The sequence below is a fragment of the Lepidochelys olivacea genome (assembly GCF_965140295.1).
Source record: "Lepidochelys olivacea isolate rLepOli2 genome assembly, chromosome: 6".
Classification (NCBI taxonomy): Eukaryota; Metazoa; Chordata; order Testudines; family Cheloniidae; genus Lepidochelys; species Lepidochelys olivacea.
Genome location: NC_140416.1, coordinates 28,822,082 through 28,966,260, shown reverse-complemented (window position 1 = coordinate 28,966,260; position 144,179 = coordinate 28,822,082). Strand labels below are relative to the sequence as shown.

At 43.0% G+C, this 144,179-nt stretch overlaps 1 protein-coding gene and 1 pseudogene across 2 annotated transcripts; one reads left to right on the top strand and one right to left on the bottom strand.

Moving 5' to 3' along the window:
* The first annotated feature begins 56,851 nt into the window (after positions 1 to 56,851).
* Positions 56,852 to 57,400, top strand: LOC311521440 (triosephosphate isomerase pseudogene; annotated as a pseudogene). Its single transcript has one exon. The product of its transcript is annotated as a triosephosphate isomerase pseudogene (transcript).
* A 4,546-nt stretch (positions 57,401 to 61,946) lies between these two features.
* On the bottom strand, positions 61,947 to 141,088 carry RRAS2 (RAS related 2). The gene is made up of 6 exons (XM_084630589.1): positions 140,742 to 141,088; positions 88,633 to 88,720; positions 87,649 to 87,751; positions 85,762 to 85,870; positions 66,559 to 66,677; positions 61,947 to 63,390 (listed from the first exon to the last, which is right to left on the bottom strand). Exons 1-6 carry the CDS (start codon positions 140,844 to 140,846, stop codon positions 63,303 to 63,305), a joined length of 612 nt encoding a protein of 203 aa, XP_084486715.1. The 5' UTR covers positions 140,847 to 141,088; the 3' UTR covers positions 61,947 to 63,302.
* Positions 141,089 to 144,179: the final 3,091 nt, after the last annotated feature.

The window sequence follows — 144,179 nt, the reverse complement described above, 5'->3', positions numbered from 1 at the left end:
CTGAGTTGCAAAATTCAGCTAAATAGTTACAGTGGTCACTGCTGGAAATTCAACAGTTACCATACTAGCCACTAAGATATGGTGACAGGTTTCAGAGTAGCAGTCTGTATTCGCAAAAAGAAAAGGTGAACTTGTGGCACCTTAAAGACTAACAAATTTATTTGAGCATAAGCTTTCGTGAGCTACAGCTCACTTCATTGGATGTATTCAGTTGAAATTTCCCCTAAATGCATCCGATGAAGTGAGCTGTAGCTCACGAAAGCTTATGCTCAAATAAATTTGTTAGTCTCTAAGGTGCCACAAGTCCTCCTTGTCTAAGATATGGTGGTATTTCTCTATGCTTAGACTAGGAAATAGCTTTGGGATCTTGGATGCTGTAGCCTGGTAGCAGCTGGTAAATGTTGCTTTTATAATGGTGACCACTGTGCCACCTTTGGATGAAAATTGTGGCTTCTTTGTTAAACAATAAGTCAGTTTTCCAGTTGCGAGGGTGGAAGTTTGACATTTGGCAGAGTTTTCAAAAAGATTAATGCCAAAAAAGTGTGTCAAATATTTTCCATTTCAATGAGAACTTTTTGGGTTCATTTAGTTTAAATCCAGGTTTTCTGCTGAAATAACAAGCTGGTGCACTACCTATTGCCCCATCTAACTCATGCAAATACTTGTGTTAAAATTCATTTGAAAGAAGGACTTTGAGACCTCCAACAGATTTTTGCTATGAACCATAAAGAAAATCACTGTAGCAGATTCTCCAAGAATATGAGGGAAGCTAGCTATACAAGTCTCTCAGCTCTATCTTGGCATAGAATTCCTTAACTCTTCTTGCACAATCCCCAAATTGCCTACTCAACCAACATATTGTCAAATGTAAAGTTTCTCAGGGGTTAGAATTAATCTGTTAACTTTTCTGCTTTTGGCTCAGTAAATATTTAAATAGTATAAGCTAACTTTTAAATGGAATGCTACTACTTCTGTTTTAGATTGTAACCAAACAAACTATATTTCCTACTACAAACCCAGCATTAAAATCTAGAGTGTCTATGCTCCACAGTATCTTTGTCCGGATGAAAAACTCTAAATTCATAAGAATCCGGAAAAATAGATTTCAACCCACAACTTTCAGGCTAAGGGACTCATCCAAAATTGATAAAGGACAACGGGAATCTTTTCACTCACTTTAATGGACTTTGCTATATGGTCTTATAGCTTGTTTCAATTTATTGTAAGGGTAATACACTTGCTTTTAAAAAAAACAAAAAAACATTTTATATTCACTGCTGGGCCTTTAAAATTCCTCCTGCCTGGAAGAAAGGCAGTATTTTTACAGGAATTCTGTCTTATCCAGTGGAATTTACTTGCAAGAATACAGGGAGATGTTTTAAAGTACTGAGACTGTTTCAAACAGGAGTGTCAATAATGACTGAGGATGGATCTTCTACCACTATAGATTTATTTTTAACAAGGTTTTGAGTAAAAATGTTATAAGCAGGATGCAGAATTGTTACCACCTACGTTATTAAGCACAAGATTTAATTACTAATACATTCTCCCATCCTGATAAGAATATTTGTGATAAAGACAAATATAATGGAAAATATATTTAGAGAGCTATAGCAACATTTCTCTTCGGTCCTCTTCAGCTCTCTGCCCTCTCTTCCCTTAATAGGTAGTTGATTCTCTATGCTCTGAACTCTCCTCCCCCTTGACTCCTTTACCCTTCTCTCGCATTGCAATGTCTTCACCCTGCCAACCCAACTCACTCCCAACATCTGCTTCCTCTGCTCCTGCTCTCACACTGTGCAGCATCGCCGGGGGAAATCTCATGATCAGGCTGACTTCCTCCATTACAAATTTGTTCTCTTTTTCAGTTCTACTGTCTTCCTAACAAGCAATTCTACTTCTTCACCTAACTGAATCTCATATTCATAATACCAACTGCCTTCAGGCCAGATTTTACTCCTTCCTCAAACCTTTCTCTCTCTCTCACTCACACACACACACCCCTCCACTTCCCTCTGCAAAAGTTGGACTGATTTCTTCAAAGGAAAAAAATTACAAACTTATGTGACCACTGCCACCCTACCCATCTTCTCTTCTCCTCCTCCAACTTCTTCCTCCTTCTTCCCTGCCATAGATGCAGAAGTTTTTCCATCTGCTCTCCTCTTCTAATCCCGCCACTTTACCCAATAACCCCATCCCATCTCCCTCACGTCCCCTCTCATCTCCTCAGCCTCTCATCTTAACCACCCCACACTGACCCCACTTGCCTCTTCCACTAAGGCCTCATCTGCCTTCTCCCTCTCATTTTTAATTTCATTGAACACTCTTTCTACAATTGTTGTCTGGAGTTCCGCTTCTCCAATTCCATCCTACCTAGGCCCAGCTCCAATACAGCTTCCGCTTCTCACACTCCACTGAAACCATTCTTGCCAAAATCTCTAATTACCTCTTTCTGGACAAATCTTGTAACTAGTACACTCTATCCTTCCTCCCTGTCCTCCATCACAAACACAAACTACTTGTTTGCACTTTCACCTATCCCATCCAGCCCAATCTCTCTCTTACGCAACCAAGACGTTGGCTCCTGCATCTGCCCTGCCATTAACACCAGACATCACCAGCACCCCCTTGTTACAAACATCTTCATGTTTTCTTCAACATTTCCCCTTACGCATGGGAGGAGCTTCTCATAAATATCTGCAAAACCTCCTCATTGTCCTCTGTCAAGTCCCTTGTAAATCTCTCCTCTGTCGTGATGCCTACAAAACACTTGACAATGGCTAGGCTGCTGGTGAGCTGAGACCATTGCCTTGCATGCTGACCAGCATTGTTACATGATTTCCTTGTGCTCTTTTGTCCATTTATCTGTATCCAATTGTTGTCTCCTGTCTTACAGTTAGATTGTAAGCTCTTTGGACAAGGACTGTCTTTCATATATGTTTGCACAGTGACTAGCACCATGGGGCCCCAATCCCTCACTGGAGCTCCTAGCTGCTACCTTGATATAAATAATAAATAAGGCTAATGCTAGTAATAATCTGTTATTGATGGCAGTCCCCTTTCTTAATCTCAGATGGGAACTACTCCTTGGTGAATGTCTTTTCGTATTGCCACTATCCTGTCATATCTTCTTCCATCACTTAGTCTCAGTCCAGACAAACCTTCAAATGAAGCCCGCCTGCACTTGTTCATCAACACTGCAATTCTAAATGAGCACAAGACCAGCTGTCAAAGTGAATGAGCCTGAACACAGGCTTGTTCTTGGCAGCACCATAACAGTTCAGCTGCTAGGTTGCAGTTTGCTGAAGACATCTGCCCTAACATAAAGATGCTTCTTCCACATTTCTGGTACTTCTGCCAGTCCCAGGCCAGGCAACTCCTTTCCCTCCCTGGCTGCAAAGTGTCCTCTGAGCTGGCAGGTGTTAGTGCTGGTCCCAGGAGGAAAGCGCTTGGCATTGGGTCAGCACAGAGGGAGCTGAGGACTCTGCAGCCAGGATCACTCAGTGGAGTGCCGGGGCTGGAGCCTCTCGGAGCCCAGGCCAGACCTGGAGCCAGGCAACATCGGGACCCAGGTAGCAGTGCCACCTGGACAGCAGAGCCCTCTGTGGGGAGTAGGAGCTGGGCACAGGTAGAGGACAGCTGAAACCCTCTTCCATCAACACAGCTGTATCTGCTCTAGGAGTTATGTTGGTCAGGGATCTGAAAAAACCCCCACACCTTTGACCAATATAACTCCACCAACATAACCCCCTAAGCAGCTGTATTGACGGAAGGGGGCTTTGAACTTTGTAGCTAACTTGATTTGAGGCGTTCCTGCAACAGTGTGTGTGTGTGTGGGGGGGTGTTTCCCCACACCCCAATCATCATAGCTATGTTGACCTAACTTAAGTGTAGACCAAGTCTGTACTTGTACAGCACCTAGCAGAGTAGAGACCCGTTCTTGGCTGGCCCTTAGGCACCACAACAGTAAACACTATTATTCATAATAATAACCATAGGCTAAGATGGTAAATGCTTGTTGATTAAAGGTGCAATTGGAATCAAAATACTAACTTTAGGAAGCATCTATCCCTTGCAGCAGAGGTCAATTGCTCTTTTTCAAAAAAAAATTCTCCCAACTCTTGGAAGAATTTGGAGAAGGGGATATTGTGACAGTGGGTGGGGTCATAGCTGTGCCCGGATCCTAAAGGTAGACAGATCAGACACCAAAACAGCAAGAGAAACAGTCAGGCAAGGAGCTAAACCTACTAGTAGGTACACATGATTGGTGTGACTCCTGAAGATGCCTCACTGCAAATGAAAAAGGCTATTCCTTTTATTCAATTCCACAGCAAATACAAACATGAATTGATATGCTATTAATTTCCAAATCAATGTTTAATAACACTATTGTGGCTAAACTAGAGTGTATGTGCTGGTCTGATCATGTGTCAACTGGCTTCTCATTAGAAACTGAGGGCACACCTAAAACATATGGAGATTAAACATTTCTTTCTTATGTGCTCAGGAGAGAATCCATAACATTAGAGAAGAAATTACACTTCAGAAAAAAAGAACGTGAGCCTGGTTAAAAAGAATCCTCTCTGGAACTCAGAAGTAACTTATTAAGCGATTAATCCTAAAATATTAAGGTTAGAAAAGAAGACACCAGAACCTCTTGAAAGCAGAAAGACTTAATAATACATCAGACAAATCAATCCCAGAGCTTGTACCAGAGCCTAATTGAAGCTAGAGGTAAATTAAACCTGCTATAAACTGAAAAGGCTATCAGATTTACAAAACAACAACAGTATTATGAAAAAAGCAACAAAAGTGATAGGCTACTTGCTAATGGACTAAAAAAATATACAAGCTAATAAAAACCAGACCTCCAGTCTGGAAGAAACCAAATCATTAACCACCATCATTTTCAAGGCCAAAGGATATACGTGAGGCATTTACAAATTTCTACAGCAGGCTTTATGCCAGCACATCCCAAACAAATAAAAGATTATAGAATTAATGCAAAGCTCCATAAGATAGATCAGATAGACCAGGAGCATTTATACCTGACAATGATCATTAAATCACTTAATACAGTAAATCTACAAGCCTGGATGGTTTCCCCCAGAGTTCAGAGCACAACTGTCAGAGATCTTTAATGAGAAGTGAAAAGAGTAAGCGATCCTCAGTACCTGAGAGGGGCCAAATAGTAGCACTATCGCAACTTGGAAGAGACCTATCCAACTGTGATCTCTTTGTTAAATCAACACACTAAGCATCACGCTTCAGTCTTCTCAAATAGACTGAAAAATACTGCCTAGATAGATTTTCAGAGATAAAATAGGTTGTGTGTTAAATAGGCAGTTACCAGACTACATTCACAGAGTTCTGGACCTGATTGTTTTGTTTTGTTTTTTTTTTGGGGGGGGGGGGGGGAAATGATTCAACCAGTTTCATCAACCTAACTAATCTATTTCTATTAGATATGGAAAAGGCTTGTGATCAAGTGAACCTGCAGTTTCTAAAGCGTACCCTAAAAGCATTACGTTTAAATCCCAAATTGTAATGAAACGTGCAGATTGTGTTACATATGGAGGACTTGTCCAAAAATTAGGACATTTTGGAAAGAGGTCAGGGAGTTCAGATAATCCATCAGTGTTTAATTTTCCAAAAAAAAATCGATGCTGTATGAGAGAGATACAAAGGGCTGATGACCCGTTTCTTAGTTGCAGCACAAATCACAATCACCAGTTGGTAGAAGAGACACAACTCTCCTAAACCAATTAACTCATTCCAAAATGCTATGATTCGAATAGCTGACCCAGCATGGCAGAAATCCACAGACCGAAGGGAAAAAGGTTTACCTAGAAACCTGGTTTTTAAATGCAGAGGGAGGGGGAAACTGCTAAACTGCCACCTTCCTCAGATTAATTGGCGGAACCGTGAAGCTCCACTACAAAAATATTTCTGTAACAATTTCTTGACTCTGCTAATTTTTAAAAACAAACTGACATATATAACTATATTCTTTTTCTCAAATTACAGCAAGAAAATATTATAAAGTAAAACCTGGAAAAATGTTTGTTTTCCGATACAGCAATATTGGTTGTCTTTGAATTTGATGGTTAGTTATGACCTATAAAGCCCTACTTGAGGAACTGCCTCGTTCCCCATGCCATACCGACATAGCTGCCATCAGCAGAGGTGTCTGAGCTGGATCCCCCTCACTATAAAGAGAGGGCTGCTTTCAGGACAATCTCTGCAAGGGCTTCAGGAACTCCCTACTCCAACAAAAAGAGCCCGAATCTGGTGACTTTCTGAGCAAGCTGCAAGAGACTCCTGTTCAATCAGGTTTTTTGAGAGGGCTGAGGATGTGCTTCCCACAGCAATGAAGGAGCGGAAAGGAGTTTCAATGGGCACATATACATTGCAACAAACATTCCACAGCACATAGTCTCAGAGCCTGGATCAGTTGACTCAGGCTTGCAGGGTTTGGGCTGAGTGGCTAAAAATTGCTGTGCAGACATACCCTGTATGTGTCTGGATGGCTGAGTTGCTATTGAGTGGATTAGTTTAATGCTGCTGGGAATTCACTGTATTTATTACATTGTTAAAGTTGTGTCCGGGCACCTAGGGCCTTGGACAGGCATATTTTTTATTGTTTTAAATGTAAATGCATAAATAAAATATTCATGTGGCAGATGGGGGTTAAAGAAATGCAGTATTGCATGAATAATAAATGTGCCATGAAAGGGTTAAACAAAGGTCACTGGGAGAAGTTCAGTGTGTCCTGACCGTGTTGGAGTTAACCAAATTAATAGCTCAACACTGGCGCACCTTTTGTGGCAAAAAGGAGAAGTCTCTTTCAAACCGTAATCTAATGAAATGGCTCCTTTCACCACTTTTTTTTTTTTTTTTTTTAACCACAATTAGTGGTAACTTGGGCCTTGTCTAATGGAAAAATGCATCAGTTTAACTAAATCAATTTCAAATTCTATCTAGTTAAGAGTGCAATCCCCAAATATATACATACATGAAGCAGTTTAGCCCTTGCTGATATTGATTTAGCTTGCACTGGTAAATTAATTTACGGATTTAAATTGATTTGATATAATCAAAGGTAAAACCAATTGGAGTCTACAACAGAGGCTTGCCCCAGTTTAACTAGATTTTAATACTGATTTATTTAAACCAGTGTACATTTTAAGGCCTTACTGTGTAACTAGTCCCACTGGTTTCAGCGGCAACTTCTTGCAGAGAAAAGAACCACATTGTGTCAGTGATGTGGGCAAAATCTGATCTTCTATTAGAAAGACAATCCTAGACAGATTGGCAAGGAGAGGGAAGCAAAATTGTTTAGAACCAAAGATAGTCTTGGCCAAAAGCATGCTCAGCATGGAGAACTGAAGGAGAGCTGATGGTAGAATAGGTTTAGCTTTGACCTGGGACCAGGGTTTTTATATGCAACAGAAATGTGAAAGCTTGGGAAACAGGCTGACAGCCTAGTTCAGGTAGAATCAGAACTCAGTGCATATTGTGAGTAAGTCATTCTAAGAATGAGTGTCCTGTGGGTAAGACTGTACTTCTTCTCTCCTAACAAGTAATCAGCCCACTTCAGAAATGCCAAACTCTCCTCCAAGTTCCTGGAAACATGGACACTTGTATTTTATTTAAAATAGTTTGTGTACCACATGACAAATGGAGTTGTGCTTTATTTCTCTGAGCAGCCGCTCTGATTCTTTTATAGCAAGTTTTTATTTAATTGCAGATGGCAGTGAATGGGTATAAACCTGTACATTTTCAGTAACCAGTGCAGATGACTGCTAGCTTGGTGTTATGGTTCCTCCCCTCCTCTTTTTAATGTGCTCAAAAATTGATAGCTAATATGTAAATACTTGGAGTGCCTCTTTAAATTAATTGCTCCAGACCCTATGGGAACTGCATATTTTGGACCCAGACCTCCATTCGTGTTTTAGATTTCCAAATACTGCAGCATCAGGCTCTTTACAATCTGTAATTAAAGAAAGATCCATGGAGAAAAACGTCTTTGATGTTGTATGCTTGTGATACTACACACAACTTTCCTTCCTGAATCAAGTCCTTAATTGAATCTCTCTCTCACACACACACACGCACACACGTCATCTAGTACAATGATTTGGGACAACATCTGAACTGAAGGACATTAAATGATTGGTACAAGAAATTTTAGACAATCTGGGATTAATTTCTTTTAGCAAAAACCATGGTCTATAACAGGGTGGATTAATTTAAATTACAGCAATTTAAATCACCGATTTTAACCATGATTTAAATGAATAAGCAGGAAACCTTGATTTAAAGTATCCATTTTAATGTTGTTTTGCATTTGTACACTCTAGTTATTTTCCAAAATAAAGGTTGATTCTCACTGGTTGGTAACTATTAACACATTGACTTGCAACTAAATATAGCCATTACACTAAACATGGAACTTCTTTTCGCTGATGAGGAGGATACATTTATCTATACACATTTATTAAAGCTATTCTATAGTTTAACATACATTTATTCAGATTCTTAATATTTAAATTTTTAATGCCACAAAAAGTGTTGAATTATGCATTTTTTAGTTACTAGATTATTAATTTTTTGCTTGGGGTTTGTATCAAGCTCCCTTTAAATGAAAATTGAAATTCAATTAAAAATGCACCGAACCCACTTTTTAAAATTGTTATTAGTTAAATGAAGCTACCTTAAATGTTCTGTATACTTAAGAAAAAAAAATTATTAAACCATGTTTTGCATTTAAAATTGATTATTAAAAAAAGGAAGTAGTATATCCTGGCCATGATTAGGTTCTTAGGTGCTACAATAATACAAAATAAATAATAAAAACAACTATCATCATCTGTAGTTAATGAACTGATTGTTTTCCTCTCCCATTCTATGAATAAAAATGAGGTTTGAGAGGATGGGGTCTACTAGTTCTAAAATCTTGAAGGACATGGTGACTAGAAACAAGCTTTCCTTTTTTCCCCAATTTCCAATTAGTTCCTTATCTTTGAATGAACTAGTCATTGAACTGAACTTGTTGAATAAACTGAAAAGAAGAAAATACCTGCTATTGCTGTCGGAAGCTGGTTTAGCACTTCAACAAATTGTGGATTCAGGTGCTTAGCCTGTGGCTTGGATTAGTACAGTGGTTTGACTTCCTTTAAAACTTCATCAGCAAACATGCCCCGCTTAATATTATTTTTTTATTTAATTCATTAATTTAAATGATTTTAGGCCTTAAACACAAATTGTTTATTTGAATTTGAATTTTAAACAGGCTTATTTTTTTAAATGAAAAATGCGTTTAAATTTAAAAAATACAAAAAATTTTTTACATCTTATTTTTTTTTCAATCATCAATTTTTGTCCACCCTGGTCTATATCTTGGTATTACAAAGTTCATTTACAGTAATGTGAGGTTACCACAAGATGGATGTGGAACAGAGATAGGTTTACCACTAAAATGACATCTTTCCTAAAGGAGGAACAGTTGGGAGCTAGTCCATAGGGCACACACAGGAATTAGCAGTACTGTTTCTATGGAGTAATTCTTCAAAGTAGTGGGTAAGGAGTTTGTAAATTGTAATTCCAATGACTAAATTTGAAAACTCTGACTAAAAATTTGCAGATGAATACCCACAATAAGAATTAAGTTGTCCCATCATTAAAGTATGTACAGCAGCTTTTGATGATCAAAATACTTACTGTTTATCCCCAACAGAAAACAAATGATGATATTTAAATGTGATAATAGCAATACTCAGCACTGATTGTTCAGAGTACTGTGCAAATATTAACTCATCCCAACAACACCCCTGTGAGGAGAGTAAGTATGAAAAGCCTTGTTTTACATATAGGGAAACAGACTTAAAGAAGAAGTGCCTTGTGTGAGGTCCCTCAGTGAGTCAATGGCAGAGCTGGATCTTGCATTCTAATCCCAAATCATGTGATTTGGGGAGATCGATGTGCCTATCCCTGCCTTACTGCTGCCAACCCCACTGCTACTGGGAATCTCCCATCTCAGACGTTCTAGCCGGAACCTATATAATTTTAATATCTCCTAAAAGCTCTCTGAAATCACATCACAGCTAACTTCAAAAGGAGTCCCCTATCTGCAAAGCTATTGCATGCGCCATGAGACCTAACCAAAATTCACAGCAGGGAAAACCCCTATGATTAAGTAGACGTGGGAAGGAAACCTATTAAGGTTGATTATTGCTCTAGTACTACCTCTGAAGACCCTTCTTATTCTCTCTCTGAAATCACTCTTTAAGCTTGCTAACTTAAAATAAAATATAAAAGAGCACAGAGCATAGCGAAATCCAGAGTAAAAAGAATGAGAAATGTCACAATAACTATCACCTACAGAGCTCCTCAAACATTAACTAATCTTCCTAACCTCCTTAGGAGGGAGATAAGTATTGTTATCCCATTTTACAGATGGGGAAACAAAGAATGTTTACACTGAAGTCCGAGTGTGCTGACAGTTCATGTAGACATACCCAAGCTAGCTTTAATGTACTTCGCTCAGGTACTGGAACAGTGAAGCTGCAGCAGCCCAGGCTTTCATGTGGGCTATACAATTCTCCCCAGAACCCTGGGTAATTACGCAGGCCGCTAGCCTATGCAGCTGTGGCTTCACTACTTCAGTACCCAAGCTAGCTAAATTAAAGCTAGCTCAGATATGTCTACATGTGCTGCAATTATGCTCTGTGATTGCAATTCAGGCATACCCTGACCCAGGATCACAAGGTCACAGGAGACAGTGTCCAAACTGAGATTGGAACTCAGGAGTTCCTGGCTTGACTCTGCTCAGATCACTAGACTGACTTTTCATACACATTATTTACCATAAAATGTTTCTTACAGAATAGCAAAGACCTAGAGTCAATCGCATAAGGTTTGTTGCATATGTTTGTTTTTTAAAAGAGCCTTTATATTTTTGAGGTACGGTGGTCCACTTATCTTGGGAACAAGTTACCAGGATAGCCAGTCATAATGTTTCATGATAATTGGCAGTAGTTTAGTAACAGATCTCTTCTCTTTCCTCTCCTCTCTGAAATATATTGTGGAGTTTATTTTACTTTTTGATAGTTTTGGAAGGAGCAATAATAATACCTAAGGGTTGTATAGTGCTATTCATCGGCAGATTTCAAAGTGCTTTACAAATTAAATCAGTATCTCCATTTTACAGATGGGGAAACCAAGGCAGAGAGTGGTGAGGTGACTTGCCCAAGGTCACGCTGCCTCCCCAGAGTAGAAATAAGTTATACGTTAGTTATCAGGACTAGAAGAACTTTAACTTCCCCCTACACCAGGTGTCCAACTCTCATGATTTCATCATGAGTCTCACATATTTAGTTTGTTTCTCAAAGCCCCAGTTCCTGTTGGCAAGTGATTAAAGGAGAATCACAGCTTTTGGAGTTTTTTTAAAGTAATTTTCTCGCCCTCTTGGTTGCAGAGAAAAGCTTGACAATATGACCTGACTGCACCCTAAGTATTCAAAAGGCAAATTAAAAAAATACTTCCCGTGGTTTTTAAGTGTAATGATCTTTACGACAGTCTCTTGCTTTTGGGGGGACCTGACTCATGATTTTTGAATGCTTGGGGTAGAAATTCCAAGATGCACAACTGAAGGAAAATGTAAGATAGATGTAAAAATGGGGGAGTTGGGGAAAGTCTATAAAAAGAGTACATTTGGAACACACTGTATACTTATGTTTGGTGCATTTCTCACAAGAGGAGAAACAGCACAGACCTATGTTGAGCAATTCCTCATTAACTTCCAGCCTGGTTGGTCATTTGTATAAATGTAACAAGCAACCCAAAATAGCCACAGGAACAAAGGACACTATATTAGCATGACTAGAACCTGCTTATTCCTTGAGATGTTTTTATGCTAACAGAAATAAGTAATCTCCTCCCGACAGCTTTTTTTTTTGCATTCAATGAGATCAACAAAAATGGATCATGTACAGTGCCTCAAATACAAACAGCACAATGAGGTTTCTTATATTAGAGAGGAGTAATCTTTTTTATAATTGTACTGGGCATCTTCTTGTAGATAAATGTAGGAAGACAGTTTCAATGTACAAAAACAACTGTGCACCATTTTTCAGCAAGGAGATATGGTTGAAAAAGCAGCAATTCATTCCTCAACCTTCCAGCATTAGCAACTGGGAGAGAATAAAATTACACAGGCATTGGCTCATATACCTTGTGTTTCTGAAATTTTTCATAACTATCTGGAAGCTGTGCAATTGAGACATGGAATTATTGCATTTCTTCCCCAAAATATAATTCAGAGAGCAAAGAAACGAGGCAGAAATGAGCACAGCACACATACTGAATGCAATGCTAATAAATAGCAAGAGAGACTTTTCAGTTTTCATTTCTGTGACAGTGAACTGGATAACTGACTCAAGCTGTAAATGTGGTTAAAGCAAACACACTGACACAAAGAAAACACATCTAAGACTAATTCTCTTGAAATTTCTGTTACATACACTATAGGATTAAGGTATAACAGCTGCAAAACTTGGCATACATGGAATAGAATCAAGTATATCATGGTGCTGTGATGCTTTTACTTAGGACATGGCATAAGAGACAAGAAAGTGTCTGCTTTCTATGGGGAGGGGACAGGAATATATGCATACAAACACAACATGTTGTATAACTCATCCTTTCGTATGTGTGTTTGCATAAATATACCTATATATACACACATACATATACACACATTTCCACTCTCCTCCACATGATCTGGAATACATTTTGTGACACACAAAATGATATTCATATATCTTCTATTGATGTATATAGGATTTTCAGTCACAAAGTTAATGAGCACACACCGTGTATGTGTGTATAAACCATGTGACCTTACACACACAGGCAATGTGGGTGCCATTCAATGCATTGTTTTTTCAGTTCATAAACCTTTCAAGGATTATTTCTGATGATTGTTTTTGTCACACTGACTCACTGTAGTGACAGCCCTATTAGCACATAAATCCAGTCCCAAGTGTACAATTTACAGATTTAAAGATTGTTTTTATAAGTGTGGGGGTATTTTATTAAAAGACCTATCCAGTCATAATCATGAATCGTGCTCAATTCTACTTGTGCAAGTTACCTTGTAGCCACATGAAAAGAAAATTAATGGGACAAAATTTTACCATTACACATTCTGTGGTGGAGGAATAAAAGCATGTAAATAGTTGCATCTTGACACAAAATACAGTCTAATTTATAACTGCCTCATTGGGACACCTAAACCAGCATTTTCCAGCTCTATGTTGCACATTTGTTATATAGAATTTTTCAAATTTCTTGTCTGAAAGTATCACTATTCCACCACAACCACAAACACCTGAAGTCCTGAAAACCTGCACATCTCAGGCTCCAGCATTTAAAATTATTTAATTCCCAGGTATCAACTCTGAATGGAATCGACAAGCAAATGCCTCTTTTCATAGGTCTGTATGAACAATTGTCTCATTCGTCATTGTATTTCAAACTAATGATCAAAGTGTTTGCTGAAAAAGTCCAGGAAATATCTGTATGCAAATAGCTAATGATTCTCCCCACATCAAATAATAAAATAATTATCTTGTGCTACCTGGGTGAAAATAAATCCACTTTCTGCGACAATAGATAGATGAAACAAACATTCTAATTTTCAAAGCAACATCCAGTCTAACAGAAAAAGCCATGCCTATATAATTAGAAGACCTATATTCCAAAAGTATCATTCAGATTTTAAAGGCAAAAATAGGGGATCTCAGATTCAGTTTCTACTTGCTTTGCCTTGGTTATCAATAGCAAAAAGAAGCAAGGTAAAAAATTAAGACATACAATACCTGTCATAACTCCATCTACTGTATGACATTGTCCTGTTGCTACTGACACCATCCATTCTCTGGGTGTCAGCTGCTGCACTTCTGTTATCTCTTGCTTTTCCTGCACACAGCCACTGATTGTCTGTGAGAATTAATGAGAGGGATGGACAAGAAGGTTGTTTTAAAAAGAAGACACCTGCCTCTGAAAACCAACCGACGGCAAGGATGCTGAATGATACCTACAGCCATGCAAGGTGGGACCAGAATTAAATGCACAGCCACTGATTCAGTTGGGACTCGCAATCTAAGGAATGTACCATTGTCTTTTCAGGAGGTGAGGATTGCTCTCAGGCTTTAGTTTATGTTCTGTGCAAACACCAGGAGGATGCTTTCAGCAGGTTGTTCGGCACAGCTGTGTTCAGGTGAAAGCAATGTAATAGTGCTCAGCTGCTTTAAAGATATTCTGTAAACGGGGATGAATAGAAGTGGTTCATGTACCTCCTGCTACAGCAAAATTTCTTTTTTATTTATTCTTGTTTCCACAGATACAGCTCCATCTTTCTGACATCACCCTTCCCCTGTCCAATAGCCTAATCCCTGGGTCTTTCAAACATTATCCTTCAAACAGGCAATAATCAAATCCTCTATGTACAGAACTACAGACCTCAAACCTCAGTGTCATCATTCCCTGTGACAGCTTTGCAAAGATGACCACTCCTCCCTCGCAGGAAGATCCCACTTAAAAACATACCTAAGCACGACCGTCTGATCTGTTTCAGAGGAAAAGAGCCAGTTTATAGGGTCCTGATCCAAAGTCCATTGAGGTCAAAGGGATCAGGCCCTTGCTCAGCATGCATCAGCTCTCCTCATTCTGGGATTATAGTGGAAATTCTTCAAAATGTGTGGCATGTTACACTTCCATCACTGGTTTCATACAGTGTAAGCATACTAGGGAGAAGGCAGATCTTCCCATGTTTCCTACAGGACAGTCAGCACATTTGTAGCAGTCTGCCACGACTGCCTCAGGACAGGAAAAGATTCCATGCCACCATGAGATTCCACTTTACAAACGTATAAAATTACAATGTGGGAGCTGAAGTCCCCAGTCTCAGAAAGCAGTCATTTGCTTCAGGAAGGCGTCACTTCTGAAAGTGAGCTCTGTTATTTAGGGGTATCTCACTCCCCCCACCGGCTTGCTGACTAACACTAAGTCATTGCAAGGGGCTGAGATCGGGCTGGCGTAGCTCACACATCAGGAGTAACTGTTTAAAATGAACCCTCTGGATGGCTTTTCCAAGCAGAAAGAGCATTTCTTCCCACCCCTTCAGTATAGTTTGTAGTGCCAACATTAATGACGCTATTCATAAAGCTGGATTTCAGTGACAGAAATGAATTTGCAACGAACGTCTTAAAATGTCATTCAGCTCTGAGTAGAGGCAGCCTTTGAGGCCTGCAAAACCGATGAAATCAACTTCCTCCACCCCAAGGTTTTAGGGCCCTGGAAATGGCAGGGATGTTCCAAGTTTCCATACCAACAGCAGACAGTCTGTAGTCGTTTCCTACGGGGAAAGCCTCAGAAACAAACTTATTGCTAGGAAAGTTCGTCTGTGAATCTTTCTGAAGATCGTGGGATATTCACAGTGTCCAGAGCTGGCCTGTGGGACCCATGAAATGTATGGCCAAAAGTCCCTTGATTTTAGAAGAACCGCAGGCTGTTTCACAGCTGTGGGTAGCAGTGCCACCCAGATCACCAATGATAACTGAAGGGCAAGTGGGGCTAGGCCACTGCAAGTTTCCTCCCCACTAAGCCGGCTCCTCTGCTAAGCAGTTAGCATGGTTTGTAGCCACGATTTAGGAGGGGCCAACATTGTCTGTGGACTAAGCATGGGCTGGAAGAAAGACTTCTTGCATTCCAGTTCTGACTTCCTCTGGAAATGTGACACTTTGGGGGTTCACCCAGACCAGTAAGGAGTTGTGTCACTGCCTGCCCTGTCACCCTGGTTGCCTCTGGGCTGTGCAGCTTTGGCTCAGATCCCTGACACCAGCAGCCTGCTCCCAGCACAAATGGCCTCACCCGGTCTTCCACCAGCCCAGGTTTTCCTTGCTGGGTGATTGCAACAGCCTGTCTGGTCCTGAGTCTCCTCAAAACAGTCTCTCTCGCAGTGTCCAGTCCCTCTTACTGGATACTCACAGAGGTAGCACCAAGTTTGCTGCCTCCAAAGAGCCAGTACACACAACAGCTTGTTAGCTCAGCTGGGGTTTTACCCTCCATCTTAATACGCAGCACTGTGAGGATTCGTAGTAAAACAATAATATTATAAATAATTTTTATTAACAAAACATAGATTTAAGTGATTTAGAATGAAAGGGATATGGAAGGGCTACAAACAAAACAAAAAAACATGTTTTCTAGTGTAAAATTTAATTCTAGCAAGTTATAGCTTTGTCTAACAGTTTCTTAGGCACATCAAGTTGTTAGCAATCTCCGGCATGACTGGTTGTTGCAGCCAGGATCCAGCCCTCACAGAATCAAAGTGCTGGTTTCTTTGTTCCCTTGGGAGATGGATGACTTGAATGTCTCTTTTCCCCCCTTATATTGCACCAATGTTCATAGTCTCTGTTTCAAGAGCCAGGAAGGCTTCCTGGGCTGCATATTGCACCCCTCATCATGATTTTAAAGCAGTCATTCTCCCTCCCCCCACTTGCTAGCTTGATGGCTTTGTTTACCTTGTATGTACATTTATTTTTCATTGTCCTCTGCTCTCAAACTGGGTCAGACAAGTAAATACACATAGGAATGGGCGACAGAGAATGAATCACTTGAGGATTACCTTTTCTGTTCATTCCCTCTGAAGCACCTGGCACTGACCACTGTCTGAAGACAGGACACTGGGCTAGATGGACCTTTGGTCTGACCCAGTATGGCTGTTCTTATGTTGAAAAGCCTGGTTTCCTTCTGTTTGTTTACAGACTACAAAACATAATATCAGCAAGTACCCATAATTTCACACCCACTGTTATATGTTTCAGTGATATTAATGACCAGCATGTTAATAGTTTTCAGATGCTATATTAAAAGTCATCTTGTAAATGAATATCATGCTAACAGTGTGTTGGGGCAATAAGTAACTCACATCAGGCCTGACACACAGTATGATGTACCCCCTGCCAGTTTACAGTGAGGAGTTCCCAGGGCCCAGTCACATCACCCAGCCTTTCTTCCTTTGTTTCCCCATCTGTAAAATTAGGATATTAGGGTCTATGCAGAGCCCTGCACAGATACAAAATTTATATCCTGATCCAAACTGTGATCCACAAAAACGGTCCACAGGTATAAAGTGAATATCCGTAGATTCGCAGGGCTCTAGATATAAAATTTGGATCCACATCCATCCATGGTACGCAAAAATGGTCTGTGCATATAAAGTGGCTATCCACAGATTTGCAGGGCTCTAGGCCCATAATAATTTTTCACCAGAATGCAGTCACATGTGCCCAATGGCTGGAGGCCTAACAGCTCCCAGATCCTAATTGTTAGGCCAATTGATCCTTGCCAGAAACGGAACATGGGCAGGCATGCACTGATCACAGCACAAACAGCTGTACGTAGCTTCTGCTGCAATGGGGCTGGCTGGAACCTGAAGATTTCTTCTTACCCCTGCTTCCACTCCAACTCACCCTTTTGGTAGTTCCCAAAGGATCACCTGACTAACCTCTGCCAGAATTCTCAGGCCAGCGCTACGCATAGCGATTTCATGATGGTGAAGAGGAGTATGCGATTTTGTTCTTCTGTAGGTAGAGGAAAGAGCAAAATAAATTACTTTGCAGGTCTACTTTGAAAACTGACTATAAAAACGGTACTATGGGGTTCCTATGCTTAATGCTTGTCATGGCTTCCACATCAAATCTGTTAGTTTACAAGCACAATTGTTTTCTGAATGCCAACTCTGAAGATTATCTTTGAATCTGAAAGTCAAACTGGGTCCTTCCTGGCCCATCCATCACCACCGGTAATAAAGATTCTGCAAGTCAAACATTCTTCTCAGTCACATGTGCAATGCCATCCTGTAGTTGGAACTTAGTGAACATTTTTGATCCCCAGGCCAGCACAGAAGCCAATTAACTCTCCCAGTGAAGTGTTAGCTCTACTGCACTAATAGGAGTTAAAAATATTTACCATTGATTTTTATTTGGTAATATAATCTTTATAGTCCAGTCCTTATTATGAGCTAGAGACTGCAACACTTTGATTATTTTGGTTATGAGTGGAGGGAAAGAAAAGAAAAGTAAATGCAGCCTAAATATTTTTTGACCTCCTCAAAAACAAAACCATAGCAATTGCAAATTTGCTTCCGACATGGATTTCCTTCAGGAGAAAGAACAGAACTTGCACACCACATTTCACTGCGGAGTTTTAAAACTAAGCTATCAATAGGCCATACCCAGAACTGTTGGCCAACCATACAGTAATTTCTTGTTACAAGTCTTGAAAACCCTTTAATAGTCTGTGCATCTCCTCTCTCCCTCAAGAATGCCATGGATTTCAGTGCTGAGATGCAAAGCTGCTCACTTTGCTGGGATAGACATAGCATTGACTATTGGATCACTGATCCTCATGCTTGTGGTGAATGGTCCATGATGCCCTTTAAATTGTTTATGCTACAGTAAACAAGGAATGTTCAGACATGGAGTAATGAGATAGCAAATGATGGCATTTAGTAGAGGATAGAACACATACAATGAGGACATGAAGGGGTGAAAAGAAACACAGGGCGAAGGAAGATATGGTAACCAAGAGCTCCTCTAGATAGAAAGTTATAATACAGCCTCATCTACTTTAGTTAGGAGCACTGCTGTATTTTGTACTGGTTCCATCACACTATTGCAGATTGCAACAGTGAATCCAAGCCAGTCACCCTGCATCATATCCACACACAGCATTTCTCACCTCCATTGCTAGGCCTGTAGATTGTTTAATTTATCAGAGCTCATGGATCTTTCCAGGAGCAAACACATAGTGTCTAAAAAAGTTGCAAAAAGCACCCCAGACACAGGTCTGAAAGCCCAGGCCAACTCACTCAGGCTGGTGGGGCTCACACTGCAGGGGTAAAAATAGCCCTATAGATGGTTCCCACTTGGGCTGGAGCTGGGGCTCTGAAACCCATCTAGTGGGGAGAATCCCAGAGTCCAGGATCCAGTCTGAGCCTGAACATCTACCCTGCTATTTTTAGCCCCACAGCATCAGCCCATAAGCCAGGTCTTAGTCTTTTTAAGACTAAGGCTTACATTGCTCTAGCACTGCAAAGGGGTCTCAGGGTAGGTCTGTTCCCTATAATTTACCCCACTTTAAGGACCTCTTACCATGCCGGAAGGTTACAAAAGGGGCCTTAGTGTACATGAAAATCAAGTCCACTATTTTGTACCTACTTGATTTCAATGGATGCTGCAAATGATTCTGTCCTGCAAGCAGATCCATACCATTAAGGTCACCTTATGGTCTGTCCCTCGCATAACAGATGTCATGTAATGCAAACCACTGCTAAATGGATTCCGGGCCTGAGAGAGTTGATAGGAGTATTGGTGCCTTTGAGTAGTAGGGCCTGAGGAGGTTGAAGCTGGCATTATTATTTCCTGTTCCTCTCTCTCTCCACTCCTATGAATTTATCATTTGTTGCAGTGTTCCACAATGTTTTCTCCTGTTTAACTAGTGGGTTGCTTCTCTTTTTCTTTTCATCTTCCCTTAGGATACTGAGAATTAGAGCTGGCTGGAAAACAATTACCATTCTGTGGAAAATTTTGACTTTCAAAATTTGTTCTCATCCCACATCAGGATGAAAAGACAAAATTTTAAAATTTTTCAGTGGAACAGAAATTCCAAAAGGTAACTCAAAGACATCTAAAGGTTTTATTTTGACACATTTTCCAATCAAAACGTTTTGATATTCCTGAAATTGAAATGTTTCAGTTCACTTTGGGGACATTACTCAAAAATCAGAATAAAAAATAGAAAAGTTTTGGAAATTTTGATTTGCAAAAAGTGCCTTTTCTCTTGCATAATTCAGACAGAAAATTTCCAACTAGCTCTACTGAGATGAGTGCAAGCCAGTGTTTCCCCCAGGAATTGAAATTGGGGGGCAAGAAAGGGATGTTGGAATATTCGGGGTGGGTGTGTGAGGGCTGACGAGGGTGGAGACTGAGGGTGAAGCTGGGCTGTATGGCACCAGAGTAAAAACTGAAAAATGTTTCATGTCCATTTTATTAGATTTAACTCATATTTTAAAATCACACAAATTAAAAGTTGGCTACTTAAGCCTACTATGAAGCACTATAACTACATCCTTCTTGGTTTCTTGTTGTAATTTTGCACTTTGGTGTCTCCTTGTGCGTCCGGTACTTCCAGTACTTCATGATCAGGCAGAAGAAGATAACTTCTTTCAGAACACAAAATTCTGTTCAATGAGGAAAAAGAACGCTCAACTGTAGCTGTTGTGACTGGGAGTAGCAAGAGATGAATTCCTACTTCTTTCAACCCGGGAAAAAAGATTAGGTCAAAACACTAGTGATGATAAAGAAGTTGAAGTTAAATCTTCATTCATTTATCATATGCTATTCCACTCTGTGTTCAAAATTTTCTATTCTGTCCTGATCACATAACAGCCCTATTGCTGGTAGTGCCTCACTTATACGTGTTTTATAAGACAGGCATCTGTAAAAGCTACATGGAGGTTGAGTAGAATCCAGAAATTGCTATTGTAGATTTGTAAGAATCAAGTCTGTGTACTTTTTCAACTGGCTTAAACACTTCTTGTCCTCGTCACTTAAGGATCTTCATTAGTCAACTTCTAGACTGAAGCCTTTGCTTCTTCCAGTACATTTTCAATGGATATGTCAGATAGATCCAAGTGTAGCTTCTATTGCTGGATAAAGATCTACTACTGTTGTAGCAGATGCCTGGATGACATTGATTAATGACCTAAGTGGTTTCAACAGTAGACTTACAAGAGAGAGAATGGCAATAGTCTTCTCTCAACTTAGTAACAAAAGTAGTCCACCAGCCTCACTACTTAGATCTGTCCTATCTTGGTGGATACTTTCCAAAGCCAGTAATAACATCTGCAGTAATTTTAAGACAACAGCCAAGAATCGCTCATGAGAAAGCCAACAGGTTTTCCCAGGTTGGACTAATTTGAACTTCAATCCCCATGTATCTTCTATTTGTTTCCAAGACGTTCAGTCCTTTTGGACTCTTGCTGGGAAAAAAAAAGAGTATAAAAAAACCATTACATCTGTGGCTTTTTAATGTCTTTTGAAGATTCTGCAGCTTGTACTAGTGTTAGCTGGAGTAGATGGCCTCTGCAGAGTGTGTATAGGAGAGATTAGTGTTACTCTTTTCTCTGAGCAAAGCTTTAACTCCGCTATGTCTTCCAGAGAAGTTTGTAGTTCCATCAAATGCACAAGCAGCCATTTATTTGGGGTTCGATTTACAAGCATTTAACTCTTCTAAGATGTCACAGGTGCAGCTGATGTGTCTTCTATAACCTGAACATCTAGAATGCATCTCCTGGCCTACAACAGACATCAGGATAACATACGCAATGACTTAATACCTGATGCCTATTTGCATTGGTGCATTCGTCAGCCATGTATGCACATAATTTGAATATGGTGAGAGTTCTTCACTTTTTCAACTGCTGAGTGCACCGCATGCTTCTAGAGAGATAGCCGAGTTTTTTCAGAAAGATAGCGAGCATTGGCCAGTCTTGTTCGAAACCAGTGTCCAACTTCAGGATTAACAAGTGACAATGCACTTAACATTGGCCTCCAGTTTGTAGTGTGTGGTATCTCTTGCTTAAATAGCAAGTATGGTGCAACAGCCATATTGGTTCACATAAATTTAGTTGCGTCTCCAGCATTCTTAACAACCTCATTAAGTTCTTCTAAATTTGGCTTTTACAGTGAATGTCTTATAAGGCTTTCTGTATGTTGATGCAGTCCAAATGCATGGTGTTTTGCAGCCTTTTCATATAGGTGGTCAGTATTGGCTTAGCTGATCAGTCTGGCAAACCAAGCTCCTCCACTTTTACTATATAAATCTATGATATGCCCACATCTTGAATACTGCATGCAGTTCTGGTCACCCCAGCTCAAAAAAGATATATTGGAATTGGAAAAGGTTCAGAGAAGGGCAACAAAAATGATGAGGGCTATGGAACAGATTCCGTACGAGGAGAGATTAAAAAGTCTTTTCAGCTTTGAAAAAAGACGATTAAGAGGGGATATGATAGAAGCTAATAAAATCTGACTGGTGTGGAGAAAATAAGGAAGTGTTATTTACCGCTTCACTTAAACACAAGAACTAGGGGTCACCCAATGAAATTAATAGGCAGCAAGTTTAACACAAACAAAAGGAAAAGTATTTCTTCACATAATGCACAGTCACCCATGGAGCTTTTTGCCAGGGATGTTGTGAAGGCCAACATTATAACAGGGTTCAAAAAAGAACTAGAGAAGTTCATGGAGGTTAGGTCCATCAATGGCTATTAGCCAGGATGGGCAGGGATGCAACACCATGCTCTGAGCGTCCCTAGCCTCTGTTCGCCAGAAGCTGGGAGTGGACGACAGGGGATGGATCCCTCGATGATTCCCTATTCTGTTCACTCCCTCTGAAGCACCTGGAATAGTCACTGTATGAAGACAGGATACTGGGATAGATGGACCATGGGTCTGACCCAATATGCCATTCTTACATGAAAAATTATAATAATCAAAGTGTTTAGTACAGAAACTCCCCAAGATAATGACCTCTTGAGATAGCGACTATGTGAGATAATGACCTTGGCAAATAATGCATTTTTAAAATCTTGGCCTACTAGGAAATGTATATTTATAAAGTTTCCCAGTCACAAATCTAGCATTCTGGAGCGAAGTCACTAAAACATCGTCCAATGCTCTAGCCGCCGTTGTTTGTCCTGTCACTGTTCACTCTATTGCTCCACCCCAATGTCCCTGCACGATCACCTTCTGCTGCCACCTCTGCAAGTCAGTCTCTCAAGGTTCCACCCAGCTCTCAAGGATTTCAACTCTCAGTGGGGGAACCTCACAGCAGGTGCAGACTGGGCTGTCTCTTCCACAGAAACACTGTCCTGCAACAGATCTAAGCACTTAGTCCTGATTATCAGTGATTTCAGCTTTTGTGGTCACTTAAGCCTAATCAGCTCTCTCTCTAAACAGCAAAGAGGGACAGGTCAAATAGTGCCTGTGACTCTTAGGCAGAGCCCATGCCACCAAGCAAAACACCTGTGCCCCACCCTCTCTCTCCACCAGGATCTGGCATCCAAACCTCCTTCTTAGGGAGTGCAGTTCAGTTGAGGGTGACCAGTGCTTAATTTGTAATGAAAGAGGTGCTGGAGCTCAAGCAAGTTTGTTACTTTCATAACTGATGTGGTAAGCCCAGAGGTGGCAGGGCTCTGAACTGTCAGGCCCAGAGGTCCCAGGGCTATGAACTGCCAAGCCTTAGAGGTGCCATGGCTCAGCCCTGGCAAACCCTAGCACAAATTAAGCACTGGGGGAGACCCCCTCATTCAGGCTAAGGACAATTCTGCTGCCCTTTCCTCATACAATAAGGATAACATTTCATAACTCCCACATTTAATACTTCAGTGATTTGTAACCCAACACCAGCCAAAATTGATCACTTGGGCAGCACAGCTCTGTCTGCTGGATACCTAGGCAAGGTAGGTGTGTTCATGTAAAATCAGTCTGGTCTTGAAGCCTCTCCTCTCTCCTTGCTCATCACTAACTGTCAGGGGAGAGCTCATTCAGACCTTGCTTACAAATCATAATTTAAAATTATAAGTAGGCCAACATTGCCAAAACAAATGTGCCAACGTTGTCATAAATAACAGCTGTATGACGAAGTTAGTCTTTGTTCACACTTTTCAAACCCATTATACTTTCTCAGGTACAAGTATTTTCTCATATGCTGTGTATGCTTTTAAAGTGTGTATTAATGTTTGAATTTCAATTCAAATTTCCAACCAACAACTAAATTGGCAACACTGCATGAAACTGGGGGTGTGGGGGGGAGGGGTTTGGGAAAATTCAAGGGGGTTCCCCCCCCGGGGGAGGGGGATCTAGGGAAATCCCTGCAGTGCATACCCAGCTATACAGGGAAGAGATCCTGAAAGGGACCTCCGTGAGATGCAGCCAGTTTTCCCGTTGCTCCCGTTCCCTTCTCCAATTCATGTAGTTAAAGAAGCAAAGCATGTGTAGATCACTGGCAGGAGTTGATGTGGGACGGTGACCACTGTGTCATGGAGAGGCAAGAGAATTAAGAAAGCAGTATTTTACTTTGAGGAAAAGGTTGGCTTTGCCTAGTATCATAATGCCAGAGTACTCTTTGGATCTAGAGATTATGGATTTATGGAATGACTACTTTTTCTGACTGCAAATTAAAGACTTTTCAAATGACTGAGTTTTGCTTTATTTTAGCTACCTCTCTGTTCCCATAGATGATTTGAATTTATACTCCAATTAGCATATGAACAAATTTCTTTATTTATTTATGTTGATTTTAGAACACCTTCAATAAAGACAAAGACATACATTTAGCCACACATTTCTTTTTATAACAAAGGATCAGTCCAATTTCCTCATTCCTGCACTTCAGAAAAGTTACTATTTTAAAACTTCCAGCTGTGTTGCAAAGATGGATGTGAATTAGTATAGAAATCAGAGATCGAAATGCTGTGTTGGGTCAACTAATCCAATTCACCAGAACATTCTTGGTATGCTTAGAACCATAAAGGAGCGTATAGGATGATGTAAGGATTTTTTCTGACAGTTCAGAATACAACTCGAATTCTGCTTTAATGTAAAACTCATAAATCAAGTTAGGCCAGTTTTTAAAAGTAATGTTTCTCAGCCAGCTATTAAAAATACACTCAGATTTTTAATTCAGAATATTAGAAAAATCACACCATTTTAAAAATGTAATTTACTTAAAAATCACCATCAAAACTCATTTTTAATCCCACTCATTTTATGCAGCTCCCTCTTCTTCTACCCATCCTGGATATAGTTATTTGAGCCAGTGATGGGTGGGGTGTTTTTTTCCTTCATAAATATGATGTCTAACACAGCCTTCTAGGATTCCTAAGATGGAATTAGTTGACATTGTATTTAACCAACAGGCTGTATGGCTCACAGTATTAGTAATGAGCTATGGAATCTTCCACACCTAGTTCACTGGTCAGAACATGTTACAAGGTGATAATGGCCTATGTGTGAATGAACATTCATATAAAATTAATATCACATAATGGCTATTTGGTGACCTGTGTAAAATGAGTTTGGGGCTCATGCTCCAATTCCTATTACAGAGATTGTTATATAAACTCTATTAACTGATAACCCTTATTAGCAGGTTATCAGTAAAATAAACCTTTAGTAAGTCTGTACTGTACCAGGTATGTGGTCCACCTCACAGAGCTGAGTCGCATTGTACTCAGCCAGGAGGAAAGCTGAACATTAAGGATGTTCCCAACTGACTGGAGTTACAAGACACACCTCTGTTAAGTAACAGTACAAATCAAGTGGCTAAGGGAAAGAATTTCTGGTACAATTTGTGGAAGCACAGAGAGGTAGAATGAGGCAGGGCCCAGATCCACAAATGTAGTTAGATGCCTAAACCCCACGTTTAGGCACCTCAGTCTTGGGTTTAAGCATCTAAGTCCCAGTTTTGGCTCAACCACAATCCATACAGCTCCTGCCAAACCCTGTAGGTGCCAGAACTCATTTGGCACCTACATTTCTGCCTCTGAGCATGAGCACTGCTGCCTCACTCTATACAGCCCTACATCGATCTCCCACCTTAATCACAGAGCAATCCACAAACCAGGGGAAGATAAGCATTTGGCTGCCTAAATCACATGTGGGAGTCAATCTGGTAGGTAGCTTTTGAGCACGCCTACCAGATAGTGTCCCATTCAAAATCTGTCCAGAGGCAGTGATGTCACTGCCCACCTTACAACTTTTAGCCCAGTGGTAATAGCACTCACCTGGGTTGTGGCGACCTTGTGGGTCAATTTTCCCTTTTTGGCAGAGGGGAAGAAAGAATCTGAACAGGGGTCTCCTACCTCTCTGAAGCATGCCCTAACCCCTGAGATATTCCAATGCAGGGCTCCCTCAGCCTTTCCTGGTGAAGCTGTTCCACCGGTGATAAATAATGACAAGTGATTGGAGAAGGGGGACTAAATCCTGGGTCTGACAAACAGGTGTCCAAACCACCAGACTACGGAGTCTCAGTCATTGGACAAAAGAGAATATGAGCATTTAAATATTTATCTAGAGTGTAACAGCTTGAACAGGAGAGACTGAGGGAGTCGCACAACATATCCCATAGCTCAGTGGTAGAACTCTGTTCAACTCCTCTCTCCTCCTCAGGCAGAGGGGGGCAACTGGACCTGAGTCTCCCACAACCCATGTGCACACTGTAACCCCTGGGCTGCAGCCATCAGCACCACCACTTTCTTCTCCCCCAGCCATTGTGTGTGGAGCACGACAGGAGCCTAACACACGGTCACAAGAAAAGCCGCCGGTGCTTGATTCCAGGCGGTGGGCTCCCGTTTGGATCGCCAGCAGAGATAGGAACCTTACCACACCCACCTCTTGTCAGCACCTCTCATTGGCTAGCTCAGCCCAGAAGCCGCCTCATATCCTGCCTTTTCTGGAGCCATTGCATGGCGCCTGTCTCTGCGCATTCGTTGTGCTGAGAGCAAAGGCACCGCGCACAGACGTTGTGGATTGCAGGGATGCTCCTGTGATGTGGTAGGTGCTTAAAAGTCAGGCGCTGCGGCCTGGGCACAGTGATGCTCAAAGTCCTGCTGTGGATCTGGGCCAAGCATATGAAGGTTAATAATTCCAACCATATTCAAGAGGCCCCATCGCGTCTGGGTTCTAAGATCTGACAGGATGACCGCAAAGATGATGTAGATCCAGCAAACAAATATTTTTAAGGGATTGTAAATAGGCTGGCATCATTTGCCTGTAATTCCACGGTTAGCAGATGTTGGCCCTGCTGGAAAATAATTAAATGGGTTCTTCTGACTCACTGGGGCATGTGACTCATTACCCCATTCAGATTTAAGGGAGGTGGTAATGGCTCTCAGGGAAGAGAAGACCTAGGTCCTGAGGTAGATAACCCTAGCAGCAGCGAACCTTGGGGAGAAGGTTAAACTAGGTTATCTTAATTTCTTAAAGTCAAATGGAAGGAAAGGCTCAAGTTTTTGACTTTCCATTGTGAATTAATTGAACTTGTTGAGACAGCAAGGAAAATACATTTTTGAAGGAATACAAGAAGAAAAATATTTTCTTCTTTTTCACATGGCTTTTTCTTATATCCTAAAGTTGCCTTAAATACCATCCATTTAGTAAATGGATAATACACACCTCAGCTCAATTACGTACCTCACCACATGTTGTAATAAGAGAAAATATACTGGGAATCCCACTTTGGGTGCAGAAAAACTTAAAACATTTCTCTTTTCACTGAGAACAATGCAAACCACCGCAGCTTAGAAATCTTCAGCACAGCTTGGCATGAACAAAGATATTTTTTAAATGCATTTTGGGCCAAACCCTGCTCAACTCACTCACACAAAATTCCCTCTGTGCACTTTTTGGCATTTTGTGTGTTCAGAATCAGGCTCTTAATTTAGGCTCAACCAAGGAGCAGGAGCAGCAAATATGCTACTACAGCCAGATTTTCCAAACTAAATATCTTGCTGATCTTGAAATAGGAATTTGCATACATACAACATTTGCAGACACCAATCAGGTAGCCCCTGCAAGTGCTACCTTCATATTTCCAGTGGACTTTTGAAAGATAATTTTTGAAAATTTGGGCCATTCTGTTCAAATAGTGAGATAGCTCTCAAGTGCTGATATCAAGAGAGTTTAAACTGACAAACACATGCATTTCAGACCTGGAGTTTTTTCTGGTGCAGAAATTCTAGTCACTGTTGCACGTTACTAGGGGAAAATGTTACTGGATTTATTTTCCTTCAGGTGTGAGAACTTAAATTACTTATAATTACATTGATCATCCTCAATTCATTTAGAACTTATTTGCTTTGATAGTATTGGGAGACCTTGATTAATTATACTGGGGTTCCTTAATGTTAGGCATTGTATAAACAGTGATATTCTCTGCGTCAGAGTTCTCCAAATGGCTAGGTAAAAATTTTGGGGAAGCAGAGAGGGGTTGCATTTTTTGGTCAAAAGCCCTGTTGCATTTCAGCACTGGAAAATCCTGATTCCCTTTCTACATTATAAAGTTTGTATAGTGCCCTACACCAGTCGTCTTCAGCTGTGGGGCAAGCACTGTACTGAATACTGAAACAGGTCAGAGTTATCCATCATTTTGAAATTTAGTCTGTCTCTCTTCCCTGAAAATTAGCTTGACTTATCTAAGTCCTGGAGATAATTAAACTGGCAGACAAGATGAAGCAGTGAACAATTTCTCTGCATTTCCACAGCAGTGTATACTGTACAGCACACACATAGAAAAATGATTCAGAGTCAGTGGAGTGTGGATAATGCACCTGAACCATCTGTTCGATGCTTGATAGCAGTAAAGAGGGGAAGGGGAAAGACAAGTCAGTTCTTGGGTTGCATGTATTCATGCAGTGGCATGAGTTTAAATCTCTCTCCCCCACACACCCACTAAGTTCGTTCAGATGAACGGAACGCCATCCTCGGAGAATGAAGTCTTCTACTTATCTGCAGACTAGATGCACCTCAGTCGGCAGCAACATACACCTGCTGCCCATCACTGTAGCGCAATCCTGAATTGGTGGGACAAACTAGAGAAAGGATAGTTGTGTCCCTATGCCTATTGTATGGAAAAGGCTAACCAGGGTGCCAGGCCAAGCTGATTATTGTGCTTGCTGTTTTTTTATGTGGACACCTATCCAGTTAAAGATCTGTTTAACCCAGTTTAATTTTCCAGATATCGATTGTTTTCTCAAGTTCACTACTTCCCTTGCATGCTTTTGTACCCTTCAATGTGTCAGGTCACCATGCTCAGACTATATGCCAGCATGTTCACCGTCATGCAGTTACTGTAGGATGGGCAACAGTCATTCCTGGGGTGCTTTGTCCAGGCCAGTACTTACAGTAACATTGTGTGGTAGAGGTTGTGTTCCTCAGGCTGCAGACGAGAAACGAGGGGCATGTGTGGGTTCAGCATCCTGAGTAAGTTCCCTTTGTTCACTACAACCCACCTTCTCTCTCCTCTGCCACAAGGATACATTACAGCTACTACCCCACCTGACCCTCATTCAGATAGCATCGCTGCTGCCACTTCAGTCCTGCATTTAGGAAGAAGAAAGTCGGGAATGGAGATGGCTCACAATGGAGGTGGCTCGCATTCCTTCTCTCTTTTGTTTAAGAAATGACCCCTACACACAATGGATCATAGGCTCAGGCACTGTGGTACAATCTGTTAAAACTGACAAGATACAAGGAAGTTGTGCCCTCTATATAATACAGAAAACCTGGAAGGGGGAGACAGGAGAGGCAGGCGACTACTCCCATCTCCTTTATTTACACTAGAAATTTCAGCTTTGCCTGCCATGTTTCCCTAAGGCGACTATAGATTACTTGAGAGCTGGCAGTGTAACAGAGACCACCCAAGTGAACCCTGAGCGCATGCAAGGGAAAGTCATTTTTATTTAGACTGTTTAAACCATTTGTTTCTTGGTTAGAAAAAACGCTTAATTCAAATGCCATAGAAATACTTGGGAGACACATCGCCACCTCTTCAAATAAAGCCCAGATACAGCTAAGCACCTCATGTATATCCTCCAGCATTACCAGAGAAGAGCATTTCTGATATTTCTAAACAAAAAAAACCCAACCATTCCTCTCTACAGAACAAATGCAACTAAAAAGGGCACGTATGCTACATATTTGCCCTGTTATGTCACCGAATATAGGCTTGATTATATTTAGAGTGGTTGATGTTACCCCTGACATTTCCAGTTTAATGGCTTTAGCTGTCAGGGTACCAGTAAATATCCATGTGTTAAATCTCCTGGAAGAGAACGGTTATGTAAGTACATGATGTGGGTGTATAATATAGTAGCTTACATGGAACCTCGTGTCTCTGGCAGCTCTACTCCATCTGAGTTCTGATCACTCATTTACAAATACATATTAGTGCCTGAAAAGCAGACCAGGCTTGGTTTTGGGGCAGGCTGGAGCTTTTAATATGCACGCACACCCCTACACCCACTTAAGGAGTGTCCTATTGAATTATAACTTTTAAATATTAAAGAAATACATTCATGAGGCTCTAATCGAAATAAAGCTGGGCGTAATTTTATCCAGCATATTCACAGGTGGTCAGTGTTTTCTGCACTATTACCATAAAGCATTGAGGAAATGGTCATGAGTTTGGTGTGACAGTTTTTTATATTAAAGCTGATTCACTGGCAATGGGGCAAAAAAGAAACATCCATTAGGTCGCAACCTATCAGCTGAGAGAGAAAATAAAATTCATGAGTCATTAGGACCTAGCAGGTTTCAGAGTAGCAGCCGTGTTAGTCTGTATCCGCAAAAAGGAAAGGAGGACTTGTGGCACCTTAGAGACTAACCAATTTATTTGAGCATAAGCTTTCGTGAGCGCACCCGATGAAGTGAGCTGTAGCTCACGAAAGCTCATGCTCAAATAAATTTGTTAGCCTCTAAGGTGCCACAAGTCCTCCTTTCCTTTTTAGGACCTAGCAGGACGCCAGACAAGAGAAGGGAACATGCAGCTCATGTTTCCTTCTCTTCCACCATCACCTGCTGTTTTGGTCCTCACACGCACATTGCTCAGTTCCTCCCATCAGCTTCACAGTAAGGGAAGTGGCACTTCAAAAGGCTCTAGAGCAAGCGTCTCAGCCCCTTGGGTTGGACAACAGAGGAGGGAAGGGATGCAGGATGTACCTCCACCATTAGTTCCCATCCAGTAGCATCAGTTCCCCCACCCCATCGAGCCATATCCCTGCACTCCAAAAATGGCAGAAAAATACCTCAAATCCCACAATCCTTTGGCACCAGAAAGGATAATGTAAGATGGTGGGTTGCAGATGAAAAGAGGTGGAGTTCACGGTCTCAGACTGATAAAAGGATGGGGGAGGAGGGAGTGGGATTGATCATTACGTTACTTCTGATGGGCACAATGAGACTCGACCTTGCCCAGGTTGTCCATCTCATGTAACTCAAGCTCTGCAGCTGGGAAATAGTCCTCTCATAATGTGTGCCTTAGACCTAAGAACCTGTGACTCTCCATCACTATCCACACATAGCATAACCAACTTTTTAAAAAATTCCCTCTAAAAACAGAGTAATGGCTTATCAGATGCAGTAGTAGAGCCCAAATCAAGGTATTGAATAGATACACAGACTATGGATTTTTTCTCACATCAGAGTTACTATGCTCAAGTTCATTAGTGCTCATGAGTTCTCAGATAATCAACAAAACAAGCTTAATAAAGAAAAAGGTCAGAAAACCTCATTCATGGTAGATAAACATAGTAACATTTCCAGGGACTAGAGAGGTGAGGCCAGGCCAGGGGTGCCCCAACAATGAGATACTCTGCAGAAATGCTCAACAGTAACCATTTGGAACACCTACTAAGAGCTAATTGTATTATACATTCAGTATTCGATACACAGCTAACTTGTATTTTGACATATTTTTAAAGCCTGCTTTAATCCCAGCAGAATACTCACTCTGAGAGGCATGAACACACTGTATTTTGCTTGTATCCTAATTGCCTGTTGTGGAATAGATATGAGCCTTCACTGAAAATACAGAGCTGTACAAGACAGTGAAATATTGGGTTCCTACTAAGGCTGTCGATTAATTGCAGTAAACTCACGCAATTAACGAAAAAAAATAATTGCGATTCATTGCAGTTTTAATCTCACTGTTAAACAATAGAATACCAAGTGAAATTTATGAAATATTTTGAATGTTCTTCTGCATTTTCATATATATTGTATTGTGTTGTAATTGAAATCAAAGTGTATATTTTTATTGCAAATATTTGTACTGTAAAAATGATAAAAATAGTATTTTTCAATTCACCTAATTCAAGTACTGCAGTGTGATCTCTGTTGTGAAAGTGTAACTTGCAAACCTAGATTTTTTGGTTACATAAATGCACTCAAAAACAAAACAATGTAAAATGTCAGAGCCTACAAGTCCACTCTTGTTCAGCCAATTGCTAAGGCAAACAAGTTTGTTTACATTTACAGGAGATAATGCTGCCCTCTTTTTATTTACAATGTCACCAGAAAGTGAGAACAGGCATTTACCAGGCACTTTTGTAGCCAGACTTGCAAGATATTTACATGCCAGATATGCTAAATAAATATTCATATGCCCCTTCATGCTTCAGCCACCATTCCAGAGGACATGCTTCCATGCGGATGATGCTCGTTAAAAAAATAATGCATTAATTAAATTTGTGACTGAACTCCTTGGGGGAGAATTGTTTGTGCCCTGCTCTGTTTTACCTGCCTTCTGCCGTATATTTCATGTTATAATAGTCTCAGATAAAGAACACTTTCACTGCAGATTTGACAAAACGCAAAGAAGGCACCGGTGTGAGATTTCTAAAGATAGCTAGAGCACTCAACCCAAGGTTTAAGAATCTGAAGTGCCTTCCAAAATCCGAGATGGACAAGGTGTGGAGTGTGCTTTCAGAAGTCTTAAAAGAGCAACACTCTGAGGAGGAAACTACAGAACCTGAACCATCAAAAAAGAAAATTAACCTTCTGCTAGTGGCATCTGACTTCGATAATGAAAATGAACATGTCGGTCCTCACCACTTTGAATTGTTATCGAGCAGAACTCATCAGCATGGGCACATATTCCCTAATGGTGGTTGAAACATGAAGGGACAGAATGAATGTTTAGCACATCCGGCACGTAAATATCTTGCAACGCTGGCTACAACAATGCCATGAGAATGCCTGTTCTCACTTTCACATGACACTGTAAACAAGAAGCAGGCAGCATTATCTCCTGCAAATGTAACAAACTTGTTTGTCTTCGTGATTGGCTGAACAAGTAGGAAGACTGAGTAGACTTGCAGACTCTAAAATTTTAGATTGTTTTATTTTTGAATGCAGTTTTTCTTTTCTTTTTCTTTTCTTTTTTTTTTTTTTTTTTACATAATTCTACATTTGTAAGGTCAACTTTCATGATGAAGAGATTGCACTGAAGTACTTGTATTAGATGAATTGAAAAATACTATTTCTTTGGGGGGGGTGTTTTTTTACAGTGCAAATACTTGTAATCAAAAATAAATATAAAGTGAGCAGTGTACACTTTGTATTGTGGTGTAATTGAAATCAATATATTTGAAAATGTAGAAAACATCCAAAAATATTTAAATAAATGCTATTCTATTATTGTTTAATCACAGAATTACTTTTTTTAAAAAATGCAACAGCCCTAGTTCCTACAGATACTGGATTCACTTTTTATGCACCTAAATTAGATGGGGTGGCCATAATGCAAATTAATGTCACAGCTGCCAAAGACTATATAAGCAGGGCTGTAAGCAGCAGAAAATGAACCGGGTACCATAATTCTTACAAAAACTGTCAGCTTCTTCATTGTTTGATCTGCCACTGAAAGGTAATCAATTACAGGAAAGTGGCATGGAAATGAGAAAGCAGGGGGGAAAGTCAAACCCATAAAGGGGGAATACTTACATTCTGGACGGAAGGACAACGAGGAGGGAATGGGCAATTCTAACAGGCATGAAAAGCTTTGGCCCTCGTCCCGGAATGCACTGAGCACCCTCAGCTCTCACTGATGTCAATGGACATTCGAGAGCACTGAGTGCTTCACAGGACTGGACCTGGAATCAGTGGTAAAGAGATTTTGAATAGCTTCCATTGTATAAACACAAGTGTAAAATACTATCAACAGGCTAATTACTTGGCTTAGGGCACGTCTACCCAGTCCGTTAGTATGCAACAAGTCAGGGTATGAATCTACATCACTCTAGCCTGCCATCCACTAAGTCGCCGTGTGGACCTCATGTCCCAGCACACTGTAGAACATTTAGTATGCGGTAGCGGGTCCACATGGCCAGTGAGGGTGCTGCAGGCTAGAGCGCTGTGGGTTTGCACTCCAAACTTGCTGCACACTAACAGACCGTGTAGACAAGTCCTTATTCACTGGGAGATCTTTTGTGTTTCAGAGAAAAGTTCCAAAGGAAAAAATGTAAAATAGTCCATGAAATAGGAGTAATGTATTGTATGCAAAGGAGAAAATAGCATGCTAAGGACGAAAAAGGGAAAACAGTAATAAAAAAAAGCACCTTTAAAAGGAACATGCAGGATCAAGTTTCAGAGTAACAGCCGTGTTAGTCTGTATTTGCAAAAAGAAAAGGAGGACTTGTGGCACCTTAGAGACTAACAAATTTATTTGAGCATGAGCTTTCGTGAGCTACAGCTCACTTCATCGGATGCAAGTATTGCAGGCCTGGTAATCACCACCCTATGGAAGGGTTGACCTGTTTTGACTGATCACATTGCATCACTCCATGATGGTTTGAGATAATATCACAAAGTAAACCTTATGAGATAACAGCATGAGGTTATTGCATCAAAACAACTCCATTTAAGCAGTATCCCTAGGGAAAATAAGTGTCTACTCCTATGTCTAAGAAATAATCACTCTTGGCCCATAGCCTTATTCACGATAATCGAATGACACCAAATCTTGTTCAGGCACTACATTTTGATGTGTTGCGTAAAAATATATAAACAAGCCAAACTGAAATCTTCTCCCTGAGCCGCACTTTTCCTCATTACCAGTCTTATATCACCCCGGCAAATGCACCAATATGTTTCCAGTGGCAGACTCAGGACTCTAGGCTGAGATTCAGTACTTAAACCCGTATCTAAGTGTAAACATGAGTGGTCCCACCGACGCAGTGAGACTACTCACACGCTGAAGGGTAGGCAGGCTTTTAAGCATCTTGCTGTATTGGGGGCATAATGCAAATCAGTGCAGTCCTAGACTTACTAGTACCTTTTGCCAGTACTCTAATTTAAAGTCCAGCAAGTTTAGGAGTTGCCAGCTCTGCCTGGTAGAAGCAAGCTCCTTTGTGCATAATGTACTGTTCCTGCAGTATTGCAATAACGTGATTACACCATGATGTGCCACGTGATACTTGTTTTTTAAAGATAATAAACCTCCTCATCCCAAAGGCTGGTTTTTATACATTAAAAGCATCTGAGGAAGACTGAAACGATGCTAAGCACATTTAATCTCGCAAAAAGTGAGACATTAGAGACAGACAAGCTGCAGGGCACATCATGTACTAAAACCCATCCAGCTAAAAATGGGTAGCACACGAAGGTCCATGCTACTGAAGTGTGTCTAGCCATATTTAAAAGCAATCTCACATTGCATAAAAATTAGATAAAGACAGATTCCATGCAACCTGGGATCCACGCTAGCTATTAACAGAACAAACCAAGCCTCTTAAAAAAATTCTTGAATAATCAAATGCAATATGATGGGTGGAAAAGAGAAAGTATCTACAAAAAGCAAGCATCCTATTACATACGATCCTGGAAAAATGAAGCTTATGTGGATCATAAAGCTTTGCACTTTATGTACAGTATTTTTGCCAATAAGGTATAGGTTTTAATAGTTGTCAACCACTGTATTTGTCCGATTTCTGTGTTTAAATAATTCCAAAGGGTGGTAGTGCCTACAAAGTTCCTGCAAATCAGGTTCACAAGAATTTTGTACGCTGCGGTTATAAAATCCATGACTAATAGATTTCATCCATAGCTCTAAAGGTTTATTCCAAAAAGGAGGTCAGCCTCATTCGCCACTTAATACAAAATAGGAAATTCAGGCTCAGGAAGGGGAAATAACTTGGCCCAAACTCATCCAGTGGACCAGGAATAGACCTGGGCCTCTGGAGTCCTAGTCCAATGCTTTCCCCACTAGGCCACACTGCCTCCTTTTAGCCTACATCGGTCTTAGTATCAGCGGGAGGCATGGGTCACGGGCCTTTGTTAACGGCCACGTTTAAGAACGTTGCCTCTGAGCTGCAGGTAGCGCAGCCAGTGTTTGCTTGAACCCCCTTCTAGTTGCAGGAATGGGAAATGGGATAATTGTGTGCTTTTTTGTTTGTGCGGTGAAGGGGACGTTTGTGTCTTTGGGCAGGGGTTACGTCACACCATCTTTGACAAACTACCTACAAGGCCCAGACATTTGGAATGTAGGCTCAATTAATCCTTGTGAAAAAGCCAGATCTCCTACCACAACTTCATGGGTAGAGTCAATGTTTGGGGTTTTTTCTGACTGTGTTTGAGATTTGGATTGAACTTTGCATGGGGGATGGCTGGGCCACAGAGACAATGACTCAGATAGGGGGTTGAATAAAGTATTGTTTATTCCTATAGTGATTTGTACCCAGTAAATTACACTGCATGCTAATATCAAAGCACTAACTTCAGTTCTCACAGTAATAGGTACTTTAAGTTACATAGACAGAAGTGCAATGATGGGAATACAAAATATTGGACACTTATCCTGCAGAAGTTGGTACGGATTTAGAATACAGAATAGGAGAGTTAGCTACAAACATAATGCAGGCTATGCTTTGGGAGTTAGTTAGATACTGTGCACCAGAAAAACGTTACACTTTTTCTAGTGCTCAGAAGAGATTCCCAATTGGATGTCAGGCAGACTAAAGTCCTGTGGATAACCAAAGATCAGGGACAGGACAGCATGAATGCAAGGTTCCTAACATCTCCAAGGGAACCTTTTCTCACCTGGCAAGAGGTTAGTCTCAATGCCTGTTCAGTCCTTGTTCTCGCAGGTAAGACTACCAATAAGTCTAACACAGCCTCGTGCAAAATGTGGTATCTTGTGTGATGTAGACAAGTCCATTGAGGAGAAGTGAAGTGAAATTTACTCTTTCCACGTAGGCCAGGAACAGTATCAGATTAGATAGTAACTTTTGCACCTTGGCCAGATTCAAATCTGTGACCTAGAGGTGAAATGATTTATAACACAACCTTAGGAGCCATCCCGTCCCCTGGAACACTACTACTGAGTGCCACAAACCTTTGTGTAGCCCTACCCGCAAGGTGAAGCTCAAGCCTCGGGTTGCCAACTTCCTACTCGCACAAAACCGAACACCCTTGCCCTGCCCTCTACCCCGCACCCCTCTTAAACTCCGCCCATGCCCCGCCCCTTCACTGAGGCCCTGGCCCCGCTCACTCCATCGCTCGCTCTCCCCACCCTCACACACTCGCTCATTTTCACCGGGCTGGCTCAGGGGCTAGGGTTGCGGCCAGAAATGAGTTCAGAGTGCGAGAGGGGGCTCCAGACTGATGGGGTTGGGATGCAAGAGGGGGTGAGGGCTCTGGCTGGGGGGTGCAGCTGGGATCGAGGGGTTCAGGGTGCAGGAGGGGGCTCTGGGCTGGGGCACAGAAGGGGGTCAGGAGTGCAGGCTCCAGGCGCTGCTTACCTCAAACAGCTCCTGGCAGCAGCAGCAGCAGCATATCCCCCACTCCAGCTCCTACACAGAGGCACAGCTAGGCAGCTCTGCACTCTGCCCCATCTGCAGGCACCAAACCCATAGCTCCCGTTGGCAGCGGTTCCCAGCCAATGGGAGCTGTGGGGCGGTGCTTGGGGCAGGGGCAGCATGCAGAGCCCCTTGGATGCCCCCACACATACAAGCTGGAGGAGGAACATGCCGGCTGTTTCCTGGGAGCTGCATGGTGTGGAGGCTAGCAGGGAGCCTGCCAGCCCCACTGCGCTGTGCCACCAACCGGTCAGTCGATGGCCCAGTCAGTGCTGCTGACCGGAGCTGCCAGGATCCCTTTTCGACCAGGTGGTCTGGTCGAAAACTGGACACCTGGCCACCCTACTCAAGCCTCTTCCCTGGTGCCTGCTGCTTGGAGTGGTTTCTCCCCTCTCCTCACATGGGTTGGGTTCTAGATTCTTTTTTGTGTGATGCCTGTCACCTCCCAGGGCGACTCTTCAGTGTGCCTGGGACACAAGGGGTGCTGTCCTTTGGGAAAACGATTAATGCTCCTGTCATAAAAATAAAGGGAAGGGTAAACACCTTGAAATCCTTCCTGGCCAGAGGAAAAAATCCTTTCACCTGTAAAGGGTTAAGAAGCTAGGATAACCTCTCTGGCACCTGACCAAAATGACCAATGAGGAGACAAGATACTTTCAAAGCTGGCGGGGGGGAGGGAAACAAAGGTTCTCTCTGTCTGTGTGAGGTTTTTGCCAGGAACAGAAAAGGAATGGAGTCTTAGAACTTAGTAAGTAATCTAGCTAGATATGCGTTAGATTCTGTTTTGTTTAAACGGCTGATAAAATAAGTTGTGCTGAATGGAATGTATATTTCTGTTTTTGTGTCTTTTTGTAACTTAAGGTTTTGCCTAGAGGGATTCTCTATGTTTTGAATCTGATTACCCTGTAGGTATTTATCATCCTGATTTTACAGAGGTGAGTCTTACTTTTTTTCTTCAATTAAAATTCTTTTTTCAAGAACCTGATTGCTTTTTCATTGTTCTTAAGATCCAAGGGTTTGGATCGGTGTTCACCTATGCAAATTGGTGAGGATTTTTATCAAGCCTTCCCCAGGAAAGGGGGTGTAGGGCTTGGGGAGGAAAGACATTTCCAAGCGGGCTCTTTCCCTGTTATAGATTTGTTAGACGCTTGGTGGTGGCAGCAATGAAGTCCAAGGGCAAAAGGTAAAAGTTTGTACCTTGGGGAAGTTTTAGCCTAAGCTGGTAAAAATAAGCTTAGGGGGTTTTCATGCAGGTCTCCACATCTGTGCCCTAGAGTTCAGAGTGGGGAAAGGAACCTTGACAGCTACTACTGCTGGCAATGAGTATATAACACAATGCACACAAAAAAGTGAGGTATCATGAACCCCAGCAAAAATATATAGATGACTCCAAAAACAAAAATATAGCGAAGGGGGACTTTACTGGGACCAGGAAAACAGTTAACCCTGATCCTTTCTTTCTCCAGAGCCTAATAGGTACTAACCATTAACAAACCAATTCCTCACTTCCCAACACTCAAAACTCTGTCCAACCCCCAGCTCCCTCCCAAGTGGAAGGTAGGCTGAGGAGGAGTCCAGAGGCAAGAGCTGCAGCTTTATTGAATGTTGGTCAACTTAAACACAGTATCTTTGCTCCTGAGTTGGGCAGGGTCCTCTCCTGGCTCCCTTGGCTGGAGTGCTGTGGAGATCTCAACAGGCTGTCAGGAGCCAGCACCAGGTTACATCTCTGCCACTGCAGACCCTGATCTCTGCAGAGCTGGAACTGTCCAACCCATGCACTAGATCCCGTAGCAGTTCAAAGATTCCCTTTGTGGGGAGTAGGAGTTAATCAGAGGCTCCCTGAGCTATTCTGCTTCTCTCAGCTCCCAACCCAAATTCAAAGCCTTCAACTGAAACTAAAAACTAGTCTCTGAGTCAGGCTGTTCCCCCTCCCAGAAAATTGCTTGTCCACATCACCCCATGCACCCCTATTGCCTCAGTGGAATTTTCTAGTCCCTTCTGTCCGCAACCCCAGGAAATGGTTTTAGAGGGCTCTAGTGACCATGATTATTGTAGTCCATAGGATAGGATCCCCTAGAGGCTCCATCCAGAGATCTAGGAGCTGGCAAACTTCAAGTGTGGGTTACTTTGATTTGCTAGCTGCCAGTATATTCTCCCCACAAACGAATTTAACCTCTGCTTAGCAACTATACAGTTTGGATCCGCTAACGGAGACGTTATTGCTAGGCAATCTGACTGGCTCAGCACTCTCAGGTAATTTATTTATTTATTTTAAACTGGTAGAAGTTACTACAATTACCAAATCCACAGAGACAATTCAGAGCAATATAGATGTTTATCTGATATGTTTTCCTATAAGACTGTGCATTTCCCACAGAGCACATTCAGGAGAGAAACAGTGATTTTTTTTCATGTGTAACATCCTAATTATTACATTGATCTCTCAGTAGCTGATTAACTGCTTTCAAACTATACTAAACGTCAGTACTGATTACCAGTTTCCTAAGTTTTCAGGATATCTAGTACCTCAAATACCAGACTCTGTTGATGGTGCATTACAGTGATCTGCACAAAGTACTGATTTGCTATAAGCAGCAAATAAACAACATGCAATTTAATTAATGCTTCTGCAAACAATTACATTCGAAATTGGACAGGGCTACCAATGAACTTCTCTGCATGGAATGCAGGGCCATTGTTTATAGATTCATAGATTCAAAGGCCAAGTAGGGACCATTGTGATCATCTGGTCTAACCTCCTGTACAACACAGGCCATAGAACTTCCCACAATAATTCCTAAGGCACATCTTTTAGAAAAAAAATCCCACCTTTATTTAAAAATTGCCACTGATGGAGAATCCACCACAACTCTTGGTAAATTGTTCAGTGGTTAATTACTCTCACTGTTCAAAATGTACAATTGTTTAGCTTCAACTTCCAGCCATTGGATTGTATTATCCTTAGGGTGACCATTTTCCCTCTGTTGAATATGGGACATCTGGTAAAATTACTTGTATTCAAGTGAGTTCAATGGCAGTCAGAACTATGCAGTACAAACATTCAAATTAACATCAAGTTGACTGAGCCCCTCAACTCAATGCATTCAGCCAGCAAATTTGACTGAAAATCAACCACAATAAGACCCATCTCATGACCTTTAATATTGCCTCACCATCACCAGTACAAATAGAGGATTATGTTCTCACCAATGTAGAAACATTCACATACTTGGGCAGCACCATCAGGCAGGACAGTGAAATAAGCCAGGACATCCTGAACAAAATCAATAAAGCCAGGAATATCTTCAGGAGCTTAAATACAGTCTGGAAATCATCAAAATACAACAGCAAAACCACACAAGATTTAATCAGAGCTGCGTACTTTCAACACTACTTTATAGTGCAGAATGCTGCGGAATGAGCAAGTAGGACGTCATTCCATACAACCTGCCTCAGAAATTGTCCGTATCTTTTGGCCCCAAACAATCTCAAACCAAGATCTATTGACACAGTGCAGCCAAGAGGATCTGAGCACCATCATTGCCAGGAGGCATTAGAGATGGATCAGTCATGTGCTTCAGATGGAAACTGATTCCATCACCAGGGTAGCAATAAGATGGACACCTGAAGACAAGCGAAAACAAGGCCATCGGAAAACAACATGGCGAAGAGCTGAGGAAGCCGAGCTGAAAAACCTGGGGCACAGCTGGGGAACCATTGAAAAACTTGACAGAAACCAACAGGAGTGGAGGAACTTCGTCACTGCCCTAAATGCCAGAGGCGTAATGGGAACATGATGATGACGACTGAGCCTGTTAAAAAGAAATTCTGTGTAGTTGGATTCTTTTTATTTATGTTCTTATCTTTAAGGCTTTAGGGCTCACATGGGGAGAGGTGACATACACACTCCCATAAACCTCTCACACAGTGGGAGGGGACGTGTGGGACCGACCGACCCCTCTATGCCTAGCTGGGCCCTGGGACAGACCCGCCTCTCCTGGTACTGGTGCTGCATCTTCCCAAAACAACACGTCCCCCCTCCCCAGATTTCTGCCAGGGTTCACACCAGAATGCGGCCAGCAGCAGCCTTTCAGCACTGTGCAGGAGAGAAGGGACAGGAGCTGCTTCCAGCTGCAGGGGAGGGCGGTGGGGGGCAGGGGAGAGAGAAGGGATGACCCGGCCTGTGTCTTTATAGATTTCAGAGGAGCAGCCATAGTTAGTTAGTCTGTATCCGCAAAAAGAAAAAGGAGTACTTGTGGCACCTTAGAGAGACTAACAAATTTGAGCATAAGGTTCCATGAGCTACAGCTCAATTCATCAGATGCATGTAGTGGAAAATACAGTGGGGAGATTTTATATACACAGAGAACATGAAACAATGGGTGTTACCATACACACTGTAACAAGAGTGATCAGGTAAGGTGAGCCATTTCCAGAAGGAGACAAGTACATGTGAGGAACAGTGGGTGGGGGTAGGGGGAAATAAACATTGGGAAATAGTTTTACTTTGTGTAATGACACATCCACTCCCAGTCTTTATTCAAGCCTAATTTAATGGTGTCCAGTGTGCAAATTAATTCCAATTCAGCAATCTCTCATTGGAGACTGGTTTTGAAGTTTTTTTGTTGAAGAATTGACACTTAGGTCTGTAATCGAGTGACCAGAGAGATTCAAGTGTTCTCCAACTGGTTTTTGAATGTTCTAATTCTTGACGTCTGATTTGTGTCCGTTTATTTTTTTACGTAGAGACTGTCCAGTTTGGCCAATGTACATGGCAGGGGGCATTGCTGGCACATGATGGCATATATCACATTGGTAGATGCGCAGGTGAACGAGCCTCTGATGGTGTGGCTGATCTGATTAGGCCCTATGATGGTGTCCCCTGAATATGTGGGACACAGCTGGCAATGGGCTTTGTTGCAAGGATAGGTTCCTGGGTTAGTGGTTCTGTTGTGTGGTTGCTGATGAGTATTTGCTTCAGGTTGTGGGGCTGTCTGTAGGCAAGGACTGGCCTGTCTCCCAAGATCTGTGAGAGTGATGGGTCATCCTTCAGGATAGGTTGTAGATCCTGGATTTTTCTCTCTCCTGCTGGTAATAGCTCATCTTACCTGATCACTCTCGTTACAGTGTGTATGGTAACACCCATTGTTTCATGTTCTGTGTATATAAAATCTCCCCACTGTATTTTCCACTGAATGCATCTGATGAAATGAGCTGTAGCTCATGGAAGCTTACGCCCAAGTAAATTTGTTAGTCTCTAAGGTGCCACAAGTCCTCCTTTTCTTTTTGTCTTTATAGAGTTCATCTCTTTTCCCACCCCTGCTCTCCTGTGGCTTGAAGCAGCTCCTGTCCTTTCCCTCCTGTACAGTGTTGAAAGGCAGCTAACCCCTCCAGGTTGCGGCTGGCCACTGACATAACCCAGCCGTCGCCTGTTCCCTGGCTACAGCGCGGGCAGGAAGGGGTTAAGCCCTACGGATGCACTGTGTACCAGGGCCCAGGGGAGGGTGTGTAGGGGACAGAGCAGCCCCATGCTCCTTGGGGGAAGAACCCAGAGTGGGATGGGGGCGGGGGGAAGAGTGCGGGTGAAGAGGGTGCTAAGCCCCTACCCATGGGGTTCCTGTGGAGCCTTCAGGGTCAGGGCATGAACAGGCTGGAAATCGCTTCCCCTCTCCCCACTCCAGAGCTTAGCTGAGGAGCGGAGAGGCTTCCCTATGCCAGCGCTGTGCCCTGGGCCGGAGGGTCGTGGGCTTTCCCAGTGCACCATGTGCTGCAGCTTTGCCTCGCCACCAGCCTTGCACAGCCACCCCCCTTGTCAGCCACTGGACCCCTCCTCACTGCTGGTGGGCAGGGATCCGGCCAGCAGCAGAACCTGACAGTACAGGTGGCACGGGGGGGTTTGGGGACGGACACAGGAAATACGGGACAATTTGCCCATTTTTAATAAAGTCAGGACGACTGCAGGAGGGCTTAAATACAGGACTGTCCCCTTAAACACAGGGCATCTGGTCACCTTAATTATCCTTTTCTCTGCTAGATTGAAGAACCTATATCAAATATTTGCTCCCCATGTAGGTGCTTATAAACTGATAAAATCACAACCTTTTCTTTGTTAAAATTAAATAAATTGAGCTCCTTGAGTATTACCCTATGGCAGGTTTTCTAAAACTTTAAGCATTTGCATGTCTCTTCTCTGGACCCTCTCTCAATTTATCAACATCCTTATTGAATTGTGGACACCAGAATTAGACAGTACTCCAGCAGCTGTTGCCCCAATGCCAAACAGTGGTAAAAATAACCTCTTTAGTTCTACTCAAGATTTCCCTTTTTATGCATCCAAGGATGGCATTAGCCCTTTTGACCATAGCATCACACTAGGTGCTCATGTTCAACTGATTATTCACCACAATCCCCAAATCTTTTTCAGAGTCACTGCTTTCCAGGATAGCATTGCTAATCCTGTAACCATGGCCTGCATTCTTTGTTCCTAGATACATACATTTAATGTATTAAAATGCATATAGTTTGCTTGAGCACCGCTTACCAAGCAATCCAGATTGCTCTCTCAGTGATCTGTCCTCTTCATTATTTATCACTCCAAGTTGTGTGTCATCTGAAAACTATCAGTGATTTTATACTTTCTTCCAGGTCATTGATAAAAATGTCAAATACAAGGCCATAAGCTGATCTCTGTGAGACTCCACTAGAAACCTACCTGCTTGATGATTCCCCACTTACAATTAAATTGAGACTTATCAGTTAGCCAGGTTTTAATCCATGTAATGTGTCATGTTTCTATTGTTCTAGTTTTGTTTTTTTAAAATCAAAATGCTGTGTGGTACCAAGTCAAATATCTCTCAGAAGTAAGTATATTACATCAGCACTGTTACATTTATCAACCAAACTTGTAATATCAAAAAATAAAGTTCGTTTGACAGGATCCATGAACCCATGTTAATTGGCATTAGTTATATTACCCTATATTATCTTATTCCTCCTAAGTCCCATATCAGCCACTCCATTATCTTTCCTAAGATCAGTGTCAGACTGACAGTCCTATAATTATCCAGATCTCATTTGCCCTTCTTAAACATTGTCACACTAGCTTTCTTCCAGTCTTCTGGAACTTCCAAGACTTACTGAAAATTAACAATGGTCCAGCAAGCTCCTCTGCCAGCTCTTTTAAAACTCTTGGGTGCAGGTTATCTGAACCTGCTAATTTATAAGTGTCTAACTTTAGTAGCTGCTGTTTAACATGATCTTTAGCTACTGCTGTAGTAGAAAGTATTTAATAATCATAGGCTATGAAAACATTTTTCCCCCAAGTAAAAAATATACTGACCACTTCTGCCTTTTCTGCATTATTATTGGTAATTCTACCTATTCCACCTGGTAATGGACCAATACTATTGTTAGGATACTTTTTTGTCCCCAATATACTTTAAAAATTCCTTGGTGTCCTTAAGTCTGCTTGCCATAGATTTCTCCTTGTGTCCTTTCACTTTCCTTATCAATTTTCTATCATTCCTAGCTTCTGATTTATATTTATTACTGTTAACTTTCCCTTTCTTCCATTTGTGTTGTATATTATAGCTGCATTCACTTTCCCTCTAAACCAGGCCATTTTGTTAAACCTTGATTGTGATTTTTGGACATTAGTAAAATGTTCTTAAGCAATTGCCAGCTATTCCCACTTTTTTTTCCCCCCATGCCCTCACAGGCCAGGAACATGTACAGATTGCAGCTCCCCCAGCCTGTAAGTGCTGCTGTGCTGGGCTAGCCTGTTACATGCCAGGGCACATGGGAGCTCTCAGGACCTCTTGTTTGCTCCTGGTAAAAAAACAGGATGGTTTATATTTTCCTTTTTTAAAAAAATATTTTGAAAGGAGAATTGGGATGCAGGAAAATATAAGTAGTTATAGCAGCCAGAAATACAAAACTATAAAAGAGGTATATACCACTGATGCAGGAACCAAAACAATTAAAAACTAGGACTTAGCCAGAACCGCCTCCACCTGTTTGAGAAAGGCAGCAAAGCAACGTGAGTGGGTCAGTCAGATGGTCCTTATACCAGTGCCATGTCCTCTTAAGTTTATTACCAGAGTCCATCTGCTGGCTGGTTGTCATATTACACTCTATCAACTAGCATCCTAATTGTAAAAAGAAAAGGAGTACTTGTGGCACCTTAGAGACTAACAAATTTATTAGAGCATAAGCTTTCGTGAGCTACAGCTCACTTCATCGGATGCATAGAATGGAAAATATAGTAATATATATATACACACACACACACACACACACACAGAGATAAGTTGGACGTTACCATACAAACTGTGAGAGGCTAATTAGTTAAGATGAGCTATTATCAGCAGGAGAAAAAAACTTTTGTAGTGATAATCAAGATGGCCCATTTAGACAGTTGCCAGCAATGTCCCTCTGACCTGTACATTGGCCAAACTGGACAGTCTCTATGCAAAAGAATAAATGGACACAAATCTGACATCAGGAATCATAACATTGAAAAACTGGTAGGAGAACACTTCAACCTCTCTGGCCACTCAGTAAAAGATTTAAGGGTGGCAATTTTGCAACAGAAAAGCTTCAAAAACAGATCCCAACAAGAAACTGCTGAACTTGAATTAATATGCAAACTAGAAAGCACTAAACTTGGGTTTGAACAGAGACTGGGAGTGGCTGGGTCATTACACATATTGAATATATTTTCTTAAGCTAAGTATCCTCAGCACCTTCTTGTCAACTGTCTAAATGGGCCATCTTGATTATCACTACAAAAGTTTTTCTCCTGCTGACAATAGCTCATCTTAACTAATTAGCCTCTCATAGTTTGTATGGTAACTTCCAAATTAGCTGTATGTGTGTATCTTACTATATGTTCCATTCTATGCATCCGATGAAGTGGGCTGTAGCTCACAAAAGCTTATGCTCTAGTAAAAGTTGTTTGTCTCTAAGGTGCCACAAGTACTTCTGTTCTTTTTTGCGGATACAGACTAACACGGCTGCTACTCAAACCTGGCATCCTAATTGTTTCACACAAATGTCAAGAAAGTGAAACCATCCATTCGTTAACTCCTTAGCTTTATTGAGATGTCCACATTCTTCAAATTTACCAATAGATCAGTGAGGATTTTTAAAAACAGAGCCTGTGGTAGGTTAACAATTACTATACTCTAATTCAAAAGCCCCTCTTCCCAGCCAGCAGACCAATTTAACCTAAAAGGCGCACAATCTAAGCCTCTGAACATAACTGACTTAACTACAGTGGTGCTCAAGAGCACAGCTAAATACTTCGAATTGCAGAAGAGCCAATGTTCGGGTGTGTACATTCATGGTACCTGACACATACCTTTATTATTTTCACTGTCGTGCCTCTTGGGTAATGAAATCATTCTTGTGGGGTTTTTCCCTTACTTTGCTCCCAAGTCCAAGAAGCTACTGTGCACTCACTAAAGGCATGCCTGCTTCAAAACACCATGATTTTTATCCACTGAGTTCAAAAGCTATTAAATACTATCACACACACTCTGGTTCTGTCTCAGTTTAGACTAACTTACATTAATTCCTGAAACATTTATAATTTAGCAGTATTGTGGCTCAAAATCAGAGATGGGCTCTAGCAAACCAAGATTGCTGTCTGCAAGCCAAGCATAGCTACATATTGCTAGATGTTTTGTATCTGAAGCAGATTGTTGAAACCCCCTAAAAAAAAATCAAAATTAAAAGGGTCAAAGGATCAGCAGCCTAAACACCTTACATTAAACTAAATGACATGCCAAACTTCTTAAATTGGTTACTATCAAATTATTTTAAGAAATACAGTAGTTAAGGAAACATAACAGTAGGCTGATGTTTAAATAGGACTTTCATTTTATATGGCATTTTTGCTGAATAACTTTGTTCAGTCACATAGCAGGAGTGTGCAAAAGTGATTAGAGTGGAAGCAATGAACTGGGACTCCTTAATCATATATTCAGTGCTGGTACTGGCTTACTTTGAGACTCTGAACAGTCACTTCACCTGTGCACCTCAGTTTCCCCATCTACAAAGTGGATAATTACACATGAGTGTTAAGACTTAATTCATGTTTGGAAAGGTGTTACCTAAGGACAAACATCTCTGCATTTATAAAGCTTCACTTTCATTTCAGATGAGTGTAAGAGGATAGAAGACAGGTTAATGCAAAGCAGAGTCACAAAGTTAATGTTTCAATCTTGATAATGTTTAGTTTAAGAAAGTTAGCAGCCACATATTTAGGGAACAGCCACTAGGGAACAGACTGGTGGGCATGCTGTGGCCCAACATGAAGCTAGAGCCAACCCCACTGAAGACGGATTGGGCCCATGGAGCAGATTCAGGTATGATTTGAGATGCATAGACCAGCAGGAGTTTTAAGCTTCACTGCAGCCGCAGCTCTGGCAGGAGGAAGAGGTCTCTGCCAACTTAATATTGTAGATCTCAGCTGGTTTGAAGAGTTGCCCCCCTTTGAAAGGATCACACTGAGTATGCCAAGATATTGCAAGATTGATGCAGGGAAGGGAGTATGGGCATTCCTGCAGGTGGATCTGCATGAGTTGTACCTCGTGAGGAAGGGATAGTTTTCAGTGGAATGGTGGATGAGGATGGAGGAGGAGATGTTAATGTTGCATGTTTAAAGGGAGAGCTGTGATTAATATTCCAGAATGCATAACGCCTGTGCACCGCCATTTGCATATGAAAGTAGATACTTAACTATCTATTTGCATGCAAAAATAGAGTACAAAAGCATATGCATGTTTGCACATGGGCCTTGGGCCTCTTTAAAAACATGGCTGCTCCTGACCGATGCTGTGGGTCTTAAACCTCAGACCCTAGCACTGGATCCAGTTCCCCACACAGATTGGTTTGTCAGGAAAGGAAGCCAGACAGTGGTTTTAGCAGGGGTGCAGGAAATGGCAGCAGTTTCCCTCTTCCAAAAAGAAAAAGCTTATCTGACCCAATTTGCCCCACAACGGGTAGGCAAATGTTACCAGCACTGCTTTTTAACCTTGCATCAACATTCATCTGGTTTGTTTTCCTGGTTCTTTTCACAACTGATTTACATCAAAAGGTGAACAGATTGCTGTCTGGCCCAATACTTAGAAATAATCCTGAGATATGACAAATTTTGGATAATCCATCTGTTTCACAGTGTGGTTTTAATGAAGTTCATTAAGCCACTTGTACACTCAGTTCTTTCACCAGGGATGCTGGCAGTCAGCTCAAAGACTTAGTAAAACTAAGTAAGAGGCTTACAGAACAAATTTTCCATGAATGTCTAGGCTTTAGGATGTTGGCGCCATTTCCAGTGCACATGCAATGTTCTCGTATGCTAGCCCCATTCTCATTGAAGTCTGTGACATGAGTAGTTAGCAAGTAGCAGCACCAGCCTTTGAGGTCCACAAGGTCAGTAGCATAGTTACATACTTCCTGATATCTGGGACCCCTGCAATATTAGCTTTTCATTTTTAAGAAGTTCCCAGTCCTTTTCACTGTGGAAATAATCACTATGGTTGGACGTCTGTCCTGGTGAGTTCCTGAGGTGATTCAGGAATAGACCCCTGGCCCCGTCCTTGGAGTGGCGATCAAATCCTTTAGCAGTTGTGCTCCTGTCATTTCAGGTTCTCCTCACAACCACCAGCTGCCTGAAGTTGTACAGACGAATCCTCGGAGCTGCCAATGTAGCCTAAGGGCACCAAGTGGGGGGAAACACTCCATAGAGCGGCTTACTCAGGCCTGGTCTACACTACAGTTAGGTCAATGTAAGGCATCTTACGTCAACCTAACTCTGTAAGCATCTACACTACAATGTTGCTCCCACTGATGTAAGTCTCCTGCTACACCGATCTATTAACTCCACCTCCATGAGAGGCATAGCACTTAGGTCAATGTAGTTAGGGCGACGCAGTGTCAATGTGGACACTGCATTGCTTCCATTGACTGTTGCTGCCTTTCAGAAGCCATCCCACAATGCCCCACACTGATAGTTAAATCAGTGCAAGTGCTCCAACACAAGGAGCGTAGTGTAGCCATGTAAAAGTGATTTAATTTCTGCAGTGTCGGAACGTCGATGTAACTTAGGTTGACTTAATTTTGTAGTGTAGGCTTGCCCTCAGGTTGAAAGTGCTGGTATATAGATGCAGAAGGGATATCTCAACGTCCTCAGCAGCAGCCATATTGGAGAAGTGGACGGAGAGGAGGCAAAGTGAGAAAAAGCCAAAGAAAGAAGTAGGACGCTCAAGGAAGAAGCAACGAAGTCCAAAGGTAAACAAGGGAGAAGAGCATGTAATGTGGGAAAGAAAGACAGACAATGAAACAAGGGGGCAAACAGGACAGAAAAAGAATGGAGAGGAAGTTTGCATAATACAGATTTGTAAACTTCGCTCCTTGCCCTTTGGTTAAGATCACAGATACCACCACACTGATATGATGTAGCCTTCATCTGAATACCATCATGGCAGGGCAAGGGAATAACTCAGTGATCTAATGTTAGACTTTTGTCTGCAACACCAGTGATCCTAAAATCATATCTGTCACAGGATAGCTAGTCCCGGTGGGTAGACCAGACCCAGTTCCCTTCTGTCAGAGCAGGTGGGTCCAGTGGTGCTAATTAAAAGAGGCAGGGTTGCATATGGGGCTATAAAGGTCTGTCATAAGGCAAGAAGGAGGAGGAGTTACTAGGACAGGCCTTGCCTGGGGAGTAGAGATAATTCCTGGAGTGAGTGCCTGGAGCAAGGTACCTAGGAAAGCAGTCCTGGGGCTGGTGTTCCAGAAAGGGAGCAGTGCTGACTGAAATGGAGAAGCTGCAAGAAGCAGGATCACCAGACACCCCTAGGAGGGGAGGCTGTGAAACCCTAGGACAAAGGGTGAGCTAAGGCACTGTGTGTTTTATTCACTGCTGTTTGGATAATAAACCTTCCTAAAGGAGACTGGGCCTGGCACTGTATGCTTGGAAGAAGCCCTGCCCTGTGACATCATCCATCATTTTATTGTACTTTAAGAGGCAAAGGGAGTCTATCCAGGGCAAAAGAGGAATCCCCACATCATGTCTGCTCCCACCGCAACCAAATAAAACGTGTGTTTATGATAATGGAGGGCATGTGACTGTAGTTAACACTGATTACAGCATAGATCTCTAAGTGCTTAAAATTATTGGAGAAGAGAAAGCCGGGGATGGTATTTTATTTCTGAGTATTTTCTTCTTCCAAAACCTTCAGAAACTGAATATTCCATCCCCCTGACCCTGTCCAAGAATCCAGTTTATGCCTATGAGTCCCCATCTACTCAAGTCTTTCTGGGACTGCAGTATTAAAATCTGAATGCAAGTGTACTATAGGGAACTGTACCATAACACAGTCTATTGCTTGATCAGAGACTCTTCTCACAACAGTCTAGATGTTATTCTTGGATTTTTAATACGATGGTACAGTGAGACATTTCCACTGCATGCTCTGATCAGCTCAGTATTCTTATGCTTTACCAGGGCATCACTGTCATCATCCAAGGAACCGACCAGAGCAAAGACTTGCACAACTTAGGGAGAGATAATGCTAAGGTTTGCAAACAAAAAGATTAAGAAAAACTTCAGAGAATTTAATGGCAGCCCCACTAGAGAAGAGAGTTTTTCAGCTCCCGACAAGGGCATCAGACTATTAAAATCTAAGAGTTCCAGGTAGGCAAGCCACCGCCCTCCCCCCTATACTTCAGTAATTCCTCCTGGGAGGTCAGGAGAGCCAAAACTTTCACATCCTTTCCTTTTGCTGAGTTCTTGAAAGCAGACAAGTTGTCTGAGGCCATAGTATGTGTCAGTAACATGATCACAGCAGCAAGATGAAGGGGACAGTTAATGAAACATGTCCACAGTTGTAACAATCCAGTGACCTGGCTTTGCCATTGGTTGGTTTCTCATTATAGCAGCTGGAATATTAACAGCAGTGCATTTTCATTCTGCAGAGAGGAAAGTTTACCCAAATGTCACATGGTCTATATGAGTTGTGGGCTTGGATGATATTCAACCTGGCTGTGACTTAACCTAGATAAAACAGACAAGGTTGATGGACTGAGGGAAAACAGTCAAAAGAGTTGGTAAAAGTTATTCCGGCACTCCAATGGAATGAACATGACTTATTTGTGAAACAAGTGCACAACTGAGGTGCATCAGTTCCTGGGTTCCTTCTGGATGACTAGGAGAATTGGAAAAAAAAATCTGGGAAGAAGTGTTACTTTGAGTGCCACAATTCTTCATGCCTGTCTCGTCACCTCAACATTTGATTACAGGAATGCACTTGACATGGGGATACCCTCATTGCAATCATTTAGAAACTAAACGCAGCATACAGATGCTCATCTATTAAGCAGTTTCACACCAGGATCACATTATACCATCACTCTGGTATTCACATTGGCAGCCAGGACATGCAGAATTCAAGGTGCTGGTTTTAACCTATGAAGCTCTAAACAGTTTGAGACTGGGTACTTGAAGTGACCTACTCTATCCGTAGGCAACACTGGAGCAGATGAGATTATCGGAGGTGCTCACACTGGAGCTCCCCTTCATTTAAAAGGCAAGAAAGCTACTGGCACATCGTTCTCATGGAGTCCCCAGCTTTGGAAGTCACTCCTGACTTGGTCCTTCAGATTCTCTGTGTTGCAAAACTCATTTCCCCTCCGCAATTCCTCCTGCCCTTGGATTTGGGGATGGAGTAGTTTGAGGGTTGGAAAGGTTTTATTTCACTATTATTTCCTTTTGGTAGGTCATTCTCTCAGAGTGGGATGAGCTGTCAAGTACAAGATATTTGAAAGCTTTGTATAAAGGTAGCAAAAGTGAACCTCAGGAGCAAGGGAATAGTACAGTTCTGAGTGAGCGAGCAAGCAAGCAGATCGGAATGGAGGAAAGCGCTAAGGATACACCATGTTTGGCATTTTAAAAAGGAGCAATTCTTTAAATTTAAAATTTAAAACATTGAAAAGATCTTATGACATACTAGCAGCACATGCCATTCACTTTTGTTTTAAACGTAGCAGCAAGAGTTACATTAAGGAGCAGAAACTCTAAGAAACTGGTTGAGAACTGAATTTTATTCCTTGTTCAAAATAAATAGGATCCTTTCATCAAACAGTGGTAAACACAAAACAGAGATCTTTCCCCTCCCCCCCCCCCCGCCACTAGGACAATATTATCTGTGACCCTGAGGCAAATATGATCACATCAAGTGAAAAGAATGCAAATCCCCTCAATAAAACTTAGCTAATCTCTCAATGATGATTTACATGGGCATCTACTGTATCGGCATTTCTATTGCACCGGAGCTAGGTTATACATTCATTGGGATAGGGACTGTCTTTAGTGTTTATAAAACTACTAGTAGTTGTTATGTACCACCATAAAAGTATTCACTTTGGATGCCACAAGCCTTCTGGCAAAGTGCAGGGAAACCTCCTAAACATTTAGCAACCTGAAAAGAAACTGGGAAAGTATTTCACTTTAAAAAAAAAAGAAAGAAAAGCACTTACCTTTTTAGAACATATCTTAATTTGCAGTTTTTATTGTAGATTGTAAGCTTCCATCGAGCATCCTGGGGTACATAGATGACTGCTGTTCACATGGATTTTTTTTTTAATAGACCTATTAGTCTGTCAGATAAATCATTTGGCAGAAAAAGTCATTGTTAGAGGCTATATTCTTTAAGCGAAAATGGAACCATTTGAGAACAAAAGGATGCCATGTTGCCATCTCAATGATTTCTCCGATAATACAGATGCACACCAAGACTAACTTCAGAATTTGTCGAGCAATCTTAAAATCACAGCACCTATTGATCAGCCTAGCTATTCAAGGAAGAAACATAAGCTTGTAAAGACATTATTCAATAGAAAACTAGTTAGTTTTCAGTTAAATAATGCAGTTAATCTCTGATTTACGTTTGCATTGAAATAGCTAGACAGAGGCATTTATGACAACCCTTGTTGGAAATACAGTTCAGATGTTTTTTCAGAAACAGTTGTCAATTGGGTGCCTTATTTTTTGACCAACTTAAAACATCAAGCTGCTGATTTTCATATGAGTGGAGCATGCACAATTCCCAAGACTAACTGGAGTCATACAAGCTTAGCACCTCTAAACATTAGGCTCTTTGAGCCCCAAGCTGAACACCCATAACTTGAGACATCTCTCACCAGCAACCTTTGAAAGATTTGGCTATAGTGTCTCAATTTCTCAGTATTATACTGTCACTACTTCATTTGCTAATCACTCCAAATGTTAGTGTTATTCAAATTTGCTAGTGAAAGAGCTATCCAAACCTGGGAGCTTCTTTCCTAATGCACTTATTTCAAACATCTCATATCCATAAGGTGCTAACTGGAATTATAAATCTTTACTTGGAACTTCAAGATCACATCTGAATTCAGAAGTCATCAATATGAGGGTTAAATTGTTCTCTCCATGACCTATTGTTTTAAGGCACATCATTTTTAAGCCCTGGGGTAATCCTTTTTGCTTTTGTTTTCCAACGTTCAGTACTTTCCAATTCCCATCTAACTGTTCTTGTTTATACAAAAGGTTGTTCTGCTTCTGCAGCAGTTTATCAAACACTATTTCCAGCTGTTCTTACATCAGTGATAAAACTTATATTTACGTAGCACCTTTTATGCAGGATCCAAAAAAAAAAATCACTTAATTAGATTTAGAAACTAACTTGATCTTGAAAACATTAAAGCAGGTGTGTAACTTTAAGCATTTGAGTAGTTCTGTTGAAGTCAACAGGACAACCTAAATGGTTGAAGTTACACCAGTGCCTAAGGGTTTGGAGGAATGGGGCCTTCGTGTCCAAACGAGAAACCTTAACTCAAAAAAAGAAAAGGAGTACTAGTGCCACCTTAGAGACGAACAAATTTGAGCGTAAGCTTTCGTGAGCTACAGCTCACTTCATTGGATGCACTCACTGCATGCATCCGATGAAGTGAGCCGTAGCTCACGAAAGCTCATGCTCAGATAAATTGGTTAGTCTCTAAGGTGCCACAAGTCCTCCTTTTCTTTTTGCGAATACAGACTAACACGGCCGCTACTCTGAAACTTAACTCAAAAGTAGCCCCACAGACTTCCATGGAAGTTGACAAAAGGCCATTGGTCAGCCCCTACAGACAGAAATCACTTCACCCACCCGTGGCACAGCACAGCAGCTGTTTAACAGCGCGCGCGCACCCAAACCCTCCATACGGCAGTTTCAGACTGGAAGTGAAGAATACTCGCCAAGTTAAAACTACAGGGTACACTTAGGTGGGCTGAAACCTAGTATCCCAGGTCAAATTTGTTCGGGACACCGAAGTTAACTCATCTGCTCTTTTGGAAAAAAAAAGTGAAATGGATAATCTGACCCTTCCTCCCCCCCAAATAGTAAAATCCTTTAAGTTCTCAGTTTGTCTAGCAACAAAATGCCCTCAAATATCACACTCTAAGAAGCAGAGAGGCATATCACGTGCTGAAACTACCACCATGACTTCTTACAGAGGTCGGATTTTCCCTGGTGGTTTCCCATCCGGGCCTTATTACTTAATGACATCTGACAGGATCACAGCCCAAAATGGCTTAGAATGCTATTGACACAGTTGCCCTTTGACGAGGGCTATAATTAGCAGCTAGATTGCTTTGTGAATTTTCCATATATTTGCCTAAACAAGGGGAAGAAACCGAAGGAAAATATTTAGTTTTGTAAAAGGGTCTCAAGATAAAGGGTAAAGAAAGTAAACACAAATGACTTCAGAGATGCTTTAAACATCTTTGTATGCCTAGCAATAGTGACATCCAGTGGTTGTCAATATAACAGTCACAAGCATATTCAGTATTTCAGGATATTGCAATACAATACCTACTATTAGGACATGAATTAAATCAGTTCTCATGCATTGTCTAAGTGAAAATCACAAGACTAAGTCGGTCTGATAAAGGAATCGTCCTGCTAAAAGTATTACAAGAAAATTTAACAGCATTGAAACAAGTAAATCTATTTTGAGCACTTCCGTGTAGTGTATGTATTCAAAGTTGGTGTTTTTGTACCAGACCATTTTTCTATTTATAGACCGTAACTGCATTTTAGCAAGATAAAAGCTTCTTCTCTTGTTCCCGTAGAGAGCTATGCAAAAAGATTAGGAGACAAATTCCCATTCTATCGTGGCTCTGCCACTGACTTACTTTGAAGTGTTGGGTAAATTAAGATCTCTGCTTTAAATTTCTTCATCTGAAATCATCTTCTCCGGAGGTGTTTTGAGAATTAGGTAAGTTGTTTGTAAAGTGCTTTGAGGGAAAGTACTTAGTACAATTATCAATGGTTATAAAATTACTAGATACCTACTTCCCAGATGATCTAAGGCTTGGAATTAGCCCCTCACCTTTGAGGTATCTGGCTGGTAACACGCTCCCTTCCCCTAACAAAGGGAGAGATTCATTTAGTTCTGCAGTGAACTCTCTGACATGGAATATTGTTGAAGGGAATAGCTGCATCCTCTCCTCTATATGCAAGACCTCGAGACTTCTGCACATATTGGGCAGGCCTGTCTGTGGAGTAGCAAACAACTGCATCCATGAGATCTGAATCAAACACTAAAGTATTTTATCATAACGTTCTGGCACCAGACTTTCTGTGCAATAGAAATGTTGTGTTTGCTTACTGTTCCTCCCAAACTTTATGTTCTTCCTCTTTCCTTAATTTACTCCACGGCTCCTATTCCATGGCTACCCGTTCAGTTTTAGTTTAGTTTCTCCCTTTCTCCGTCTAAAACAGCCATGCCCTCCTCCATTTCCCCAATCTGACTAGGCCTCACTGTCACTCATATTGGGAATAGGAATGGGTCCTGATTTCTCCTCCATCCTGCTGCTCCTTCCTCTCACTTTTTCCCTTTATTATCTCTTCCAGTTTTCCCCCCACTTACTGCGAACTCTTCCCTTTTCTGAATTCACTTCACACCTACCCGCTCCCCAAGCATGTTCCTGCTTGGAGTCTATCATTTCAAAAATTGGCTGATCTGAAAATATTCAGAGGCGGGGGCAGGAGGATCTACTGGCTAGTTATTCTCACTGCAGGAGCCCTAATGAAAGGTCATACTAAAGCTTGCTCATGATTTTAACACCAGAAGGGACAATTATGATCCCTGTTCCAACCTAGCACAAATCATAGAACTAAGATAGAACCCAGTTTCTAGTCTGAATTTGTCTAACTTCAGCTTCCAGCTATTGGATCTGGTTATGCTTTTGTCTGCTAAAGTAAAGAGCCTTTTACTATGAGAAATTTTCTCCATCTAGGTACTAAGACTGATCAAATTGCCTCTTAGACCCTTCAGAAGCTTGATGCAAAGATTGCAGTTGCAGCACAAAACTGTTATAAGGTGCCAAAGGGAGCTTTCACACGAGAGATCAGCCCAGCAATGATAAAGGACATAGGAGCCACCTGGGTGATCCTGGGCCACTCAGAGCGAAGACATGTTTTTGGGGAGTCTGATGAGCTGATTGGGCAGAAGGTGGCCCATGCCCTGGCTGAAGATCTTGGTGTCATCACCTGCATTGGAGAGAAACTGGATGAGAGAGAAGCTGGCATCACAGAGAAGGTGGTTTTTGAACAGACCAAAGTGATTGCCGATAACATGAAGGACTGGAGCAAGGTGGTTCTTGCCTATGAGCCAGTTTGGGCTATTGGAACTGGTAAAACTGCAACTCCCCAGCAGGCTCCAGAGGGTCATGAGAAGCTGAGGGGATGGCTACAAAGGCATGTGTCTGAAACTGTCACTCGGTTCATCTATGGAGGTTCAGTCACTGGTGGCACCTGCAAGGAACTGGCCTCCCAGCGTAACAGACTGCTTCCTCGTTGGCAGCGCCTCCCTCAAGCCTGAATTCCTGAACATCAACGCAAAACACTGAACCGATCCATAGAGCCCAAAAGGGAAAACCATCATGGAGGTGAAAGAAGGAGAAGAAACTATAAGGAAGCTCACCCCTTGCCCCCTCACCCATGACTCCTCTCCCCCCATTCACCATAACTGTTAGTCTTGCTAACTGCTGTCACCCTGCTGGATTCTGATCGGCAGAGCACCTTTTCCCAGAAACAGGGTTTTATTAGTCTCCACCTCTTGCCTGCCCTCCCTCTCTCAAGTGGGCAAAACTCAGGGTAGGCTTGTGGGTGGGTCTGGCTGGCTGTGCCCACGTGCCTGGTAGACCAATCAGAGTCCACAGCATGTCTCTCCCTCCCTCCCACCCATCTTCCTCTGCAGTGCTGCAATAAGGCGGTCACTTGGGCTGGGGAGAAGAGAGGAGGAAAGGCTGCCTCTTGCACCAGGCAGCCTCTGGTTTGACCAGCTGGGAGGGAGTGCCTGGCAGCAGACATCCCTGTGAGACATTGTAGCTTTTCCGTGTCCCTTAACCAACAGTGAATAGAAATAAACGTGGCACGGGGGGGCGGGGGGGGACAACCTTCCCCCTGTTAAGGTAAAGGCTAGGTTGAATATAAGGCAGGTTTCTGAATCTTTTCAACCAACATTCCTGCTAAAGAGCAGTAAGAAATGCAGACAACTGCTGCAGTAGAGCTCTTTTACGGACAGTAGTTTACCTCATGTGCTTATTTCAACATGGAAACAAACCAGGATTTCTAAAAAGCTTTAATTGCTCCACATAAGGGAGAAGGAATCTTGTTATAGTAAATTGTGACTAAAGCTTTATAAATCTTCGAATGCAGCCATGTGGAAAAATGATGGCAGAAGACTAATCATTAAAGTGGGTATGTTTTAGATCCAATCCAGACTAAATCAGTCCATCTAACCCAGGGAAGCTATGCAGCAGTTCATAGGTGCATACTCCTTCCTGCAGCATATCCGCCATTTAATGCTGCTGACAGGCATTTTATGGCAACTAATCTCAAGAGGATAGTCAGCGGGGTGCACTTATGTAGTTGCTTAGGGTGCCCCTCTCATTGTCTTGGGAGACTGGCAATGAAACCAGGGGAAACTTAAGCAAAGGTCAAGCTGCAAGGACTGAATCTCCTTGAATAGCAGAACCAGTATTCTGAAGCATAGGAAGGCAGAAGCAAGAACCATTAGTCCAAAAGGAACCACCCCAGTTAAAATGGCAATCAAGGAAAGGAGTAGCCTGACAAAATTCCTCAGTCACAGATTTATTTTTGGCCTATCCTTTAAATTGACACCTTAATCTAGGCTACAGCTAGTCCACCAAGGCTCCATGCAGGGTCTTAGTACAGCTCTGTTCTTAGGGGGCAAGAGTGATAGATTGAAAAGGCAGAGGAAAGAACATCCATTCCATTCCTTTGCACAGCTCTGCAACGCCTCATCACAGTGTGTTATTTTTAGAGCAGAAAGGTTAGCTTGCTGCAGAGCTAGGATCCAGAGCACAGCCAGCTGCCAACACACTGTGGGGGATATAGTCCTTAAGGAAGATCTAAAAAATACAAACCACCACAGCAACTCCCTCCTGTGTGGGCAAGTTCACAGAAATCCATAACAGTTGGTTCTACTTAACTTTTCATATCATGCCCCATACTATAATATGAGCACCTTGCAGAATCGAGTTAAAGAAGGTGGCCAACATTTCTCAGACAGGGTTTCTTCACCATGCACCCCCTACCCGAGGAGAAAAAACACCACACCTGTAGATTATTATTAGCACAAAAACTGGTGTCTGTAGTTCTTAAGCAAGGCAAGGTAAAAAGTGCATTTCACATTCGGACCACAGCATACTGAGGTTTGGGGTATGTATGAGTTCCTGTGGGAGAGCAACGCTCCACAGTTTCAGGCACGCCTCAGAGAAAGCACCACTCCCTATGCAGACAAGCTTTGCCCTTGTGGTAAAAATTCCACAATGCTTCCCATTGCTCCAGCATTCCAGTGTTCTAGAAAAGCAATGACTTCACAGAGGTTGAGCTCCTAAAGGGAGAGGCAGTATCCTAAGGACAGGCCATTCAGTGCTTTGAAAAGAAGAAACCAGACCTTGAGTTTAACAAGGATGGAGAAAGAATAAAATTATTCAGATGGCCCAGCAAAACTCCCAAATCATGGACTGGCTTGATAATCTGTGAGTATGTCTCCTGGAATAGAGGGGACCGAGATAGAAAAAGCAAACTTTTTGAAGTGTTTCCCTCTGTCCACTTCTGCCTTGCTGGAGTTTAATTTCAGGATGCTCTACCTCATTTATGTCCTGATCTCAGCCAAATGCTAGAAAAAGTGGGCAACAGTGGTTATCAGCTGTGAACAACATACCTGTATATTAATGACATTTGAATTCGTGAAGTCAACCACAAGGAAGGGTTCAAACCATTTTAGAAAGCCTTTCCTTGAGCTCACCATCCCCTAGGTTGGGAAGTGTAGCATTATTCCATTATCAACTACATTGAATTCTAGAGAGAAACCCAGGAGGTGGCCACTTATCCCTGGATAATTTGGTCACTGGCAGTCGACTTTTTATATACTTTATGCATAACTTTATTAGACAATTACTTTCTATTTGAAAATCATTTACATTTGAACTCTTGGTATCACACCGGGGATTATGAAATAGATAGTGCAAGATGATGAACCAGTCACTGGTGTATTTAAGGCACAGTCCCTTCTGCCCTATGGTAAGTCTACACAACACGAGCAGCGATTCCACACCTCTTTGGCCCCAGGTAACCAACTTGCTTTTCTTGCTGAACAGCAGCACAAAAGCTGCTCCATTTCTCTGCCACCGCATTACTTGTATGAACAGATAAAGGCTCGTTGGGCACTGTGCTTGCGAACAAGTGGACAGAAACTGCCATTATGAATTAAACTGTTAGATGAAGTACAGAAGTCCTACATCCTGGCTCCTTCAGTGGAATATGTGAACCCTTCTCAATACTAAATTATGCAGTAACATGCATATAGGAAGATTTCACTTCCCCATCCTCCTCCCTGTAGGTAGTGGATGGCTTACATTCTGAAGCTTGAATGTTGGTCTAGGTACTGTGGTACAGAGTGTGCCGCCATAGAAGATTCTGGGAGCCCCAGCAGTGTTCACCTTATTACAGCTGAGTTGAAACATAACTACTATGCTGTAACAGACTCAACAGGTTACCAGGCTCCATTCAACGGTGGCAAAAAAAGGCGGCTCTGTGTGTGTGAAAGAAATAGCATAGAGTTCTTATGCTCTCTCTCTCTCTGACAGGCATGCTAAAAACAGCCCGATCTGAAAGAGCATCTTCTCTTTACTTTAGAGGTTAATTTACCAAATAGTGAAGACCTCACATCTCAAAAAAGTGATTAAAAAAAGAAGAATCATGCAGCTTTAACTTTTTAAAAATTGTGCACAAGTCTGGCTACTTAGTCACACTAAGTTGAAAGTTTCCAGAGAACTTAATTTGAATCTTATAAACAGGACTGCCATTGGGGAGGGGGGCGGCACAATTGCCCAGGGGCCCAGGTGATTTAAAAGGGTCCAGGGGACCCTGGCTGCCACCACGGCCATGGTAGCAGCAGTGGCCAGGGAGCCCCAGTCTCTTTTAAATTGCCCAGGCAAGCCGCAGGGCAACTAGGTGCACAAGACCACTCTGGGCCCCATGCTTTGGGGGGCCCCCGCGGTCCTGTGACTAATTTTTCACTTCTGCCCTGGGCCCTGCCCCCCCTACGGACAGCCCTGGCCCTGGGGCCCGGAATTTCTGTCAGCAGGCCTGCTTATGAACATAATGCAATACCTTACATTTAAGGCCTTCCCCTAATCCCAAGTGCTTTACACATCTGAGAAATAAAAACCCACAGTCTTTGCTAAAGGCCATCATTTCTTAGACTTGGAGAATGTAATACATCTGCCAAACATTCCACAGAGTTTTTATTTCAAATTTTCTAAATGTTACTCAAATAATGACTGAGTGCCCACTGATAACGTTTTACAGACATCATGTAAAATATGTTAAGTCATTTCTCAGAAAAATAACCATGGTGTGCATGCAGAGTCAGTGAGCCAACTTAAGCTTCCTACTGCAACTTAATTTCCTCTACTATAAACGTTTCCTAGCATCACTCCTAGTATTAACCTGGCTTGTTACACAAAACCTAGTTGTCTTCAAGATTCTATTACCAGAGCAGAATTATAGAATTTTTTTTATTGGCAGAGCAATCAACAATTAGCATATGCCAAAACATAGCCAAGTACAAGAAGTTTATTTTGAGTGATCTATTTTATGAACTATCATTCTGTAGTCCTCTGGTGTCAGCCTCTGGTCACAGCGTCAGTTGAATCAGGAAGCCATTTCTACTTAGATCCTTGAAGTCCATTCACATTATAGGCCAAATTTCAGGCTGAAAATATTTAAAAGTTTGCCTGTATTGTCCTATCCCCCTTCCAGCTATTGTTAACCCTTCAACCGAGAGATTCAGTTTTTAAAAGAAACAAAGGTGCAATGTGCTTACCTCTTGATAATGGTTAGATCATCTTTAATTCTAGCACCTCAAGTTATACAAAGGTATGCTTAATAACCAAACTTCATAGAACTGTTGGACACATTCAATAAGGTGACAACTGTGCAATACCACTCAGTATTTCAGAATCAGGGAATATACTCTTGAATTGTTTAAACACAATCCACAGAACTCAAAATTCAAAAACCATCCACAGTTAAACTAAACAGTCATTTAAAAGTCTTACAGTTTAATATAGTTCACATAATGGTCAGTCTTTTATAAGGGATACTAAACATTACTTGAAAGCATGCCAAACTTTACTTTTTATAGGAAAGTCGGGCAGGCACATGATTGGCCATTGCTGGGTACAAACAGAACAGTAAGGAGAAGTTCTACCACAGTTCAGCATATCTCGCATTATTTTGACAGTTAAACGTGAACCGTGAGAATTAAATATTCATCTTTACATATACACAAGTTATGCTGTGAAAGCATATTTGCTTACAAACATATAAAAATACTTGTTAACTAGTTTGATAAGAAAATAATGTATAAAAGTATATAGCAAAAACATTTAATCATCTGACATTGGAAAGATCAAATCCATCTTTTTATATTACATGAAACAAAAACAGCTACAATTTTAGTTTTCTTGAATCCCTTACCCAGAAATACATCAAAGGAAGACATGAATTTTTCCCCCCAACAATGATGTGAAATTTTTCTAATAAACTGAAATGGCTAGTCCAGAATGAGCCCAGGTATTTGGCCACATTATAATAGTAGTAATAATCCTGTAGCTACTCTGGATCCGTGAAATAAATACAGTAAGTAGACTTTTTGGCCACTGGAAAAAAAAGCTGAAGCATAAACAAGAGCTGAAACATTTTTGCTGACAAAGAAATTCAGTGTTGATTTCTTAAGGCTAGCTGAACTCTAATTTAACTGAAGGGCAAAAAGCCAATACACGTTTTTATTAAATACACTTTACACTTTGATTGCAGGTCTCCTTAATAGTAGCTAATGAAATGTCAGAAGTGAAAAATAAATTAATTAACATAAGACAACTTTTATGCTTCACTTGAACACCTTGTCCTCTAAGGTTTTGTTTCATCACCTCAAGGTGCACACTCTTAAAGGGAGGAAAAAATAGAAACTGATCTTAAAGAAGCAGCCTTAGTGTTTTGCTTTGAAGTCTGCCCTGAGATGACTGAGTCGTCTTCTAGGACTGTATTCAGCCAGCCTCTAGGACTAAGGCTATTTTGGTGGCCATTTATAGGACATGGCACAAAAGGCTAGACATACCCAAAGTGATGCAAAATGGTGGAAAGAAAAATTAATCTGGCAGTTGATAGCTTGATTCATGGGATTCTTAGAAAATGACACAATGACAGCCTTTCTTGTCTTTCTCTTTCCGTGTTGGTTCTGGTGAAGGAGGGCACTCTTGTTCTTGAAATTTTCTAAAAAAAATGAAAGTTCAGTTCATATATTTCTAACTCAAATCCGCTATATTTTAGCATGTTTATTTATGATGCTTTTCCTCTGGCAAAATTAGTCTTAACCACCATTACCTATGTTGACTAGACAAGTTCCAGGATTTTCAGATTATTTGTACTGCCGCAGCACCTAGAGACTGTGTGCTAGGTACTGTACAAACATAAAATAAGAATCCCTGTCCAGAGATATTACAAATACGGCTGGTAAATACTATTAGGCATACTTACTATATCAGTTCATGTCAGACCCAGCAAGGTTTTCAGGTAAGGTTATACTGCTACCCTTCTGGGCATGCTCAGAGGTAAAAATGGGTGTTGTGCCCGTAACCAACTACAATGGGCCTATATTTGTACCTCAATGTTAACAGCTTAAATAACCATTTATTGTGGATAAAGCTTTAAGATGTTGTCACTCTGCAAACCATATCTTACAGACATTCCCCCAAATCCTGTTCTTTCCAGGGGCATAAGCAATAATATTTTTCATAATAGCTGATCAACATAATCATAATTCATGCCTGGTTCTAGAAGCTACATCAACAAGTATTAAAAATCAAACTTCTTAGTTAGCTCTTCTTACAATGCTTCTAATAACATGGGCTTTCCTTTAACCAAAAGGGAAATTCCATGAAACAGAGTAAGTTGCTGTGATGCAATTTAAATGGTTCAAAATGGGTTACTTACAGCCAGCTTGACTGATATAGCAACAAGTTTAGTTCTGAAGTTATTCAACATCCAAGTGATGACATAACTCACCCTCTTTGGAGCAGTGAAATGGTACTTGAAAACAAAGATGTCTATTTAAAATTGAAATCAAATTTGAATTATAATTTAAGGAATAAAGAGGAAAATCCTGATGGTAGAGGATGAATGAAGGCTCTATAATTTTACTCTTTTCTGCCAAAAAGGAAAGGATAATCTGTGATAGCTCTTGAAAATATATAACTTGTCTCTGGCCTATGACCACCCTATAAACCAGATTTTTAAAAATGGTGTTTATGCTACCTGAATAACTACAGCAAGATCCTACTCTGATGGGGCTTTGCCTCAAAACCAAAACTGTATCACCCTCATGACTAATAAGACAAGAAGAATATGTCCGCTGGGAAAAAAGTTAGCACCCTTTGGCTAGGCTATGGGATTTTCGGTAGAACAGGTAGGCACTTCCTGAAGTGCCAAAGCAGTATTTCTATCGTGAATATAACATTTATTTTTCCAGTTTCACCCAGAGGGTAAGTGCAAGTGCAATGGGAGCTTCAATTTACTACTGAGACCCATGTCAGTGATAGCTACTAAAAAAATCTACTAGGGAAGAATTGGGTCAGTTATTGACAGATTCTGGAAGGCAGGATGCCATCAAAGGAAGCAATTTCCTTCAATTGAAATTTTAAACCCTTTTCCAGAACTCCTCTCTATGCTGACAGAAGACACTACGAACCTGAGCCATCTTTTTCCATGTACTTATAGGAGGACATTACATAACACTCACCATAGTTATCCATGCTTTTGTGACGTCCTATTGGAATCACTGCATTGCACTCTACATGGAGCTTTCTTTGATACTCTAAAGCTTCAGAAAGCTAAGGTGGGGACTTTTTGCTTGCTTACCAGCTTTGGCCATAGGAAACAGGTATGTGGTCCAGGGTTTCACTGCCTTCCTAGTCACTTCTGGTTGTTATTCCAGGTACTGTTTTTTATTTAGGCCCATAGGCACAACCGCAGGGAAGGAAAAAGAGAATGCTCCTGCCCCACAAACACCCGCAACTTTGCCTGCCCTAATGGAGTTTAAAATGCACAGCTTCCCCTCCCCTCCTTTCCCTAAAACATGACACCCTGCAGCTGCTTCTTCCTCAATTCTTTCTTTAGACCAAACCACTCTCAGTCTCCTCTTCCGAAGTCCTATTGGTGTTAGCCATCTCCTGTGGTACTGGAATCAGCAGTGATTCCTCCTCCTCCCCTGTAATGTATTCCTCACTGCTCTGCTGAAGGGCACCAGCAATCACCGGGAGTTAAAGGTTGGAGGCTACAGTAGGGAGAGTGAAGGGGATGACAGGAGAGCGAGAAAGCCTGATGAGACCGGGAGGCAAGGTAGAAAGTGAATATCTGACTCAAAGCAAAAGCTCTCATGTGGTCAACAGGGGAAGGAAAGGAAGCTGCATGTGTGCGGTAATGAAGCAACATTTATGAAAAGCATGTGCATACACGCTCTGAAGTTTGCTTAGGGCCAGTCTTTTCCAACTACCCTGCCTCTTCCCCAATTTGCCTTTCTCCATACACAGAAAATTCTCCCTCCTGGTACATCCAACTCGCGCCCCCCCCCACCGTGGTGACACTAACAGAAGCCAGCAAGATCGTTTTTGCCATCAGTCTCTATATCTGAAAAACCTACAAAGTGGAAGGAAAAGTGTTCAGTAAAACCCCTCATATTGGTCTAACAGGCTCTGTTCAAGGATTATGTAATTTGACTATCCACTCAGTCTTTTGAATGGGAGAAAAAGGGAGATATTTTACCAAGGAAGTTCAACAACTTCCAAGAGGCATTTAGTTTTACCATTGATTAAGCTATTTTTTATACATGAGATTAGAACTTGTTGGATAAGTACATACCCAGTTTCTAGGTATGCACTTTCTTTTTGGACTTCTTGCTGTGTTAAAGAGGTGCTAACACTATAGGATTCACCTGCCAGACAGGAGCAGCAAATAAGGGAGTTTTACAAGGCAGTTCTCTAGGTGAAGGAGGAATAACTACATAATCCTTAGTCTGTTGGTTTGTTTTGTTGTATGCTTTTTACACAAAGCCAATATTTAGTTGCTGAATACCGGCTACACTGTTTAAGCATGAGCAGATTTCATTGACTGTATGTTCAATACCTAGCACCAGAAATCTTGAGGGATTAAGGGAAAAAGTTCTCCTCTCAAACCCATGTGGCTGATACCCATTCAAATATTCTGCTTTCCTAACATGCAGATTTCCCACATGGTCAGCAGAGAGTCAGTTAACATTTGCAATGCAGTTGTGCAAGCAGAATTTGCCCCGATTATCCCTTATTGTATTTTCTCTCCCAGACAGCAGTTTGTTATCTGTTAAAGCTCACGAGTTCTTTAAGTTTCCTCAGAACACTGTTGACCTACCTTATGACTCTGACGAGTTCATGAAAGGCTTGGTCTACATTCAATCGTATTTTTGCTGAGGCTTCCATATACGTTACTTTAAGCTGTCGTGCTAATTGCTGGCCTTCCTCTTGTGTTACCTGAAATCAAAAGCAATCATTAAGAATAAGCTCCAAGCATTCCACTGGACATAGCCTGATTTGTGTACACACTACACAGTGAGCACTGTGTCTATGAAAAAATACATAGCTGTTTCCCTAAATATTGCATATGAATCACTTTAACTGCTAGATATATTCAACTACTGAATCCCTCAGGGATAAAGTCAAACAACATGTGTTGAGTATAACTTCTCTAGCATGGTATTTAAAAAAATAAAGCTACCCACCAAAAATACAAAATTGTAAGAATTTAAAATGCAAGTTAACATTTTTTTTAAATGTAGAGAAGAGCATTCAAAAGAGTCAAAAAGCTCTGTCCATATGCCGTCTTCAAACCATTTCCCATTATATTAAATGCTTTTCAAATTCTGTGTAACTGCTCATATGACCAGGTTTTCCTCCTTAAATAGGAAAGCCTGAGTACAATGATCCCTGCTCAGACGAACAATTAATCTTCTGGATAACCCAGTAGTATCCACCATGCTGTCAATTCTGGTAAAACCCATTCTTTTCCCCAGCCCAGCCAAACCTGAACAGTACATTAGCATCACTTAGGTTTTGCGGTAGTAAAGCAAAATAAATAATGAAGTTTGCTACGAACCAAAACTACGAAGACTCAAAAGTCAAATAGCTGCTGCTAGATAAGAACCAAGTGTGCAAGATATTACGGCACGGCTGCTTAGAAATATAGCTTGAACTCTAGGAGACAATGAGAGGTGGGTACACAGTGCTACAGAAATACCTATAAGACCATTGAGTAGCTTTGCCCCGATACGATGGTACAAGTTCCAGTGAAAAAATATTCTAACAGCAATACACAACGCAGCCTGAAGTGCTCATCTGTGACAAGCAGACCCTGAATAGTAAGCTGGCTGACATGCCTTCTGCGCTGGAATCATTTGATGCTAAACAAGCTGCCATCCATCACTGATTCAATTAATACACCATATTGATAATTTTTAAAGGAATACATAACAGAGAAGATGACAAAGCCAGTGGGTGCCAAGACGCAGCCTTCCTTCATACCAGTATCAATACTAAAACTCAGATGACCTCATTTCAATACTGGATGGCTGCCTTCATTCCCTCATGGAACTCCTTGAATAGGAAGAGCACTTTTTGTGGACAGTCAGTTTTCAACAGGATCTTACAGATGCCATTCCTGCTAACTGTCAAAGGCTCTGGACAACACAGATCACTTCTATCTCAGCTCAATTCTTACTAGCTCACTTAATCTTGATAGGGAACTTGATGCTAGAATCAGCAAAGCTTCTGTTACCTTTGTGTTCAGGGTTAGCAAATATGTGAGGTAAGTTTGCCAAAGGTGTCTGTTTATTCAGGCTTGTGTCCTTAGTACCCTCCTATACAGTTGTGAAAGCTGGGTTACATAACCCAAGCAGGAGTGGAGATTGAACAGTTTCCACCTCTGCTGTCTTAGAAAAATCCTTGGAGTTACTTGGACCAACGGATCACCAATAATGATATCATTGAGAGAACCAGCCTACACTCCATGCAGACTACGCTGGATATTTGCGGGCTTCGCTGCTTGGGACACGAGGAACACATGCCTCAAGGTAATGTGCTGCAGGCTGTGGTTTATGGCCAACCTAAGAACTGCCCACAACACAAAGGAAGGCCAAAGGTCTAATACAGCAACAAGGTGAATGAACCAAGGCCTCAAGATATTCAGCATTTCCACTGACAACTAGGAAAATCCTGCCCAAAATCATTCCGTTTGGAGAAGCTGGGTTAAAAAGAGCCATCAGAGAGCTCAGCAGGCAAGTCAGGAAGTAGAGTATGCTTCAAATTCTATCTGGTGAGGGGACTTGTGGCCACTGTGGGAAGGTTTGCCACTTGCATCAGGCTCTTTTCCCATACCATTGCTAAGCCCCTTTGATGGACTGACTTTGTCGCATCTCCTTTCATCTGCCAAGATGCTGGATGGCCACATAGGGAGAAAAGAGCAGATTTTTAGTGGTAAAGACAAAGAAGAAACAGATCTTGGCAAAACACTGGCTACAAAGGAAGAGTCAAAGATTACACCTTGGTCTGACTGGAAGAATAACCGGTGTCAATGACAAGAGAGGTGCAAGAGGACAGAGGTCGAGGGAAAAGATAAGTGTAGTTTAGGAGAGATTTTATTGGATGTCCAGCTGCAATCTCAAAGAGGCAGACAGAGATAAGACACTAGACAGAGGAGGGGAAGGGCAGGGATAAAGAGGTAGACTTGTGGGTGGTCAGCAGATAGTATGACACAAATTAAGAATAAAAATACTTCTTACGTAAGTTATATCAGTTAATGTGAAGAGAGGTACCAAGGAGTTCAGAGGCTGGAATAGGAAAGGGGAGATGCTTTTTATAGATTTTAAGGCCTTTCTGACCTGCTGTATAACAGGCAGAGTTCCTACCAGTAATTCCTGCACTGAACCTATACTTCTGATTGTAGCTCTAAAAGACAGATTCTAAAAGATTCTTTCTAAAAGATACACTGTAGCTCAGTGTATCTTTTAGAAAGACCTAATCTGGATTTATAGATTTCAAGTGATGGAGAATCTACCACATCCCTTGGTTAATTACCATCAGTGTTAAAAATGTGCACCTTATTTCTAGAGAGTTAATATGTCTAGCTTCAGCTTCCAGCCATTGGATCTTGTTATGCCTTTGTCTGCTAAAGTAAACAGATCCTTATTAGCAGATCCTTTTCCTTATGTAGGCATTTATAGACAACCAAGTCAACCCTTATCCTTCATTTGGATACGTTAAATAGATTGCAATTCTCAAGTCTCTCTCTGCCCTGGTCTGCACTAGGACTTTAGGTCGAATTTAGCAGCGTTAAATCGATGTAAACCTGCACCCGTCCACACAATGAAGCCCTTTATTTCGACTTAAAGGGCTCTTAAAATAGATTTCCTTACTCCACCCCTGACAAGTGGATTAGCGCTTAAATCGGCCTTGCCGGGTCGAATTTGGGGTACTGTAGACGCAGTTCGACGGTATTGGCCTCCGGGAGCTATCCCAGAGTGCTCCATTGTGACCGCTCTGGACAGCGCTCTCAACTCAGATGCACTGGCCAGGTAGACAGGAAAAGAACTGCGAACTTTTGAATCTCATTTACTGTTTGGCCAGCATGGCAAGCTGCAGGTGACCATGCAGAGCTCATCAGCAGAGATGACCATGATGGAGTCCCAGAAACGCAAAAGAGCTCCAGCATGGACCGGACGGGAGGTATGGGATCTGATCGCTGTATGGGGAGAGGAATCCATGCTATCAGAACTCTGTTCCAGTTTTTGAAATGCCAAAACCTTTGTCAAAATCTCCCAGGGCATGAAGGACAGAGGCCATAACAGGGACCCGAAGCAGTGCCGCGTGAAACTTAAGGAGCTGAGGCAAGCCTACCAGAAAACCAGAGAGGCTAACGGCCGCTCCGTGTCAGAGCCCCAAACATGCCGCTTCTATGATGAGCTGCATGCCATTTTAGGGGGTTCAGCCACCACAACCCCAGCCGTGTTTGTTTGACTCCTTCAATGGAGATGGAGACAACACGGAAACAGGTTTTGGGGACGAAGAAGATGATGATGAGGTTGTAGATAGCTCACAACAAGCAAGCGGAGAAACCGGTTTTCCCGACAGCCAGGAACTGTTTCTCACCCTGGACCTGGAGCCAGTACCCCCCGAACCCACCCAAGGCTGCCTCCTGGACCCGGCAGGCGGAGAAGGGACCTCAGGTGAGTGTACCTTTTAAAATACTATACATGGTTTAAAAGCAAGCATGTAAAAGGATTACTTTGCCCTGGCATTTGCGGCTCTCCTGGATGTACTCCCACAGCCTTTGCAAAAGGTTTCTGGGGAGGGCAGCCTTATTGCGTCCTTCATGGTAGGACACTTTACCACTTCAGGCCAATAACACGTACTCGGGAATCATTGTACAACAAAGCATTGCAGTGTATGTTTGCTGGCATTCAAACAACATCCGTTCTTTATCTCTCTGTGTTATCCTCAGGAGAGTGAGATATCATTCATGGTCACCTGGTTGAAATAGGGTGCTTTTCTTCAGGGGACACTCAGAGGAGCCCGTTCCTGCTGGGCTGTTTGCCTGCGGCTGAACAGAAATGTTCCCCGCTGTTAGCCACGGGGACAGGGGAGGGTTGAGGGGGTAGCCACGCGGTGGGGGGGAGGCAAAATGTGAGCACGTGCTTTCGTTACAAGGTATGTATGTAATGTTAACAGCAAGGTTTACCCTGAAAGACTGTAGCCACTGTTTTATAAAATGTGTCTTTTTAAATACCGCTGTCCCTTTTTTTCCTCCACCAGCTGCATGTGTTTCAATGATCACAGGATCTTCTTCCCAGAGGCTAGCGAAGAAAAAAAACGCACTCGTGATGAAATGTTCTCTGAGCTCATGCTGTCCTCCCACACTGACAGAGCACAAACGAATGCGTGGAGGCAAATAATGTCTGAGTGCAGGAAAGCACAGAATGACCGGGAGGAGAGGTGGCGGGCTGAAGACAGGGCTGAAGTTCAAATGTGGTGGCAGCGTGATGAGAGGAGGCAAGATTCAATGCGGAGGCTGCTGGAGGACCAAACCAGTACGCTCCAGTGTATGGTTGAGCTGCAGCAAAGGCAGCTGGAGCACAAACTGCCACTACAGCCCCTGTGTAACCAACCACCCTCCTCCCCAAGTTCCATAGCCTCCACACCCAGACACCCAAGAATGTGGTGGGGGGGCCACCGGCCAACCAGCCACTCCACCACAGGGGATTGCCCAAAAAAAGAAGGCATTCAATAAATTTTAAAGTTGTAAACTTTTTAAGTGCTGTGTAGCATTTTCCTTCCCTCCTCCACCACCCCTCCTGGGCTACCTTGGTAGTCATCCCCCTATTTGTGTGATGAATGAATAAAGAATGCATGACTGTGAAGCAACGATGACTATTGCCTCTGCAAGTGGTGATCGAAGGGAGAAGGGGAGGGTGGTTAGCTTACAGGGAAGTAGAGTGAACCAAGGGGCAGGGGGTTTCGTCAAGGAGAAACAAAGAACTTTCACACCGTAGCCTGGCCAGTCATGAAACTGGTTTTCAAAGCTTCTCTGATACGTACCGCGCCCTCCTGTGCTCTTCTAACCGCCCTGGTGTCTGGCTGCGCATAACCAGCAGCCAGGCGATTTGCATCAACCTCCCACCCGCCATAAACGTCTCCCCCTTACTCTCACAGATATTGTGGAGCGCACAGCAAGCAGTAATAACAGTGGGAATATTGGTTTCGCTGAGGTCTAAGAGTCAGTAAACTGTGCCAGCGTGCCTTTGAACGTCCAAATGCACATTCTACCACCATTCTGCACTTGTCAGGAGCTGTTCAACTACAGGCTGAGCTACTGTCCAGGCTGCCTGTGTATGGCTTCATGAGCCATGGCATTAAGGGGTAGGCTGGGTCCCCAAGGATAACGATAGGCATTTCAACACCCCCAACAGTTATTTTCTGGTCTGGGAATAAAGTCCCTTCCTGCAGCTTTTGAAACAGACCAGAGTTCCTGAAGATGCGAGCGTCATGTACCTTTCCCGGCCATCCCACGTTGATGTTGGTGAAACGTCCCTTGTGATCCACCAGAGCTTGCAGCACTATTGAAAAGTACCCCTTGCGGTTTATGTACTCGGTGGCTTGGTGCTCCGGTGCCAAGATAGGGATATGGGTTCCGTCTATGGCCCCACCAGTTAGGGAATCCCATTGCAGCAAAGCCATCCACTATGACCTGCACATTTCCCAGGGTCACTACCCTTGATATCAGCAGATCTTTGATTGCGTGGGCTACTTGCATCACAGCAGCCCCCACAGTAGATTTGCCCACTCCAAATTGATTCCCAACTGACCGGTAGCTGTCTGGCGTTGCAAGCTTCCACAGGGCTATCGCCACTCGCTTCTCAACTGTGAGGGCTGCTCTCATCTTGGTATTCATGCACTTCAGGGCAGGGGAAAGCAAGTCACAAAGTTCCATGAATGTGCCCTTACGCATGCGAAAGTTTCGCAGCCACTGGGAATTGTCCCAGACCTGCAACACTATGCGGTCCCACCAGTCTGTGCTTGTTTCCCGAGCCCAGAATCGGCGTTCCACAGCACGAACCTGCCCCATTAGCACCATGATACATGCATTGGCAGGGCCCATGCTTTCAGAGAAATCTGTGTCCATGTCCTGATCACTCACGTGACCGCGCTGATGTCGCCTCCTCACCCGGTATCGCTTTGCCAGGTTCTGGTGCTGCATATACTGCTGGATAATGCGTGTGGTGTTTAATATGCTCCTAATTGCCAAAGTGAGCTGAGTGGCTTCCATGCTTGCCTTGGTATGGCGTCCATACAGAAAAAAGGCACGGAACGATTGTCTGCCATTGCTCTGACGGAGGGAATGGTGACTGACAACATGGCTTACAGGGCTGGCTTACAGGGAATTAAAATCAACAAAGGGGATGGCTTTACATCAATGAGTATTTCAGGCAGGACTTCACAGAGGGTTCCAATAAGAAATGGTGCACCTAAGTAATTGTTCTTATTGGAACAAGCAGGTTGGTCTAGCCTCTGATTGATACATGGGCTAGATCCTCAGACATGACGATGACGGCTACCAGTCCTATTGCACCGTCTGCTGCCACAAGGCAATGGGTTACTGCTGCTGTGTAGCAATGCAGTACTGCGTCTGCCAGCACCCAGGAGACATACAGTAACAGTGAGCTGAGCGGGCTCCATGCTTGCCGTGGTATGGCGTCTACACAGGTAACTCAGGAAAAAAGGCACGACACGATTGTCTGCCCTTGCTTTCACAGAGGGAGGGAGGGAACGGGGGCCTGACTATATGTACCCAGAACCACCTGCGACAATGTTTTAGCCCCATCAGGCATTGGGATCTCAACCCAGAATTCCAATGGGCAGCGGAGACTGCGGGAACTGTGGGATAGCAACCCACAGCGCAATGGGTCTGGAAGTCGACTCTAGCCTTGGTACTGTGGAAGCACTCCGCCAAGTTAATGCACTTGAGCATTTTCTGTGGGGACACACACTTGAATATATAAAACCGATTTCTAAAAAACCAAATTCTATAAATTCGACCTAATTTCGTAGTGTAGACATACCCTCTGTAAGACAGTTTTTCTGTATCATCAACTATTCTTGTAGCTCATTTCCAGTTTTTCCACATCCTTTTTTGAAGTATTGACAATAGGACTGAACGCTATCTCAGCAAGTCTTGCTATTATCTCTGTTTATGGCACAACCTCCCTACTTTAGTCAACCGGCCCATTTCTACACCCAAGGCTCATGTAAGTTCTCTTTGTCACTTTATCACATTGGGAGCGCATGTTTAGTGGGTTATACACCATGACCTCCAAGTCCTTTCCAGAGTCACTCCATCCTGTAAATGTAACCTACATTCTTTGTTACTAAATATAAATACAGCCAAGGCATGGTTTAAAAAAAAAAAAAATGTTTAAAGCAGCGCAGTTTACCAAGCAATCTTGACCACTCTGAGCAGTCTTTTACCATTCTACCAGTTTCGGTCTTCTTCACATTTTTTCTTTTTTAATCAGCAGTGACTTTATATTTTCTTCCGAACAATTCATAAAAATATATTTAATAGCAAAAACCACTTCCAATGTATGCCTCAATGTATGCCTTTTATAAACACTCCTCTGCCCTCTATTCCCCTTGGATATAAAAAGGATGAAACAGGGTGAGGCTCTCATCCTGAGCTTTTGCAGATATACCTACAATACTCTATTTTCCTCCATTGTAACTCAAATTGCTAACAATCCTGGGAAGATGTTAAAATTTAAATCTGCAATACAACGAGTGAATTGATGGGGTGAAAGTACCTGAAATAATTATGAAAGACAGGGCAGAAAAGCCTGTAGAAAATTAAGAAATGTAAAGTCTTAATGAAAAAGGAAAAGTATACCAAGAAGATGGTGACTAAGTTTGCTCTAGGGGATATAATAAGATGACATTAAAAATATCCTGCATATTTAATTAAATTTAATTAAAAGGCTAAAATTTGCACAAAACACTTAAACATCTTGTACCTCAGTGAGATCGTACAAGCATAAGACACACAATCAGTAGTATGAACGCATCACCAAAAAAAGTATAGATCTAAAATTATGCTTCCACAATAACCTGCTTTTACTTTTTTAAACCTATAAAAATTGCATGTTTAAGTCTGATAAAGCAATACTAGAGTATTTATTGTACTTCATATATTTTGCAACAGCAGATGAATGTACAGTAATTGCTTAATCCCCAAATAATCCTTGTAGTGCTTTGCTTCTAGACCAATTTTAAAAAAGAGCACTGTCAAGTCGCTTCAATATTAAAAATTCACAAGAAATAAAGTAAAACTTCTTTGGGTTTATACCTTCCCTGCAGAGTTTATAAATGCTGAAAAAAATGTGCTAATGTAGGACCACCAGAAATATGAAACTGACCAATTTATTTTCTTTGTCCAAATTGAGTAAAATACAAAGTCCTCACTGTGCCGAACTCTGATCACCTCTCTGCGGTGGTGGTCCATCCCAAACAACATGCTCCAAGGGGTCCCGTTCAGGGACAGTGCCCCGTCGTTGGAGCTGGTGTCCGACACGTCAGCAGGATGTCAGTAGTGAAAGGTGAATTAGATTTTTTTTCTTTAAATAGTTAATTTTTGTACTTGCAACAGACAAAACTGATCTTTTTCAAAACATTTCAGCAGACTCTAGGTAACTTAAGACCTTTGTTTACAGGAAAATCTACTCTCAACCACAAACATTTACAGGTTTGCCAGAAGTGTTAAATTTCTTCTAACAGAAGCTGCAGCTGTATACAAGAAGGATGAGAGATCTGTTTCTCGCCTCCTTTTACTAAAGTTTTAGAGTACACAAAAATGAGTAACATCTGGGACGCTACTGTTTTCTTTTTTCTAAAGAAATTCCTTGTTCAGTATTTAGATGCCATTGTTACATACTGCTGAACAGTATGAGAGTTAATTTCTTTCAGATAAAATCCAATATAACCTCCAGAAAGGAAAATACTAATACAGGCTGCCAAGTGTACCCTGACTGATGAGGGCACCAGTCCCTGGGCCCTCAGGTGGAGGAAGTAATCAAGGATAAGCTGGATCATGGCAGCCTCCAGGGAAACACCCTGGCCTGCTGCCCACCTCGAAAACTGAGACTATTGCGCCACACAGGAGTGTTGAGTGGAAGGCCGTCTACTTTCAAGGAGGATGTGCTGAACCTGTTCCAAGCATGTCCTTTCCTCGCCACCTAGCCACTGAGTAGCCACACCATGAGGTGAAGCGTTGCTAGGTTGGGATGGAGGAGGTAGCCCTGGTCCTGAGAGAGCAGGTCCGGGCGGAATGGCAACTGCCATGGCGGAGCTGCCGCGAGCCCCAAGAGGTTCCCATACCAGTGCTGCCTTGGCCATGCCAGGGCAAAGAGGAGAACCCTGGCCTTGTCCATCTTTATTTTCTCCAGGGCCCTGCTATCAGAGGGAACCGGGGAAAGGCGTAGAGGAGCTGGCCTGACCAGGACAGGGTAAGGCATCGGAGATAGCACCCCTCCTGAGACCCCCCCCCGGAGCAGAACCGGAGCATCGTCGGTTCTGCCAGGTCGCAAATAGGTCCACCTGGGGAGTACCCCACCTTTGGAAGAGCTGGTGAGCCACTTCTGGGTGTGCTGAGAGGAAAAATCCCTGCTCAGGCAATCCGCCCTCACATTCCAGGCACCTGGCAGGTGGAAGGCTTTCAGGTAGATGTCATGGGCTGTACAGAAGTCCCACAGACTGAGGGCTTTGTGGCAGAGGATCGGGCCCCGCCTTGCCTGTTGATTTAGAACATCAAGGCCGCGTTGTCCGGGAGGACCCTGACTACCTTACCCTCCAGGTCCGAGCGGAAGGCCATACATGCCAGTTGCACCGCCCTGAGTTCCTTGACCTTAATATGAATGGGTAGGTCTTGTAGAGACCACAGGCCTTGGGTCTGAAAGTTCCCCACATGGGCCCCCCCAACCCAGGTCCGATGTGTCGGACACCAGCTCCAACGACGGGGCCCTGTCCCTGAACAGGACCCCTTGGAGCATGTTTGGGACAGAACACCACCGCAGGGAGGTGATCACCGAGTTCGGCATGGTGAGGACTTTGTCCATTCTGTCCGTGGCCTGGGAGAACTGCGAGGCCAGCCAGAGCTGGAGGGGCCTCATTCTGAGTCTGGCGTGACGGACCACATATGTGCACGCAGACACGTGACCCAGCAGTTGCAGTCAAACCCTGCTTGTCGTCACTGGGAAACTTGTGATCGAGTCGATGAGCCCTTTCAGGGTCTTGAACCTGTCTGGTGGCCTACGTTGCGTCCAATAGCGCCCTGATAAGCTCTATGTGTTGGACTGGGACTAACGTGGACTTGGCGTTGTTTATCAGCAGGCCAAGGGCAGTACATGCGGACAGGAGGAGCACCACATGATCCCTCACCTGCGACCGGGAGGTGCCTTTGACTAGCCAGTCGTCCAGATATGGGAATATTTGGACCCCTGGCGTCTGAGGTAGGCCGCTACCACTGCCATACACTTTGTAAAGACCCTGGAGGCAGTGGACAGACCAAACGGTAGGACCTTGAATTGATAGTGACTCTGTCCCACCACGAAATGGAGGAAGCATCTGTGCCCCTCCAATGTGTGGATGTGGAAGTACGCATCCTGTAGATCGAGGGCAGCATACCAGTCCCCGGGATCCAGGGAGGGGATGATGGAGGCCAGGGAAACCATGTGGAACTTGAGTTTCACCATGTAGTGGTTCAGACCTCACAGGTCCATGATGAGCCTGAGCCCCCTTTGGCCTTCAGGATAAGGAAATATTGGGAGTAATACCCCCTGCCCAGGAACTCCTTGGGCACCGTCTCTATAACTCCTAGGTCCAGGAGCCACCCCACCTCCTGCTCGAGCAGGGCCTCATGAGAGGGGTTCCCCAGAAGGGATGGGAGTGGAGGGCGGTTGGATGGGGAGGAGGTAAACTGAAGGGTGAAACCTCAGGAGATGGTGTTGTGGACCCATCGGTCCAAGGTGAGTCGTGACTATTCTGGGAGGAAAGCACACAACCGACTGGAGAAAAAGGAGCTTTATTGGGGGTAGGTCCCTGCTGAGAACTGGCAGGGTACCTCTGAGCGTCCCTTCAAAAATGCCTTTTGCCTGCCTGCTTGCCCTTAGAAGACCTAGGCTAGGGGCAAGCCGGGATTGCAGTTGTGGGCGCTTTCTATAGTCCCACTGCTTTTTGTAGGCAGCCTCGTACTTCAGGAGGGCAGCCTGGGCAGGAGCCTGCTGCAGCTTGGACTTGGGTTTTGCTGGAGGAGGGACATAGAGGCCCAAAGTCTGGAGGGTCGTGCGGGAGTCTTCCATGCCAGGCAGCCTTGTGTCTGTTTCCTCAGCAAACAGCCTTCCCATCGAAAGGGAGATCCTGCATTGATGACTGCGCTTCACTGGAGAGCCCAGAGAGTGGAAGCCATGATGCCCATCTCATGTACACCGCTGAGGCCATGGACCATACAGCCGTGTCCGCTGCATCTGAAACAGCCTGCAGGGATGCCCTTGCAGCCACCGTCCCTTCCTCCACAAGCACCTTAAACTCCTCCTTATTGCACTCCCAGAGGGAGTCCTCAAACTTGGGGAGGGATTGCCAGAGGTTAAACTCATAGCAACCCAAGAGGGTTTGATGGTTTACTGAAAGCTTGATGACGAATAAACTTTCCTCCCGAAAGTATCCAGCCTCTGAGCGTCTTTGTTCTTGGGGGTCGAGGCTGGTTGCCCCTGCTGTTCCCTGTGGTTGACCGACTCGACCACCACCGAGTTGGGTGCCGGGTGGGTATACAGAGACTCATGTCCCTTCATGGGTACAAAGTACTTGCGCTCTGCCTTTTTATAGAGATGGGAGCCAACGAGGCTGGTGTTTGCCACAGGGCATTTGAAATTCTTGCCACCCCTTCATGGAGCAGCAAGGCCACCCTGCCCTGTGCTGAAGGGAACAGCATAGTAAACAGGGAGTCTGAGGGCCCTTCCCTCTCCTCAGCCTGGAGGTGGAGGCTCACTGCCACCCTTTTTAGGAGGTCTTGGGGAGCCCGGTAGTCTTCCTCCGGGACGGGGGGGGCCCCCGCAAATCAGCTCCTCTGGATGGGGCAAAGCTGGTGCGGTGCTTTGCGTGTCGTCTGGCACCGGAGGATCCGCCACCTGGTCGGACTCCGGGCACGGTACAGAGGACACAGGTCCCACCGACCTTTTTTCTAGCCGTCTACAGATGGATACCGACGGTGCTTCCGAGGCTCCAGCCACCAAGTGAGCCCCCACAGGGGGCTGTGCCGGAGGCCACAGTGCCCACTGGTACCACTGGGCCAGCCATGACGCTTGGTGCCACTGCTCTTGCTATGGCACCGGTGGAGCCAGCTGTTCAGGCTAGTTAGCTTGGCCTGTAGACGAGCAGCTGTGAGGTGAGGCCGGGCTGGAATATGATCCGCTGTTGCCTCTGGACCGGGAGTATCAGCGGTGCTGGGACCTACGTCGGCCACAGGACCACGATCTCGATGCGGAGGAGCGGCACTGACAGTAGTAGCTGATCCGTGAATGGCCAATGGGCGGACCCATGTCAGTGAGACACCGGCAATCGATGCCTGGGGCTATGATACCTTGGCAGAGACCTGGAACAGGAGTCTGAGTGGGAACGGCGTCTACGATCATGCCGTGACCGACTGCGGTATCTCCTGTGAGATGAGGACCATTGGCGACGTCTGCCATGGTCCTAGAATCATAGAATATCAGGATTGGAAGGGACCTCAGGTGGTCATCTAGTCCAACCCCCAGCTCAAAGCAGGACCGCTCCCCAATTAAATCATCCCAGCCAGCGCTTTGTCAAGCCTGACCTTAAAAACTTCTAAGGAAGGAGATCCTACCACCTCCCTAGGTAACACATTCGAGTGTTTCACCACCCTCCTAGTGAAAAAGTTTTTCCTAATATCCAACCTAAATCTCCCCCACTGCAACTTGAGACCATTACTCCTTGTTCTGTCATCCGTTACCACTGAGAATAGTCTAGATCCATCCTCTTTGGAACCACTTTTCAGGTAGTTGAAAGCAGCTATCAAATCCCCCCTCATTCTTCTCTTCCGCAGACTAAACAATCCCAGTTCCCTCAGCCTCTCCTCATAAGTCATGTGTTCCAGTCCCCTAATCATTTTTGTTGCCCTCCGCTGGACTCTCTCCAATTTTTCCATATCCTTCTTGTAGCGTGGGGCCCAAAACTGGACACAGTACTCCAGATGAGGCCTCACCAATGTCGAATAGAGGGGAACGATCACGTCCCTCGATCTGCCAGCAATGCCCCTACTTATACATCCCAAAATGCCATTGGCCTTCTTGGCAACAACGCCACACTGTTGACTCATATACAGCTTCTCGTCCACTGTAACCCCTAGGTCCTCTTCTGCAGAACTGCTGCCTAGCCATTCGGTCCTGAGTCTGTAGTGGTGCATTGGATTCTTCCATCCTAAGTGCAGGACTCTGCGCTTGTCCTTGTTGAACCTCATCAGATTTCTTTTGGCCCAATCCTCCAGTTTGTCTAGTCCCTCTGTATCCTATCCCTGCCCTCCAGCGTATCTACCACTCCTTCCAGTTTAGTGTCATCTGCAAACTTGCTGAGGGTGCAATCCACACCATCCTCCAGATCATTAATGAAGATATTGAACAAAACCGGCCCCAGGACCAACCCTTGGGGCACTCCTCTTGATACTGGCTGCCAACTAGACATGGAGATGAAGACAAGCAGTGCCAGCAGCCCCAGTCGGATGGCACTCATCCAGACAGTCCGGCTAGTGTCGAGGGTGATCCACCTGGACTGAGCCCTGAACGGTCGTTAGGCAGTAAGCAGGTCGGAAACGTTCCCTCGACTGGGACCGGTACTGGGCCAGTGGCAACTGGCCTCTGGAGCATGGAGCGGACATCAGCGGAGCTCCAGGCACCGGCATGGACATGACACCCCTGGCTGCCTGGAGGGCTTCGGGTGTAGACGGCATCCAGACATCTGGAGAGGCCTGCTCCGAAGGGGCCGGGCTACTCCACTCAACGTAAGTCGGAGGCCTAGGGCCCGATGGGGATCGAGGACTACCCGACATAGGCATAGTCTCTGTCCCAGACTTCCCTCGGTGCCACTGCGAAGAAGGAGTCTTTCCGGTCCTCTTGGCATGCCCTGTGGACGGGGAACGGTGCCGACCGCATGATGTTACTGGCGGGGCTCCATGTACCAACACCGCGGTGCCAGGTACCAATTTGGAGCAGCATGCCACGGTCGGGGCCAGCGCTGACTCCATCAGGATGGTCGGGAGCCTAATGTCCCTTTCTTTTTTAGTTTAGGGCTTGAAAGACTTGCAGAACTTGCATCTTTTGCTGATATGGGTTTCTCCCAAGCAGTGCAGACAATCCGCATGCGGGTTGCTCCTTGGCACAGAGTGCCTACAAGAGCGGCTCCACGTAAAGCCTGGGGCACGGGGCATGCCCCGGCCCGGGCTCAATGACTAAACTGAATTAGCTAATTAACTACAGGTACTACTGAACAAACGAAGAGTTCTGGAGGCGAGCTGCAGCAAAGCTGGAGCTGAGCAGTTCCAATGCACCTTCTCTGGCAGCAAGAAGGAACTGAGGGTGGGGGGAGCGCAGCCCTCCTTATACCGTGCCGGGGGGGCGCTCCCCCCTACAGGTACTGCTAGGGGGAAAACTTCCAGCACTGGTGCACATGGCGAGCACGCACACCTATTGTGGAATACACATGAGCAATCACTCAAAGAAGAATATGTGATCATCTAAGTCATGCATTAAGTGCCAGTATTTTCAGAGGGGCAGCAGGAGCCATTCGGATTGTCTAGTCTGCCACTTGTAGATTTTTTTCTCTCGTCCCCAACACAACTTACTTTGGGGGTGGCTCTTTTTGGTAGTTTAGTTCAAATAGTTTAGTAGTTCTACATACACTGTAGTAAGTATTTAACAAAAGCAAGGCCAGAGTAGTTCATCTTATTTGGAGCAGCAGATGAGGTGGTCTGGGGCACTGAACTCCTGTGGGAATTCATTCACGGTCTTAGACCAGCAACAAGAAAGCTCAATCTCCAGCGCAAAAGAGTTTTACCCTTGCTGTGGCCAGCTCCAGCATGCCTGAGGAGCAGACCCGTCATCTGCAGACCTTGCCCTGGAGCTTTAGCCAATCTTTTCATTAGCTCTGGATTAGCCCATTACAGGAAAAAATCTTACAATAATAAATTATTCTATCTGGCATATGTTCTCTTTCAGAGCTCAATACTCAAACAGAAGATGACAAATGCTTGTTATGCTGTGCTGAGGTAAGCACTCAAACCTAGTTTGGTCCTACAGTATTCAAACATTACTGTATGGCCTGATGGGAGTATCTGCTTCTCAGCTTTGTACACAACCCAAATTTTAGTCCTCCATTGACTGTGTGCTCTTGGACAAGTCATGTGATCTGCTTAAGTTTCTTCATCTTAAATATACAAAACAAAACCGGAATAATCTTCCCTTCCTTACAAGGAAGCATCAGGACTAGAGTTCATACAGAATTCCCAATATATCTAATGCTACATAAGCTTTTAAAAAATTTATATGAAAAGAATGGAGTTCTGCTATTGACTGGAGGTCCATTTTCCAAAGTAGGCTAAAAACAAATCTAAAAGGATTGTATTGCAAGCTACTTAATCCACAGAAGTCAAAACTCGCACATAAGTGCATGTTCTTCCATAATTGCAATCACTTTGTCCCCTAATAAATTACAGCTACCTTTTGGTGGAATAAGAGAAGGAGTACTTGTGACACCTTAGAGAGACTAACAAATTTGAGCATAAGCTTCCATGAGCTACGCTGTTTAACAAACGAGAGTAGTACACAAAAAAGTTTACAAGAAAAAGTAACCAATACCATTGTTAAACTGGAGTGGGAATTTAGACAGGCAGAATTGTGTTACCTAAATTGAATCACAAGGACCTCGGTTTTAAGTCTCACTCCAAAGATAACACTTCTGGCAACAGTGCTGTGCTAGTGCATTAGTTAAGTACTGACTCAGAGGAAAACTATCACCTACTAAACCACAAACCACTTCCCTGCAGCACCTCAGATCTTCCTTGAAAGCCTTCCATCCAGGGGCCAATGAAGGCCTGACCCCATTTAGTTTGTGATTAGCTGATAAGGCTGCCTTTATCATGTTACTGGAAAAAGCTGCTGAAACATCAAGTGCCTTGTTCAGCTCTCCTCCTTTTTAAAGGGAATCAATGTTATTTAAGTTACACTGCAACAATGCTTTATGAGAAACTACTATACAGAATGCCTTTATAAAAAGCAAGCGGCTGAGGATACAGTGTTCACCAAGTCTTGTGTGCCAAACTGAAGGTCCTTTTTACCACGCTGTGACTGGCTGTAGTAGCAGTCTGAGGACTTGGTGTTTAGTATAGGCTGCAAAACATCCTCTTAAATCCAAATGCCTAGAAATAATGACAAGAGGGCCAGGAATATAATTAAGCATATATAAGGCTGCCTTGGAACCCCCAAAACTATAGAAGGATCCAGTAATACTCCTGAAATCTCATTACTTACCTCACGGGGCATTTTGTGGTTTATGTTTGTATATCCCTTTGTAACTCATAGTATTTTTTTCCTTCAACATGCAGCCAATGTGGACATTATATTTGTAAATCACACCACACTACAGACCTGTGGCAAGTGCCCACAGTGTTTAACTCCATTGCACTGCCCAGGAAGTCAATATGTTACAGGGCTTGGTAACGTACCCTCATACCCTCTCCATCAATTAAACACACACACACAGTGGTCTTGATTTCACCAACGGATTATGGAACAGCACCTAAAAAGTTAAATTTTGTGTTCTCTTACAGAACTGTCATTAGATTCTCAAAACTGTCTCTGCATAGCATTTCAATAGTACCCACTGTATGAAGATGCAGGAAAAATAAGCACAATCAAAGCTAATGAGTTTATTTTAAGACCTTGAAGTATTGATAGTACCAAAGCAAAGCTGAGTAGAACAGGAAAGCCTGATGGTATAAGCCAAAAGCCAAAGATACTGAGGCTAAAATGAATAAGGATATTATCAAATACACAATGCTGGAAGTGGCAAGGGTCCACACTACTATCTACAATCAATTAACATAATCAAACTATTTTATGTGAACCAGAAAGTTATGATGGCAAAGACTACTTTGGAAATGTAAACAGAACAGCTGAGGCGCTGATGTCTGCCTGAGCGCAGAGAACACGAAATAGTATGTCTGTGATGCATGAAGTGCCCTTTCACCTGAATAGATACTACCTCAGATACCAATGGTGTTACTCTTAAATATCAACATTGTTACACATTTTATGTGAACCACAAAGTGTTCAGCTGTAGCTAAAGCGCCAAATATAAAATAGCATAAAGTGCTTACAGACATGAGATTAGGAATTCTCTGCCACCAAAACCAAGTTAGAAGTGACATTTTGAAGGTTTATAGAAGTACTTTCAAACCTCTAAAGCACTCAGAGTGATAGAAAAGTTTATAGTTTCATAGATTTTTGCAGCTAGAAGGGACTATGATCTAGCTTTATGATCTAGCTTTAGCTTTTTTGCTATAAGTTGCACCTCATTTCTAGCCTGAATTTGTCTTGCTTCAGTCCAAACCGTGGAAAATTTCTGGTACATTTTTCTGCTAGATTGAAGAGCGGTCTATCAGAAATCCCTTCCCCACATAGGTGCTCATAGACACTGATCAAGTCACCTCCTAAACTTCTCTTTGATAAACTAAGTAGATTGAGCTTCTTTAGTCTCATTTTAAGGCATGTTTTCCAAACCCAAAGACATTCTTGAGCCCTTTCCAGATTTTTCTACATCTTTTTTAAAACATCAACACCAGAACTGGACATAGTATTCTAGTAATGGTCTCGCCAACATATACACAAAAATACCACCTCCTCCCCTGACTCCTACTTGATATTTCTCTGCTTATATATCCAAGGATTGCATTCACTCTCTCACTTAAAGAATTGCATAGCGAGTGCATGTTCAACTGATTATCTACCATTACCTTAAGTCCTTTTCAGTGTCACTACATTCCAAGATATTGTCCCCCATATTGTATTATGTTCATTCTAAGGTCCTAAATGTATGACCTTGCATTTGGCTGTATTAAAACGCATGCTGTCCCAATGCATAAACCTCTTAGCAAGTGATCCAGTTTGGTCTGCATACAGTTAACCTGTCCCTGTTATTTACCCTTCCATTAATTTTTAGAGTCATCTGCAAATTTTACCAGCAATGATTTTATATATTCTTCCACACCAATAGTAAGATATTGAATAGCACTGGGCCAAGAATAGATACCTCCATGACCCCACTAGAAAGTATCTGATAACTGCTCCCAATTACTTTTTCACAATTTAGCAGTTAGACAGTTTTCAATCCATTTAATATGGGCTACACTAATTCTGTTGCGTACCTCCAGACTTTAAAACATACCATTGGCTGCATAATCTGCTTCATATGTATATAATTCAGTTATACACAAAATGACTGTTGCTTTGACAATAAGGAATGCACTCCGAGTAAAACTTTTAGAGTAACCACCATACCTTTTAGTGACAGAATTTTCTGCTTGGTACAAGCCAATTTGATGAATAATATTACGGAAAATTTTAAGAGCAGGAGAATTAGACATACTTATGCCTAAGATCTCTCAATAAATTTAGCCTCAGCCTCACTTCCAAGAGTCAATAAGAGAAGCTGCTGTATCAAAAAAAAGTTTATTTTGATCCAGAAACAGTTCTCCCTAAAGAGAAACATTAAAAACCTCAACTATAGCTATTGTCAAATTTCCTGTATTTCTCTTCCATTCTGATTAATAACAAATATTTCGTGAAAAAGTCATTTGCTCCAATTATTAATTTGAAGTTAACCTTCTGGACAACAATTTCTATAAAAACTATAAACAAAGAATTAGGATTCTTGATATACAATAATGCCAAGATTTTACCTGTCTTTGATGATCCAGATCTGCTTTGTTCCCAACTAGAATCATAGGAAACTCATCACGGTCTTTCACTCTAAGTATCTGCCTTTGAAATTTGTAGATTTCTTCAAAACTGAAAAAGAAAAGTAAGGAAGATTTGCATGTACTAGTTCATGGGTTCTTCATCTATGGTATCATGAAAAATTGTCCTAAAATAAAATACTGTTTCATCCTGGGTCACCATGGCTCTATGATTAGGGAACCACTGAGCTAGTTCATACACTTACAAGGATTCGTAACACAGGTCAGGACTGTGTAATCTATAGGACCTATTCTGATCTTTTAGAGAGTTGTAATGGAGCATGCCCTGCTTAGCCTAAGGGTAGGGTTGATGCAACTTTACAGGTGTCTATTTTCTTCACTGAACAGCAACTCAATATTAATATCAGCTATGCGTATACATAAATTGGAAAAGGCACTCCCACTTAAGACAGAAGAAGGTTGTGTTTAGGCAGCAAGAACCTTTTGCTAGTTTCCAGATAGCTAGGAAGGATACAGATTTTATTCTCGCACTCAAAGCATGTAGGACAATATTTTTTAAATAAATTTCAAATATGATTTAGGCTCTTAATTCTAGGCACCGAAGTTTGAAATTGCTAGCCAAAAATACACTGTATCCATTCCATACATGACTATTGCGGCCAAACTTTCAGATAGCATCCAAGAAAGCCAACTGGTCTTCCCAACAAAGCCTCTACAGCTATTTTTAACATTTTAAACCTTTACATTTAAATTATAAAAACCCATCAAATTGGGGATAATCCTATTGCCCAGAAATAGAAGAAAAGTGGAAGTGCTATCCAAGTAAATTAATTGTTGGGTTTGCTGTCTGCTAGGAAAGAGCAGCAAGCATAGTACCACCAGGCACAGCAACACTGAGCTGGCAGGGTGAAGTGTGCCCAGAGGGGCTGAGGAGCAAAGCAAAGAGAACAGAGCTGCTTCAGGGAAAAGGAAAGGAGAAAGAGCAGACCAAAACAAAAAGCTACCAGTGCAATCAGTGAAGGACACCAAGCATGGATGTCACATGCCCTTACCAAGAACTGCTCAATAAGCCTGGCATGACATGCTAAGCCAGCTTTAGAAGTTCCAGTTAATATTTGGGGGAGGTATTTTGGTCTTGATGCAGCATTTGGTTCCCTTCCCCCCAACCCCCGCTCTTGTTTTCCTATTTATAGTTTAAAGTCACTTATAGCATAGGGTAGGTGCTTTAATGAAACTGAAATACAGTGTAGATCAGTGGTTCTTAACCAAGGGTACGTGTACCTTTGAGGGTACACAGAGGTCTTCCAGGGGGCACACCAAATCTACATATTTGCCTAACTTTACTAGAGGCTACATGAAAAGCACTAAAAGTCAGTACAAAAACTTAAATTTCTTACAGTGACTTGTTTATACTGCTCTATGTCAAATGTTTCTCAACTTAGGGGTCGTGATTTATTTTAAAATCATATGGTAAAACTGAGAAAGCAAGCAATTTTTCAGTAACAGCATTAGCTGTGACACTTGTATTTTTAGGTCTGTTTTCGTAAGCAAGTAGTTTTTAAGTTAGGTGAAGTTTGGGGTACACAAGACAAATCAGCCTCCTGAAAGGGATACAGTAGTCTGGAAAGGTTGAGAACCACTGATGTAGACAATTAACAGTTTAATTTTGTCTAGCCATATTACCCCCACTCCCTCTTTACTACAATTTGAGAGAATATTAATTAGCCACTTAAACCCAAGAAGCAATGGCAAAAGTTTGTGCTTGCAACAAGTACCACAGGTGGTTATTCTAGTAGAAACTGACACAGCAAACAGAAACTTATCAGATGGAGTACTAGCCCATGCTTTCATAGTTGATTTCAGGCTTACCTTCCTCTATCAGTGACTGAGAAGACAAGAAGAAAGCCCTCCCCAGTCCTCATATACTGTTCTCGCATAGCTCCAAATTCTTCTTGTCCTGCTGTATCCAGAACTGAACAGAAGTAGGAAAAATTACTATACTTTATGCTCCTAGTTTGTGAAACTTTTCCTCCTGAAACAGTTGGAGCACAACAGCTTCATTTTTAAAAGGGATGTTATTTTATAAACTATGACCTTCCCCGGCATATGGAAAATTACTTCTGTAGTTTTTCTTCCAGTGAAGATATATTGCAAGAATCTTACTCCTGGAACTTAGCAAGATGCTGGTGGGATTCCTAACTCAAGGTTTTTTGACTCTTCAGGGCAGTGGCCCAATCATAAGCATTAAGTCTGGCATTAACCAGACCTGAAGAAACAAAAACACTCGTCTCCCTTTGACCAGTTCGCCAGGTAAAAATAGCTGTTGAGCATACCTAGATGGGAGTCTTAAATCAATGTTAACAAGAGGGATCTCACTCGAATATTTGGAGGGCAGCATTTATACTCTGCATGGGTGGCAAACATGGCAGCCAGTACATTGTATCCCAGAACCACTGCTCATAAGAGTTAAGGAAGTTCTGGTAGTCTTGTACTAAGAAAGTAAGGCCCAAGAATAAGGCTCCTAATGCAGAGGGTATCTTTAGAGAATAGAAGCTGCAGGTGCTCAAAAACGGAGAAGCTATTTATTTAGTTGCAGACACATTAACATTAGGCATTTAGGCTTAGTGTCAATTTAAAGGAAGCTTTAAGTTTGATTAGCTCTTTGATAGTCAATGAATATGCAATTAAGACTAGAGTAGAAGTTTTTAATCAGGTAATCATGAAAGCATCATCAAAATACTTAGCACAATACAATTTGATCCAGTACCACCCTCTTAAAATTCAAGTTCAAATAAATAACAGTTACAGACCATCAATATTTAATTATGCTTTTTAAAAACAAAACAAACTTACTGTCCAACCGTGCTGCTTTCTCATCTATCACACACTGTTTGGTGTAGGAGTCCTCAATTGTCGGATCATAATCCGTGACAAAGTAGGACTATAGAAAAACAGAATTTATGCATGTGCACAAGACACATACATACAATACACTGTTTAATGCAGTCAGTTAAATATTTTGCAGTCTATCAAACTGTTTTCTGCACTCAACAAACGAAAAACTCAGAAGTATGTCATCCAAATCAGACTCCACATCACAGAATCTGCACACACCAAAATTCTGAAACACATTTCTTGCCTAATTTCATTATGGGTATGTACATCTATATTGCGCAAAGAAAAAAAAAACGGTAGTGCAAGCCTGTGTCAATTAGCTCTATGGGGCTAAACCAAAGCAGTGTAAATGTTCCCACTCAGGCTTGAACCTAGGCTCGGAAACCTGCTTAGGGGGAAGGGTTTGAAGTAAGTGCTGTGGGTGTTGCCAAGAGAAGTAAGCCCAGACATCCCATGTGGTTATAGGGAATACGAAAAGGAGGAGATGAGAAGAGAAGACATCTTAAGCACTAGAATTACAAGCATCAGTCGCTAACAAAGATCACAGAATCTGCAAAAACAAAGGATTGTACCATGGAAGGACAGCTACTGAAAGAAAGCCATTAAAATTGTTTTGACTTGGCATCTTACCAGCCAATTATAACATTTAAATTGCAGTTAGAAACCAGAATTTCTTGTTTTGAGTGTTGTATACTGTAGTCCAATTGTCATCCCACATTCACATAAATCCCTAAAGAATATAATTTTCCTTTGCAGTAGTAACAGTAAAGCCATTCTTTCCATTCTTCTGAAGCTCTAATTCAAGGCAGACTCAGTGTTGCTATGCAATCACAGCCACTTCCTCAGTTTATAGTACTTCCCGCTGTTCTAATGTATAAAAGCAATCTTATCATGGACCCTAGAGAAAGTCAGATATATTTAATTTGCAACCCCTGCTACAATTGTCTGATGCTTTATCGTAAAAGTAAGGAAATCAGAAACATACAAGAAAATGGTTTTAACTGCCCAGAGATCAGTGTATGCATTGTAATTTAATCACTTTTTGCTGTAGATATCAACTATCCATTGAAATACATCCACCACAGTTCTGTTCCCTCCACATTCTGAACAAGGGCAATAAAGTAATTCCAAGTGGAATTGCCTCCTAACGAGTACAATAAAACTATTGAACTCCCTTCCACATGCATATATCCCTTTTTTAATCCCTTAAATTTAAGGAAGTTATCAAATTCATTCTGCTCTGCTTTAAGGTCTCATGTAGTTTTGCCTCCCCATCATCTTCTCATTTCTTCCCAATCCTTTCACATTACTACTTTAGTTTCTCTCCCATTTTCACTTTGTTCCTTTTGTCATGCTGCTCTATACAATTCAAGCCATCTCCAATAAGCACCTTTGTTCTCTCCTCCTTATGGAGAAACAGTCAAAAGCACTTACATCACTTCGGAAACCATGTCTATCGAAAGTCAATGGAACTTAAGGCACTTGGGGTTTGGAATAAAATTTTCCATTCATCCAACAATAAATCATCCCTTCTTTCTTCCTCCTCCAACAAATCTCATTACCCTTCCATTCCAAATTATTGGGCTGTGTCTAGATTTCACAACATAAAATAATGCAATCTCTTCAGGGCAGGGAAAACAATTTACTAAACTTGGAATTACAAATTATGTTTAAGTTGTCGGTTGAGCAACTTACATACATTTCCAAAACATTGCAATACACATCTCCCACAACCACTCAAGTTTCTAGCTCCATCTCCTCTCATCCCTCTGTACTGAATATTAGCAATTTCCCCCTCTTCTCCCACCCCCGGGGACAAAGTATCAAGCCATGTCACTACTAGTGCCTCATGAGCATACAGAAAAATCAGACTGGCATATCCAAATATTCAATATCTTATGAGTTATTAACAGTGTACAAAAAGGATATTCATTTAAGGAGGTTAACTAGAGAGGGGCGGGTGCACATGCATACAAAGAGATATGGAAACAGACTGCCAGATTCAAAATGCATGAAGAGTTTACTGTGCTAGTTTCCTTGTTGATCTGCCAAAAGACTTCAGATCAGATTGTTACCCTGTACTTGGCTATGTCCCTCAGAAGCTACAACTACATCACGTTGTGTAATGGTATGTCCATTTTGGACTTCGCTCCAGCGGTAACCATGAGTGACCGATGCAAGATTTACATACACCCATAAAAAAGACCGTTAACATATTTACCAGCTACCACTAACTCCGTTTTATAATACAGTACTTAGCAGAAGTATTTATCAGCCTTCCTATATGCTCCACTTAGGGTTGTGGTTGCCCAAGCTTTTTCATTTGAGTGGGTCATTTTCAGAGGTTTATAAACTTTGAAACAGGCTGTCAGTACATGCAAACAAAACTTTTGGAGAGCCATAACTGTCAAATTTTGGTACTTCTAAGGAGACAGCAAAAGGTACATCTGACATAAACGCAGCCCCTTCCCAAATTTTGAGCCCCTGACCAGAATCCTGGAGTTATTAGAGCTTGTTGGCAAAATGGTGGTAAGAATTTTTAACACAAGCAAACTGATACTCATTTCCCCATAACCTCAGTTTTGACTGAAATTTTAAAATAAGTCAAGTCTCAGGCAGACGCCCAGCAAGGAAAATTTCAGCCATAATTGTTAAAGTTTGACATAACTACGAGCCAATTGAAAACTGGGTCTTATAACATGGCCATTAGTCAACCTTAACTGTAGGCACCACCTTCAGTTCCACCTATAATTACAGCATTGTAGCATGTCACCAACTGTATTCACCACTATACAATCTCTCGTGTATATTTGGAGTAGTTTCTACCCCCAAAGTCAACTGACTCAGTTGAGATAAGTGTTGGATCATATGCTGAACAAGTACTAGTTTCCTTTAAAACCAGCAGCCTGGCAAAAGCATCTTGCGCAATATGTTTGTATCAAGCCACTTGTTTAGTGTTATTTGATGCGTGTCTGATTATATGCACTTCGAATTCCTTTGAAACTAGTGGATCATTATAAAGTTAAATACATTCTGCACCTGCTAAACTACTTCGTAAAGTCATGAATATTAGTGGTCATTAACACAACACTAAACACACAAAAACAACCAGAGCTCTTGCAAAAAAAACTATGCAATCTCTCAAATCTAAGCTGTCAAATTAAGCAAAAAGTATGTTATATCCTTCCTGAACAAATGAAATAAACACATTTCAAACAAAGTAACAGATTCATGGGTCGTTTCAAAATAAAGTCACAACATAATTATATCAGAAATCTGCAAGAATTGAAGGATTTGGTATTTTTACTTTGCATACATTAAAATGTTCCTGGTTTTGAGCACTGTCATGGATGTCAAGATATTTAGAGCATTCGACAGAAACATCACCTATATAATCAAGTCTGCCACATCTATAGTTTCCATACCACAAATTCATGTAAGGCCACAAAAATAAGATAGTACCAAAGCTGTCTCAGCTTTGTACTTTGCAAAAGCCAGGCAAGTTTAAAGAAGTGGATATTCAATTTTAGGACTATGACAGTGAGAAAAGTCTAGCTGGACTACATACTGGGAAATAAATTTTAAGAGAAAAGAAAAAGGGAAAGATTTTTATTTTTTTTAAATACACATTTTTAGATGCAACTTTACTATGTAAATAAATCAAATTACTGGCTTATCATTTAGTCAAATACAATATAAAAATGAACACCTCCAACATATCATAGTGTAATTTAAAGCAAGTATTACAATTTATATCCATAAAGCAGGGCAAAAGAAATATTCTAAAGAGTTAAATAGAAAAAAACTATTCAAATCAGAGTCAAATCTGAAAAGAGCTTCCAACAGAGTTTCTAAAGACAGAAAAGATAATACCAAATCCTCTAAATATTAGTAAGTATTTTCTTCCCTCTTTCAGGAGGCAAGTCTCCCCCCTCCCCATACACAGCTCAAAAAAGATCAGAGTTTGTAGTTATTATACCATTAGATGCCTGTCAAATTCTGAAACAGAAGCTTGACATTTGAATAGACGCTCACAAGAGTTTGCAATTCAAGTCAGCATCTTAAATACCATATTGTTCAGTACTGAGCTCAAAGTAGTAAAAGCACATGCAAATACTAGGTTAGCTTACCTGTAAATTGGGATGTCTCCAAACTATATTTTGTCTAGATTATGGAAGTTTGCACATGTATAGCTATATCAATATACAGTAGTTTAATAGTGTACATTTCCCTAATCTAGGCAAGGCCTTGCTTTCCCTTAAGAGGCACTCTCTTTAGCAGTAAAATTTAAAATAGGAGCTGCTAATTCCCTGAAAAGATGCATCACAGCGCTATCAACATATATTTGAGCATAAGCTTTCATGAGCTACAGCTCACTTCACTGGATGCATTCAGTGGAAAATACAGTGAGGGGATTTATATACACATAGAACATGAAAAAATGGGTGTTATACACACTAAGGAGAGCTGCTACTCTGAAACCTGTCATTATTCAGGTTAAGAGTTTCTTTCATTGCAACCCCTCATCTCTTTATCTTACAGTTAAGTACAGTGATGTATTTATGATAAATATGTTCCAAGGCAACAAGCTATTGGATAACTTCATTGTAAAAATCAAGCAGAATGAGAAAGGTGAGTTTAGAAGAAAGCTCTTATTAATACTATATTCGACAAAGATAGAGGTAAGAACAAATTGTTTTTTGTGGAAAAACTGTTTCAAGTCTCAGTAGGAGATTCTCTAAATCGATTTTTCTTTAAGATTCTTCGGTACAGATGCCTATAATGGACTATACAGTAAAGGCTCATATATTTTAGTGTTAGAAAAGTGAAAGGAACTGACACTGATGTATTAGTGTTACAGACAAAGCAGTTGAATCTGTGACTGTTTTGCACAAAATCATGACAGCCTATACTGCAATTCAGTTGCTAAAAAAGCATACCCACCGCTACCTTCACAAAAGGCAATTTTAGATTTCAATCAGGAAGAAAAGGAGGTAGCCATAAATAGATAGCTTCATTCTAGTTAACCATTAGAAATTAAAATCAAGAACTCTAGGTAAGTTCAAAATATAACTAAAGGCCAAGAGTATGGTTTACAATAATTACAGAAAATTAGTAATTACCTAATAGCTCTTCTGTTCTTAACTATTTCCACAATTAAAATTAATTCAGGACTACCAGTGTGCTATTCAAGCTTTTATTGATGCAACAGAAACAATTTTACAGCTCACGAACACCACCTACCCCTCCATTTTTCACTTGAAGCTTGTAAAGAAATATGAAGGAATACAAGCCACTGAAGGAACCACAAATTTCGCCTCCATAAATACAGTTGACATTATTTAAAACCCTCTCCAACATGTGGGAATAGGAACAAAAATGTATGAGATTCTGAATTTATGAACCAGAGAAGCAGGGATACTACACAATAGGTTTTTTCTGCACCCTGAGGCCCCACAACCTATAAGGAATCTCACAAGTCGTAAGTTCTCTTAAATAAAAAGGTGGCATTCAGGGACTACCGAATTTTAGTTGAAACCGGAATTATTTCAGGGAAGTTTTATGGCCTGTTTTATGCACAAAACTAGATCACAGTGGTCCCCTCTGGTCTTAGAAACTAAGAACTGAGTATCTGGCAATTACAGATACAAAAAGTAAAAGGTAATAGTAGACAGCTCCAAGGCCCCATGTAAGGGGACAATATTCCCTCAGCTCTTTACTCAAGATACATCTGTGAACCATACTGGAGGAAACTCTAAAGAATTGTGAGCTCATTCATTTCAGGGATGCAACACAGAACAAAAAGTCACCAACCAGATCTAAGTTTGCTTGCTTCTGCTCTTTTTGCTTTCTCTAACAAAAAAAGTCTTTATCCTCCTATTTAGAGAGATCTTGAGTGCCTTTTCAGCATCTAGGAACTGCCACAAACTCATTCTCACAAGATGTTTTGGGGAGAGGATTTGAACAGCATCCTCTGGTTTAACGGTATCAAGATGACCCCTAATGAACAAACACTTTATGAAGTGCCTTTTATTTGCGAAAAAGGTTGATGGAGAAGAGCACAAGAGCCTGTGACCCAGGGTGCCCTTGTGCCTACTGGCAGTGGGCACGGGGGGTGTACCGGGTTTTATAGGGATCCGGTGGATCTGATATATGCATAATACTTCACTGAAGGGAGACGTGAAGTATCTACCGAGAGTCAATAGTCCACGAGTCGTCATAATCACTGCAAAATGCATGTTCAGATAATATTAAGGAGTTGTATCTGTACTGAAAATTATGTTCTTTAGGCAGATAACGAGGTGATATGTCTTGGACAGGTTTGTTTCAGGCAGGAGATAACAGATGCTTGTCTGTCTCACACAATGTATGTCTATTTGTATACTGAGCCAGATACTGATTAAAGAGATTGTGAAATCTACAAAAAGGAATATACAGGAAAAAACCACCAGCAGGGGACATTTTGTTTATGAATAAAGAAAAAGAATTGTCCTGATATATCTGGGGGTGAAAACAGACACCTGGGATCATTTACTGAAGAGGCAAGCTGACATCGTGACTGGTCATGAACAGAGGGGTCACAGTCAAGCCTGACTGTAAAACGACAGAAGGACTTTGGGTAAGCACTGCTCTGTAGACAAGAAAGTATCTAGTGACAAATCTTGGTTCTAGAATGTATCTTACTATTTTATTTTATTACTGACCATTTGTTTGCAATATTTCTACATGCAGTCACTTGAATCTCTGTTAAACTTTCTCTTGTTTTCACTGTAAACATAGTTAAGTACGGTGTGTCAAAAGTGGTCTGAGATGAAACTGGTCAGCTGTGGTATACTGCTTCTTTGGAAGCAGCGAATCTGTGAATACTGCAAATGTCCGGTGGAATAGGGGCTAGATACCCCAGGGAGATTCTGGGTGGTTGGACTCTGCCCACTGCTAACAACAGCAAACGCACAGGACCTGCCCAGGCCTAGAAAGAAGTGCTTATGTTGCTCATGACCAATGGAGTCAGGGAACTGGCCCGTGGCAGGTACAGACAAGTCCTCACACTAAGAGCAAGTGGTAGCAAGGCACCTCACAATGCTGGATATCTCCGGGAAGCACCACAATGCCAGCTCCCACTCCCCTTCCCTGAAAGGCAACAGCCACTAAAATCCTCTCCCTCTAAGCATACTATCAAGAAGGAGTAAACTTACCAAAATAAGCAATACCACTATAAGAACTTAACCAGTTTGGGATAACCAGTCATACTAGGGGCTGCAAAGATTTAAACAGATGTTGGTTTCTGAACACACATTAATTGGTACAAAACAGCATGGACAAGCCCTTAGATCTTCCCTCCCACCACCACTGCACCCCATGTGAACAGGCATTGGCCAGAATGGCTCTTTCCAGCTGCACTACTCAGAAGTGCTGCACCTCAACTTGAGGGAGGTCAGTGGCTGAGAGAATGGTTAATCTCACCACGCTTCAGAAAGGTGCAAGTCAAGTGCTGGATGATAGAAAGAACCCTGATCTTGGAAACCTACAGATGTATAGCAGATCATAAGTTCCCCTTTACAGTATTATTTTGAGTGGTCACCAGCCATTTTAAGTAATTAGCAACTGGTTGCAAACAAGTCAAATCAAGATTTTCAACTATTTATCACCCTACAAGGGCAGACTCAGGCACCCAAAGAGACAAGCTATCTAAAATACAGTGCTTGAACATTTTAGGACTCAATCTATCTTTTGCAGACACCAATTCAGTCAAAAATGTAAGAATTTTTTTTCCAGCATAATACATCAAGGGTGAAGTTCTGACCCTATTGAACTCAACAGCAAAACTCCAACTGACTTCAATGGTGGCCAGGATTTCACCCTGGTTGTCAAGAGGCTTTTTAAAGAACAGCATGTATTTAGATTTTGTACGCTCTCTCTAAGCTACACAAAAGGTGAACCAAAGGCATAAGATTTTTCAATTAGTTTCTATACCTATCCATTTGTTTAAAATTAAGTACAAAAAATCCAATCCCATTTCAGTGACAGGACTGCTCACAGCTATGGAATTAAAAGCTAAGACTACCCAATTACAGTCAGCAAGACACCTTATCTACATAATGATCTCATGGCCTTGTAGTCATAAGTCACAATATACTAGCTCTTGTCCAGTAATTTTTATTGGGAGTATAGTAGTTAATCCCTGTGGAATTTTTAAACACCAGTTTGGACGCAACCCAATGTGAAAGCGTTGGATTAAGTAGGTTTCCTCTGCATATTCTAGAATATATTTTTATACTTTCTGCCATTTGCCAAAATTTAATGCCTGAACCTTAGAAACTAAATGTTTGAAAGCTGTGAAACAGTACTTCTAAAAAAAATCTTACATAGCAATGTGACTAACAATCATGTCAGAGAAAAGGTTGAATCCTAGCTACTATTCCTATTGCTTTCTTTTGGGATGGGGAGCACACCTGCTTACCTTCAGCCTTTTGGCCTGAAATCTCAGATATTTGGGCTACTCTCTCAGCCTTCAAGGACTACCATGAAAATCTCGGGACTTCTTAAAGTGCTGTGGGTGCCAGGACTGCTGACAGGGCAACTATGGAAGTGTTTTTTTATAAAACAGAGGGGGAAGCCAAGGTCCGGGAAGGTTCCACAAAACAGTTCTTCTGAAACAAAATTTTTCCAAACTGAGTAACACACACTAGTAATGCAAAGTTTTCATGAACCAGAAAGAACGATTTCACTACAGTAACTCCTCACTTAAAGTTGTCCCAGTTAACGTTGTTTGGTTATGTTGCTGATCGATTAGGGAACATGCTCGTTTAAAGTTGCGCAATGCTCCCTTGTGTCATTTGGCAGCTGCCTCCTTTGTCCACTGTTTGCTGGAGAGCAACCTGTTGGAGCTAGCTAGGCCTCTGCAGGCAGGCAGGTAACCACCCCCCAGCACTCACCAGTAGCACTGCTGGGACCAGGTTGCTGCACTTCCTGCCACCAGTGAGTGCAGGCCCGGCCCTGCTGCAGTCCTCAGGGGAGTGGGGCAGAGCAGGGTAGGGGGCTTTTGGGAAGGGGTAGAGTGGGGACGGGGCTGGGGCACAGCAGGGGCAGGGGCCATAGGGAAGATGCAGGGCTGTCCTTCCCCATACGCAAAGTTGGCAACTAGGCAGGGTACCAAGAAATGTGGTGCCCCAAATTTCCTGGTGCCCTGCACAGCTGCGTACTTTGCGTATGGGGAGGGATAGCCCTGCCTACTGCTTTGTAGAGTGTGAGGCTGTATTAACAACAATGGGTTAACCCTTGAGGGCTCAGCTGATTGCTAGTTCATCATTTAGCAGTAAGGCATTCCCTGGGAAATATCCCACCCTCTGACTTCACCACCTCAACCAGGCTTCACAATCATCATCGCTGTGTACCAGTATTAAATTGTTTGTTTAAAACTTATACTGTGTGTGACTGTACACATGATTATAAAGATAGATATGTATAAAGTCTTTTGTCTGGTGAAAAAAATTTCCCTGGAACCTAACCCCACTATTTACATTAATTCTTATGGGGAAACTGGATTTGCTTAACATCGTTTCGCTTAAAGTCACGTTTTTCAGGAATGTAACTGCAACATTAAGCGAGGAGTTACTGTATATAAAAGACAATCAATGCTGCCTCATGATCCTGTGAACCTGGCTGTTCCCTATTCAGAGGGAGAAAAGAGGTTGCTGAGGGAGAAAAGAGGTTGCTTAACATGTTAGTTCCTCTATAGCATTGCCTCTGAATATTCACACTTGTGGAACATAAGACCCCGGCATCAAGTAGTGGAATTTTTCTAGTGAGGAGTGTCCCCTGGGGCCACTTTCCCTGCCCACAGTGGATTTGGGAGTTATAGAAAGGGGGATGGACCTGAGGGGGGCCACTCCTAATTTTGGAATTCTTTACCCAAGACTGCAAAGGAGAAAGTAGGCAGGGAGTGTGACTATGTAGATTTAACTTGCTAAGAACAATAGCTATTGGTAAAGCTTCTGAGTGGCCTCTGCATATTCACACTTGTAAAAGATTAGCATACCACAGGAAAATGGTATGTCTTCTAGTGAACAAGGACTGCAAAACCACCCAAAACAAGTATCGACTATAGACTGCAGGTCAAGAGTATATTGGAAGCAACCATAATATCCTCCCACATCTCATTGCAAAATACATATAAAGCTTCAAGCAACAACTTTGCAGGTTCCATGAAAAAGATAAATAGCCACCAATGGATGTAGTCTTCAAATTAGCTGAATACTTTTAATATCCAGGCAAATGAACATCTGGCAAATCTGAAGGGTATACAAGAGACTGGGGAAAATACAAGCAGGTTACAGGGCTCTTTGAAATGGAAACAGGAAATGGAAACAGATTACTTGAAACTGAAAATGAGTATCTGAGGGCAATGACTGACCCAATCACATTTCCCATATGAACTATAGTTTAGAGAGGACTGGACATCTGATCTGTAGCTCACCAACTCCATGGGCTGTAGTTACTGCTATGGGAAATGTCCTCTTCTCAGGTGTATGGTACAGGTGATCACCACAAGCAGACTCCAAGAGGTCAAGAGCCTTGGGAAAAAGACTCCAAACCAAATTTTTTAAAAAAAATTTTTTAACTGATATATGAACTCTATGAAATACCTCTGGGCAGATAAATGAGTATGTCAACTCTCTGGACCTGCAACATAATCAAATCCAGATTCCATGAAGAAATCCAGCAAAGCAGTTGCCTGAAGTAACGCTACTGGCACATGGAGCAATCCTTTCCAAAACTATGGTATTGCAAGGTGAATGGGGACTGTTGCTCCCAAGGCTGTGAGGGTAGAAACTGAATCACAACCCACGCAGCCTGGCAGAATTCATGGTCCTGAATATTTGGTTAAAAACCTCCAGCTTTAACAAAAATCCACTAGGCTTCCACAAAATGCTATCAGTGTTAAAAACTCAGCAACGAACAAGGTCAACCTCCAGTACATTGGGATCATACCAAATTCTATCAACCTGGAGAGACTTGGGATTCTGGGCATTGAATTGAGGGTTCCATGATGTCAGCACCTGCCAGTGAGACTTGGACCTCAACTACATATGTTGACTGTGCTGGAACCTCAGGGTCGACCCAGAGCAAGCCAGTCCTTGCTCCATGCCTGCTGCTCAATAAAATGTGGTAGGCATGGGGGAATAGCACAGGCAAATTTTCAAGGCTGGTTTCAGGTTTCATGCTTGTCTCAGACATCCTCTCCCAAGCTGTTTCAGGTCTCCTTATGACAAGCAGAGGAGGCCTGGAAGTGGGTTTGAGGTGCTGGAGGAATGTATCTGGCTAAGTCATTCAAATTTTAAACTTTGATGCATACCATAGTTTGTTCCAGAGAATAAAATTAAACTGCATACCTTGTTGCAATATATCAGTATGCATATGACTAATGTGCCCTCTGGGTGGCTAGGGCTGGAAGTTCATAGCTTCTGGCCACCTTTGTGCTCCAGCATCTGAACTGACCTCAAGTGGCTGTAAACATGGCGAACTCTTGACATGTAACCCAGACCTTTATCCTGACACCTTAGTTTTTAAAGGTACAGGCAAGACACTAACTGGGATAAAGAATCTGAGCAAGGCATAATATTGTCTGAATTTTCAGCAAAGGTAAAATGACTGGAGAGTACAGAAGTACGTGTCCCTGAGAAATCCATCTAGCATATGGGAGTTCTGTAGCCGAGGAAACAGTCTTCAAGACACAATGGGTTAAACAACATTTTTGCCCACTAGCCTTCCAGATAAATCAGCTGATTTAACTTCAATGCAATGTGACATTTTCTATTTGTTTTGAAGGGGAAGAGGATGCAACTGCTGTAGTTGCTTACCTGAAGTAGCAAAGGTCTTTAAAAGGGCAGGCTGCCATAAAAACTGAGTAGCAAACAACTGAGTAGGATTCCTGATTACATCAAAACACTTACAGAAGTCTGTTTTATACAGTTAAACACATAAAAGGGCTCGAACTGCAAAGACAAAAGCAAATTCAGGAAATGCAGGAGTTCAGATTCTATGAGCACCACTGCACATCTTGTAATGGTACAAGTGTCTATAACAAGTAGTATACTTCTTATTGCAATTGCAAATTACACAGTTAAGAAAAAACAACAAACAGCTGAGTTGTGTTGCACCTATGTGCTGAGTTAAAAGCAAGAGTTAAGGCTGCACCGCAGCAATGTAACTATGCCACCTTAAAGTCTTTTGCTAATACAATATTGCTTTTAATTTCCAAGATTTCCTTCACTTCTGAGGGGAAAAAATCTGACATGGCTAATTAAGCATCACCACAGCATGTAAGTTTCATGAACCAGCTAGTCTGCATTAAATTTATAGTTCATCTATAATTAAAAGTGTATGAGAGTCTCATGCTACACTTGTTCTCTGGACACATTACTTCAATTGCTAAAGCAGTCATTCCAGATCTTTCTCCAGCACTAAGTTCATTTTGTATTTTTATACTAAAATAGATTGAGAGGTTGTAACCATTCCCCAGTGTAAGCCAAAACATGCTTTCTGTACTAAACCTATTTTTGTCTCCCTAATCACCAAATCCACAGAAAGTCATTTCCACAAACATGCCAGAGGTTTGGGGCTAGGTAATGAATTCTCTCTCAAATCTGAGGGTTTATACTGGCTGTTTTGGAAAGACAGATTTCAAAAGTTACAGGTTTTGAAAGTTCTGAATCATTTGCTATATCTGGTCTCAAAAACAAAAACAAAAAAATCTGCCTTAGAAAATGTCAAGTGATACTTAACTGAAAGATTTTACAAGTCTAGTCCACAGGACCAACTATGAGAATTAAGAAGGCTTACTTGGGACATCAGTCACTGTTATTCAGTCATTCATCAGACTAGTCCGCTGACTTCAGAAGAGTGCCAAATAAGCATTGGCGATGCAAACTCTTTTTTAGAGCTCATTCTTGCCCTTTTCCCTTGCAAAGGTAGTTGACAGAATAATGATGCTAGGGAGATTTCTTATAATCATTTCTAGACACCATCATCAGGTGTTCTGTTGCCCGATACCAACTATGCGAACAATACAACCAGGGAAATTTGTCAGTACCCTTCTCTCTTGGAAGCTGAGTTGTCTGCAGCACTAAGGGGAGTGATAAAAATGGAGGGTGCGGAGAGAGAAGACAGGATGTTTCCTGAAGGATTGCTAGTGCTAAGACAGCTTCAGGAAATGACTCACCACCACTGGAAACGGAGCAGAGAGGAAAAGTATTCCCCACCTCCATGTCCGTTGGGCCTTGCAGTACAAGGCCTTATTATCTTAGCAGAAGTTTTCATCTCAGTGTAAGTCCCTTCATAGGCAGCAGGGCACAGATTCTGCCACTGAAATAGCAGTAACTTAAAAAACCACCTACAAAACAAAAGGCATGTAGTGTACCATCTTCAGTATCCTGCATGGTGCAGACTAATGGCACTGGAATCTTTGTATGTTCCCACATGTTCAGAGGAAAGATGGTGGGAGAATCAGCACATAGCCACAGAACAGACATTTGACTGCATCTGGCCCATGGTAATAGCATCTCTCTCTGACCTGACCAAGCAAAATGTAAAAGACTGAAGTTTACAAAGCTCATTAAAAACGGTGTTGTATAATCGGTTGTGTCTGTGAAAACAATTACAAAAAGGTAAGATCAGGGCATTTAGCATGCTCCCACGTGCAGGGAGTGAATAATGAGGGGCAAAGCCATGAGCCCAATGCAGCCTGCCTTACACCAAATATCTCCTGCAGTCCTGTTATGCTACTAACATGATGCCTTCACACTGTCAACAAAACAAAAAAAAAGTGTGGCTTTTTTACATCAAGATAGCTATCTCAATGTACAGCTGTAGTGGAAACATGGCAGTAAGTTTTTGCCTCAGTGTAGCTATTTGAGATCAACAGCGTATCCTCAACCCAGGGTTCATCTTGACTAGCTGTCTAGAGGTCAAAAACTACAGGCACCTTGTCTCCACTAGGATTTTACATTGAAAAACCCCCCACTTTTTTGGCAGTGAACACATGTGCATGTTCCTTCCACTGACTTCCCCTGGTCTCCCCCCCACCCCCCATCAGATTCTAAAATGCTCTGGCTTCCAATCTAGGTGCCCCAAGTCCTCTATCCCTTACACTTTCCCAGGTTCTATACCTAATTTCTACTCCCAATTTCCAGTTTGCCTTTGACTTTAAGAGAACAAAGAAAGTTATTATAGACCTTGGCAGTGTCAACAATAGGCCCATGTTTTTTCTTGACATCCTAGAGACTGCAACAGGCCCTGGGAATGTTAGAAGGTTCACAAAAAGGTAAAGGTGGGAGGAGACTGGGAATAAAGATGTGACTGATGTGGAGCTGCTCTGTAATAATTTATAAACACTGTATCTGGGCCTGGTTATCAGAGTGTTTTCTGTAGGACTATTATTGGTTTAATACAGGAGGAGACTGTTTTCCTTCCTGACAAAGAATGGCTCTAGATAAACGATCTCTGCACAAGCACTTGAGAGTTAAGGACAATGCCAGGATCATTAGCTTTGACAGTTGTGCCTCCTCTCGATAGCTAACCTACAAAACTACTTTGAACCAGGAGAGGGAAAAGGTCAGTTAATACAGGGGATGAAAACAACTCTGGCAGGTTTAAAAAGGAACACTGAAGAGAGGAAAAGGTCACAGTTTGGGAGACATGAAAATGAGAGAACACTCCACTGGGGTGTTCGATAGGACAGTAATCCTTTAGGTAAGACATGTGCAGATCAGTTTAACCCTTTTACCTCTAAAAGCTTTGTTCCCACTGCTAAAACAAATACTACTTTTGTTTTAAGAAGGCTGTCTGATCATTGTATACCACTGGTCACAGACTCCTGAAGCAAATCACTGCAGGTGCCTGATTTCAGTTGGACCTAATGAGTAAGAGCAGCTAAAATACAGGATAGGATAGCTTTGGGAGAACTGGAGAATTCCACCCCAGGGTAAGTGTAAACACAAGATCTGAGGGGCAGCATACAGAGAGGCCAGAAGGGGATCAGAAATACAGCTAGCTCTGTAACAGTGACAAAACGTATGAAACTGGTAGAGGATTGGTAGAGAACTGATTTTCAGAGTGCCACCTAAGGAGGACACCCGATGTCACAATCAGCATTTCAAGCTAAAGCCCCAGTTGTATACAATAGTAGAATTTAGGTAGTATGGTATTCATCAAAACACAAACATTAGAAATACAAGAAATTCAGAATTAAAGGAACCCAGAAACTCAAACAGCACAGAAATGCATAATAAAGGCCCATAAATCTTAACTGAACCCTTTTGGCAATTCCCTGAGAGGGGGAGGGAGGGGGACACCCATCAAATTTCAGCTCAGTTGCCATAACAAAAAGAAATGCCTTGTTCTTCAGCGTACAATGGTTGCAATGACATGAAACCCTTCCCTCCCTCACAAAATGCCTTCTTAGGCTTAGTGTGTTTTATTTTTATTGCTATGGCAACAGATTTACAGATCAAGATAATGACTTCTTCACGTTTGACATAGTAGGTTCAGCACAATTATTCAGAGATATTTCCTGAACAAAGATCAAGTGCATGTGAATGGTAAATTACCAGAGTGTTATTGTATCAGGATCATGTATTCTGTTTACAACATGAGATGGTCAAACACTTGAGATGCTATTTTCCTTTCACAACTCAAGTGGCAGCTATTTGAATCTTATTGGTTAGATGAAGATGGCTATTAAAACTTCAACCAGCAAAATAATCACTTTTCATCTGAGAAAAAAGACAACTGCATAGGATAGAAATGGCATTAAGAAAACCCAAGAAAATTCACTCTAAGCAAGAAAAAGTTAAATGAGCGTAGAGAGAGGGAAATGAGAACCAGACACACTGGACTTTAAAAGCAAGTCATCTGTTCTACTTTTTGTTTCACTGTGACACGAGACTCTGGATGCTCTCATGCAGGAGATACAGCACCAGCTAAGAATTTTAAATGTTCATCTTAAACAAAGGTGCTAATTCCATGTTAAATTCAGTTGATGAATACCTAGTTATTGAACTAAATGACTAACAACAGGACAAAGCCTATCACCCTAGTCCTTCAGTTCCAGTCTGATTTAAGTTGATAGCCATCAGATAGCGATAGCTTTTGGAAGCTACTTGGCAGTCACAGTCCAGTTCTTAGTGTGCAAGTGTCCACTTACAAAACCACTTCTTTCAGCACTCATTGGCTGCCTCTGCAGAGGTGCCAAGGAGTAAATAGGGTTGAAGGAATATTTACTATTAAAGAAATTGCAGAAGTGGACTAAAACTTTGGAAGACAAATGGCAGTCGTAATTATCTGCTCTGGAGACAGATATGGGACTTCAGTTTTCAAGGTAGTCATTTCAGCACTTCTCACCAGTATAATTTTTCAAAGAAAAAATTGTGACATTACCCCCCCCCAATGACTATGACTATAATTGTGACATTGCACTCCATATGACTGAATATAATGTAACTGGAATATGCTTCATGCAAAAGGTCTCTTGTAAGGTATCATTACAAAGTTTATAATCTACTATTTGTATAAACATCATTCTTGTATCTGAAACTAGAAATATGAAATATAACTGAGGTCCTATTGTAATTATGCAAAGTGTGGGCCATTAATGGTGGTTTGGAATCTTGATGGCTCCCATCAGCTATGGCAATTGGTTGTAAATGGCTCTGTTTACTTGCAAGCCTTCTTGTGAGTCAGGCCAAGAAGAAAAAAGGCTTGGGGGGTCTCACAGAACATGTGACCATGTCACCTGGTACTGGAATCCATCTTAAACCTGGTGCTTTTCCATTTAGAAAGAGGGCCAGGGACCCAGAGAGACTAAAGATTCCCGCCTTGTGCCAAAACTATATAAATGGGGTGGAACAGAACGAAGGGGACTGCAGTCATGAGAAATCCCCTAGCTACCACCTGAACTGGAACAAGGACTGTATCAGGGAAAGGATTGGGCCCAGACTAGAAAGGACTCTAGTCTGAAAATCTTATTGGAACATCTCTGAGGGTGAGATTTACCTGTAATCAGTTTCTTAATGTATTAGGCTTAGACTTGTGTGTGTGTGTTTTATTTTGCTTAGTAACTTACTTTGTTCTGTCTTATTACTTGGAACCACTTAAATCCTACTTTTTATATTTAATAAAATCATATTTGCTTATTATTGAACTCAGTTAGTCACCAACACCTGAGGGAGCAAACAGCTGTGCATATCTCTATCAGTGTTAGAGAGCGGACAGTTTATGAGTTTACCCTGTATAAGCTTTATACAGAGTAAAACGCATTTATTTGGGGTTTGGATCCCATTGGGAGCTGGGTGTCTGGGTGCTAGAGACAGGAACACTTCTTAAGCTGTTTTCAATTAAGTCTGCAGCTTTGGTGTATGTGGTTCAGACCCTGGGTCTGTGGTGGAGCAGACTGGTGTTTCTGGCTCAACAAGGCAGGGTTCTGGAGGCCCAAACTGGTAGAGAAAATGGGCTCAGAGGTAGTCTCAGCACATCAGGTGACAGTCCCTAGGGGGCCTCTGTGACCCAACCCATCACAAGAACGTTACACAAACAATAAGCCAGGTTTTTTTAGTTTTAGAGCAGCATGTCAGAGTCATCTAAACTGGAGAAAGTTATGAGAAGCACTACTAATGATCAAATTTGTGTCAGTTTCCCTGTACGGTTATAAAATTATGGTCCTTGCTATGCTTGAGCACTGGATTTTTTTTTAATTTATTTTTTTTAAGAGCAATATTGTTAATACATTTTGTGTTGGCACTAGCCGTGGAAATTCCCAACCCACCTGTTACTGTAACATCTCAAGTGGGACTACACATCAGACAAATATGGGGTTTCGCTTGTTTTTAATAAAAGCCAAAGTTATTGATTCTACATGCAAGGTATAAAAAAAAGCATCAATTTTAGTAGCATTAAGAGTTAATATGCATAGTAATTTAGCTACTAGACAATAAAGTTTCTCCCCATTTATCAAATCCACCAACCATACTAATGGTTTAGGTCCTGTTCTTACTGTACTATTTTAAAAGCAACTTTTAGTGTCCAGTTAAGTACAGATGTTTATAGAAGCTTGTCTTTATGATCCCCACTTCTCTATTGTTTGCCTGTATGATCTCTGTCTGGTTCTTTGATTGTTTCTGTCTGTTACATAATTAATTTTGCTAGGTGTAAATTAATTAAGGTGGTGGGATATGATTGTTTAGAGAATTTTGTTACAATGTTTGGATTAGTTAGTAACATTTTAGCAAAATGATGTGTTATGGTATAACTGAGCACGACTCAAGTTTCACTATATAAACTGGGGTCCAAAAGGAAGTTCTTGGGACACAGCCCCAAGATCAGAGCTGCCAGACCTCAACACCCTGCCAATCACATCGTGCAGAAGCTGGAGTCCCCCAGATGACCTGATCCTGACTGGCCAGCAGGGAAAGTTCATCTGCCTTATTGGGAGTGGTGAACATTGTATGTTTAGTGTGTGCATTCTGTTTGGGTAATTGTTAATAAATAGAGGTTAAGTAGGATATTACCGTGTAAGGCTCTTTCACTAGCAAAAAACCCCGCAAACCCGCAGAGTGTACGATTACACCCTGAGCCTACATAATGGTGAGGGTGGGTGCCTAAATTAACAGGGTTACTCCTGAGCCTTAGGAACAGGGTGCTTTAGAGTGTAAGGTTATGTCTGAGGCCCAAGAGTAAGGGTGGGTACCTAAATTAATAGGTTTCAGAGTAGCAGCCATGTTTCTGTATTCGCAAAAAGAAAAGGAGTACTTGTGGCACCTTAGAGACTAACCAATTTATTTGAGCATAAGCTTTCGTGAGCTACAACTGAGCTGTAGCTCACGAAAGCTTATGCTCAAATAAATTTGTTAGTCTCTAAATTAATAGGGTTCTGCTGAGCCCTAGGAACAGGGTAATGGGGGTGCCTAGAGTTGAAGGTTACATCTGAGCCTTAGGAATGGGGGTATGGTTGGGTGCCTAAATTAAGACAGTTACACCTTGAGCCCTAGGAACAAGTAAGGGTGGGAACCTCTAGAGCGTGTAAGTAATAGAGAATTTTGTGCGGGTAACATCCCTGGACCTTTAATTTGGGTTTGGGCTGAAGTGTGTATCAAGTGATATATTCTAGGCAGCATCTTTAGGAAAGGAATTAAGCCTGTTTGTGAAATCTAGGAGTCTTCTAAAAAAACCACACAGAAAGCTACCAGTTACAATAATACCTTCTATACCTTTGCAGTCTGTCAAGCAAGTAACCCCTAAAATTGAAAGGTACCAGATCTCTAAACATATCTTTCTTATAGTGGGGGGGGAATAGGACACTCAGGATAAAATGTTTACATTTTAAAATAAATTTTAAAAAGAAAAACATAACTGGTCCCATTACTCTAGCACTGTAGACATACAAAACATAACCAAGGAACATATTCGTAAAAGCCAATATAGATGTTTAAAAAAAAACCCACTACCTATGCTTCTGAAACTATAGTTCAAACACCCCGCCCCGCCATGGCTGGAAGCAGCTTGTCCCTTCCTGCCCGCACAGTGTTGAAAGGCAGCTAACACCTCCAGACTGCTGACCGACATAACCCAGCCAGCTCCTGTCTCCCAGCTACAGTATGGGCAGGAAGGGGTTAAGCCCTAAGGATGCACTGTGCACCAGGGCCCAGGGAACCTGGCTGCAGGGGCTTCAAAAAACCAGGCCAGAGAGATGCTCAGCAAGGGACAGGGGCAGCAGGTTTGTAGAAATTTTGGTGGCCCCCAGAACACACACACACAAACTCCACACACACCTCTTCCTAAGGCTCTCGGAGGGAGTGGGGGGTCTGGGCTTCAGGCGATTGGGGTGGGGATGCAGGTTCTGAGAGGGAGTTTGGGTGAAGAAGAGGTGAAAGGTCAGGCTCTGGGAGTTTGGGTGCAGGGGGTTTGAGGGTCAGGGTCTGGGCTGCAGAATCTGGGCTGGGGCAGGGGATTGGAGTGCAGGAGGGGTACAGGGTGCAGGCTTTGGAAGGGAATGTGGGTGCAGAAGGGGTGAGAGGTCAGGCTCTGGGAGGGAATTTGGGTGGGGGAGGGGGGTCTGGAGTGCAGGCTCTGGGAGGCAGTTTGAGGACAAAAAAGGTAGGTGCAGGGGAGGGGTGGGAGTGCAAGAGGGAGTTCGGGGGTGGGTGCAGGCTCTGGAAGCAGATGGGGGTTTGATGTTTACCTGGGGCACCCCCTCTGGCAGCAGCTCCTAGGCGGGGCAGGCCTGGGGGGGGGGGGGGGAAAGTCTCCTCACATTGCTGTCTCCAGGCACCGCCCCTGCAGCTTCCCATTGGCCACAGGGGTGTTTGGGGCAGGGGCAGCACACAGCAGCACAACCCCCTCATACAGGCTGCAAGGACCTGCTGGGAACAGGAGCCCCTGGGCTGTTTTAAATCTCCGAGGGGCAGCAGGTGGGGCTGGGGGAAGCAGGGGGGCTGAGGGGGGGGGGGAAACTTTGCTGGAGCTGGGCCCCTGGGACAAGAATATTCCTGGTGCCCAGGCACCACAGACCCATAGAACTCTCCACCCGTGGCAAGGGAGGGTGCCTAGGGGACGGAGCAGCCCTGTGCTCCCTGGTGGCAGGACCCAGAAGTTGGGGAGGTTGGAGAGGGAGGAAGAGGAGGGAAGTGAGTGCTAAGCCCCTACCCATGGGGCTGCTATAGAGCCTGAAGGTTCAGGGTGTGAACATGCTGGAAATCATTCCCACCTCCACTGCCACTCCAGAGCTTAGCTGATGGATGGAGAGGCTTCCTTGTGCCGGTGCTGCGCAGGGCTCGGCATCACCTGGCCAGCACCCCAGAGCGCCGGCCCAGCCAGAGGCAGTGGGGGAAGGAAGGAGCCTGCCAGCCAGGCTGTTGCTGAGCTGAGCGCTCCGACCAGGGGCTGGTTCTCCATACAGCGCTGGGAGCAGAACGTGCTCTGCTTGGGGCGGGGGAGAAGGAGGAGAAGAGTGGGGGAGAGAGAGAAGGGGCAAAGCAGGGAGAGGACAGCAAGAGAAGGAGCACGTAAAGGGACCGATGAGCAGCTGAGGTGACATGTAACCGGCCGCCACCTGGCGCCTGTCCATACTCATTAGCCACTGCAGCTCACAGCACGCAGCCAGTACCGGCCAGAAACAGGATGGGGCCCTGCTTGCTGAGAGCCAGCACACAGCAAGGACTGTGGACAGGCAGGGGAGTGGCTGGCTCCCTGAGCTGCAGCTTTGTTCTGCCACCAGCCTTGCACACCCACCCCCATCATCAGCCACTGGACCTGCCCATTCCCTGCTCGTGGGCAGGCAGCTAGCGAGCAGGGATCTGGCTAGCAGTAGGACCCACCAGTATGGGGGGGGGGGGGGGAGAAGAGAAAGACGGACACAGAATATGGGACAATTTGCCTGTTTTAAAGAAAATGTCAGGACACCTGTAGGAGGGCTTAAAAACACGACTGTCCCTTTAAAAACGGGACATCTGGTCTTAGGCTCTGGCAGCCAGAGGAGCACATTGCAAAGATAAGGGGCCTTCGCTAGAAATCCCCTACACTAGTCCCGGAGACTTCAGCTACCAAAAGCCACAACCAACCTTGTACTAGGGAGCTCTCCATTGCCATCATCAGTGGCAACATTGGTAGGAGATTTTAGGAAAACCCCAGGGTTAAAAAAAACAAAACACTTATTCACACCAGAGGGCATATACTTAAGCCCCAGTGTTTAAAGCAGCACAAAGTTGTTTGTGGGACCTCTGCCTGGAATGAATTTTAACCACATAGTATTTTTGTGACCTTTTAGATAAGCTAGTATTGCATAGACGTGAAAACTTTTTCAAAATAAAAAAAAAAAATGCAAAGCAGGAGGTTAGAATCAGTATTTCAAACCATTATGAAGTACCTAAATACCCCTTTTAACCAATGCATTCTCCTTTTCACCTCCCTACATTTATCTAACTGGGAAACTGTCAAATTGAACAGAGCCCTCTGTCCATGAACTACTTTTAAAATGTAGGTGCAATCTCATGCTAATGACTGACATGTCACTGGCCAGAACACCCTACCTCAGGTTGCTGGAAAGGGGAAGGAGAACAACTCTCCCTACTCGAAACTATGGCTCCAGGAGCCAACTGCATATGCACCTTGTAGTAATCGATGCAAATGATCAATACCAGTACCATTCATAGCAGGGTTTTTTGATGGGCAGCATGGCACTGCTCATAAAAAGCAGATGGTCTCTTCAGGCTCTTCCTGCAATATAGGAAGGAGAAACAAAGATGGCTAAGGTCTACTGTGACCTCTCATCTCCCTTGCAACTACCACCCATAACCCTTAGCCACAGAAGTTTTGTTTAGGAATTCAGTTCAATAAAGCTGAAACCTTTTGGCCACTTTCTAAATGGTGTCCGCCCCTGAGTAATAAACTAATTGTGGTCTTGGGTTTCAACTGATCTATACACTTAAATAAGCTCCACTTTCCACCTTTGGAAAAAAAAGGCAGCCTTAACAGCAAATATTTGTTTATACTAAAATCAACCCACAATACTTCTTCCCCTTCATTTCTGCACCTGCAGGTAGCTTAGCACTGCTCTTAGTCACCATCACTGCAGACTACAAGGAAGGACTGATTGGTCCTGCTTTGAGCAGGGGGTTGGACTAGATGATCTCCTGAGGTCCTTTACAACCCTGATATTCTATGGGAAACTGGGTGAAGAAGAAAGGGGAAAAAAGGGGGATGGGGGAGCACAAAAGAAAGGTTTTCGTTTTCTGTTTAGTTATTAAAGCAAGGGTTGAGAGTTTTGAGGGGGTTTTGTCTGGGGTTATTTGGGGGTGTCTGTCAGGGGTATCAATATTAATGCCATTAAGTCAGTTAATGTAGCAACAGTTTTAACAAAATCTGCCCATTTTAAATCAGTGTTGCCTCTAAATTCTTTTCCATTAGTGGACCTAAGCAGTTAGCTAGCAATGCTGTCTTGTCACCTTCAGCTGTTCGACTCCTTTCCCCTAACCAACAAACCTAATTCTGATCTCATGCATTAGTTTACTGTAATTATCTGGATGTCCTGATACTACTACCATTGAGCCAGAAAAATAACTTGAAGGGTATGAATTTGAGACAGTTTGTATTCTATCAAAGGCCCTACCCCTTGCATCCGATTGACAAGAAAAACCTATGCTATTATGTTACACAGAGTCAGATAGCACCTGTATTCTTGGTGTTTAATATCCTCTTCACACCATACTACACCAAAAATTACACTGTTGCTTTATGTGAAAATGCCTACTTTTCTACTACAGAAAGCCACATCTATAGTGAACCACATGAAGAAACTGCAAGTAAACATCCAGCTAAGGCTCTATATAGTCACACACCAGAAGCTCTTAACCAATGCTTTTACAGTATTGCCATTTATGGTAGAAGTAAAGATGTCAGAAGTAAAATTGCTACAGTTTTAGTTTTAGCAATATTTCTTTTAAACAAGAGCAGCTAATTTCAAGTAATAACTGAAAAAACAAATTTGCCTTAAAATACCACACCCAAATTCCCTCATACTGCAACATTCATTCTGAGCTAGAATTACAATACTTTCTGATCACATAGTCTCAAGTTCTAAAATACACCTGAAAAAAATGTTAGTGTTGGCAAAAAGCCATCTCCTTAATTCCCCTAGTTGGTTAAAGTGTTGCAGTATAATTGATTGTATAGAACCCACTGTTAGGAGGTCCTTGGGATACACAAATAAGACTATGTCTATAGTTTTAGCCTCAACTTTTACATTTCTTCTTTCTTGTTACGTGAGCTTGATGAGAATTTTTTTAAACTACTACTTTAACGATAAAGAGCCTTTTAAAAAGGCATTCCCAGGCAGCTGTCTGTGCCATTGACCTCTGCAGATATTTCAAAGAGGTTTCTCCATCTTTAACTTGTTTTTATGTCTAATTCATCCTCCTGCCAACGAAGGATTGTTCTCTCCAGTATATTTTCTAGAGCATCATTAAGTCTAATTTTAAATCTCAGTGATAATGCCCCCACCAGTTCCATTAAGAGGCATTCTATAATCCAGTACACCTCAGCAGCAAAATTTGTCTTAAGAATTAGGAAAGATTATCCATACTTCTCTTTACATCCAGTTATACTCACCTAACCTACCCCCTGATTTGTACACCTCTAACTTGGGGATCCTCTCTCACTAGTGGAGTTAAATCTTCAAAGCATGGTACAGATATCATGAGAGATACAGAGAATATCAGCTCAGTCTTTCAGCATTAGCACTTTCTAAGCGTCTCCTCTCACCCTGCCTTTTTTATATTGCTGTTTCAACACACACACACACCCCTTGGATAAAGGCACACTAATCAGCTGAATATTACTTTGAGCTAGTCTACACTGGCAGCGCTTTAACGTGCCTTGTGTGGTTGCACCTCAACGAGGGGCATAGTTCCCAGTTCTGGGGCACTATTTGCAGCGCTGTAAAGCGCCAGGGTAACTTGCTGCGCTCAGGGATGTGATTTTCCACACCCCGAGTGAGAAAGTTGCAGCGCTGTTAATTGTCAGTGTAGACAAGCCCTTTGTTAAGTCCTGCTCATGACAACTAACCTCCCTGGACCCCTATGTATTTCTGCTCTTGGCAAATCCCTCTAATCCCAAATTATGTCCACAAGTTACTCATGATTTATATGCTGTTTACCTCAGTCTTCAATGGAGATAAACACTAACAAAACAGAGGAACTTTGGAGGCATGCCTAAGCACAGTATAACGACTCATATCTGGACCTGGTGCTTTGAAGCACTGACAGATCCTCAAGATAAGCTTACCACTGATAGTCTTATCTTCTGTTAGTTAGGAGAAATTATCTGCACTAACTGCAGTAAAAGCATTTTCAGACTTCAGTAAAAGATTCCAGGTGTGCATTGTCCACATGGCAAACCAACTGCTTTCAAACATTTGCAAAGATAAAAAAAATACAGCTAGAAGTTAAAAAACCCAACCCACCAAGCAATGAAAAATCCAGGAAACATTTTGTGCTACTAGACTAGAAATCAGCTGAATAGTTTTTCTCCTTCCAAACATTTGTTTAAAACCCATTCCAGGCTCTGTGCAAGCTATAAAACTCTGGAATCTAGCTAAAAACTCTAAAATCACACTTTTCAGTACAGTAGTGCTACAAGTATCTTCAGACAACTAATGCAGGGGGTTTCCAGTAAGGTGCTTTCCCCCTTGTTCATTTCTGTTCCTAATCTGTTCTCATTTCGTATCATAATTTACATAGAGTAAATTCTGAAATAAACCTGTTTTCTAAACTTGCAAGCAGTGATCAGCCTGCATAGCACTGGCTTACAACAGAAACTCTTACTGAATGTGCATTTGAGGCCATGAGATTAGGACCTCTTCTTGTAAAATTCCTTTTAGCAGAAAGTCAATTGAAGGGAGAAGCATAAATATCTGGGAAACACACTGGGCCAAGCATACTGTGATAAGCAATTCTGAAATACTTAAACTACCCACTTACTAAACCTCAATATACAAATTAGCTATGCCATAAAAATGTACCAAGCATTCATGATAGAGTGAAGATGGACAAGAGTTTAAGTATTTTATTGAAAAATATGCAGGGGTTTTTTTTTGTTTTAAGAAAAGGAGTACTTGTGGCACCTTAGAGACTAACCAATTTATTCGAGCATAAGCTTTCGTGAGCTACAGCTCACTTCATCGGATGCTGTAGCTCATGAAAGCTTATGCTCAAATAAATTGGTTAGTCTCTAAGGTGCCACAAGTACTCCTTTTCTTTTTGCAAATACAGACTAACATGGCTGTTACTCTGAAACCTTTTTTTGTTTTTGTTTGTTTTTTTTTTAAATCTAATGTGAAAAGTGCATGGCTAGCATGATCAAGAAAACTTTGTAGCCATCAGTAGACCTGGAGTTATAAGACTTCTATTGTTCCTGTGACTAATAATCTTGTCACACTGCCAGCGTAGGATCTAAGGAGAACCTATGGACACAGTTGACTCTGCTCTGCTATACCTGTGGCCAATGGTAGGCCAATGGAGGGGAGTTAAACTGAACAGATCTAGCCCAGCTGAAGGCCATCCAGAAAGCAGAGCAAAACTACTACTTCCTTGACAAGAACCTAAGGCAACTTGCTACTTGCCATTTGTGCGTGGAATAATTAAGCCCACAAAGACAGACAAGAAAGGACTAGCCATATGGAAACAAGCCCAGAACAGATAGGCAGGGTCCTGCCAACAAATCCTCAAGCTACCCTGATTTACATTCACTGTTTCTCTTTGTTTTGGCGTTTAAAACCCTGGAAGGGGTAGGACTCCAGAGCTTTTTAGCCGAAGGGCTAAGACAGCCAACACCACCTGACCATCAGGAACCAGCCATGATAAGTTATGCCCTGACTGGCCACAAGGGGTTACAGCAGGAGTCAACAACCTTTCAGAAGTGGTGTGCTGAGTCTTCATTTATTCACTGTAATTTAAGGTTTTGCATGCCAGTAATACATTTTAACATTTTTAGAAGGTCTCTTTCTATAAGTCTATAGTATATAACTAAACTACTGTTGTATGTAAAGTACAAGTTTTTAAAATGTTTAAGAAGCTTCATTTAAAATTAAATTAAAATGCAGAGCCCCCGGACTGGTGGCCAGAACCTGAGCAGTACGAGTGCCACTGAAAATCAGCTCGCGTGCCGCCTTTGGGGTGCTTGCCGCAGGTTGCCTGCCCCTGAGTTACAGGTTACTTCCTCAGTTTCTTGAAGCTTCACATTAGCTTTGTTAACCAGACAGTAATTAAAAATCTACCTCATTTATAAAATTAGATTTTGTGGACAACTACTGTAAGAGTAGGAATTTAGTTGGTTTTCTGCTCATAAGACATTTATGAAAAGTTATATTTCAAGATCTCTCAGAGCTACTTTTCTATCTTGTACTGATTAGTCTCTAACCCAAACCAGACAGCAATCAGGACAAGGAGAGGGAAATTAGCATGTGTCCATCAGTAAGACAGTACCCAGATTGCTGTATTTCTCAGATTTCTTTCCATATGAAAACCCAGTTAGCCTTAAAAAACAATCTTCTTGAATTTTTAAGTTCTACATGGGATAGCAGTAATCTCATGTTTACCCTGGACCACCTATTACCCAAGTAGTACCAGACTGAAGCACAGTGATACAACAAGAATAGGTCAGTCTACTAAGTAATGCTCTCACCTAATGGCAACACTGGGTATCAAATGCAGGCAAGATTACAGGCATGACCAGATGCTATTGCATACGGTGATCAGTCTTGGAAAGAAATGGAAGCAGAATACTAGAGTATGCAATCCCCACCCAGCAAGGAGAAGGAACCCTCAAGGAACTGATGGCGCAGAAGCATTTATTGGCTCCAATGTGCAGCATGGGGTTTTGCTCATCCCAAGGAATGATTTCCATGACATGAAGTAATTAAAGAGGGGCAGAAGAGAAAAAGGAAGGGAAAACATGGAAAAGACGACACTGAAAAAGATTGAAGGGAGAAATGCAGTAACAAGGGAGGGAACAGATACATAGAAACAAGGTGTGTGGAGGAAGTAGGGTGAAGAGAATTTTAAAAAGAAGCGAAATAGAAAGGAATAGCTTAATGTGGATAGGGGGAGGACAGGGGAGGTTTGCATTTCAGTTTCCATTAATGTTAAGTTATTAAGAACTGAAAGGAGCTACCCAAATTCCATTTCTAAAAGAGTATGTTACGTATAGTGTCCCCCCAACATGTGTAACTAACCCATTATGAAGTAAACTAATACTTTGTTTAAATATAGTAAGTATTATTTAACCAGTTCCTCCAGCAGAGGATAAAACCATACATATTCTATTCAAAGGCATGAACAAGAAGCAAAACACATTCAGCATGTGAACTTGCCCCCTAAATGTGTGAAATTTATAAGTGTGCAAAGTACAAAACTTTTCTTCAGTTTGTTTACCTTCTGTAGAATGAGCTGTTTAAATATACATTTGAGGTTTTTTGCCTATTGCTATTTCCGTTCACATATGCCTGTGAAGTAGTGATCTGTGGTGAAGGCGTTCAGTGAACAGAAGACAGAGTGTGGAATATACGAGCAACCAGACTTGGGTGCTTAAAACCACAGTAGAGCAAGTTAAATTCTCATATTTTTAGAGATTAGCAACACGTTCAACTACAGCATGCCTAGAATGGCCATCTATTCAGTATTATGCTGATTACCAGCAAGCACAGGTCAAGTACTTCCAGAGTGAGTCTGGAAGAGAGTGGTATAAATGTCTGCCCCGTGACAGCCCCACACACCCCAGTGCTACCACTACAGAACTGCAGCATATGTGGTGTTGTCATTGCACAAAATTTCTCAAAAAGATGACCAGAACTGACTGATGACCCAGCTGACTGTTAAGGACAGAAGCTTATTTATGCTATGGGGGTAGATTTTCAATGTTTTAGGCCCTTAACTGCCACTTGTACTTTTGAAAATCTATCCCATGGACTCCAAATAAAATGTGTTTATTCACTCAAATTATATGGTCAGATTTTCAAAAGTGCTTTGCACCAAGCAGCTCTAATTGAAAACAGGAGCTCTGAGATGGGGAGCACTTTTGAAAGTCTGGATTTTGTCATGTTAAATACAGTTACACAGGGCTTGAAAAATTTTATTCTCTAGGACAAGGAACATTCTTCAGTAATTTGTGCAGAATATAAATTTACATGTAAAAGAAAAATGAATTTCTAGTCCTTATCACTGAATAAAACATCCTCCAAAAATGAAACCCTGTAGTAGTTTCCTACCTCTTCAGACAGATGGCTCTAACTCAGTGGTGGGCAACCTGCAGCCCGCATGTGACCCATCAAGATAATCTGATTGCGGGCCGTGAAACATTTTGCTGATGTTGACCATCAGCAGGCATGGTCCCCCGCAGCTCCCAGTGGCTACGGTTTACCATTCCTGGCCAATGGGAGCTATGGGAAGCGGCGGGCCGCAAGTGGTGGGTCGACTAGTAGTAAAAAGGATATGCCATGGTGACGTGTAGACAGGAAAAAGTGATGTGAAGACAAGAAAGGAAACAAGGTACAACAAAAGCAAGAGATGATGTAGTAAATATCACTGGCTGACAGGTATTCAGCAATTGTATTAAATAATTTTCACTGTATTAGTAAAATAAAATTGACATACACTGAGGTGCTCAGCTAACTCTTTAGCTGACCAAATACTATGTCAGCTATGTTTGTGTGGTTTAATGCTGGTGAAATCATGCAATTATGTTCAGATATTTTTTGCTGTTTGACCAGCATAGTATAAAGTTGCTTTAAAAATTAAAATGTTTTATTCCTTTAAATTGCACCTTAGGTATTTTAACCCTGACTGGTAGGCTTAATCCTCAAACTAATAAGTGTCAGGTAAAGTTGTTTTGTTTTTGTTTTGTTTTTTAAAAACTCTGCAGTTACATATTGCATATACCTAGCAAATTGAACACCAAATTAGAAGTTAAATTTTGCTTGGACAGTAATGCTAAGGTTTAATAACCCTGTTAGAACATACGAAAGTTCTTAAGGATTATACTGCTTATGCTTTATATGGACACCACATTTCCTTCTCTAATACTCAGTGCCATTCTACACATTAGACAGGCTATTCTATTATTCAAAATATTCAGGCTGTCATCAGTACATACTGCCTTAAAGATCCATACTGAGAGCAAAACAATCTAGACACGGAGTAAACTCAGCAGTTATTAAAAAAGCGTAACTTGTACCTTTGCTGTGTAAGCACACGGAAACTATACCAACAGAATAGTAAGTTAGTTTTATTAAAAGATATTTAATGAAATTGAATACAAGCGTTTAAGTAGTAAGTTACCAGTAGTGGTTCATATGACCAACTTACCTCAAACTAGATGCATAACTCATTAACAAAATAACCATAAATGCAAAACAACTAAGATGACCGGAAAGATATGTATTATTATTTCCATGTCGACATCTAAAGTATCTTGTGATAAAATACTAGTGTATAAAAGAACAACCCCAAATGACTCGTAACATTCACAGTGATTCTAGAGATTGTAAACTAGGAAATTCGTAACTACTACAGTCTGAGGGACAGAATCCAATTCTTCAAGATAGCATTCAACTGTTTTAATCATGAGACCATCCCTTCTCTTCCTGCAACCTTCTGCCTCATTCACTATGCATTTTAAAACCTGTGCCAAAAAAAAATGAGGCAGGACTCCTAGAAACACTACCCTCCTTCACTACACAACCCTCACAGGTTTGAGGTCTTGTTGCACAGCCAGTCTCAGCCTCCCCTTCCCCTAGCTCTCAGTCCCATTCTTCTTTCCCAACCAACCTCAGTCCATTTCCCCATTATTCCCAATGTCCAGTCAGTCTCTCTTCCCCTCCCCACCACCACCTCAAAGTCCAATCTCACCAGGCTCCTTGTCCCACTCTAACTTCCCTCCCCTCCTCAGTCCAGCTTTTACTCTCATTATATTCAGTTCAGGTGGTTTCCTTCTCCACACTGCCTGGGCACCAGCAGCATGGTAACAGAGCACAAGAGTCTCCCTGCTCAGTACCCAACCCAGCAACCAAAAGCCACAACTACAGGAAAAGTTAGTATTGAGCATGCTCAGCTGCTCTGGGGGATGGAACATGCTCAAATGAGGATTCAATCTTTGAATATTTTAGTTGCCAAACTAAGTCTCTAATGAGCATTTGCAAACAGATTTTTTCCCCCCAAAGGCTCATATCTTTTCCAAATTTGAGCAGAATTTTACAGGAGCAACAAAAGGCACATCCCAGATCATAACTCCAAAGCACAGAGGAACTAGATTTTTTTCCAATGGGAAAGATGCCAAGAGGTTCTGGGTGTTTTTGTTTTTTTAAATTGCAAGATCAACGTTTTCCCCTAACCTTGCTCTGGAAAATGGCTGAACCGTTTTGGCTGAAGCTTCCCACAAAAAAAAAAAAAAAAAAAGCAGCAGCAGCCTGAGGCACACCCCCAACATTACTAAGCTTTAACCATTTGGGCTGAAATTTTCAAAGTTAGATGCAACTGAAAACTGAGCCTAAGGTATGCTGTCAGACAACCTTAAAGCTGGGGTACCAGCCCCATCTATTACACACACACAGAGCTCAGAACAAACAGTAAGTCCCTACATGTGTAGAAAAAGATTTAACCCTTTTACGTGGACAAGCCCAATACTTTCTTACAATAAGTGTCTATTCTGCCATGACCAAAGATGTTTTTCCTACAGTTGTGTTCTCTCCTTTGCAGCAGATCAATTTATGTACTTACCATGTGCCTCCACTGACACAAGCACAACTGCAATGAGAACAACGAATACATTTGTATCTTCCATCAGCTGAGTCTACTCCTTACACAGGCTGGCAACAGGTGGCAGGTATTCATTTGAGATACAAGATCATACATGAGAAGGACATTCAAGTCAACAAAAGTAAACTCATTTTATGAGTCCTTTATACCTTATTTGTCCATCCTGCAAAGACGTTTATATTGGACTACAGTTTCTTAAACTCTTCTGGCTGCAGGAAATAAATTCATGTGACGAGTGACCCTCGAAGCGTCAATATCATCCCTTCTTTCCATTTGTAACATCTGCATAGCTAGTGCTAACAAGGCCGGCCTCTCCCTCTCCCTCTCTCTCTATATATATATATATATACACACACACACACACACACAAAATATGGCGAGCGCCCATTTATTGTTTTCTCCAGTGCCACAGACTTAGTAACTCAGGTTTCAAAACTGCAGGTACATATTTTCTGACACTGGCTTAATGAGACAGTCCTACCACTCTGAACAGTCCCCATTTGCTTGGGATAGTCCCAAATTTTCTGTTGTGTGCCAGTGCTGGACCTGGACAATTCGATATGCCTGACACGAACAATTTGGAGGGGGGAGAAAAGCAAAAACAAGATTTGTGGCAGTTTTCTGGCTCTAGTTTTCGCTGCCCCTCCTGCTGAGTGTGACAGCTTCTCACCTCTGCCAGAGCAGACAGATGAGACGAGAAAGCAGCCTCACTCAACCTACCACCACCTTTCAGGCCTTGGAGCAGCTGCAGCCCCTTCTCCTCCAAAAAGAGGACAAGGAGACAAACAGAAACCCAGGTGGCAAAGGGGCTGGAGAGGTGCGAGAAGGCAAGCAATTGCATTTCCCCTTCTAATTTATAGGCAGCTGCCTCCTCCCCATACTCAAACACACCCAATGGCATGGGAGATAGGGTAGCATGTTATAGGGCTATTTTTCTGAAGTCTCCAAGTCTCTCAGCAGGTATGGGGAGCCAGGATCTCTGTTGGTAGAAGACTATAATTTCTTTTGAACGATAGGAGGCTTGTCCATCTCAACATTATACATGGTAGAGAAATTTAGAATTAAGTAGGACAAAATGTTAGGAATTTTTCATCTAGTAGAAAAGGAAATCTTAATAAAAGCCTCACAACCCTGTTAAGGCTCAGACAAAAAAATCAAAAATCCATCATAATACATACAAACCCTCTATTAGCTAGAGATCAAACAGTGGGGCCTCGACTTAACTAGGCAGACCCCATACTAACCCTTACTTACCCTCTCCCGGTTAGGAAAACATTAACCGTAAGACTAGTTGTTGGTGTACAAATGCTCTTCAGCTAAATCTTTTTTTAAAAAAAGAGAAAGGTTTTATGAAGTCCGGAAACACTACTGAGATTCATTGCTTTCATTACGGGTGTTTTTCAGATCAAGGTTAGATTAAATTAATACCTTGCCCTACTCTTGCAGGTTTAGATTGCTCAACATGTTCACCTCCCTACCATATTTACCTCCCCAGCTACTGCCAATAACTTGCACACAAGAAGGGTATTTATTATACAGTCATACAAAGACAAACGAACATTTGCTATCACATTTATTTATCAGGAAGGGAAACCGATAACTATTCAACGTCAAAATATCAGTCTTCAAACACTCCCCCACCACAAGTCAAAGCAGCAGGGGATATGGGACAGCTGTTAGGAAATGTATGGAATGCAACCTGTTGGGAAGGTGGCAGATAAGGCAGCCCACTTCTGTGTTCTGTATTATGTCAGCTGTCAGGATAGAAAGTGAGAGCTCCCCAAAGTCACAGAAAAGCTGAAGCTACCACTACCCTGAGTCTATGGAACATTAGGATCCAGAGAATTGTGCATACCCTTAGCTGTCATATTTTGCTCAAAAATGGTTCCATGACCATGAAACTGGTTACACAAGGCCTACAGCACTGTGAAGTCTGTGTCATGGAAAAGAATACTTTTTTCTTTCCTGAAGCCAAAGAAGGTTGGAGTAGTGGGTTTAAAATTTATCAGACAACTAATTGCCAGAGTCAATACAAAAGATGGAAACCCTTCCCCTGTGCAAGGTCCAGGGTCCGTTCTCTTGGAGGAATTCCAGCTTCTCACGTATGGATTCCCTCCACTTTCTGTATCAATACTAGGGTAGTTATGTTCAGTTTCTAGCTATATTTCTAAGACCAGTGTATGAGGAGAGAGATTGATGTGGTAATTCAGAGGAGTGTGTGGAGGAGCAGTGGGGAAAGCCAAGAGACAAAAAAGATATAAGGGAGGAGCGCTACAACAGTGTAAGACAGGAAAGATGAACTGCAGAAAACAGTGAAGCCAGTAAGAGAACAATTATAAACAAAGGCAAGTAATATGGCAAGGCACATTTTGGGGGGGAAAGGTATCAACCAACTTAATTAGATACAGCACACAGTAAGTAATACACAGCTGTTTTATCTATTTAAAATTAGAAGTATTTTTGTAGTATGACTCCTAGACTTAATCCAGAGGCTAGAAGAAGTTGAGTAAGTTTTACAGGCCCTGATTAAGATCATACAAGTTCTGTCTCAGGCAGTCCTGTTATTCATACCCAACAGGCAAAGCTTAGATTATCTTGTCACAACAAAAGATGGCAGGTAGAAGAGAATAGAAAGGGAGGCATTTATGTATTTAATGCTAATGAAAACTGAAAGGGAGTTTTGTAGTAAATTCCCTGCGCATCAAAATTAGACTGTTTAGAAAACTCATCAGCACTTGTACTAAAGCTGCCATGGGCCTCAAATAGGTCAGATAATGGTGAGGCTGCTTTTAAACTGCTCCATATTGATGTCATCTTCTGCTACAGTGGGCTCTCCAGATGAGATACTACTCTCCTTCAAATATGTAATATAATTAAAAGGTTTATCAACAATATTGGGAAGAGATGTGGTATTGCACTGATCTAGAGAGGGCAGCTGCGAAATACATCGAACAGTAAGACAAACTCGATAGCTTTTTAAGCATGTGAAATTTTGAAATCCTTTCTAGTTATGTTTAATTGCAGAAGAATGCAATGGTCAACTGCACTGATGCAGCCACAGAACAGCTTTATTTAAAGCTCACCATTGACACAGACACAGGCTGACACATCCATAACTTCACTGTGACCAAAGCCTTTGGCAGTTTAATAGTGTATGTATGTCACACAACCTGAAATAATGATGTGGATGGTTAGTATATAAAAAATAAGAACTCTAAGAAAACAGGCCTTGGAATATGTGCCACTGTTAGCCTGTATTAAGTATTGTCAGTGCAATATTAAGTTTGAGATTTTAAAAAAAAATTCACAAGAGGGGAAAAATAGATCTTGAGAGACAGAGGGTCCAAGGTGATGAACAATCATTTGAAGAACCCTATGGAACCACAGGCATCTGGACCCCTATGGGATAATAAATATTGTTACTGGGCCCCAATTTATCTTGTAGGCTAATCCAGTAAGAGAAAAAGTAAGCCAAAAAACCTAAAATAGTGCATCTACTCTCCCTGCCTGGGTGACCAATAAAATAAGTTCCATCTCTTCAGGACCTGATCCAACATGCAAACAGAGGAGAGGTCTACCCTGAAAGGAGGGGGAGGAGGAAGAGAGTTATCATAACTCTCTTAACTTAAATTTTAAGATCATTTGATTTAATTCTCACTCCCTTGCCTCCACTAAACACGTTGTTTGTTGTTTTTGCCTTGGATATACGTTGCCTTGATTGACAGACCCCAATGTTCCAAGACTAGAAGAGTGTCTCTCACCTCATTCTTCAGGTGTCTGGCTTTGTTTTCTCCCTGGACAATCCACATATTGCTTTCCATGTGTGAAGCTGAGCAATCCACAGCTCAGACTGCTAAATTTCAGGGAACGCTAAAAAGGTGTTATATGCAGTTATTTTTTATTTTGTACTATGCATTTTAGCTTATTTCTTCAGATTTAAAAAAGCGATTAGGTATCTATTCTATAAATACAAAAATTAAATATGTAATAACTACAATTATAGTAGCTACTTTGCAAAAACCTAGTGTTTTCTGACTAACCCAACAGCTGCTATCATCACTGACAAACTGCATAAGCCTGGTCATTGTGCTCAAGTGATAATCCTACTAAACAATAGTAGAGGAATGCGTGGTAACAACCAATACTGGAATAGATCTTTTGCTCACACATAGGCCTAATTAGTTAGTGTCTAAGGAAACAAAACTGAGACCATTCAACACTTCAGTTATTTGGACATTGTGTGTACCTGACAAATAGCACAGAATTGACCTTTCAAGGATCCTATTTACAGATTAAGGTTTCCATAGGATGGCTGCATCACTGGGACAAAATACCCAGTGTTAATCCATTGGCTAAACTGACCTATAACAGCATGCTTTGAGGGAGGCACACATTAAATAGGGGTCACCACTAGTCATTACTAATAATAGCTGGAAAGTACGTGATCAATATAAGAAACCAGTAAGGATTTCCATCCATGGTGGAATCAAGGGAAGACTTGGCCATTCAGAAGGCTACTCTATGTAAGAAACTAGTCTAGACCAGGGTTTGTCAGCCTCTTTCTTTCTGAGGTCCCCCTCAACATGCTAGAAAAAAAAACTCCAGGGCCCAGCGTGGTTTGGGGGGGGGGGGGAGAAGGGAGGAGACTTGTGGCTCTGGGACAGGGGTGGGATCCTTGGGTATAGGTGTAGTTTGGACTTCTATTTGGGTGGGGGGGGAGGCAAGAGCCAGCATGGCTCAGGCCAACTCTGCACAGCAGGGTCGGGGGGGGGCACCTCTACCACCGACTCACCTCAGCAAGCCACCCACCTGTCTGGGGCTGTATGCTGGTGCCTGCTCCCCAGGGACTCTACAGTAAAGCAGTAAAAGGAGGCCGAGAGTTGAGGAGCAGCTGCAACCCCAAGCACCAGCAATAGACAGGGAACGCCACGGCTGCCCACTCCATGGTACTACCAGCCAAAGGAGCAGCTGCCCCATACTACCTGGCTCCCACTTCCCACCTAGGACCTGGCCAGAGGGCAGCACTTAAGGGGGGGCTGAAGGAAAGGAGGAGGTGGGAGATGAAGCTGTCCTCAGGAATGCCCCACACTCAGTAAAGCATTTCAGTTTGGGAGGGCAACACCCTTGTGCCTCTTCAACACTGCCCATGGGCTCAAGGTTTCAGCCCCACAGGGGCAAGATGAGGTGGCCAATGGGTTTCAGTGCTGGGGCCCACAGACCCCCTGAAAGGGCTCGTGGACCCTAGGGGTCCACGGACCCCCAGCTGAGAACAACTGGTCTAGACCTCTGTACTAAAGAGCAAATGCACTCCTATTGCCAGTGTTCCAGTAAACAACTGTGCTGCTAGTATTATCCTGCATTCACCAGTTCACCTTTAAGTCACATGTCACTTTATACCAAAAAAAGGATAGATCAGTTCTTGCTGTCTCCTTATGGGGCCCAAACAAGTGCAGGTGTGAACTACTGAATGAAAGCCCTTCTACATCTTAATTGACTAATCCCAACAAAGATTCTATCATCTGCAGCACTTTAGGTGGTAGCACATACATAAGCCTACCATAAAAGGCATTTCATGTTCACAAAACAAGTGAAGGGGCTCTCCTAAAAAAAAAAAAAGTGTAACAGGAATAACCACTTCCAACCATAGATCTTGTTGCAATCCTTATTTTCCTTATATTGTGAAAACAATTTTGCCAAAAGATATTTAATAACCACTACTGCCTTGATCTGCATATGTAGGATTTCCTATAGTTACCACGGGTCTACTTTTTCACCTTTTATTCTGATGGATGAAATAAAGCAAATACAGCCGCCAGGTTTAATTTTGATTATCTACAAAATATGTAATGCTCAGTTCATACCAAAGAGAGAGAAGTTTACTAGAAAAACCTGAAGTTAACCTTAGATTTCAGTATTTTGAGTTACTGTATTGCAATTGCAAGATAACAAGTTTTTCGTAATACACCATGCAATAATGCAAGGATTTTCTTACACATCTAAAGGAAGCTCCTGAATGAAGTATCATTTTACCAGCTGTGATTATAGTGCTTTCAGTAACAAATGTGAACCCCAGAGATCATGTGACCATATTAAATAGAGTCATTAATACCTGAGCTTTGATTCTCAATAACTGAAACGGTCTCACAGCTGTCTCCTGCATATGGCTTTTCACAAAACTACAGTGTTCATACATTCAGCTTATAGTAGAGTCCTTCCCAATTGCTATGTCAAAAGAGGATGCCGCCACTGGTCTGCCTCCGGCATCCAGTTAGCCTTTAGTACTTATTACATGACTGAGACTTTTATAAAGAGATTGTAAAGTCTTTCTATGTGACATTTCTAATAGACAGCTTTTCCTATCCATCTATAAAGCTGAAAATCTTTTCCAGACTCGCATCTCAATTACTGCAATATTATTTTTGGATCTTAAATGCAAACTTGCCCTACTCATATCCATTCAGAAGGCTGCTACGAAGATCACTGTCCCAGCGCATGGCTTTGAGCATATCACCGCACACTTTCCAACCCTCAACTAGAAACGGAGTACTTGTGGCACCTTAGAGACTAACCAATTTATTTGAACATAAGCTTTCGTGAGCTACAGCTCACTTCATCAGATGCTGTAGCTCACGAAAGCTTATGCTCAAATAAATTGGTTAGTCTCTAAGATGCCACAAGTACTCCTTTTCTTTTTGCGAATACAGACTAAAACGGCTGTTACTCTGCAACCCTCAACTGTCTCCCTCTTCTCTATCACAGGAAACAAACCATTTGTCTTCACTTTCAAGGCCTTTCATAGCCTATCCCCACCCCTCATCACTCATCCATTATTGAGATGTCAACTTTTGCCTCTGATTGGCCCATAATACCAGCCTCCATTATTTACCTCTTAAGTTCTCAAACAAGCACCTCCCATGCTTTCTCCCAGGATGCCCTTCATGCTTGGAAAGAGCTCTCTATAAACACCTACAAAGCTACAGCATTATCCTTCTTTAAAACCTCTCTGAAGGAGCTCTCCTTTGCTGTGATGCCTACAAAAAAATTTTTTTTTCTTTCCACAACTATGGTAAGGCAACGGCACACCAGTGGCCTATCATGCTAATCAACTTTGTCTGTTTTCTTGTACTCCAGTCTGTGCGAAACTGTTGTCTCATCTTATACTTATGATTCCTGCTCTAAAGAGCTTACAATCTATTTCTGTCTGTACAGTACATATAGAACAGTGGTGTCCTGGTCCAAAACTACAGTTCCTGGGCACTACAGTAATACAAAACTAGTATATGTGGTGATTTTGTGATATATTAATCCTTTTCATCAATGCTGAGGTCTACAGTTTGTTCTCCTTGCACATGGCTAGGGAAGGAAGATGAAGGGCATTAAAATCTATTTCTTCTTCACCTCACCTCTTTTACTCATCTCCACTCTGCTCCCATGCCTCACTGAGCTGCCTTGAGAGTGGTACAAGGGCATTTCCATTTTGGCTCTTCCACTGAAGCAAGAGGAGGCTATGACCCCAGGCTGAGTACGCCATAGGCTAAATACTCATCACAGCTACTTCGTGAGGGATAGATAGCACAACATGCTGCTACACTACCACTTGGCTCCTCCTCTGAAGATTTCCAATATTTACATTATACAAAATGTTTAAACATGTTTAGAGTCTGAATGTAGTTCTTCTAGGCAGTCTGTGTAGCCTGAAGCATTAAACATGAATTATATTAGTCACTTAAAAAGTGAACTAGTAAACACTGAAGTATAATGTTTTTTAGAAGAAGCTTTCAGTAAGGTATTAAAAACAGTAACATAGACCATACTTAGCTGTCCAAGTTTGCAAAGACCCTTTCTGAAGTGCATAAAGACATTTTATTTCTGCATGTGATTACATGACTAGTCTAAATACACAAGAATGACATGAAGTGTAGAGAGCAGAGAAAGTCAAGAGAACCAGTCCAGCTTAAGTAAATATCTCTATATTTGCTCTCTACTAAGAGTTCTTAAACAATAGAAAGGACAAAGAAATGCTCCCACATTTATGAGATTTGCCATCTCACAGCATTTTACAACTATTCCTGCACCAACACTAAACTGCAACCATAGAGGTGGCAGGAAGAATATGGGCAGACTACTGAGAGTACACCAGGGTGGTTGGGGCAAAGAGATTTTGTTGAAGGACACCAGGGCACATTGCTACATTTAATAGAAATAAAAAGTAGCCCACAAGCAGAACAGGTATGACTTCAGCTTTCAAGGTCAATTAGTTTCACATCCTCAGACTTTTGAACTGCTGACATACATAAACACAAGCAGCCTCTACAGCTCACTCTCAATATTCTCAACAAAAAGCTTTAGGAACCTTTCAGAAGCATTCCTAGACAAAGCAACCACATGTTCTTACTATATAATCTTGAGGGTGTATTATAATCTATCAAATTCACGGTCCATTTTGATCAATTTCAGGGTGGTAAGATTGAAATTGTAAATGTCACGGTGTTGTAATTTTAGGGATCCTGATCCAAAGAGGAGTTGTGGGGGCGCTGCAAGGTTACTGTAAGGGGGGGAGGGAGGTTGCAGTACTGCTACCTTTACTTCTGAGCTGCCAGCAGTGGCGCTGTCTTCAGAGCTGGGCAGCTGGACAGCTGCGGCTGCTGGCCAGGAGCCCAATTCTGAAGGCAGCGCGTCACCAGCAGAAGTGCAGAAATAAAGGTAGCAGTACTGCAAGCCCCCCCTCCCCCCCTTACAGTAACCTTGCAACCCCCCTTCAATTCCTTTTTGGATAGGACCCCTAAAATTATAACACCGTGACATTTACAATTTCAATCTTACCACCCTGAAATTGATCAAAATGGACCGCGAATTTGATAGGGCCCTCAAGATTATACAGTAAGAACATGTTGCTTTGTCTAGGAATGCTTCTGAAAGGTTCCTAAAGTTTTTTGTTGAGAATATTGAGAGTGAACTGTAGACGCTGCTTGTGTTTGTGTATGTCAGCAGTTTAGAAGTCTGAGGATGCAGAAGTGAGGATGGCATGGTATGGTACTGCCACCCTTACTTCTGTGCTGCAGCTTGCAGGGTGCCACTATCAAATCTGGGTGCCTGGTTAACTGCCACTGCTCTCCAGCTGCCCAGATCTGAAGGCAGCGCAGACGGGTGGCAATACTGTGACCTCCCCCCTAAAATAACCTTGTGACCCCCTCCCCCTGAAACTCCCTTTTGGGTCATGCCCCTCAATTTGAGAAATGCTGGTCTCCCCTGTGAAATCTGTACAGTATAGGGTGAAAGAGCACAAAAGACCAGATTTCACGGTCTGTGACATATTTTTCATGGCCATGAATTTGGCAGGTCCTAATAATCTTTGTCCTTTCTTCTTGTCTCCCCTTTTGTATTAGACGTGAAAGCCCTTTGGACTGTGCTATTATACAGAATAAAATTTTTCATTCTGTGTATCAAAGTAAGGAATATACCAGAGCTGGCATACTGCACACATAGTCATAGCCTAAGAATCTATGGCATCTCATCCATCTGGATTTTGATGACTTATTTGAAGGATGTGTTCCTGGGTGGGTAGCAAAGCTTACTAAGAGGCCAGAAATTGTATAAAAGCCTCTACAAAACTACTGAATATACCATGCTGAAGTTGCACAAAGCATTAGCCATCGGGGACTGTCAAAACATTTAGTAAGTACTCTAAAGTCGACGAGAATTTTCAGATTGAAAACTAACAACTGCCTCCCCCCTTCTCAGCTTCAGCATAGAACCTCACCACAGATTCAGTTTTTGTTTTTGTTATTTTTTTGGTACAACAGTCAACGCTGAGATCCAATCAGCTCTTAGATAACTTACTTTAAAAAGTCTTAGTTTGGTTCCACTCAATAAGAATTAAAATTCAGGTACACTTATTCTCAGAAAAATGGCAGCATAAAAGTGACCCCTTAACACCTGTTCACCACGTGTATGCAAGTCATATTCTTCCTTCACTGACAAATGTTTACTACTTTTAGTACTGCAGAGCCAATAAAGCTGTGGATGACTACATCCAAATCATTCTACTGACATAATGCATCAACAAAATGGCGAACTCAGTTCCAATTTCAGAATCTCTATTACTGGTGATTATGTAAGCAACGGAAAGAACACAGCTTGATTTGTAGCTATGGTGGTTACAATAATCTCTCACTTGTAAATTGAGCCAAATTGGTAAAGACGACAATGAAATTACACAGGATGCAAAGTCATTTTTACATTCATTTGTCCTCACTGATTTTACTAAATTAAATTTATTCTGAAGTATTCTTACACATTCAGCCTCCTTTAGCATATTGTTGCATTAACATGTTTTAAAACTGAATAGTGTTGAACTAAAAACTCAGCTGACCTGTACTGAGTTACATCCAATCAATGCCATATCAAGGTTTAAGTGACATTTACAAATGAGTAAATTCTTGTAAATCACTGCAGTATACTCAACATGCCAGATTATGTTACTTTTGTGACAGAAGAAATTCTGTGAGAGAAACAATTGTGTGGATGACTTTCAGGATTCTGTTACAATTGCTAGTATTGTAGACGTGTTGTCTAAACTTGTAATATTTAAGATTAAATACCCCCATTGTTTTGTAGAGTATCTTGAAGTGTTCCTAGTAAAGCCTTAGTGGCATCAACACAACATCAGTACATTGTTTATAATACAGATTGCTCAATTTAGGCATTAAAAACTACAAGATTGTAAAATAAAAAAAGTAGAAAGAATAGTTAAGTATTCACTAGGATCCATTTCTTTGAGCAAGGAAACATGGAATGTTACAGAAGGTTGAGTAAGAAGGGAATGTGGGGTATTTTGTGACAGGCCAGTGCATGACAGCTGAAGAAAAGCTATTGTGGCAACAGCTGTGTGTGCTGCACAGCACCCCCCTATCCCCACAAAATAAAGTCACTAATTTCCAGCTATTTTTAGTCCACTAAACCGCAACCTGTTAAACTGCCCTCTTTATTTTAAATGTAATCTGCCTGCTGACTTTTGGATCTGAATGTGATCAGCCATTTACTGTATTTCTGAGAGGAAAAAAGTCAGAACAATCATAACTTCAATTTACAGGTTTCAGAGTAGCAGCTGTGTTCGTCTGTATTCGCAAAAAGAAAAGGAGGACTTGTGGCACCTTAGAGACTAACCAATTTATTTGAGCGTAAGCTTTCGTGAGCTACAGCTCACTTCATTGAATGCATCCGATAAAGTGAGCTGTAGCTCACGAAAGCTTATGCTCAAATAAATTGGTTAGTCTAAGGTGCCACAAGTACTCCAACTTCACTTTAGTGCACCACCATTACTTAAAAGCTAAGGAAGTGCTTCTCAACCGCTGTCCGCAGGCCCCTGGAGGTCCATGTTTCAGAGGTTCCATGAGTCCCAGCACACCACGGGGCAGAAGCCCCGAGCCCAAGGACAGAGTTCGAGGGTGTCTCTGGGGAGCATTGCCCTCCCAAACTGCAGAGATTTACACAGAGCAGGGCAGTCCCTAGGGCAGTTCCATGCACCCGCCCCCCCCCCCCACTAAGGGCCCGCCCTCTGGTCAGATCACAGACAGGAGGACAGAGCTGGCCAGTGAGGCAGCTGCTGCTCTGGCTGGTGCCATGGAGTGGGCAGCCCCAGCACTCTCCTGTCGTCGTCTCCTGCTGCTGGTGCCACCCAGGGCTGCAGCTGCTCTTCAGCTCCCCATCCCCTTTGACTGCTCATGCAGCGGTAAGAACTGCCTGGGCGAGTGGACCCCGCTCCAGGGCTGGAGCCAGCAGAGCCCTCAGGAAGCAGCAAACTGAGAGGGGGCTCTCCCAGCACACAGCCCCTTGCTACCCTTCTCCCTGCACCCTAAGTTACACCCCTCATGATACACAACCTCTAGCTATGCCTCTCCCCACCCCCCTTTGGTTTTTAAACTTTTTGAACTGAGCTGCCCCCACCCCCCCTTTGAGTTATAATTTTTGGTTGCTCCCCTCCCCCACAACCCAGAGAGGCTAGGTGGCCTACTGAGGTGAGTTGGGGGGTGGAGGTGGTGCTCCCTCCCCGGGCCCCGCCATGCAGAGCTGGCCCAAGCTCCACCAGGCCCTGTCCCCTGAAATTAGAAGTCAGTCTACGCCTATGTCTGAGGGCCCCCACCCCACCTGGCAGCTGAAGACCAGAGCCCCAAGCCCACCCTGCTTGGGCTGGAGTTTTATAGACTCAGAAAGGAAAAGGTTGAGAACCCCTGAGCTAGAGAATTAAAAAAAAATACTTAAAGGCATTTGCCTGAGGAAATTTATAATTTTATGCAAAGTATGAGATTGGGGGTAATAGGGCTTTAATATAAACTAAGTTACTAGCATAAAAAAATTAAGCTCTTCATTTCATTTAATAGCATGGTTTACTACGATATTTCAGGATCTGCAAGTATTCACATTAAAGTTATGATGTTTTGGACAAATTCCAACTTGACTACATTCTTTCTATAATTTCATTTGGATATACTACTCTTCCTCACTTCCTGCCCTAAACTGTTATGTTGCTGAGCAGTGTTAAAAAAACAACTGAATCCTAGAAATAGATGAAGTGGCTATTACTTCCAGGATGAAACCGATTAGGGCTTCTACGCACTACAACAATAGTAATAAATAAAATCCTGGCACCATTTTGTCATCAACAGCAAAGCTCCCATGGAATTCCATGGAACCAGGATTTCACCCCAAGAATTTCTAGGGATGGCGCACTGGTCATCTGACTGCTCAAAAGATTCCTATTAGGCCTATAACACTATTAGACCTATTCAATCAGACTGTAAACAGATTGTGTAATTTTATGACAATCAACTATTTTAGAAGTTAAAATAAAGGGAAACTTCTAGCTTAAAGAAAAGGAGAACTTGTGGCACCTTAGAGACTAACAAATTTGAGCATAAGCTTTCATGAGCTACAGCTCACTTCATCGGATGCATGCACACGGCTGCTACTCTGACACCTGTTCTTGCTTAGACTATAATTTGATGCTTTTCCTTAATTTTTTGCTACCATGAAAATATAATTAGTTTTTAAACTTGATAATAGACATGAGATCCTTATGACTGCACTCCAACTAACTGAACAGCTGTCATTTCTTTTAGGGGAGAGTGACCTATCACAGATCTTTGGTAGAGATGAGATTGTAAGGTCTTTGGGGCAGGAAGAGTCTTTTTGGCAAGGACAGTCTTTTTGTTCTGTACGTACAGTGCCTAGGATAACGCAGCCCCAAACCCTGATGGTGACATTTCGGCACTACCACAATACAAAAAACTAGTAAGAACAGGTGGGCCAAAGGAAAATCAGTGTCTGGGATCTATTGTCAGAAGTCAAAGCAGCTTTGGAATGCTGAAGTGAACTAGGCCTTCTGACATTTGGGGCCAATTAATTACATTTATACTGCAGATCACTGCACTGTTAATTAGTAGGTGAGACCACATCTTGTCCAACAGAATATCATATTTTGAACACTAGCTTCATAATAGAAACTGATTGTGCTCTTTCTTGCTAGAGATAAAGCAACAGCTCAGCTTCCTTCCTCTACCATTGACCTCCCACCCCATAATTCTTACTCCAAGAGAAAAAAGACTGGGATTAGTTTACTTGGTAATGGTAACAGCATACTCAGGTCTTTAAGGAGGGACATTGATTTAGTACTCAACTAAAAGGTGTACTTCGCATGCATTTTAGAATACAACAACTTCCAAAAGCCTTTTTACTGGACAAAAAGTCTTCAGTCGGTTTACAAGCTATGGCACAGTTAAGTGATAACATTAATGCTTTGTCCATATTACAACTTTCAACCACGATTTCGTAACCGATAAAAATCCCACCTTGTTTACAGCAGTTTGTCTCCACATGGTAGCCTGTCATCACAACAGTGTCTGTCCATTTGTACCTACCACCCTAAGTATATATTAGTGCATTCTGGGAAAGTCTGGGCAGCTGGCCCACAGTGCCTCAGCAGGGACAGTGTCCGAACAATACACACAGAGAATCATGTGAGGCAACATACTTTGGACGTTCTACCACATATTGCTGGCAGGAAACTCCACCAACTTGACCAGTTACACAAACATAGTTAGGCGGTCCTGTCTGGACTGCAAAAACAGCCTGCAAAACTGGTTACAGGAACAGTGCCAAATTAGCCCTCTGACAGGGGTGAAATACTGCCCATGTTACTAAGAGTTTAATCCCATGCAGTGCAAACAAAAGCCATGTTTAGATCCAGCAACATAATGTTGGTTATAGCCCAGTTAACACGTGTAGTGGGAACAGAACCTTTTTATTTGGTATTCGGTAATGCAATGCTCAACTGAGTTTACTCAATCCTATGAAGTTCTGAAGTGAACTGTGCAACTTGTTTTTAAAAAAACCCAAAAAACAGTATGACTAGTTTTTATACAGTTCTTAAAGGAGAGATTTATTTAGCAACCATTTAAAAAAAATACTTGATTTGTTACAGAAAAGCAGCAAAAGAATTAATCCTTATGCTACAAGACAACTGCCTTTGTAACACTGTAGACATAAGGCCTTCCTAGCCTCTAATCTCTAGTCATGTGACAGGAGGGACCTATTAAACAGCATCTTTTGCTGTCTCTAGAACCATACAGCAAGTACTGAAGAACCAACTTTAAAAATGCTTTAAATTCTACGGGTATGTCTACACTTGGAGCAGTAGGTGTCATTTCCAGCTCAAGGAAATATACTCTTGCTGGCTCTCATCCAGCTAGCATACTAAAAGTAGAAGGTAGCTGCTGAAGTGCAAGCAGGGGGAAGGGCTAGGGGTTCTCAACAATTTTTTTGTTGGCCTCCAATTCTTACTGGTGGCCACTGACAATTTTGCCTAAAATTAATTTTAGGAAAAAACAAATAAATATCTACATATACATGTCCAAGCATCCGACGAAGTGGGTATTCACCCACAGGAGCTTATGCTCCAATACGTCTGTTAGTCTATAAGGTGCCACAGGACTCTCTGCTGCATGTCCAAATCAGTCTAATTTATTTATGATGGGATTTTTTTTTTTTTGCAGACTGAATAATAAAAATAATGTACAGTTGTCTCTATTCTTTACTGGACCTAAAAGGAAGAGAAACACAAATAAGGTTTTTCTTTTGTTATTGCTTCTCTTTATTTTTTTTTTTTTAAATAAAACAAGTTGCTGGCTAGTAAGCTGTGAAAAGCAATGCTTGCTTATATGTTAATATCACTTTCCACAGCCTCCCAACTAGCTACTAAGTCTGCTGTGAAAATCTGTATTAACGTACAAATATCACTTTCCACAAGAGACTTACCCTGCCCCAGCAAGCTGGGGGACAAATTAAGCCCTAGATGGGGATGTGGTAGGGAGGCAGCAGGGCCTGGGGCAATGTGGGGGAGGGAACCCAGGGCTGGAGCCCACCTCTGCATGGCTGCGGGACAGAGCCCAAAACCCAGGGGACAGAGATAGAGCCTGAAGCCACGCAGCTGGAGCTTGCCACTCACCACCCCAGGGTGGAAGCCTGACTCCACGACTCACTGGCTGCCTGCTCCTCCAATATGTGTCTCCCCAGAGGGTGAAAGGCCCAACCCCTGCTGGCTGCCCTGGGGAAAAAGGGCCGCTGCTTTGCATCCCACTGCCCCCTCCCCCATTCACCACCCAGGAGAAAAGCCTCTGGTGGCTGCATTTGAGAAACACTGGGCTAGCCACCCCAAGGTACTTGCCGGCCATCAGAGACCCCAGACACATACTTGGGGTAGCGAACTCATCCCACAGAGGCTACCTTTTTAAGCACACTAGCTTAATGAAAGCTAGTGGAAGTATGTCTCCTGGAGCTTGGAATCACACCCCCAGCTCCAAGTGTAGATACACCTTAAGAGAAACTCTCCTGTAAGGAACCTTATAAAGATGACAGCCCCCTCTCATCCTCTACAGGTCACAAGCAGCACCTGCAGTACCCTGTAGTACTAAGGGCACTGCACAGGGATCAAGTCCAAGAAAGCATGAACAAAAACCAGGCCATTGGGTCACACACTGATATCCTGAGAGCCACACTTGCAGTTAAGCCTCGTTTAGCACTAGTGCCGCGGTACCCATGGCTGACACACGCTGCCCACTTCATGGTGTGTGCACGCACGCAGGCAAAGCTGCACACGCAATACCATCTAAGGCAACAGCACCAAATTTGAATCTGACTGGTAATCTAAACATTAGCGTCACTCATCCAGGGATAAACTAATTATCTGCATCTACAAGCAAGGAAGGATTTAGCCAACGGTTTACAATTATTCTAACCTTACCACCTCTGAGTGGATTACTCTCCTGCAACACTTGCACACAAAAATTTGCAGCGCTCCAAACTAATAGCCAAAAATTAAATTTGGCAGCTAGCCAAAAATGGTATGTCCATAAAATAAAGGCAGCTACATCATATAATAGATACTTATGGCTCACTTAATGACTGCTTTCAGTTTCTATTTCCCAGTTTCTCCATTCGGCTTAAAATGCTTCATCCAAATAGCCCTCAATGTACAATTCAACTGTCCAACAAGGATATCAATCGTTATTAAGACTATAAGTAGCTTTTAAAAGACCAATTATAACACCTTGCAGAACACTACCTTTTCTAGGCAATCATATACCCAATGCATCTTCCCAGCTTTGGAAAATACTTGTACAGAAAACTCCATTTGGCTCACGCTGCAGATTCTACTACCCCATTAGAACGTTATTTAATATGGCTAAATGAGCATGTGCAAAGGTGATACATGTGCACATTAGGATTCCAAGGTAGCACTTTCTATACTGCTGTCATACTCCTATCTAGGAGAGGAAAAAAGGGTACTGAAAATCCATCCCATACTCCTTCCCCTCCCACAAGATGATGTTCTGCTGTCATCCACACCAGCACAAAGAATAAAATTAAAAGGACCCAAATATGATGTGAACAGCTACAGAGTTGTTTTTTTAAATGCCTTCAAATCAGTACTACAAATGTCAAAAGCAATGAAACAGAGAAGAGGAATGAGAAAAATGAAATGAGATATGGGTCAAGAAAAAGGCAAAACAGAAAAGGGGACATTTCTAATCGGACTGAGATACATAACCCTATTACCTGTTCTGTTGCTTTTCCTGAAGCAAGAAAGTAACAGAATAGTGGCTCTAATGATCAGGAGTTTCAGCACATCTCTCTGAGGTGCAACAGCAAAGCAAAACCAACCAATTTAGATGTGCTTCAGGCCAAGTCTACACTAAAAAATTAGCTCAACCCAGTTACATCCCTCAGGGGTGTGAAAAATACGCACGCCTGAGCAGAGTAGTTCTGACAACCTATGCCCTGGTGTAGACAGCACTAGGCTGACTGAAGCATTCTTAGTTACCGCCTCTCAGAGAGGTAGATAGACTTCAGTGATGGGAGGAGTTCTCCCATGCCTATAGTGCGTGTGACAGTGAAGGGTTATAGCAGCCCAGCTGCAGCATTTCTAGCTAAGACATAGCCTCAAACAGGGTTGACTTGAGCCAGTCAACAGCTGTACAGCAGGTCAGTACTTCTCCAACAAGTCCATCAGTTCTTGCAGAATGCTCTCTTTTTAACCTACATTGTTACACACACAAAAAAGCCTTCCAAATTTGATCCTGATATGCTTAGGGTATCTATAGACAGAAGCAACAACTGAGAGGCATAAACCCACCCCATTCTGAATGTGGCAACACTGCAGCTGAACAATTTATTATGTCATCATCATTAGATAAGTCCCTAATCTTAATAAAAACATTAAGCTGGACAGAGGCAAGAATACCAACATTCTCCTTCATTTTGCTATGCGTGCCCCCCCAGCCACCACACACACACCCCTCTCTCCTTAAATCTACATTGCCCTCATAAATCCAGTCATCTCATTGCTCATTTCCAAGTATATAATTTCCTGTTAACAAGTTCTAACAGGTCTCTTCATTTTCCACAACCAGTTATCTTTAGTAACTACAGTCCAGCAGGTAACAGCTTCTGACATATAAGTGACACCCTTTGATATTTCTCCCCAGTTGTATAGAGAGCATTCGTTCGCTATTGTAGCCTTTTTAGTTGGGGAAAGCCATTAGATAGCCAGTGAAACAACAGACAATGCTGCAAGCAGCAAATTCTAATGGGAAAGCATTAAAAAATATTGCAATTGGTAGGAAGGGAGCCTACCCTCAGGTACTATGCAAACATCAATGGGAACACTTCTGCCCCCCAAAAAAGGGACATCAGATATAACAAAATACGATGCATGTCCAACCAGTGGGCTTGGAAAAGAAACGCTAGTTTCAAACCGAGCTCTATGAAAACATCCAACTAGGTGGAATGGCATGGGGCAACACACTCACTCCAGAAGCTTCCCTGGTGTTTGCTTTCCACCTAGATCTAAAGTTGACAACGCATCTACAAAGTATCTTAGAAAAGCAACTTTCACACTGTTGCACAGATGAGGACAACTGAGGCAACAAGAGGCCAAGGCACTTGCTCAAGGTCATACTGAAAGTCGCTGGTCTATAACCTGGTTCTTCTGCAAACCCCAATGCACTAGTTCTCGCAGCCTCAGCCAGTTCCACACATCAGCACCCCCACCCTTGAGCTCTGCCAGCCCCTCCCACCTCAGACCATGGGAACATGGCAGTTGCCCCCATCCCGGTCAAAGCCACCACCCTGCACCAGTGTCCACAAAATAGGGTAGGTCCCGCCCTGAAGAAAGGCCAGACCCTCCCCCCCCGCCCCCGCCCGGGGAGCAGGGCAAGGCCAGACCCTCCCCCCCCGCCCCCGCCCGGGGAGCAGGGCAAGGCCAGACCCTCCCCCCCCGCCCCCGCCCGGGGAGCAGGGCAAGGCCAGACCCTCCCCCCCCGCCCCCGCCCGGGGAGCAGGGCAAGGCCAGACCCTCCCCCCCCGCCCCCGCCCGGGGAGCAGGGCAAGGCCAGACACCCCCCCCCGCCCCCGCCCGGGGAGCAGGGCAAGGCCAGACACCCCCCCCCGCCCCCGCCCGGGGAGCAGGGCAAGGCCAGACACCCCCCCCCGCCCCCGCCCAGGGAGCAGGGCAAGGCCAGACACCCCCCCCCGCCCCCGCCCCCGCCCGGGGAGCAGGGCAAGGCCAGACACCCCCCCCCGCCCCCGCCCCCGCCCGGGGAGCAGGGCAAGGCCAGACACCCCCCCCCCGCCCCCGCCCCCGCCCGGGGAGCAGGGCAAGGCCAGACACCCCCCCCCGCCGCTCCCGCCCGTGCCCGGGGAGCAGGGCAAGGCCAGACACCCCCCCCCGCCGCTCCCGCCCGTGCCCGGGGAGCAGGGCAAGGCCAGACACCCCCCCCCGCTCCCGCCCGTGCCCGGGGAGCAGGGCAAGGCCAGACACCCCCCCCCGCCCCCGCCCGTGCCCGGGGAGCAGGGCAAGGCCAGTCACCCCCCCCCCCGCCCCCGCCCGTGCCCGGGGAGCAGGGCAAGGCCAGACACCCCCCCCCCCGCCCCCGCCCGTGCCCGGGGAGCAGGGCAAGGCCAGACACCCCCCCCCCGCCCCCGCCCGTGCCCGGGGAGCAGGGCAAGGCCAGACACCCCCGCCCCCGCCCGTGCCCGGGGAGCAGGGCAAGGCCAGACACCCCCCCCCCCGCCCCCGCCCGTGCCCGGGGAGCAGGGCAAGGCCAGACACCCCCCCCCCGCCCCCGCCCGTGCCCGGGGAGCAGGGCAAGGCCAGACACCCCCCCCCCGCCCCCGCCCGTGCAGCAGGGCAAGGCCAGACACCCCCCCCCCGCCCCCGCCCGTGCCCGGGGAGCAGGGCAAGGCCAGACACCCCCCCCCCGCCCCCGCCCGTGCCCGGGGAGCAGGGCAAGGCCAGACACCCCCCCCCCCGCCCCCGCCCGTGCCCGGGGAGCAGGGCAAGGCCAGACACCCCCCCCCCGCCCCCGCCCGTGCCCGGGGAGCAGGGCAAGGCCAGACACCCCCCCCCCGCCCCCGCCCGTGCCCGGGGAGCAGGGCAAGGCCAGACACCCCCCCCCCGCCCCCGCCCGTGCCCGGGGAGCAGGGCAAGGCCAGACACCCCCCCCCCGCCCCCGCCCGTGCCCGGGGAGCAGGGCAAGGCCAGACACCCCCCCCCCGCCCCCGCCCGTGCCCGGGGAGCAGGGCAAGGCCAGACACCCCCCCCCCGCCCCCGCCCGTGCCCGGGGAGCAGGGCAAGGCCAGACACCCCCCCCCCGCCCCCGCCCGTGCCCGGGGAGCAGGGCAAGGCCAGACACCCCCCCCCGCCCCCGCCCGTGCCCGGGGAGCAGGGCAAGGCCAGACACCCCCCCCCCGCCCGTGCCCGGGGAGCAGGGCAAGGCCAGACACCCCCCCCCGCCCGTGCCCGGGGAGCAGGGCAAGGCCAGACACCCCCCCCCCGCCCGTGCCCGGGGAGCAGGGCAAGGCCAGACACCCCCCCCCCCCGCCCGTGCCCGGGGAGCAGGGCAAGGCCAGACACCCCCCCCCCCGCCCGTGCCCGGGGAGCAGGGCAAGGCCAAATCCCCACCGCCCAGTGCCGGGGGAGCTGGGCAGGGCCGGGCCCGCCCCCGCAGGCAGGACAGTGTCCAGGCCCCGGCGCCCCGGGGGACAAGGCAGAGCGCGGCCTCTCCTCCACCCCCCGGCTGCCGGGGACGGCCGGGCGGGCGCTGGGGATGCTCCAGCCCGGAGCCGGGACCGCAGGCTCCGCGCGGCGCGCCTCACCTGGATGAACTGGATGGTGAGCGCCGACTTGCCCACGCCGCCGCCGCCCACCACCACCAGCCGATACTTCTCCTGCCCCGGCCCGTCCCTGCAGCCCGCAGCCATCGGGGAGCCGCGCCGAGCCGAGCCGAGCCGCGCCGCGCCGCCGGGTCCCTCCCTGCGCCGCTGCCTCCGGCCGGGCTGAAAGCCGCAGGCCGCGCTCCTGCTCGGTGGGGTGGGGTGGGAGCGGCGCCCGGAGCCCCGCGGAGCCGGAGCAGATCCGCGCTGCTGGCCCCAACCCAGCCGCCTGCTCACCGCGGCGGCCACGGGCCAAGTGAGAGTAGGAGCGGCCCTCGCGCGGCTACACAAATGGCCGTCGGGGGGCGGGGCCGTCCTCCTCCTTATGCTAATTGCAACGAATATTCACGAGGGGAGGGGAGGGGAGGGGGTGGCACCGGGCGGGCTTGGCGCCGCGCCAGCTCCAGGTGCAAGGTCCGCCCGGGGGTGGGGGCTGCGATAGCCACCCCGTCCTCTCCCAGTCCCGGAAAGCAACAGGCGACCCCACTGCGAGCTGCCTGCCTCGGGCCGCAAAGACGCCGGCCGCCCAGCCCCGCGGCTGCAGGCAGGATACTTGTTGCACCCGGCGAGCTGCGTTCCCGGCCAACCCGGGGTGGGGGGCGAAGTCAGGCACTCAGATGGCCTGTGTGTGGCACCCTAGTTCAGCCTCTGGGTGCTACTAAATTATGCTAGTCTTCACTTACATGATCCCGTTGACTTTTCCCCACAGGGGTCTTGCTAGGGGCACTGGAACAATTTATATAGTGGGGGTGCTGAGAGCCATTGAACCAAACTGTAACCCCTGTATATAATGCAAACCACTTCAAGCCAGGGGGTGCGGCAGCATCCCTAGTTCCAGCACCTATGGCTCCTGCCGCCTTCACTAGCCAGCATGGCAGGTACTTGCTGACTCTGCAGTGTTTAATTTTATTCACCTGGTTCCATGTGTGGCCCCCACTGCCATGTTTACTGCATGGCGTTCCGCAAGTGCTGAATACAGAGTTAATTCCCTTGTGGGCTTTTTGGTAGCACTGGGCACTGTGCTAGCTGAGTGCCTCGCAAACATGAATGAATTTATCTTCACACAAACCTCTTATACAGTGACGCTTCCTTATGTCTATATTACAGGTGGGGAATTGAGGAACAAAGAGATTAGAGCCAAAATTATCATTGTGTATCAATTTCAGGAATCCAATTTGAGGTACCTAAAGTCCAAGTTTCAGAGTACTTAGCATTTTTACCACACTATATGTTCAAGACAGGGGCATCAACAGGGTTGGAACCTTTCCATTAATGACACAAACCACTATCGTTGGGACTAATGGAGTAATTGCTAGCAGTAGCAGGCTATTATCCACTGGGTAGACCAGCCACAAGAGGGAAAGGGACACTTTATTACTGTTTCACCGCTATTTGTGAGGAGAGGAATATTGAGACTCAGGAATCCTGGGTTCTATTCCAGCGTTTGGTAACGGTGTCAGACACTTCTTTCACTATCCCTCCACAGGTCCTCTCTTCCCCTATCATGTATCCTGCCAGCCTGACTCTACTCCCTTTGCCCTGTGTATCCACACAGTCTGTCTCTGCAGCATGTCCTCCCACTGCCACAGCTTGCCTCTGCCCACCCCACTGCATTCCAGTCATTTATCTTTCTCATTCTTCCAATTAACTGCAGTTGGAGCAGTAGGAACACAGGACAGAGTTTCCCTGCTCTCAGTTTCTGTTCTTGGCACCATACAGCCCAGGCTGTTTGGCTGCTAGGAGGAGAAATTGCAGAAAAAGTTCTATTTAACCCCTGGAGCCCTTCACTGGAGCATGCCCAGTACAAATGGAATTTTCAGAAAATTTAACACATGCATGCTGGTTTTATTCAGAAGCTTAAAACTGGAGGCATGCCAAAAAGTACAAACACCAACACCACCATATCCAAGTTTGACAAAATTATCAGCATCTGAAACCAGGATCTTACAATGGAAACACTATGTATGGTGCATCCAATGAAATGAGCTGTAGCTCATGAAAGCTTAAGCTCAAATAGATTTGTTAGTCTCTAAGGTGCCACAAGTACTCCTTTTCTTTTTACTATGTATAGAGATTGCTACTAGCTCTCTCCACAATAGGGCAGGATCTCACCAAACCACCCTTCAGTGACTCTATTATCCCTTTTTCAAATTACTTCATCTGAACACTCGTATGAGTCCTTTCACTGAAAAAGAAAACTGTTTACATTTGCAAAAAGAAAAGGAGTACTTGTGGCACCTTAGAGACTAACCAATTTATTAGAGCATAAGCTTTCGTGAGCTACAGCTCACTTCATCAGATGCATATCGTGGAAACTGCAGCAGACTTTATATATACACAGAGAATATGAACCAATACCTCCTCCCACCCCACTGTCCTGCTGGTAATAGCTTATCTAAAGTGATCATCAGGTGGGCCATTTCCAGCACAAATCCAGGTTTTCTCACCCTCCACCCCCCCCCCCACAAATTCACTCTCCTGCTGGTGATAGCCCATCCAAAGTGACAACTCTTTATTCTCTGTGTATATATAAAGTCTGCTGCAGTTTCCACAATATGCATCTGATGAAGTGAGCTGTAGCTCATGAAAGCTTATGCTCTAATAAATTGGTTAGTCTCTAAGGTGCCACAAGTACTCCTTTTCTTTTTGCGAATACAGACTAACACGGCTGTTACTCTGAAACCTGTTTACATTTGCTTTTTCATACTGAAAAGATAAATATTATACCAAGTGACAGACCAAGCACTGGCTGAAATTTATGGGGCTATATAGATAAGTCCATTCTCCAGCAGCATAAAAGCCACTATAAAGAGCTTTTAAATATAGACACATCCCAAAATTAAGAGTAACAGAGATGTGTATTGTGACCAGTCACAATATGTATATTGTCTGGAAGATACCCCTAGGAGAACAGTCAGATCAGAGTTCTACATTTAGATGTTTCTTCATCCAGCTGGTAGAAGATTGCTAGTAATTTCATTATACAGGCCATGTCACTCTTACAGTCATTGACCCAGGACCCTGGAGAACATGCTGAAACAATATACTTTAAATATCTGGAGCAGGGGTAGCCAACCTGAGCCTGAGAAGGAGTCAGAATTTACCAATATACATTGCCAAAGAGCCACAGTAATACGTCAGAAGCCCCGCCGATCAGCACCTCCCCCACCCTCCCCACACCTCCTGATCAGCTGTTTCGGGGTATGCAGGAGGCTCTGGAGAGAGGGGGAAGAGTGAGGGCATGGCAGGCTCAGAGGAAGGGGTGGGAAGGGGTAGAGTGGGGGCAGGGCCTGTGGCCGAGCCGGGAGCAGGGCCATCCCTACCCATATGCAAAGTTCGCAGCTGCGTAGGGCACCAGGAAATTTGGGTCACCCTGCGCAG

Bases quoted from the DNA above. Each gene is read 5' to 3' on its own strand.
- RRAS2 (XM_084630589.1), bottom strand. From the start codon at position 140,846: ATGGCTGCGGGCTGCAGGGACGGGCCGGGGCAGGAGAAGTATCGGCTG. The intron at 85,871-87,648 runs GTAAGCCTGAAA...TTTCTTTTTCAG, and splicing joins TCAGTCACTGATAGAGGAAG to TTTTGAAGAAATCTACAAAT. The intron at 66,678-85,761 runs GTAAAATCTTGG...TTTTGATTTCAG, and splicing joins ATCTGGATCATCAAAGACAG to GTAACACAAGAGGAAGGCCA.